This window comes from Canis lupus, chromosome 35 (assembly GCF_048164855.1).
Source record: "Canis lupus baileyi chromosome 35, mCanLup2.hap1, whole genome shotgun sequence".
In the NCBI taxonomy this organism is placed as follows: Eukaryota; Metazoa; Chordata; class Mammalia; order Carnivora; family Canidae; genus Canis; species Canis lupus.
The window spans coordinates 1,695,947-1,806,031 of NC_132872.1; the positions used below are offsets into that span (position 1 = coordinate 1,695,947).

General features: G+C 44.1%; 4 protein-coding genes and 2 long non-coding RNA genes across 17 annotated transcripts; 3 read left to right on the forward strand and 3 right to left on the reverse strand.

Moving 5' to 3' along the window:
* Positions 1-443: 443 nt before the first annotated feature.
* NRROS (negative regulator of reactive oxygen species) lies at positions 444-26,500 on the reverse strand. 5 transcript variants are annotated; one of them, XM_072811979.1, is made up of 4 exons: positions 23,975-24,077; positions 16,634-17,186; positions 4,871-4,991; positions 444-2,578 (listed from the first exon to the last, which is right to left on the reverse strand). In XM_072811979.1, the coding sequence occupies exons 3-4, from the start codon at positions 4,976-4,978 to the stop codon at positions 629-631; spliced, it is 2,058 nt and encodes a 685-aa protein (XP_072668080.1). In that variant the 5' UTR covers positions 4,979-4,991; positions 16,634-17,186; positions 23,975-24,077; the 3' UTR covers positions 444-628. The 5 variants fall into 5 exon arrangements, with proteins under 5 accessions (XP_072668080.1, XP_072668079.1, XP_072668082.1 ...); XM_072811978.1 differs by having other exon boundaries at positions 8,159-17,186; XM_072811981.1 differs by lacking the exons at positions 16,634-17,186; positions 23,975-24,077 and adding an exon at positions 25,723-26,500.
* On the forward strand, positions 24,901-26,573 carry LOC140624950 (uncharacterized). Its single transcript, XR_012024373.1, has 2 exons — positions 24,901-25,627; positions 25,728-26,573. It is a non-coding gene; the product is annotated as an uncharacterized lncRNA (long non-coding RNA).
* A 2,424-nt stretch (positions 26,574-28,997) lies between these two features.
* LOC140624754 (large ribosomal subunit protein eL8-like) lies at positions 28,998-29,758 on the reverse strand. The gene is made up of 2 exons (XM_072811665.1): positions 29,408-29,758; positions 28,998-29,312 (listed from the first exon to the last, which is right to left on the reverse strand). Exons 1-2 carry the CDS (start codon positions 29,756-29,758, stop codon positions 28,998-29,000), a joined length of 666 nt encoding a protein of 221 aa, XP_072667766.1.
* Positions 29,759-49,605: 19,847 nt separating this feature from the next.
* LOC140624802 (uncharacterized) lies at positions 49,606-52,868 on the forward strand. The gene is made up of 3 exons (XR_012024244.1): positions 49,606-49,799; positions 51,575-51,678; positions 51,870-52,868. It is a non-coding gene; the product is annotated as an uncharacterized lncRNA (long non-coding RNA).
* A 3,922-nt stretch (positions 52,869-56,790) lies between these two features.
* Positions 56,791-72,018, reverse strand: FBXO45 (F-box protein 45). The gene is made up of 3 exons (XM_072811995.1): positions 71,716-72,018; positions 64,015-64,371; positions 56,791-60,978 (listed from the first exon to the last, which is right to left on the reverse strand). The coding sequence occupies exons 1-3, from the start codon at positions 72,016-72,018 to the stop codon at positions 60,793-60,795; spliced, it is 846 nt and encodes a 281-aa protein (XP_072668096.1). The 3' UTR covers positions 56,791-60,792.
* On the forward strand, positions 71,687-85,046 carry WDR53 (WD repeat domain 53). 8 transcript variants are annotated; one of them, XM_072811988.1, is made up of 3 exons: positions 72,271-72,423; positions 78,955-79,450; positions 84,424-85,046. In XM_072811988.1, exons 2-3 carry the CDS (start codon positions 78,971-78,973, stop codon positions 85,018-85,020), a joined length of 1,077 nt encoding a protein of 358 aa, XP_072668089.1. In that variant the 5' UTR covers positions 72,271-72,423; positions 78,955-78,970; the 3' UTR covers positions 85,021-85,046. The 8 variants fall into 8 exon arrangements, with proteins under 8 accessions (XP_072668093.1, XP_072668089.1, XP_072668095.1 ...); XM_072811990.1 differs by having other exon boundaries at positions 72,399-72,679; XM_072811991.1 differs by lacking the exon at positions 72,271-72,423 and adding an exon at positions 72,440-72,714.
* Positions 85,047-110,085: the final 25,039 nt, after the last annotated feature.

Below are 110,085 nucleotides of genomic sequence, written 5' to 3' on the forward strand. Positions count from 1 at the left end.
GGAGCCTGCTTGTCCCTCTGCCTCTCTGTGTCTCTCGTGAGTAAATAAATAAAATCTTTATAAGAAAGAAAAACAGCTGGAAGATGATGAAGATCAGGGAAGTTAAGCAATTTACCATATAAGGGACTTTGAAGACACGCAGAATCCTAGCTCTCTGTTACCATATGGGACGAGCGGTTTCTATTTCTAGGTTTACCATGTTAGCGGTCTGTGACTGTGGGCAACTTAACATCCCTAAACCTCAGTTTCCTCATCTGTAAAATAGGGTCTAGGGGTGCCTGGGTGGCCCAGGGCGTGATCCTGGAGTCCCAGGATGGAGTCCCGCGTCGGGCTCCCTGCATGGAGCCTGCTTCTCCCTCTGCCTGGGTCTCCGCCCCTCTCTGTGTGTGTCTCTCATGAACGAACAAAATCTTTAAAAGAAGAAAGAAAACACAAGCCGAGTCTCACTTGAAAAACATTTACGCGAGACGCTGTTTTATTGTCGCGGGGCACCGCTTAATAAATATTTTCCCAGGGCGATGAGGGTGGCGCACAGTGTGGGAAGGCGCGCCCGGGGACCGCCCGGGGGCCACCAGGGGCGGCGACTGAAACCTCGGTTCGCGGGGCCTGTGGCCTGCACCGGGCCGGCTCAGTAGACGGACGGCCAGCGGCAGCGGCTCTTGATGAGGCGCAGCAGAGGCTTCCTGAAGGTGAGGGAGAGCACGGTGCCGGCCACGAGCAGGGTGAGGCCGCTGGGGAGGACGAGCACGAGGTACAGCAGGCCCGTGTCCACGCGCTCCCACCGGCAGTCGCGGGGCGGGCCCCCGGGCAGCTCGGCGAGGCGCAGCACCTTGGAGGACAGGCTGCAGGTGACGGCGGCCAGGTCGGCGACGGCGTGCAGGCGCTGCAGGGCGGCCCAGCCGTCCAGGCCGCAGCAGTCGTAGGGGTTCTGGCTGAGGTAGACGGTGCGCAGGCCCCGCGCCAGCCGCTCGGCCACCGCGCTCCGCGGCAGCGCCGTGAGGCGGTTCCCGCGCAGGTCGAGGCGCCGCAGGGCCGGGCCGCCGAGCCGCGGGAAGGCGCGCAGCGCGTTCCCCGACAGGTCCAGGTCCCGGAGGCTCCCGAAGCCCGTCAGGTCCAGCTCCGGGAGGCCGCGGCCCAGGCCCACGTTCCTGAGCGCCAGCACCTGGAGGGTGGCGGCCACGGCCCGCAGCGCGCCCACGGAGCCGTTGAGCACGCCGCGGTTGCCCGACAGGTCCAGGTGCGTGAGCGCCGTGCCCCGCAGCGCTTGCTCCTGCAGCGGCGGCAGCCCGCAGCCCTCCAGCGCCAGGCTCCGCAGCGCCGCCGCGTTGCGCAGGTCCACGCAGGCCGCGCGGCCGCGGGGCGCGGGGCACAGCGCGATGCGGTTGTGGCTCAGGTCCACGGCGCTGAGGTTGGCGGCGGCGGCGAAGAGGCCGGCGGGGACGCCCGCGAGCCGGTTGGAGCTGAGGTTGAAGGCGCGGAGGCCCGGCAGGCGGCCGCGGAGGCCCGGCGCCACGCGCAGCTCGGCCAGCAGGTTGTGGCTCAGGTCCAGCTCCGCGAGCGCCGCGGGCGGCTCGCGCGGCCGGAAGTGCAGCGACGCCAGGCAGTTCCGGCGGAGGCTGAGGCGGGCCAGGGCCGGCATGGCGCGCAGGAAGCCGTCGGGCAGGTACCGGAAGCGGTTGTGGCTCAGGTCGAGGACGCGCAGCCCGCCCAGGTCGCCGGCCGCCGCCTCGTCCCACAGGCGCACGGTGCGCACGCGCGTCTCGTTGCCGTCCAGCAGGACGAACTGCGCCACCGCCTCGCGCGGCGCCGACGCGTTGTCCAGGCGCGCGTAGAAGCCCAGCAGGTTGTCGCGCAGCAGCAGCGTGCGCAGGCGGCCGCAGCCGGGCAGCAGCGGGAAGAAGAGCAGCTGGTTGTGCGACAGGTCGAGCGTCTCGAGCTGGAAGGCCGCGCCGCCCGCCGCCAGGAACCACTCCAGCGCGTTGTAGCTGACGTTGAGCACCCGCAGCTGCGTGAGGCGGAAGTCCACGATGCACGGCAGGTTGTTGTAGGCCAGGTTGAGGCGCCGCAGCCCCGCCAGGCCGTCGAAGGCGCCCGCCTCGATCTCGAAGATGTAGTTGCGCTGCAGGTCGAGCTCCCGGAGGCGCCGCAGGCCCTCGAACACCGACTCGTCGAGCCGCATGATGGCGTTCCGCGCCAGCGCCAGCGACTCCAGCGACGCCACGGGGCGCAGCAGGGCGGCCACCATGTCCTCCGTCAGGGCGTTCCCCGACAGGTCGAGCGTCCGCAGAGCGCGCAGGCCCCGGAAGGCGGCCGCCGCGTCCCGGTAGCTCTCGCCCAGGCGGTTGTCGGGCAGCGCCAGGCTGCGCACGCGGGCCTGGCCTCGGAAGGCGGCGCGGCCGATGCGCTCCAGGCGGCAGCCGCGCAGGCTGAGGCTCTCGAGCGCCGGGTAGCGGCCCAGCGAGTGGTTCCACAGGGTCCCGAGCGGGTTGGCGTCCAGGAGGAGGCGCCGGGAGGAGGCCGGCAGGTCGGCGGGCACGGCCTCGAGGTTCCGCCCGCGGCAGTCGGCCCCTCCGTCAACCTAGGTCCCCGGACACAGCGGTCAGCGCGGAGGAGGCCCCGGGGCGCGCGCCTCCCGCAGGGACCCGCGCGGCACCGCTGCCAGCGGCCCTAGACACCCTCTTTGCTTCTCGGGAAAAAGGACGGGGAAATGCAGAACGAAAGGGGAGCTTTGCTTTGTGCAGACAGACGGTCAGCTCGGCAAGCCGTCCAGTAACCTACCTCCACGCCCCCCGAAGTGCCCACAGACACACCGCCAGGGCAACGGAAATAAACCCCATCCCATCCTACTAGGCGCCCGGCTCTCAGCGCCCCCTGCGCCAGTAGGAGGGCTAGCGCCGCGCTCGAGAGCAAGCATCCTAGCGGCAGCCCCTTTCGGCTCTGCTTTTCATCAAACGGGTGACTTCGGGCTGGTTCCCTAACCGTTGGGACCTTTGTTACTCCACTAAAATGGAAATTATGGTTTTCTCATAGAGGCTTTTTTTTTTTTTTTTCCTTGAGGACTCAGTGTGATTGTTTATGTCAAACAATACAGAACCCGGCCCCTAAGTGCTTGATAAACGTTAGCTCCGATGGTTAGCATGACTCGATTAATCTATTGTTGAGCGTTTGAGCGGTTTCTGATTTCCAGAGGAACATCGGAAAGAATGTGTCAACTTCCTTTCACACTTCCCCTCCCCTCCAATGTCTTGGGCATCTTGATTGGAATCGCATTATAATTATGGGTGAATTGGGGGGATAACTGCCATCTTTACAAAGCTCCATCTCCCCACGCAGAAATAAGGTGTATTTCTTTCGTTGAGGAAGTGCTGGCCTCCTCCTAACAGGGACTCTCTGGAGAATGTTGCGGTCAGGGGCTTTCTTCAAGCTGTGAGACCCTGTGAGATCCTCACCACAGCTGCTGCAGCTATGGCGTCACACCTTTGCGATTCCCTGCACCCCCACGGAATGGCTGTCAGAGCCTGAGACCTCACCGTGTTCATTCTCTGATAACATGGGGCTTAGGCAAGGGAGGCACCTGAGCTCTCAAACTCTCAGCCTTCAAAGAGCCTCACCTAATCCACTCCTGGAGCTCCCTGCCAGCGGACCCCTGACCCCTGCTCCTGCGTGCCAGGCTGGAGAGGGTCAGGCAGGGGGTCTAGCCTGAACCCTAAAAGGCTTTCCAAGAACTCACACTTTATTCCCTCCTCTTTCCCGAATTTTTTTTTTCTCTTTTTTTTTTTTTTTTCTCTTTCCCGAATTAGCCTCCCTTCAGGAGAGTTAATCTTCCATTGCTTCTGTAAGGGAATAATGGAAGACTGTAGTAGCGCAGCCTAACAACAAGAATAACAGATAAGACACGCAGCTGCTACTACACACAAGGCCCTGTTCTGGGAGCTTTATATACACTAACCCATTTCATCATCATGACAATGCAGTGTTAGGGTATCATTGGTTGGTACCACTACTCCATATCTCACAGAGGAGGAAACTGAGACACAGAGTACCCCTCCTGCCACTGTCACCAGCCAATAAGCTGGGGTTCAAACCTGGTCTGGCTCATAACCCCCACTCCATACTGGAAAATACCACACAGCATAGTGGTTAGAGGTTACTAAAACTAGCTAAGAATCATGACCAGCTGGGTTTTTCAGATTTATCAGCTTTAAGAACATATTTTCGAACGTAGGTATTAACCCCAACATTCAATTTGTCTTTCTAGTGCCTAATATATAACAGGACCTACCTGAGAAATGTTTATTAAATGTATGTCTCCCAAGCAGACTTTTGATATCATGGACTTATAGGCAAGGGAGAAATTTTCCAGAAATGTGCTCAGTTGTTATGAGCCAAGTCTGTTTCCACATATAGGCTGAAAGCCCCGGAGAGAGTAAACTGGAAAAGCTCAGCTCTCCACTCCCTGAATCATTTTAAGCCTGAATGTGATCAAGGATGTTGGTCTGCAGCACAGTGAGGGCAGCTGTTTGCGCGTCTGCTGTTGGCTCATAGACAAGCTCTGAGTCAGGGTTTACCCAACTTTACTACTACGCCCTAGACAGGGATTCTGATACCATTAGTGGAGCTCAATCATCCAGATTTTTAACAAGGTGTTCTTGTTCTGAATATCTGACCTAGGCCTGGCCCTTCCCAGGTATCATCTTAACCTTTGGTTAAGGAGCAGCTTGCACACAGCATCGTGCCAGCCAGCTACAGAGTGATTTCAGGTTTCTTTATTCCCTGCCCTCTTTGATGGACAATCCACCGGTTTTCCAAACGGACCAATCCTTGTCAGGACAGAAGCAACAGACAGCTCAGAGTTCCCTGGAAAACTCACCAACTCGCAGCCGCCTTGGGAAGCTGCTGTGGCCATTCCACTTTGATTTCTCCATTCCAAGGTCAAGAAGTGAAAACCCAGGCAGAGCCAGAGGGGCAGTAACTCCATCTCAAGTGCAGCACTGTGGACAGAGGGCAAGGAAAAAATGGGTAAGAGAAGGACATGCTCAAAGGCTGCTTTGCGCTCTTGGTAGAAAGAGCCAGTTCCCAGCTATGTCTGGTCTTGGAGGCCCACAGCTATAAGGAGGTGGAAACCCACAGATTATTCAAATACCTCGTTAGCCAACACTTTCAAGCTTTCATGGCAACTTATTTTTGTTTTGCCTCTACATTTGATGTACAGGTGGCTGAACACTGAAACTTTAAGATCCCACCAACAGAAGAGAGAGGCAAAGGACTTGAGGAACCAGGTCTGAGGTCACCTGGAGCTTGTCATGTTTTGTAGTTCTGCTGAAGTTTTCCTCCCAGACCTCAAATCTGCCTGAAGCGTTTTCTGAGCTCCATAAATATTTGCCAAATGAATAAATGAGTGAAAGAATGCTGAAATGGGATTGAAACATTAATTGTAGCTTCTGGTCCCGTAGAGTTAGTAATTACTATGTTGACATGAGGTTTTTAGGAGGGTAGATCTCATTTGGATACAGCCCTCTGGAAAAAAAAAAAAAAAAAGGACTTTGGTATTTTGCCTGAATAAAAGAAAACACTGAGGGGCAAATGAAAGGTAATCTTCAGATATAGTAAGTATTATTGATGAACTTTGGTCACCAGCCCTCTTACCTGGCCAGTAAATACAAAACAGGAACCATGAGAAGGCTTAAAATTACACATATAGCAACAATTTTAGAACTGAGAGAAACCATGATGGAAATCTATACCCTCTGCCATCGCAGCTCTAGAGGAGAACATTCAAAGGCCCAGAGACAATAGGGTCTTATTCAAGGCTCCAGATCAACTTAGGAGCAGGGCTGAGAGCAGACCCCAGGGTCCCCCCTCTGAGCTCCAGGATGAGGAACCAGCATAGTTTCTCTCCCTGAAAGTGCTGTTGAACTGACTGCCCTCCTGTTGGGAGGGCTTATAGCCCAGTGGCATTTCCGTCTCAGCTCTGCGTTCCTCACAATCAGAGGCAAGTGCCTGGCCCAGGATTTCATCTGCCCCGTCCTCTCCTTGCCATCCGCCTCTGGAGGGACCACAGGGCCTGTTTCCTAGTCTCTGAAGCCAGCAGCACGAGCACTAATCTGAACCTCCTCACCTATTCCAGGGGACCCACATCCAGGCCACCTTGGGCCCCTTCCTCTTTCTCTTTCTTTGAATGAGTTTACACATCTCTGAGGCTAACTTTAACTTCCTAGTCAGATCTGAATACTCAGCAGTGAAAACAGACTAGCAGAAAAACAAAGTGAAACCAGGTAAATCAACTTTAGCCTTCACTTCAGGTCAGGTCAGCTCTCCTTACCACAGAGGGAACCTCTAATTCAGAATGCATCAGTCTGTGCCGGACACTGGGAATCCCCTTCCTAGCCCTCCTTCCGCTTCTGCACCTGTGCAGGAACTACTACCTCAGGGCATGTACAGGGCACAGATGGCAAAAGGAGAGCCATATGGGCTCTGTCCTTAGGATCATCCCAGGAAACACACACAGGCACAGGAAACAACCTTGGGATCACTGCCCACCTTGAGATAAGGTTGCCAGATTTAGCAAATTACAGGATGCCATTTGGATGTAAGATAACAACTTTTTTTTTTTTTAAGATTTTATTTATTCATGAGATACACACAGAGAGAGAGAGAGGCAGAGACACAAGCAGGCTCCATGCAGGGAGCCCGACGCCGGACTCGATCCCAGTTCTCCAAGATCACATCCCCGGGCTGAAGGTGGCGCTAAACCGCTGAGCCACCTGGGCTGCCCCAAATAACTTCTTAGTGTAAATATGTCCCATGCAATATTTCGGTCATACTTATACTAAAGAAATTCAATGTTTATATGACATTCAAACCTCACTGGGTGTCCTGTATTTTATTGAAGACAGACAGGGACGCCTGGGTGGCTCAGTGGTTGAACACCTGCCTTCGGCTCAGGGCATGATCCTGGTGTCTCTCTCTCTCTCTCTCTCTCTCTCTCTCTGTGTCATGAATAAATAAATAAAATCTTAAAAAAAAAATACAGGGAATCATAGACTTGTCCCCTTCCTTCCTCCCTCACACCCTCTGTCAGGCTTGGGATGGTACATGCTACTGTGACAATGACCCTTCCAGAACAGACAATTTCAATTTATACTGAAGACTGGAATGCTAGATAGGCCTGATGTCATGCCCAGAGTATGATTTTAATTTCTGGGTCAATGAGAAAATTTCTGCAAATTTAAAATCTATTTTCTCCTTCCTCCTAAACTTAGCCAACCAGCAAAGAAAAATTATTGCCCTTCCCTCTGGGCAACTCTTTCTCTCATGAGGCAGCATGGGAAAATTATGGGATTTAGAATCAGACAGACCAGGGTTTGAATTCTGGCTCCAGTATTTGTTTTTTTGTCCTTGAGCAATTCATTTAAAGTCTCCAAGACTCAGATAATCCTTCTATAAAGTGGGGATAATAATAACTATTCAGAGTTTTTATAAGATCAAGCAGTATATGTGAAAGTGCTTCATTAACTATGAAGGTAGTTAATAACATAATTACCATTTATGAGTTTTAAACACCATTGAGCCCGTTGACTGGTTGTTATGTGTAATCTCCAGGGTTATTTAACAGTTGCACAAAGAAGGGAAAAGAATGAAAAATTTGGATGGAAGAATAAATATATCATTATACCAACTGAATGTGTGAAAAGTAAGCAGAAAGATTGCATTTCAATTCTGTTAATAAATTATTTTCTATGTTAATAAATTCTATAACAAGGTTAATCCCAGTAACAGATGAGTATGCTGTTGAGAGCTGTTTGTCCTCAGATAGATGTCTTACCCTGCTCTGTATCACAGGGAGCTGACTTTTTTTTTTTTTAAGAATTTATTTATTTATTCATGAGACACAGAGAGAGGCAGAGACACAGGCAGAGGGAGAAGCAGGCTCCACGCAGGGAGCCTGACGTGGGACTTGATCCCAGGACCTCGGGGTCACGCCCTGAGCCAAATGCAGCTGCTCAACCACTAAGCCACCCAGGCGTCCCCGTCCTTGAGCTTTTACTGGTGACTCCTAGACTCCAGTAACATCTTCCTGCCTTTACCCTTCCCCTACCTAGGGCAGATCACAACTTCCTGAAATTGCTAACCTCTGAGTTGACTACTTGCCAGTTACCTTCTCGGCCTTTTCTATCAGGTGAAGCCAAGTTCCTGTATTAAATTTTCTCTTTAGAGACGCCTGGGTGGCTCAGTGGTTGAGCATCTGCTTCGGCTGCGGTCGTGATCCCGGGGGTCCTGGAATCGAGTCCCACATCGAGCTCCCTGCAGGGAGCCTGCTTCTCCCTCTTCCTGTCTCTGCCTCTCTCTCTGTGTCTCTCATGAAAAAATAAATAAAATCTTTAAAAAATAAAAAAAATAATAAATTTCCTCTTTAAAAAATAATCTAGGTGTTTCTGTTTCCTGGTTGGACCCTAACAGATACAATGATGTAAGTGAGAATGGCTTTGGATCAGTCCTAAACAAAAAGGCATACAATGACTCTGAAAAGAATAAAAAGCTTTCAAAATTAATAACCATTCAGGTTGAGAAACACTATTTCAGGAGTATATAGGATTCCTCGAAGCCATTGCACTGCAAAGAGTACAAGATGAGCTTGGATGCCAAATGTCACTGAAAATCACATGAACCTTCTACTGTGTCCATACAACTGCTTCCCCACACACACACCCAAAATTAACTTCCTTTGGGTGAGGATCACTCAACAGAGTCTCTAGCTATTAACAGAGAATCTAAGCTTGTGGCAATAATAACTGCCCCACTTCAATCTCTCTGACATCTTCTAGAAAATACATCTTTTATAAAGTCAAATCATCTTAACTACATATTTGGTAGAGAAAGAGAAGTGAAAGGAAAATAATTATAATGGAGGGCATACATGGCAGTATTACATTAATAATTTAAATGAGATAACCTGAAACCTCCCCTCACTATAATTAAAAGGGCCTGGATCCATGGATCCCATTTCATGGACTGTGAATCATTGCAGGAGCCACAGAGGAACTGTAGCTACAAGGAACTGCGAATCAACCCAAGTAGGGCTTGAATAAGTATCACGTCTCCTCCTGGTCTGGGTGACCACTGGGAAAGTCCCCCGTATAAAAGCTGAGGTCCTGACACGAGAAGCAGATGGCATTAACAGACTCTGCTTGTATCTTCTTAAACCAGGTAACAAGATCGAAGAGTTCCTTCCAAGTGTGAAGGCAAAAAAATGGTAAGTCCTGCTCTCTTTTATACACAATCGATAATTCTATATTCTTTTATTCAGTTGACAATTTCTATATGGTCTCTATATTTTATCCAGTCATGGTTTTCATGATCATGGCTAATGCCAGAGACTGCGAGCTTCTGATTAATGAGAAGCTTTGAAAGACAAGGCACTATGGAGCCAGGTGCTAGCAGGACAAGCACTGTAGCATGTCTGTAAACACATCTCACTTGGAGATATTAAGATTATAAATCCTACCTTCTGGGAGAGTCACGTTCTCTTAGTATTACATTTATATTTCTTCTTCATCTTCTAACTACTCTGTGTTCAGTCATCACAAAATGTTCTTGTCGGTTCTTCTCTACGAATTCCTTGCAATATCAGGACCTCCAATGCTTCATGGCATCCCCTATGCAGTCATTAGTCTTGAGACTAAGCATTCTAACTGGCTATCATGGAAACCTGTGATTTGACCCACATCAATCCCATGTCTATACAGTGTTTCTTTTTAAAAAGTTAATGTATTTATTTTAAGGGAGCTCCATGCCCAACGTAAGGCTCAAACTTTGGACCCTAAGATCAAGAGCCGCACACTCTACCAACGGAGCCAGCCAGGTCCCCCTATACAGTGTTCCTTTTTATTTTTTATTTTATTTTATTATATATTTTTAAAGATTTTATCTATTTATTCATGAGAGACACACACACACAGAGAGGCAGAGACACAGGCAGAGGGAGAAGCAGGCTCCATGCAGGGAGCCCGATGTGGAACTCGATCCGGGGTCTCCAGGATCAGGCCCTGGGCTAAAGGCGGCACTAAACCGCTGAGCCACCCAGGGATTCCGCCCCCCACCCCCTCACCAGTGTTCCTTTTTAGTCAGAAATACAATATAGCTTTTTATCTGGTTCTTCTCTGTTCACACCTAGTTATAATAAATAAGTGGTGAAAACAGATTTATTTCATAAAAACAATATGAATCAAGGCTTTATAGAATAAGAGAACACTAATAGTGAGGAAGAATGCATATCAGCCATAAAAATTCCTCTTTGTTATAGAATGTATGCTTGTTTGCCTTTTCTCTTTCCACAAAATAGTAGGAGAAGCTTCTGCTTCACCGAGCCACAGAAGGGGAAGGAAGACCGAGCGGATGGTCCTTGCAGACTGACAGGGATGGGGACATTTACTCCTTTTGGACAGGGTGCCCAGATCTGGCCAGCAGCAGCTTAGCTGTATGCTGGGTGAGCACTTTCCATATGCATCCCCATGACCACATCAGTTCTGGGCTCAGGACCACTTGAATGGAAGAAGATGGCAACATGCAGGCCAAGGAATGGCTTCAGTGAGGGGACATGCGGGTTTTGCTTGCTTTTGCAATGGATAGGGAAGAAAGTTGTGAGTGCAATCTTTAAACAGGTCTCTCCTTCTTGAAGTCCTGAAATTTCCATGTTCCCACCATCACAAAATTCAAAATTGTTCAGGGGGTGCAGCAGCATCCCTAGTTTTGTTAGATCATCTAACACTTAAACATATACGTATACTACTTTTTTCCCCCAAACGCATGTAGATTTTCCTGTATTAATAAAATAAAACTTTTTTTTTAAAGGGTAACTCATTCCAAATATTCTTAATCAGTGGGTAGTAAAACACAACCATATGGAAAGGCCAATCTACAGGTATTTTTGTCCATAAAAAGATCTCCTCAGGGATCCCTGGGTGGCGCAGCGGTTTGGTGCCTGCCTTTGGCCCAGGGCACGATCCTGGAGACCCGGGATCGAATCCCACATCGGGCTCCTGGTGCATGGAGCCTGCTTCTCTCTCTGCCTGTGTCTCTGCCTCTCTCTCTCTCTCTGTGTGTGACTATCATAAATAAATAAACAAATAAATCTAAAATATATATATATATATATATCTCCTCAAACTAAAAGTTTGGGAATACTAAGTAGTAAGTCTGACTTGAGTTTTGATTTTGTTGTGTGGGAAGGTTTTAATTCCTTTTCAGGAAAGGATGCTGGATTTATAGTATTCAGGGGCACCCTGAATATCAGCTCACTCCCACATCGTCACCTGCCCACCCCCTCTCACCCCTGCTACTACAGAGCTGGGACTGCACCCTCTTTGCTAAAGGCGCTATTGCTAAGTATTAAGAGTGTTAAAATACATTAGCATGTGAGTGTTAAGAGCGTCATACATACATTAGCATGTAATTGAGAATTTTCTCCTCTAAATAATCAGATAAGCTGAACAAGCTGTAAACAAAGGGGTCTTGGAGAAAGCTAGTAACTCTCAGAGGTGCTATGTCAGAAACAAATCTTTGTAGACCGGTCTGAGGGGAATTAACCTCTAGAAGCAGAGAAGTGCGGGGTGTGAATGTGTGAGGTTGACACACCCCAGTGAACTGTCAAAGGTAGGGTGCTAGTGAGAGGTCTCCATACAAAGGGAATCTGCCTTTGTTTAAAAATAAAAGAGCAAATCCCACCTGGGATCCTGGGAGAAAGGGAAGGGCAGCTGGTCACACACCACAGAGACTAGATAATAAAGAACAGAAACCCCAGTCTGTGACCACTTCAAATAATTCCTACTACCAAGAAGTATTTGAAAGCCCCAGACAAATAGCTTTGGTCTCTTTGATCCACAGCAAAAAAATTAGAGTGACTTTAGCCTTCACCAAATGTTCAAACTTAGCATCTCCCACGGTGAGACCACCTGACACTCTGAGCTTCCAGGTGTGGCACCTTGGGAAACATAGAGCCCCATGTCGGCAGATACCTTTGCTGGAAATGTTTGCCCCGGATCCAGTCATAGGGAAACAATCAGACAGACCCAGGCTGTACATTGTCCTATAAGCCCTAGCTTGGGCTCTTCAAAGAAGTCAAAGTCTTGAAACACAAAGAAAGGCAGTTAGGAAGAAAAAAAGGAGATCTGGTTACAAGTGACTAAGAAGCATAATAACCAAGTGTAATGAATGTACCTTGAGTGGATTTTGGATTTTTAAAAATCTCTAAGAGAAAAATTTGAGACAACTGAGGTAAATTTACATGGGTACTGAATGATGTGTTTTCAGATGGTATTACGTAGAAATGATATTATCAGATTATTGCTAATTTTCTTAGGTATGAAAATGACTTTTTGGTTATGTAGGAGAGTGCCCTTATTCTGGAGAAATGCATATTGAAGTATTTAGGGGTGAAGTTTCATGATGTCTATAAGTTATGTAATCTCCTTTCACATGGCCTGAGAGAAAGAGAGGAAACAAATATGACAAATGTTAACAGCTGGTGAACAGAGGTGAAGAATTTATGGGAATTCTTTTAGTTATTTTTGCAACATTTCTGCAAGTTCAAAATGGTTTCAAAATTTAAAATTGGGATCCCTGGGTGGCGCAGCGGTTTGGCGCCTGCCTTTGGCCCAGGGCGCGATCCTGGAGACCCGGGATCGAATCCCACGTCAGGCTCCCGGTGCATGGAGCCTGCTTCTCCCTCTGCCTGTGTCTCTGCGCCTCTCTCTCTCTCTCTCTCTGTGACTATCATAAATAAATAAAAATTAAAAAAAAAAAAGAACTGAAGTTGTTCTACAATTTAAAAAAAAATTAAAATTATGAAAAATTAACACATAAACGCACAAACAGGGATGCCTGGGTGGCTCAATGGTTGAGACCCTACCTTCCACCCAGGGTGTGATTCTGGGGTCCCGGGATCAAGTCCCGCATCAGGCTCCTTGCAAGGGGCCTGCTTCTCCCTCTGCCTGTGTCTCTGCCCCTCTCTCTGTGTCTCTCATGAATAAATAAATAAAATCTCTCTAAAAAAAAAAAAAGATTCTCTCTCTACACTCCCCACCTGCACCCTCTGTAAACAAATAAAAGAAAAATAAAGGGGATCCCTGGGTGGCGCAGCGGTTTAGCGCCTGCCTTTGGCCCAGGGTGCGATCCTGGAGACCCAGGATCGAATCCCACATCCGGCTCCCGGTGCATGGAGCCTGCTTCTCCCTCTGCCTGTGTCTCTGCCTCTCTCTCTCTCTCTCTGTGCGACTATCATAAAAAAAAAAAAAAAAAAAAAAAAAAAAAAAAAATTTAAAAGAAAAATAAAAAATAAAAAGTGCACTCTAACAAGATTCTTATAACAGGAAAATTGACCTATTTGCATACTGACAAATCATCGTGTTAGATAACTGTAGACATCATTTCTGTTTTATCTGCACATAAAACTAACTGATTTGCAAGTTTTTGCTTGGAGAAATTGTACTGACACCAAGCAAATGGTTTAGCAAGGTATATTTATTGCTTAAAATGTAGTCTGGAAAAGGAAAGAAGAAAGGGAGGGAGAGAGGGAAGGAAAAAAAAGAAAAGTCAGAATGACATTTTGGGTCAAACTTTAAATTCAAGACGAGAGGGGCTCAAATCCTCTGACTGAGGCCCTAAAGAAAAATGAATGAATGAATAAATAAATAAATAAATAAAACTATTCAACTCTTGAATAGTGAGTTTAGGATTACTTTGATAACTAGCTATGAAATCAAAGAAAAATGCCTAAAAAATTTAAAGACACTTTATGTTTTCGTATAAATAAGACACAAGATGTACTTTTCAAATTGGTATATAATTCACAAAGCATCTAATTCACCCTTTTAAAATGTACAATTCAGTGTTTTTAGTATATTCACAAAGTTGTACAACCATCACCATTAATTCCAGAACATCTGCGTCACCCCACAATGAGACCCTATACCCATTGGTAGTCACTTATCCCATCCCTTGGCAACCACCAATCTACTTCCCATTCCTATGGATTTGCCTATTCTGGACATTTTATATATATTGAATCGTACAACATATGGCTTTTTTATGTCTGGCTTCTTTCACTTAGCCTCATGCTTTCAAAGTTCATCCATGTTGTAGCATGTATCAGTATTTCCTTTTATGGCTTCATAATATTGTGTTGTATGGAAAAATTTACCACATTTCTTTATGAATTCACTAATTGATGAACATTTGGATTGTTACCACCTTTTGGTTATTATGAATAATGCGTCTATGAACATTCTCATACGAGTTGTTGTGTAGCCATGTTTTCAATTCTCTTGAGTATACATCCTGGGAATGAAATTGCTGGGTTGTAGCATAATTCTATTTGATATTGAAAGACTGCCAGACTGCTTTCCAGTTTCTACATCATTTTACATTCTCACTGGCAGTGTATGAGGGTTCCAGTTTCTCCTCATCCTCATCAACACTGGTTATTTCCTGTCATTTTTAGTCCAACCATCCTACCAGGTATGAAGTGCTATCTCTGGGATTCTGATTTGCATTTCCCCAATGACTAGTAATGTTGAGTATTTACATGTTTTTATTGGCCTATTTCCACATCTTCTTTGGATAAATGTTCAAAATGTATACTTTTAAATCCAAAGATTTTTAAAATTTGATTTTGGTTTCATATGTGAAAGAAAATGAAGAATAGTTATAAAAGTAAAGAACCAGTTGTAATATTTGGTTGAATTAGTATATTCCTATATTTTGCAAAGAATCAATGTTCACATGGTGAATACATCCAAAAAGAACTTGCAGGGTCGCCTGGGTGGCTCAGTCAATTGAGTGTCTGCCTTTGGCTCAGGTCATTATCCCGGGGTCCTAGGATCGAGCCCCTGCATCGGGCTCCCTGCTCAGTGGGGAGTCTGCTTCTCCCTCTCCCTCTGCTGCTCCTCCCTACTCATGCTCTCTCTCTCTCTCAAATAAATTTTTTAAAAATTAAAAGAACTTGCATACTGAGGATTGGGGTAACATGGCATTTAGAATTTTGATGTATGAATTCAGACCTCATAATTTGCTTCTCTGGCTTTCTCTCTTTTAACTTGTTAAAACATAGGCAACAATGGCTTTTAAGGACCCTTCACCCCCAGAACTGTCTTATACCCCGAAGATGGGAGAGAAAATTGGCACACTTTTTATTAAAGACAATTTTACAAAATTTATCAAAGACTGAAACCGTAAATTACTTTTGATTGAATAATTCCATTCCTAGGGGTTTATCCTAAGGAATTATAATGTATGCAAAAATATTTTTACAGAGATATTCAGTACAATATTAGTAATAATTTTAAAAAGCAGAAACCATCTACAAGTCCAACAATGAAAGGATTGGCTAAATATGTTATGATACAACCATATGATGGGGATAATGTGCTGCAATTAAAAATGCTTCAGGGGATCCCTGGGTGGCGCAGCAGTTTGGCGCCTGCCTTTGGCCCAGGGCGCGATCCTGGAGACCCGGGATCGAATCCCACATCGGGCTCCCGGGGCATGGAGCCTGCTTCTCCCTCTGCCTGTGTCTCTGCCTCTCTCTCTCTCTGTAACTATCATAAATAAATAAAAATTAAAAAAAAATAAAAAATAAAAAAAATAAAAAATAAAAATGCTTCAGTGGCAATGTATTTAGCCACATGGAAAGATGTTCAGGAGCACCTGGGAGGCCCAGTCAGTTAAGCATACCTTTGGCTCAGATCATGATCTCAGGGTCCTGGGATCAAGTCCTGTGCCAGGCTCCCTGCTTAGTGGGGAGTCTGCTTCTCCATCTTCCCAACCCCAGCTCATGCTCTCTCTCTTCTCAAATGAATAAAATCTTTTTTTAAAAAGAAAGATGTTCATAATAAAATACTAAGAAAAAGAGAAAGATGCAAAAAGAGAATGCACAGTATAATCCCAAGTTTGCAAAGAATATGTGTTCATCTGCATGTGCACAGAAAACAGTTGAATCCACACCTGAATCTCAACAGTGGGGGAGAAGTCCACCTGATATTTACTTTTATCAAATCTGTATTTTTGCTTCCTTGTGTTTTCTTTTTTTTTTCTTTTTTCCTTGTGTTTTCTAATTTTCCAACAATCAACTTTAATTACTATATTAAGACAAGTTTTTAAAGAATGAAATTAATCTATTATTAATTAAAATATGTTATAATCAGAGCCTAATAAATATCACTAAAATAGAGAATTTTTTAAAGATTTTATTTGAGAGGGAGAGAGAGAGAGCACGAGTCCGAGCATGAGTGGGGGAGGGGCAGAGGGAGTAGCAGACCTCCCGCTGAGCAGGGAGCCTGATGCTGAGCTCAATCCCAGGACCCCGGGATCATGACCTGAACTGAAAGCAGACGCTTAACCGACTGAGCCACGCAGGTGCCCCTAAAAGAGAAAATTTCTTATAGGTACTTAGAATTGAAATTATTTTGAGTGTGCTTAAAATGACCATATTTGGAGTTAATGGAAGAAAAAAATATTGACTAGTAACTAAAGTAAGTTGTTTAATGACATTATTTTTCTTTTTCAGGGTCCAAGGGATTTAGATTTGGGGCCACCCAGGCGCCCCAAGAACTGCAGCATTTCTGAAGGGACTACCCACCAGTATTTGGAGGTGCGAACACGCAGGCCATGGAGAGGAGATGGTACGTACAAGGCGCCGCCGGGAACGCGGTGCAACGGCTTCCAGGCACTGGTTTCAAATGCAGAGGCCTTGTTCCCACCGCAGCCCAGCACACCTGACCAGCTAGACTCCACCTGACCTTGGGAGAAGAGCCTTCACCTGGGAGGGGCTGAGGTCCGGCTGCACCTGCGCGGAGGCTGCAGGCCACAGCAGATTTTCTTCTCTTGGGCTCTTCCTATGACAACTCGGGGCAGCCAGAGTGTGGAGTGATGCTGAACTCTATCCTGCCAGACTTCGTCTCAGGGCTGCGAATGAGCCCGCCGGCTTCCCTAGGTGCTCAGGGTCAGCCCCCTAGAACCAGCGGGAGGGGACGCCTGGGGGGCTCAGCGGTTGAGCGGCTGCCTTGGGCTCAGGTTGTGATCCTGGGGTCCCTGGATCGAGTCCCACATCGGGCTCCCCGCAGGGAGCCTGCTTCTCCCTCTGCCTGTGTCTCTGCCTCTCTCTGTGTCTCTCAAGAATAAATAAATAAAATCTAAAAAAAAACAAACAAACAAACAATGGAGGTCAGTCAGTTCACTCTGTACTGTTCCAAGGTCACAGGTTTTTAAAAATGCAAATATGCTCCCTCTGGGGCGGCAACACCTTGCTCTTACGGGGCTGGTGGTGGGAATGAGTGTGTTGTCACCTTTGTTTACGAGAGACCCACACAATCTCTGTGGACAGGCGCCCAACCAATGATGCATTACTTTCAAACCTGTCATTTCCTTTCAGTATCACAGGTTTGTTCTCTCTCACACCGCAGTGGGGCCGGAGGTGCCTCGCTGACCTCACAGGGTTGTGGGTTGTGTCACGAATGAATGAGAGAATGGGTGCAAGAAAGCTCGATATAAGGGAATGTGGGGACTTCACTGGTAAGACAAAAGTAGTGTTGGGACTAAAGGGGAGGCACAGTTCCTCTGTGCAAATAGGGAGCTGGTATCGGAATAAAGAAGACAGAAGAGGGGATCCCTGGGTGGCTCAGCGGTTTGGCACCTGCCTTTGGCCCAGTGTGTGATCCTGGAGTCCCGGGATCGAGTCCCACATCGGGCTCCCTGCATGGAGCCTGCTTCTCCCTCTGCCTGTGTCTCTGCCTCTCTTTCTCTCTGTCTCTCATGAATAAATAAATAAAAAATATTAAAAAAAAAGAAGAAGAAGACAGAAGAGCAGCAGTACATTCCCCCATCCGTCTGCGCTGTGGGGTGTGACCTGGGGACGTTGGGAGGAGGACACACCACTCAGTCTGTGGGAGACTCTGGGCAGGGAAGGGGTTAGAGTGAGAACCAAGGCCTTACTGCCGCCCCTCCAACCTGGGTTCCCTTGAGAAGGGGCTCAACGGGGGAATGAGATGACACAGCATCCAGATAGCTGACCTGCGCGACAGGGTAGTAGTCAAGCTCCCAAATTGCTTCCCAGGCTCTCAGTGGCAACAGCTAATGTTCATTGAGCGCTCACCTAGGGATAAGTGCTGTGCCAGGTGCTCGACATGTAACAGTCCTCCCCGAATCCCAGCAGGTAAATGTTATCTCCATTTCACACATGGTGAATCGAGGCTCACAAAGGCTCAGGTGATGGAGCCAGAGAATGTCAGAGCTGCTGCAGTTGAAACCCAGTCTGTGAATCCAGCAAAACTCAACCTCAACCACAAGCCCCAGCCGCCCGCGGACACTTGCTACCCATGACTAAATCGTGTATTCTCACATACTGGTTCCTCTGTGGGAAAGGCCCTTTCTCTGGTCTTCTCCAGCTGCCAACCTCCTATTCATCCTTCAAGGCCCAGTGCATGTGCCACCTCCTCATCACATCCTAATAGTTCAGATGAGCAATGATCCATATAATAGCATAGAAAGTTGCAGCTCTTATGGAAGTTCTTTTTATCTTTTTATTATTTGCTTTTTATGTTTATGAAAAGGAATATGAGCAGTTACTAGGTATTGTTAGCGATTTAATTTTCCCCCAATATTTTATTAGGAACATTTTAAACACACAACATAGTTGAAAGAATGTGGCAGTGATTGCTGGTATATCTACCACCGAGATTCTACTCTTAACATTTTACAAAAAAAAAAAAAAATTTACTACTCTTGCTTTTTCCACACAGCTGTCCATCTACCTATCCTTCTATCCATTCTTCAAACCATCTTAGTTTTTGATGCATTTAGAAATAGATTGCAGTCATCGCCATTCTTCCCCCTAAATATTTTAGAATGCACATCAAGTGATTTAACTAAAAATAAAGTTACTCCTTGTTCAATCTTCTGGATCGGTTTAGTTAATTTAATGTCAATTTATTGAGATTGCAAAGTCAGCTATTTGGGGAAAAGTTTGTCTTGTTTAAAAAAAAAAAAAGATTTGATCATCACTGCCTTACTGTTCTCAGCCAGAATTAGGAAGAAAGTAGCTTACACTGCAGTGTGAGTGGCTGATACCCTCTTTAACGCACTGCTCTGTAATAGGTATTTGGATAGGTAATGGTGAAAAGTAATAAAGTTTTCATGGTACAGTTTAAGGATGGCAGCATGTTCTAAAGCTGCTTTTTTTTTTCCTTTAAAACCTATTTGAATTCACGGAGGAAAGGGAGCAATATGATTTAAACAACAACAACAACAACAAAAACTTCCCTCCCAAAAGAACAATGATTTTTAGGGAATTCTTGGATAAAGCCAAAACAAGTGGATCATAGCTTATTGCTATTGGGTAATAATAGCACTTGAGGTTGCAAAGGTTTCTCACAGACCTTTGATCTCAGGACTATGCAACATTTTTACAGAATAGGCATTATTACCTCCAGTTTTTACTGGGTTAAAATACACATATAATCTGCCATTTCAACCCTTTTTGAGTGTACCACTCAGTAGCATTAAATACAGTCACACTGCCATGCAATCTCACCATCATTCTTCTCTAGAACTTTCCAGCATCCCAGGGTGCCTGAGTGGCTCAGTGGTTTAACGCCACCTTCAACCCAGGGCCTGATGCTATAGACCTGGGATCGAGTCCCACATCGGGCTCCCTGCATGGAGCCTGCTTCTCTCTCTGCGTCTCTCTCTCATGAATAATACATAAAAAAAATTTTTTAAAGAAACTTTCCAGTATCCCAAACTGAAACTCTGCCACTAAACAACAGTAACTCTCTGCATCCACTCCCCTCAATTCCTAGTAGCCACCGTCTTTCTTTCTCTATACATTCTCCTATTTAGGCACCTCCTGTAAGTGGAATCGTGTCATATTGGTCCTTTTGTGCCTGGCTTATTCCATGCAGCTTATTTCATGTTTCCAAAATCCCTCCATGGGGATCCCTGGATGGCTCAGCGGTTGAGCATCTGCCTTTGGCCCAGGGCGTAGTCCTAGAGTCCCAGAATCGAGTCCCACATGGGCTCCCTGCAGGGAGCCTGCTTCTCTATCTGCCTGTGTCTCTGCCTCTCTCTATCTCTCATGAATAAATAAATAAAATCTTAAAAAAAAAAAAAGTCTCTCCATGTTGCAGCATGTATCAGAACTTCATTCCTGTTTATGGCTGAATAATGGTCCCATTTTATGTATAGATCATGTTCTGTTTGTCCCATTCACCTATCAGTGTGATCTTGGGCTATTTCCACCTTTTGCCCATTGTGAAGAATGCTGCTGTGAACATGGGTATAAAACATCTATGTTCAAATCCATTTTCTCCATTTTACAGATAGGCAATTCAAGGCTTCACTAATTGCTCAGCAACACCAAAACCAGAGATGAGTTTTGGCCCAGATAGGGAGTGCTGGATATGCACCTGCCTGGGAGGAATATATGTTGAGTGAAAGCTCAGCTGGGTTGCACAGGTTTGTATTTGTTGGTAAATAGGTATCCCATGAGCCTGGCCCCTCTCTTGGAACTGCCAGCCCCCCACTATGATCCAGCAACCAAGGAGGTACCCACCTGACCCAGCAGGGGCCCCAGGACCCTGCTTCTTTTTTAAAAAAAATTTTTTTAAAGATTTTGCTTATTTATTCATGAGAGACACACATAGAGAGAGAGGCAGAGACGTAGACAGAGGGAGAAGCAGGCTCCATGCAGGGAGCCCGACGCGGAACTCGATCTCGGGACCCCGGGATCACGGCCTGGGCTGAAGGCGGCGCTAAACCGCTGAGCCACCCAGGGATTCCGGACCCTGCTTCTAATGACAATGTCCATTCCGATTGGACAGTGTCTGTACACGCGGTGTTTGATGTTCTGAATGGCACCCCTGAGTGTTCATGGGGCCATGGTCTTCGGTGGGGATGAGGTAACCTGTGTCAATGCCATGGAGTGTACCTATGACAAAAATGAGGTTCTGCAAAAGGAGCTAGAAAGCCTAAAAAAATCTGGGTATTTAGAAGAAGTAAGAAGCCAGTATTATTAAAGAGAGTAATTAGGGATTGGAGGAGGGGCTTGAGAAACTAGAACAAGAGAAAGGCCACCAGGCAAGTCCCAGGAGGAGGTCTCAGGTGTCAGTCTGGGCAGTGATAGGGAGACCATTAAGGTATCTGAAGCTGAAGAAGGTGACCCAGGGCCAAGCATGGAATGACCTGAGGAGGAGAGCCCAGCCTTGGCATCGGGTGGGACCCGCAGGGAAACATCAGGAAGGCAAGAGAGACCCAAGGACTATGATAGGTGGACCAGGAGGGGCCAGTGTCCAGCCTGACATCTAAAAAGGGGTCACATGAGGTTACTGGAGAACATGATGTGTATGTACCCCAAGTCGAGCCCCTGCTGGCACTGTGGGTGCGGGGCTGCCTCAGATACTTAGGTCCTGCTTGATCAGAGTCAAGGTAAAAAAGAGCCCAACGGCTAACTTCTGTGGAGAAGCCTCCTCCCAATTCTCTTCTTTCTTGGGGGCACAGCCGAGTTTCTTGGGGCACGCAGCTAGCACCTGAGCACAGCGACGTTCTGGGCTGGGGCTGGATGGAGGTGTCCCTGGGTCCTCTCAGGGCTTTGCGGCCACATTCAGGCCATCGCAGGTACCAGCCTGCTCCTCGCGTCCACCTTGCTACTGAGAACATGACAGGGTTCTACTTCCTCCTTCATTCCCTTTGTTCGGTCTGAAATCACTCATGCATTACGGTGAGAAGGCACATGCGGTTTGCTCTGGAAATCAAGTTGGTTTTTCCTACCCACATGCATTTCTCCTTCTGGTAACAACTCCTCAATTCCCCTTTAAGGAAACAACCCTTCCTTTTTCTTTATCTCTTTTTTTGATTTAAAAAAAAATTATTTATTTATTTAGAGACAGTGTGCAAACCAGCACGGGGGAAGGGGGGACAGAGGGAGAGGAAAGAGACTCCCAAGCAGACTCTGTGCAGAGTGCCAGGCCCGGCGCGAGGCTCCATCTCACCCCCCTGAGACCATGATCCAAGCCGAAACCAAGAGTTGGATGCTTAACTAACTACACTACCTGGGTGCCCTTATTTTTTATTAATTTTTAATTGTAAAATACACATAACATAAAATTTACTATCTTCTCCATTTTTAAGCATAAAGCACAGTATTGTGAAGTACATTTACACTGTCACACAACCAACCCCCTTCCTTTCTTAAGAAGTCCATGTTTGTTTGGGTTTGACCTCAATCCCTGGCTCCAAGGAGGGGCCTAAGCACCTGGCTGGGCCCATCAGAGCCTTTTATTTCCCCGATCACGTGACTGGCTTATAATGGGTACATCACAGACCACAAGCCCTGAGAATCAACAGAAGGACTGTTATTAGAACTATTGGGAAAGAAGCTTTCTGTTCCTGTTCCGGATGCCAAACTAGTGGGAACTAAGATTGGAGCTGCAGTTCTTTGAATTCATAGAGAAATGGGAGTATCTTTTTCACCAGCTTTAGGACCTGCCTCATAACAGAAAAAGAGGCAAAGCTGGCAATGTTTGAGAACCTAGATCCAGCCATGCCTGAAGTTATTCCACATAGACTTTCCGGTTATCTAAAACAATAAATCTTTTTTTTTCCTGAAGCCAGGATGAGTTGGGTTTTTGTCATTTGCAACTAAAAGACCCCTGACCTCAGGTTTACAGTTGCTTGTGAAGCTTGATAAGATCCAAGTACCAGTGTCCTTTTCTGCTCTCCTCACCTCTCTGAGCTTTCAGAGATCACAGTGTAACCTAGCCCAGAAGCCTCCCCCACAAAAACAATGGACACATAACATTTGTTCAACGATGTTGAGAATAGTTTGTCGGGTGGGAAATGAGCATAATAAAGAAGTTCTATCAAAGGCAAACATATTTGTCACTAATCTGCACACGTGTCTGTAAGCATCACTGAGCACACAGCATGTCCCGAGAAAGATGACATTTGTTGGTCGTGGTTGAAAGCCCAGTGTCCTCTGACTTACGTGGTTATAATGTGGGTCAGGGGACAGTGTGAGGCACATCTAGGTGTCCATCCAGAGTCTAGCTTACACCGTGTGGCCTGAATGCACACTGCAGCCAGAATGAAGGTTATCATCCATCCGGGCATCACTCTTCTGGGATGAAGAAGGAGGCCGGACAGACGAGGTCCTGCATTCCTGACCCACCCGGGGCCAAGGCCAAAGCCCGCAGGCCCTGCTCTCTGTTTGGGATATTCCTGCTTTTGGAGGAGGCGGGCACGCAGTCTGTGGGATCAGGTTTGCATGGGTTTTCCTGACATTCTAGGAGGGCACCTACTAGATGAAAGCAACCTCCTGTGAAACAGGCTTTTGTTTTGGTTTGTTTTTGACCTAAAGGCAGGAATCAGGGTTTTGTTTTGTTCTATTGGGGTTTTTTCCCCCCCTTGGCCCGGGATGGCCTAATGACCTCTAGGAACTCTTAGACCTACGCCCCCCGAAGCCCTGGTGTGTGCGGAGGGGACAGTCGGTGTGGGGGGGCTGCAGGGCCGTCGGGGGAGGCGGCTTCGGCCCCTCCCCCCCCCCCCCCCCGCCCCTGCATGTCCGGCCACGTGGCCACCTGTCCGCCCGGCGGCGGCCCCCACGTCCGTCGGTCCGTCCGGCGGGTCCGAGCAGGATCGGGCCCCACGAGGTCCCGGGGCGCTCCGGGGAGGGGGCTTCGCGGGTCTCGCCCCACTTGGCCCCCAGCACCGCGAACACACGCGCCATCGGTGCCTGGCGGGACCCGGGGAAGCTCGGGGAAGGCGGCGGCAGGCCCGGCAGGTGCAGGCCGGCAGGTGCAGGCTCGCGCTGCCCGCAGCGCCCCGCGGCCCATTTCACAGATGAAGACGCCGAGGCTCCGGATCCCCCCGCCCCCAGCGCCCTCCGCAGCTCCGGGCGCCCCCAGCCCCCCCCGCGGGCCCCACTCACGGCTCCCGCGGGCGCAGGCGGCTCCGCGGGGCGCATCCTCTCGGGCCGCCGCCTCCCTCCTCGACAGCGCGGGCCGCGGGGCTGCGCCCCTCCTCGCCGGGCATCGGCTTATTTTAGCGCGTGCGGAAGGGACGGACGGAAGCTGAGGTCACATGGAGCGCGGGCGGGGGCGGGGGCAGCACTGGGGGGCGGGGGCAGCACTGGGGGGCGGGGGCGGGGGGCTCCCCCCCCCCACACACACACACCCCCGGCGCCCCGGCCTCCCGCCGAGCGCGCTCCCCAGCCCCCCAGCCCCCCAGTCCCCCAATACCCCCATCCTGAATCCCCGAATCCCCAATCCCTCAATCCCCCCAATCTCCCAATCCTGAATCCCCCAATCCCGAATCCACCAATCCCCCAGTCCCCCAGCCCTCCAATTCCCCAATCCCTCATCCCCTAATTCCCCAGTCCCCCAATGCCCCCAATCCCACCAATCCCCCAATCCTGAATCCCCCAATCCCGAATCCACCAGTCCCCCAATTCCCCAATCCCTTATCCCCTAATCCCCCAGTCCCCCAATGCCCCCAATCCCCCAATCCTGAATCCCCCAATCCCCCAGTCCCTCAATCCCCCAATCCAATTCCCCCAACCCTCCCACCCCCATCCCCCAGTCCCCCAATCCCCCAATGCCCCCAATGCCTCCAAATCCCCCATCCCCCAATTCCCCCAACCCCCAGTCCCCAATCCTGAATCCCCCAATCCCGAATCCCCCAGTCCTGAATCCCCCAATCCCCCCAATCCCCATGACCTGTTTGATCCCCTCCACACACCCCTCCCTCTGGTAACCCTCAGTTTGTTAAGAGTCAGTTTGTTAAGAGCATGTTCCCTGGTTCGCTTCTCTCTCTTTCTCTTTGTCCTTTGCTCATCTGTTTTTTTTAAATATTATTTATTTATTTATTTTTAAAGATTTTATTTATTTATTCATAGACAGTGAGAGAGAGAGAGAGACTGAGAGGGGCAGAGACACAGGCAGAGGGAGAAGCAGGCTCCACACAGGGAGCCCAATGTGGGACTCGATCCCCGGTCTCCAGGATCACGCCCCAGGCTGCAGGCAGCGCCAAACCGCTGCGCCACCGGGGCTGCCCTGCTCATCTGTTTTTCCCTGAAATCCCACATATGGACGAGATCACATGGTATTTGTCTTCTGACTGACGGGCTCAGCCCCACACTCTCCAGCTCCCTCCGTGTGGCTGCAAACCCCAGATCCCCGCTCTCTTGGGGCAGGGAGCAGAGAGCGGGTTCCCACCTGCCGCCTCCACTCGTGGGGGCACCTGGGCTCCTTCCACCTCTGGCCCAGTAACCCCGCTGTGCAGTAGGGACGCGGCATCCCTTTGAAATAGTGTTTTGGACTCTTGTACTGGGATTGCAGGATCATAGGGGAGCCCTACTTTTTCTTCTCTAACTTTTTGAGGAGCCTCCATACCGTTTGCCACGGTGGCTGCAGCAGCGCCCGGGGCTTCCTTTGTCTCCCCATCCTCACCGACACTTGCTGTTGCCTATGTTTTTTATTTTAGCTGTTCTGGCGGGTGTGGGCAGCGTCTCACTGCGGTATTGATGCCGGTTCTCTGATGAGAAGTGATGATGAGCATCTTTTCATGTGTCTGTTGGCCCTTGGTATGCCGGCTTCTTTTTTTTAAGATTTTATTTATTTATTTATTTATTTATTTATTTATTTATTTATTTATTTATTTACTTACTTACTTACTTACTGTAGAGAGCGCTGGCAGAGGGAGGGGCAGATGGACACGGAGCCCCTCTAGCAGACTCTGTGCTGAGCACGAAGCCTGACAAAGGGCTCAATGTCACAACCCTGAGATTATGACCTGAGCTGAAACCAAGAGTCAGACGCTTAACCTACTGAGCCACCAGCCACCTCCATCGCGTGTATTCCTTGGAGAAGTGTCTGTTTGTGTGTTTTGCGCAATTTTAATTGGATTCTTTGCTTTTTTGTTGTTGAGTTGGGTAAGCTCTTTATATATTTTGGGTGCTAACCTTTTTCAGATGTCATTTGCAAATATCTTCTCCCATCCAGGAGGCTGGGTTTTAGTTTTGTCGATTGTTTCCTTTGCTATGCAGAAGCTTTTTATTTTGACGTTGTCCCAACAGTTTATTGTACTTCTGTTTCCTTTGCATCAGGGGACCTAACTAGAAAAATGTTGCTAGGGCCAATATCAGAGAAGTTACTGCCTATGCTCCCTTCTACGATTTTTATTGTTTCAGGTCTCATATTTAGGTCTTTAATCCATTTTGAATTTCTGGTCTTGGACATTTTGAGGGGTGACGAACCGTTTCCTCTGAGCTCTGCTGATCCAGAAACTCTACTCTAAAGATTAAGGGGGAGCAGACTTAGGGAGTGGGTAAGACATGCATTTTTCCAAACAGGAGAGAGTCCACCTTTGGATGAGTCATCACTCAGATAATCTTTACTAATAATCTCCTTTTATGTGTCCTGCATGTTGAAGAAGAAAGAAAGAAAGAAAGAAAGAAAGAAAGAAAGAAAGAAAGAAAGAAAGAAAGAAAGAAAGAAAGAAGAAAAAGAAAAGAAAAGAAAAGAAAAGAAGAAGAAAGAAGAAAGAAGAGATATTGCTCTGTGGTGGACTTTCAGAGTGCCATGAACTCTTGATCTTAGGTTCATGGATGAGTTTTTTTGCACCTGAGATGTACAACATTCCCTGCCAGCTCTTGACAAGGGGTCAATAGAGTAATAGAATTAATAATAGCCGCCATCACAGGGGTGCCAGGCACTATGGTTAAGAGCTTTATGTGCATTATCTCACAGCTCCTGTTCTCAAGGAGCTTGAATCCAGTGGAGAAGGCAAAATATTTACAGCGTCTGCTGCCTCCCAAGTGAGAAATGCAGGCAGCCACCCTCGGAGGGGCAGAGAAGGCATCTCCAGTTCTGTTCTTTCCCATCAGAGCGAGAGGGCTGAAGTATCCTGGAGGGCTGGCTTGCATCGCTTGGAGCCTGTTGATTTGTGATTCCGTATGGCATTATTATCCTTGGAATGTCCATCCTAAGAAAACAAGAGCAAGTCCTTCCTGCTCCAAACACCCAGCAGATTGTCTTTGCTCCCCCCAAATATTTATTCATAATGGTAATAATGATGATGTTGATGAAAAAAACTAAATAAAAGTCAAATGAAAGAGAACAAAGACTCTCTTCCAGGCCTTTTTCTTTGTGTGGTATGCATTTTCTACTCCTATGTCTTTTGTGTCTACCTACATCTTGATAACTCCTGGATTATAATCTCTAGCTCCGACATTCTCTCCCAAGACCTTCCCAGGAAGATCCAGACTTATATTCTTAACTGTCTGCTGTTGAATCAACTCCTCCCAGAGTGGCTGCAACACAATGTATCCTAAATTTAATTCCTAGCCAGTGTCTCTCCCTGTATGGTTATCACTGTTAATGGTATTAACATCCTGCCTGCGTCCAGGACGTCCAGCCCCTGAAGACTCCACCACTCACATCCAATTGGTCACCCATTCCTGCTGATTCTAATTCAGAAATCTTTTCTTAAAAAAAAAAGATTTTTATTTATTTATTTTAGGGAGAGAGTGTGTAGGTGTTTTTGTACACATACACACACTCTTGTGAGCCGGGGGCACGGGGCTGAGGGAGCGGGAGAGGAACCCTAGCAGACTTCCCACTGAGTGTGGAGCCCGACACAGGGCTCGATCCCACAACCCAGAGATCACACCCCGAACTGAAATGGAGAGTCGTTCGCTTAGCTGCCCGAGCCACCCAGGCACCTGAGCTCGGGAACGTTTCTTGAATCCAAACCAGGTCTTCATGCTTTCTGCCGCTGCCCTGGGTCTAGAACCCTCGGCCCACATCTGGACTGTTCCGGTAGCCACCTTCAACGGGGCTATCTCCAATGTAGGTCCCACCCGGCAGCCACGGGCATCTTTCTCAAGTGTATATAGGATCGCCCTTTCATGGCTTGCCGTTGCCTTTCTTACCTGAAAACCAGGTTCAACAGGTTTGGGGGGTCCTTAGGTACCTAAAGACTTACCCGTGGGACTCCAGGCAATCCGTCCCCTCCTTACCCCAAGCAATTCCACTTGTAAATGTTTTATACGTTTAGGATCTTCACAGAATCTCTTCTGAGGACGGGAGCTGCTGCCCCTCAAAAAAGTCCTTAGAAAATAAACGGTCCTGGGGATCCCTGGGTGGCGCAGTGGTTTGGCGACTGCCTTTGGCCCAGGGCGCGATCCTGGAGACCCGGGATCGAATCCCACGTCGGGCTCCCGGTGCATAGAGCCTGCTTCTCCCTCTGCCTGTGTCTCTGCCTCTCTCTCTCTCTCTCTCTCTGTGTGACTATCATAAAAAAAAAAAAAAAAAAAAAAAAAAAAAAAAAAAAAAAACGGTCTTGATGGATGAGCGGGGACAAGCCAGGCTGTGGGCAAACAGCACCAACGTCTCCGTCCAGTCGGGAGCAAGCTGAACGGACCTACGACGACGAGAGCTGACATCAATGAAAACGACACTGTTTTCCTTCCAGAAGGCCGTGAGCCCGGCTGCACAGCCCAGGGCCGGACCCCCTCCCGAGCAGGCCGCTCAGGGCAGAGCAGGTGAGGGTGCCTCCCCCGGAATCCACCCCGGCTGCGAACCCCCTGCCCAGCCAGGCTCATCCCTCCTTGGGGTGCTGGGAGTCGGGGGACCACGTGCCTTTTGCCTTGAGCCCTCTCCGTGTGCGGGGCCTGTGCTCATCTCCTCAACCGTGACAAAGCCAAGTTTTGTGTCAAGCAGGACACCAGGATTTCCGAGGAGCCTGAGGTAAAAGCAAGGACCTGGGTACTTCTCAACTGGAGGAGAAAGTCCAGATGCCTCATGGAGCCTGGTCTCGCCCGTGGCCTCTCCTCAGTGTTACCTTCCATTCTTCGACGTGCATCTACACGCGGTTTCATCCAGTCTTTTTTTTCTTATTTGAAAGAGAACTTCTCATTACTTTTCTGCACAGAAGATTCAACCAGCGTCCGCTCAGCCCAGTTTGGAGGCCAGTTCTTTAGCCTTTGTCTTTTCCAGCTTGGCCGTGTGAGCCACCCCAGTGAGGGTGGACATCGTATCTGTCGTGCTTGGTGCCGACGGCTTCATCAGCTTAGCCAGAGCTCCTCCGTCTTCCGAGTTAACCTGTGTGAGGGCGACAGAGGGGCAGGCCTTCACGGGGACCAGGCGCCCCTTCCCGGCGCTCCCCTTGCTAACGCGATGGGGACCCCATCCCACCACGCAGGACAGACAGGAGGACACCAGCTCGATGGGATCCACGTCACGTGCAATCACTACCAGCTGAACCTTCTAGCGACAGTTGGATCCCAGCCTGGAGGACGGCAGCCTCTGAGTGGAGCAATGTCTTTGCCCACACAACTTTCTTCTCAGCCCAGGCCAACGACCTCTGCTTCTTCCTCGCCTCGTCTGCAGTCGGGCCCGGCTGAGGCAGCTGAGTGGCCGTTGGCGGTGCACGGCCCGGGTGGACTCACGGGAGACGCTTGTGGACGCGTCTGGAGACCAGCCCTCTGGCGCCGCAGCTCCTGTCGTGAGGCCAGTTGGCGAGGCAGGCAAGGCCCCCTTGGGCCGCAGTCCTGTCCCAGGCCAAGACTTTCGGGCCTTTTCTCCAACAGGGGACTGGCCGCCTTCTCGGCCTCCTGCTTGTTCATGGCGTCAGGGCCGGGCCGCCTCCTGTCCCTCGGCCTTCCCTCCTCTGGGCGTCTGCACGGCTGGGGCTGGGGAGACGGCGGCTCCATCCAGGCCGATCCGCTCAGTTTCCCTAAACACGGAGCAAGTGTTGGCCCCTCCGACCTCCCTTACTTGCAAGGTCTCTCCTCGGCGCCGCAGCCCTCCCACCCCATCCCCATCCCCAGGGTGTCTTGGGCCCCCCTTCGGGGAAGGCTCCCGAGCGACCTCCGCCTGGGGTGGCTCCCCCTTCACCCCGCCGCCCCCCCTTCGGCCTCAGCACATGACCCGGAGGGGATTTCCTTTGGGGCCCGAACTGGGAATCGTCCTCTTGCCCCACGTCAGCTGGCGGCTGGGGGAGTCTTCAGGAGTTTCATTTCCCTCCTGGGGAACGAGCTCATTTCCCTCCCTAGGTTTTAGGAACCCAAAGTCAAAGACCGAAAGACGAGAGGCCACGGCCCGCTGGGCCCGCTCAGGCCTCGGCCGCCCCTGGACAAGCTCAGGGGTCAATGCAAGGACACAGGGCAGGGAGGGGCCGGCCCGTGCGCTCCTGGGGGGGGCGGCTCACCCCCCCTCCCGGGACCAGGAAGCCGCGGCCTCCCTCAGCTGCTACTCCGGTGTCCGGCTCAGTGTGGACGCCGCCCCTTCCTTTCTGGAAACACTGACACGAGCGACATCTGATCAAAGATTCCGTGTGGGGCAAAGACGACAAGATTCTGGACAAGATCCCCGGGGGGCTCAACGGTTTGGCACCTGCCTTGGGCCCGGGGCATGACCTCGGGTCCCTGCGTGGAGCCTGCCTCTCCCTCGGCCTCTCCTTCGGCCTCTCCCCGTGTCTTTCATGAACGGACAGGTGAAATCTTTAAAAAAATAAAAAGATTCTGCCGAAGTGTCCTGCCAGTGCCGGCGGGGAGCACTGGGGCGATGACGGGACGGACCATGCACACAAGGGCACGCGCGGTTCAGGCCAGAACCGGGAGAATTGGGGCGCCCGGGGGCTCAGCGGTGGGGCGTCTGCCTCGGGCCAGGCCGTGACCCCGGTCAGTCCCTGCAGGGGGCCTGCCTCTCCCTGGGCCTGGGGCCTGCGCCTCTGCCTCTCTCCCTGGGTCTCTCATGAATTAAAAAAGAACTGGGGGGATCCTGGAAAGACAGGAGTGAGGTGCTGGGAGAGTCACACGAGAAGCACCCACGACCAGGGGGTGACCCTGAGGGAAGCTGTGGAAGAGACAGGGTCCGAGCTCCGTCCTTCCAAGACGGGACTGCGCTGGGGCCACAGACTGAAGAAGAGACGAGGAAGATGATGCTCGGATGAAGCCGCGGCCAGGAGAGGCCAGAGGGGCGGTGGCGTCACCTCTGTGTCCCCACAGGACCCCGATCTCGCTCCTGTTCCTGTTCCGGCTCTGCACTCCCGGCGGGGGCCTGGCCGCAGGGCCTCGGCCCAGCCGCACTGCTGTGCGCCCAGTGAGGCCCGTCCCAGCACCCCGGGGGACCCGCATGCAATATTGTATTCGTTTCAGGGGTACAACGTCCGGTTCAACGTGTGTATACGTTAAGAAGTGACCACTGTGAGGGCCGCCTAGACCCTGGCTCAATTGGTTAAGCGCCTGCCTTCAGCTCGGGTCATGATCTCAGGGTCCTGAGCTGAAGGAAACCCAGGTGGAACCCCAAGTCCGGCTCCTGGCTCCAGGCTCAGTGGGGAGTCTGCCTCTCCCTCTCCCCCTGCCTCTCCCGCTGCTCCCACTGCCCTGCTCCTGCTCCCTCCTTCTCTCCTTCCTCTCACCCCCAAGAGGAAAAAAAGTGGTCACGGTGATAGGCCCAGGCCCAGCTAGCGTCTGTCTTCGCACAGGTTGTGGATATTGTTACCGACATTCCCTACGCTGTATACGACATCTCCTTGGTTAGTTTATCTTAAACCTGGAAGTTTGTGCCCTTTAATGTTACCCATCTCCCCCAACCCCTTCCTCTGGCAACCGCTAGGCTGTTTTCTGTCTGTTTGTTTTGTTTTTTTAGCAACAACAATTTCTTAAATGAATGAAGGTTAAAGTGTCCTTTGCTCTGGAGTAGTTGGAGAGGTTGAAGTTTTGAGAACGACCACTCGTGGGTCATTGAGGAATCCTTTTTTCATAATTGATGAATACAAATCTGAGTCCTTACCAGGGGCTCAAGGCCTCGCATGATCTGGTCCCGCTGGGGAAGGCGATGGAAAAAAGACATGACCACAGACTGGTCTGCGAGCTGGACCTAGGGACCCCGGGCTCCTTGCCGCCGCCGCTGTCCTGGGCACGTGGGTTCCTCTTGCCTTTCCGCCCCCAGAAGCTGCCCTGGGGACTCGGCCTTGAGTGGCGCCACGATGTTGAAAACCCCTGCAGGGCATGTGAGGCTGGGGAGGTCCCCTTCATGGGCTTTTAAGATTGGAGCAGGCCCAGGGATCTACTCATCCTGCTGCCGCCCAAGACGAGCCTTGTACGTGGGGTCCCGGTGCTATTATTAAAACCGCCCCCACCAAGCCTGCCTCTGCCCAGGGAGTTTGTCTCTCAGCAACTCTGTCAAGTCGGCACTGATGGTCTCAACTTACAAAACAGAAAATCGGGCTCGGGTTGATCACGTGTTTTGTCTGAGACCACACAGTCAAAAGTGTGGGTACCAAGTTGTTTTTAGTAACAGTGGTTTAAAAAAAAATTCTGTTATAAAAGAATTACATAGATCCTGGAAAGGCTAAAACCAGAGGCACCACAGAGACAACTCCCTATTAACATTACGGGAAGCTGCATTCCAAGCTTTTTCTATGCATAAGGAATATCTTTTAATATAAACTTAAGATCAGATTCCATGTGCTCTTTTTCAAATTTACATAAATAATTTATAACAATCTGCTGGAGATGTTTTCCTATGTCCTTAAGTTTTCACGGATTTGCTTTTGATTAGCTCCGTAGTACTGTGTCACAAGGATGTCTAGAATTAATTATCCAGTCCTCTTTTGTGTGGCATTATAGGACAGGGCCAAAATGACTGTATCCTGAAAGTATTTCCAAAATCATAGTTTTTCATGATTTACAAAGGTAACACGGTGCACGTGCCGACTCCTTCTTTCAATGGGGTCTAGGACCACACTCCCAAATCAACACATTTTTAAAAAATTTTTTTTTAATTTATTTATGATAGTCACACACAGAGAGAGAGAGAGAGAGAGAGGCAGAGACACAGGAGGAGGGAGAAGCAGGCTCCATGTACCGGAGCCTGATGTGGGATTCGATCCCGGGTCTCCAGGATCGCGCCCTGGGCCAAAGGCAGGCGCCAAACCGCTGCGCCACCCAGGGATCCCCTCAACACATTTTTTTGGCAACAAACATAAATAAATATTCATACTAAGTGGATAAATGATAAAGTGAACAAAATAGGCTTTTGTCAGTTCAGGTCAGGTTTTGCAACCAAGTAAGTTGGTGCCAAACTCGCCAAAAAAAAAACAAAAAAACAAAAAAACAAAAACAAAAAAAACCCACCACCTTTGGTTTTTCAGAGCTTTTTAGATTTCAGAATGGTGGACACCCATCAGGATTTGAAGTCTGGCTTGTTCCATGGCCTGGCGGTGTTTCCCAGCAGCTCCGGCTAGAAGGAAAGAACGGCAGCAGAGGGAAGGCCTCGAGCAGGAGCACGAAGCCAGGCTCCGGGGAGCTGAGAATCCCCAACCCCAAGTGGCGGTGGGATGCCCTCCTCACTGGGAGGGCTGCAGGCCTGGAGGTCAGCTGCAGAACACAGCAGGGCCCTGGAAGTGAGGGAGTGCATGGGGGGAAGGAAGTGCTGGTTAGGGAAGCCAAAGGGGCCTTGGCAGTGGGGCAAAGTGCAGGAGCCCCCAAATTCACTTCACACACACACACACACGCACACGCACACACCCCCAGAAGTTCCACACGTCAAAAAGCAAACTGCCACGGGGGGGCCCCTGCCAGGCCTCCTGAGGCCCTGGGAAAAAGGAAAGAAGGGCAGGAGCCTCAAAGAAGCGGCTGGTGTGGGAGGAGAAGGCAACCTGTTGACTTCAGAGAGGGGCAGAGCAGTAGGCCCCATCTCCTCCCTGTTCCTGTGTCAAGTGTGGTTTTCTGTCAAGTGGTAGCAGGTTCAGCCACAGTCGAGGGAGGGAGTGGGGAGAGGCCCCCAGAGAGCGAGAGGCCCAGGGGTGGGCGCCCTGCAGCTGGAAGGTGATTTGCTACAGCTGCTCTCAGCTGGGGAACAGAATGAATGGTGGGGACTGGGGCTTTGGGTTGTGCAAGGCATGCTGGGAAGTGTGGGTTTTAATTGGCAGTTGGGCAGTTTAGCCACAGGCTGGGGGCAGGGTGGGGTCTGCAAAGGAGGGGAAGCCGGTGAGCCGGAAACAGAGAGGATCTTTTTTTTTTCACACCAGCACACCAGGGGATGATTGATATATCAGAACCAATTATTATTAGCCTAACACTGAGCGCCAAGGCCGACCCCAGGCCTGTCTCCACCCTGAAGGACAGGGTGAGATCATATAATTGTCTTTCTCTGATTGACTTATCTCACTTAGCTGATACCCTCTAGTTCCATCCACATCGTTGCAAATGGCAAGATTTCAGTTTTGATAGCTGAGTCCAACTATCAACATCTTTTTTTTTTTTTAAGATCTTTATTTATTTATTTGAGAGAGAGAAAGTACAGAGGGAAAGTGAGACGGAGAAGCAAGCTCCCCACTGAGCAGGGAGCCCAATGTGGGGCTCCACCCCAGGACCCTGAGTCCATGACCTGAGCTGAAGGCAGCCGCCTAACCGGGTGAGCCACCCAGGCGCCCCAGCCACTGTCAACATCTTAATCCTCAGAACATTATACATTATACTAAGTGACAGAGTGACATAGTATTTGACCATACTATCTTGAAAGCGTACAGAATTTCTCTTCGTAACTCTGGAGTATTTTGAGTATATATATTCAGCTTTCCAAAGTAAAAATATTTCCCTACTATAGACCCCTCCCTTTAAAATCTATTTAAATATTTTTAGATATTATATTTTGAAGATTATGAAGTTATAGATTTCTTATTTATCATTCCAGTGTTAGTATATGTGCTGCCTCAGGGAGTGCTATAGATTTCTTATTTAAAATACAATTATCCAGGGATGCCCAGGTGGCTCAGCGGTTTAGCGCCGCCTTCAGCTCAGGGTGTGATCCTGGGGTCCAGGATTGAATCCCACATTGGGCTCCTGGTGAGGAGCCTGCTTCTCCCTCCACCTGTGTCTCTGCCTCTCTCTGTGTCTCTTATGAATAAACAAATAAAGAAAATGTTAAAAAATACAATTATCAAAAAAAATTAAAATAAAATACAATTATCCTTGTGGCACTTGTGTGGTTCAGTCGGTTGAGAGTCATACTCTTGACTTTGGCTCAGGTCATGGTCTCAGGGTTGTGAAAATGAGCCCTGAGTGGGGCTCCATGCTCAGCAGGTAGTCTGTTTGAGATTCTCTGCCTCGCCCTCTGCTCCTCCCTCTGCTTGTGTTCTCTATCTCTCACTAAAATAAATAAGTAAAATCTTTAAAATACAATTATTCATAATCTTATGTTGGAGATGGTTGCTAAGGAGATCATTAATGCATATTAATTATACCATATTGGCTTATTATCCAATTATTTTAAGTATAACATGAAGATTAAAAACATAAATATTTATTAAATTATACAACTTAATGTAAAAATTAATTATATATCATTATATATCAGAAAACTCCAGGGAGGGGAGCCCGGGTGGCTCAGCGGTTTAGAGCCGCCTTCAGCCTGGGGTATAATCCTGGAGACCTGGGATCCAGTGCAACATCAGGCTCCCTGCATGGAGCCGGCTTCTCCCTCTGAGGCCTGTGTCTCTGCCTCTCTCTCTCTCTGTGTCTCTCATGCATAAATAAATAAAATCTTAAAAAAAAAAAGAAAGAAAGAAAAAGAAAACTCCAGGGACGCCTGGGTGGCTTAGTGGTTGAGCATCCGCCTCCAGCTCAGGATGTGATCCCGGACTCCCAGCATTGAGTCCCACATCGGGCTCTTCATGGGGAACCTGCTTCTCCCTCTGCCTATGTCTCTCTGCCTCTGTGTGTGTGTCTCTCATGAATAAACAAAGTCTTTAAAAAATAATAAAATAAAATAAAAATTAAAAAAAAACCTCCAGGCAGCTGGTATTCCTTGTTAAAGGGAAAGGGGCACTCATCCCTCTGAGAGCAGAAATGACTCCTTTCTTCCTTTTTTTTTTTTCAAGACTCTATTTATCCATTGATGAGAGATCTACAGAGAGAGACAGAGATACAGGCAGAGGGAGAAGCAGGCTCCCCGCTGGTAGCCCGATGCAGGACTCAATCCCAGGACCCTGGGATCACGACCAGAGCCGAAGGCAGATGCTCACCCACTGAGCCACCCAAGTGCCCATTATTCCCTTCTTCTGTTTGGGGAAAAAAAGACTATGTATCTCAGGCTTAGATCCATAATAGTATTTGCTGGGTTGTTTGAGGAGTGGTTAGCATCCAAACCCCCTTACTATGTAAGAGAGTCTTTCTTTGCCTGGTGTTGGTAGGGAACAGAGCCCCATCCCTTGGAAATTAAGGTATGATTGCATGATCCGCGCTCAACCATCTGAACCTGTGCTAAGAACCATGGGTCTGTAGTAAGTGACATGAAGAAGCTGACTGCTCAAGATGATAGGAGCAGCCTCCGATGTCTGAGGCAACGATGGCAGTAATGCCAGGAACAGTGTTCAGCAGCCACAGTGACACAACTTTCCAACCAGGCTGTCCCCATGGCATGACCATGGCTGTGGTTACGGCTGCCCACTTCCCCTTGGTGCTGCTTACTTGCTCATCAGGATCTCCGGCCTTCACATTGACGCCTACCTACTATCCTTTCAAGAAGCCCTTTCCTGCTCAAAGGAGCCAGATTCCGTTTCTTTGGGTGCAATCAAGAATCTTTGTAGTCAAGAACCCCTCCAAATGGGAAGAAAAAAATATATAATAAAACCCTTAAAGTTGGAAAAGTTGATGGGGGAGAGAGGATGGGCAGGGGAAGGAAGGAGGTATTGCTACTTAGAAAGGTAAAAATAAGGTTTTTCCTGGAATTAGCAGAAAACAATGACAGCAACAACCCTTGTTAGAATAAGAGCACATTGAGGGGCTTCTGGGGCGCTTAATCAGTTGGGTATCTTTCTCTTGATTTCAACTCAGGTCATAATGGCTCAGGTCATGATCTCAGGGTTGTTGAGATCGAGCCCCGTGTCGGGCTCTATGCTGGGTATGGAATCTGCTTCAGATTCTCTCTCTCCTGGGGCACCTGGGTGGCGCAGTAGGTTAAGGTCTTGTTTTGTTTTAAAACATTTTATTTATTTGAGAGAGAGAGTGCATGTGATGAGTGCAAGTAAGTGAGAGAGTGAGAGCAGGGCTGGAGAGAGAGGGAAAAGCAGACCTCCCCGCAACCCCTCTTCCTCTCCCCACCCACCCCTGCTCTCTCTCTAAAAGAAATACATAAATCTGGAGAAAAAAAAAAAAGAACGTCTCTCTTTTCCTCTCCCTCTGCCCCTCCCGCCCTTCTTTATCGCTCTCTCAAGAAAAAAAAAAAAAAAAAGGACTAAGAGCACATTACATACAGCTAAACAGAGCTGCTGGACTCCCAAGGAAACCAGGGCTGCAATTCAATTGGCACAAGTGAAAAATCTGAGTCCAGCACCCTAGAAGGAAATGAGTTGTGTGAGGGATAGGACTCTTTTCAGAGAGTTGTGTCTGGGGTTCTGAAATGGTGTTTTTGGTGGGTAAACTTTCAGGTAAGTTAGGCCTGGAAACACATCAAAGAATAAGAGTTAAATATTAGCCAAAACTTGATAATAGTACAGAAAAACTGACATATTTATTTTTTTAAAGATTTTATTTATTTATTTATTTATTCATTCATGAGAGTCACAGGGAGAGAGGCAGAGAGACAGGCAAAGGGAGAAGCAGGCTCCATGCAGGGAGCCCGACGCAGGATTGGATCCCAGGGCCCCGGGGTCACATCCTGAGCCAAAGGCTGACAGTCAACTGCTGAGCCCCCCAGGCACCCCCTGACCTAACTTTAGAAGAAAAAAAAAAAAAAGCAGAGCTGTGTAGAGGAGGAGCCGCATGAATAAGCATTCTCCTGGGCGGTCATTCTCGACCTGAGAGGCCGGGGGCGGCCCTGTGTCCCCCAGCAGCCCCCTGATGGCAGGATGCTCCATCAGCAGGGGAGGCAAAAGCGTTTGAGAAAAGCCTCTCAATAAAAAATAAATGAATAAATAAATAATAAAAATAAAAATAAAAATAAAAATAAGAAAAGCCTCTCAGCATGACTTGTCCCAGGAAGGGAGGAAGGCGTCCTGGGAGGCCAGAAGTGCAAAGGGCGGCAGATTGGAGGTGTCGAGGATCAGAGGCTGAGTGTGGAAGGCGAGGAGAGATCCAGAAGCAGGCCGCCAGCCTGGCCCCATCTCAGAAACCTGCAGACGCGGCCGAGGCCTTGGGGCGAGCTTCAGCATTCGGGCCGCTGCCCTGCATCCAGCTGACCCGGGCTGGGCCACGAGCTCTTTGAACCAGAGACGGAACTTGGGCACCGGAGTCAGGCTCTGGGCCTGGGCCTGGGTCTGGGTCTGTGCCCCGGCACCTGTGGGGGAGCAGCTGCACGTCGCGGGCCTCCGGCCTCCCGCAGCCAGGGCGCCCCTTGCACAGCGGGCGCTCGCCCCTGCCCTTAGCCGTTGTTGGTGCTTGCTGGCAATTTTCATCTTCCAGAGAGCAGGGGAAGTAGGAAGGGGAACTGCCACTCTGAGCCTAAATTTGGCCAAAAGGAGGAATTGGTTGGCAGAGTGGAAGTGACAGGAACCTTGCCAGGAAGCAACGATGGCTTCTTGAAGTTTGTGATGGTGAGAAAAGTGACAGAGCAAGGGAGATGCACTCCTTTGATTTTGATGATTGAAAGAAAATCCATGGCTTGAGATTTTAGAAAGATGCTCAAGAATTTAGTAACTTTGGGCAGCCCCGGCGGCCCAGCGGCTTAGCGCCGCGTTCAGCCCAGGGTGTGATCCTGGAGACCCGGGATCGAGTCCCACATCGGACTCCCAGCATGGGGCCTGCTTCTCCCTCAGCCTGTGTCTCTGCCTCTCACTTTCTCTGTGTCTGTCATGAATAAATAAATAAAACCTTTAAAAAAAAGAATTTAGTAACTTCTTAAGAACAGTCACTTTACCCATAAGACCCCAAGTCAATGACAAAGGGAAAGGAGCCTAAAGAAAGCACGTTGGAAAAAAAAACAAAAAAAAAAAAAAACAAAAAAAAAAAAGAAAGCACGTTGGTACGACACGTCGGAGCGTGTGAGACAGCAGCCCAAGGTGAACAGGGAGGCGCATGACCGTTGGTGAACACGAGACCCTGGAAGAGATGCCGAGCATCCTTCTGAGAAAGTGAAAGCCTCACACGAAGGAGGCCCCTTACGGGCTCCGTAAAGTCATATTCAAAGCAAAAAAGGGATACGCTGTTTGTGGTCAATGTTGTCATGTTGGTGGGTGACAAAGAGAAAGCAGAACTCCTCAATTTATGTTTTGCTTCTGTTTTCTCTGTCAAAGGGAATGTTCTTAGAATAGAAACACCCAGAGGAAAAGTTAACCCAAGGAGGGAGAAAAAGTTGCAAGAGTCAACCAGTGTCTCCCTATGAATTCCAGGAACCCGATCGGACAAATTATCTTCCAGCACGTGGAAGGTTTGCGAGTGAGCTACCCTTGAAGCGTCATCTAAGGGACAGACAAAATACTGAGAAAATCCAATTCCACACACCCCAAGCCATTGTGTTCATTTTGATTCCTAGAACCCAAATGGATTATTAGTTAGATGTTCGTGGGCACCTGAAAGGGGGCAGTGGTCGCTAGGAGTCAGTGCAGGGGACTAGAGAACATTTTGATCCTTGCCATCTTGTCCCCAAGGATGTTGTGCCATGCACACTTCAAATGAATTATATCAACATTGATTAATTTTCATCAGGAAAGTGTTTTCTGGAACAAACACTAAGTCACTTTAATGCTTCGGTCTTCTCTCTATGACACTGAAACATTTCCCTTTTATCTGTTTTTATTTTTTTATTTTTAGTCAACTGAAACATTTTTCACCAGGATCAATTCTTCCTCATCTAATTTTTTTTAAAGATTTTATTTATTTATTCATGAGAGACACAGAGAGAGAGAGAGAAGCAGAGACACAAGCAGAGGGAGAAGCAGGCTCCACGCAGGGAGCCCGATGCAGGACTCGGTCCCGGGGTCTCCAGGATCCTGCCCTGGGCCGAAGGCAGGAGCCAAACCCCCGAGCCACCCGGGGATCCCCTTCATTTAAATTTTTAAATTCAGTTTTGTTTCATTGCTTGGCTTCTTGGTGTCAGATCTGTATCAGATTTTACAAAAGTTTATGTCATTTTAGATGACATTGCAATTGTGTCTTCCCTTACCACCACCACCACCACCACCCACCCCCCCCCCCGCCACACCTATTTCCTTATTCCTAGTGACTACCCCAACTTCTGTCCAGGAACCGTATCTCCTCCAGGCAATCTGGGAACTTCGAGGGAAGCTAACTTCACTCCTGGCCAAAGCAGTGGGATATTATTATGGCAGGAGGTAGGACATGACTTAGTTCAGGCCAATGAGATTTGAAAAAGCTTTTTGTGGAGGCTTCTAGGAAAACAGTTCCCTACTTTTCCCTGCCTAATGTGGTAGGGAGATGCAAAGCCTAGAAACACTGAGGCCATTTTGTTGCCCTGAGGAATCCCGGCTAAGGACTAAGCCATCACACACAGAGGAGACTAGGACATGGAGGCCTGCATGGAAACTCTGACCAAACTAAATCTGAAGGAGTTATTTATGGGCTTTACTGTTGTAAGAGGCATCACATTCTCTCTCTGTTCCCCCTTCTTTAGCCAGTTTAGTTGAGCTTTCTATTCCTTGCAACTGAAACTGCCTTAACAACTATTGTGAATTGTTTAAACAGCCATTGTGTATGTGAAGTCCACATTTTCTTAAGGTTTATTTTTCTTAGTAATCTCCACACCCAATGAGGGGCTTGAACACACCCCCAAGACCAAGAGTTGCATACTCTTCTGACTAAGCCAGCCAGGTGCTCCTATGAAGTCCAAATGTTCTTTTTTTTTTTTTTTTTTTTTTTAAGATTTTATTTATTCATGAGAGACACAGAGAGAGAGGCAGAGACACAGGCAGAGGGAGAAGCAGGCTCCATGCAGGAAGCCCAACGCGGGATTCGATCCGAGTCTCCAGGATCACGCCCTGGGCTGAAGGCGGCGCTAAACTCCTAAGCTACCCAGGCATCCCAAGTCCAAATGTTCTGACTCAAATTTTGCAGGCCTATATTTTGTTAAAATTTTTGTTTTCAATGTATAGTTGAATTTTTTAAAATGTTTCATTATAAGGAATTATCAGTTTTATCAGTGATAGTCTATATGAATTGGATAAGAGATTAAAGGCAATTTATATTTTTTTGGTGAATTCATGAGGATATTGCAAGCAATGAGTCAGAAAGAAAGAGGGAGAGAAACAGGTAGAGGTAAGTGCTGCGGGCATACGGTAAGAATCTAAATGCAGGGTGTCTGGCTGACGCAGGCAGTTAAGTGTCCAACTCTTGGTTTCAGCTCAGGTCTTGGTCTCAGTGTCATGAGACAGAGCTCTACATTGGGCTTTGCACTCAGAGTGGACTGTGGTTGAGACTCTCTCTTTCTCTCTCCCTGCCCTCTCCTGACCTGCACTCTCTCTCTCTAATGAATAAATAAATCTTAAAAGAAAAAAAAAAGAATCTAAATGCATGCAGCAAAGGAAACAGTCAACAAAACTAAAAGGCCACCTACAGAATGGGAGAAGATACTTGCAAATGACACATCAGATAAAGGGCTAGTATCCAAGATCTAGAAAGAACTTATCAAACTCAACACCCAAGAAACAAATAATCTTATCAAGAAATGGGCAGGCGACATGAACAGACATTTCACCAAAGAAGACATACAAATGGCCAACAGATGTGAAAAAATGCTCAATATCACTTGGCATCATGGAAATACAAATCAAAACCACAATGGAGGGGAGGCAGCGGGGGGGCTCAGTGTCTGAGCATCTGCCTTTGGCTCAGGTGGTGATCCTGGGACTCTGGGATCAAGTCCCACATCAGATTCCACAGGGAACTTGCTTATCCCTCTGCCTGTGTCCCTGCCTCTCTTTCTGTGTCTGTCATGAATAAATAAATAAAATCTTCATTAAAAAAAAAAACAACCACAATGAGATACCACCGCACACCAGCCAGAATGGCTAAAATTAATAGCATGGGAGACAAACAACAGATATTGGCAAGGATGCAGAGAAAGGGGAACCCTCTTACACCAGTAGTCAGGATGCAAACTGGTGCAACCACTCTGGAAAACAGTATAGAGTTTCCTCAAACAGTTAAAAATAGAGCTACCTTACGACCCAGCAATTGAACTACTAGGTATTTATCCAAAGGATAGAAATGTAGTGATCTGAAGGGGTCCCTGCACCCCAATGTTTATAGCAGCAATGTTCACAATAGCCAAACTGTGGAAAGAGCCCAGATGTCCATCGACAGATGAATGGATATATATATATTTACCACACTAGGATACTACTAGGATACACGCTAGGATAGGATACACACTAGGATACTACTGCTCAGTCATAAAAAAAAAAAGAAAAAAAAAAGAAATCTTGCCTTTTGCAATGATGTGGGTGGAACTAGAGGGTATTATGCTAAGCAAAGTAAGTCAATCAGAGTAAGACAATTATCATATGATCTCACCTATACGTGGAATTTAGGAAACAAAACAGAGGAGCATGGGGAAGGAAGGGAAAAGTAAAACAAGATGAAATCAGAGAGGGAGACAAACCATAAGAGACTCTTAACTCTAAGAAACAAACTGAGGGTCACTGGAGGGGAGATGGTGGGAGGATGGGGTAACTGGGTGACGGGCATTGAGGAGGGCACGTGATGTAATGAGCACTGGGTGTTATATGCAACTGATGAATCACTAAATTCTACCCCTGAAACTAATAATACACTATATGTTAATTAAATTGAATTAAAAAAATTTTTTTTTAAGTCTCAACGCATGTAGGGAGAGTGAGGTTGGAGAACTCTTTATTCATAAGGGATTTGAACATGTTATTGGTGTTGGGGATAGACTAAGTATTCAGAACTTCAGAATCCCAGCCCTAAGAACATGATTCTATGAAGGTCAAATTGCACAATGACATATTGGGGGAGGGATTAACTACGGGGTTGGTATACCACCTGCAGCACCAGTCCAGGGCTTCAGCTAAATAATGTCTTTGTCTGAGCTGGAAGGAATGCCCCTCCAGCCAGACACAGCGCCCCCTCCCCAGGAAAACAGAGGGTAGATTTTAGCCTTCACCCCCCTGCTCTTCTCAGTGCTCTTTGCAAGAACCCAGCACAACTATATGGTATGACTCTCGGCTTGGCAGAGGCTTTGGCCCCTGGGCCAAGTGACTGGGAGCACCCAGCTGAGGGACCCAAAGCCTCAGGGACATCAGTCTGGGTGGGGGTTGAAGGGATAATATGATGAAGAAAGAAGCGGGATCCCTGGGTGGCGCAGAGGTTTGGTGCCTGCCTTTGGCCCAGGGTGTGATCCTGGAGACCCAGGATCGAATCCCACATCGGGCTCCCGGTGCATGGAGCCTGCTTCTCCCTCTGCCTGTGTCTCTGCCTCTCTCTCTCTCTCTCTGTATCTGTCATAAATAAATAAAATATTTAAAAAAAAAAAAAAAAAAAAGAAGCAATGACTGGCCAAGTAGCCCGGCTCAGGGCTGTGTAGCCTCCCAAGAACAGGGCAAGGATGAAGAGGCCCAAGCATTGGTCTGATTTTAAGTATAGATTAAGTATTAGATCATTGGAATTAGTTTTGCTAGGTATTATATTTTGATTTCAGCTCTGCCAGAAAATATTCTTATGTTTTATTCTTTGAGGATATTATTTATTTATTCATGAAAGACATGGGGAGAGGGTGAGGGAGAGGGAGAAGCAGACTCCCTGCTGAGCAGGGAGCCCGATGCAGGACTGGATCCCAGGACCTTGGGATCATGCCCTGACACTAAGGCAGACACTTTGCCCTTCAGCCACCCGGGCATCCTATTCTTATGTTTTAAAGGCATATAGTGAAGTATGTAGGAGCAAAATGTCATGATGCCTTTATTTTTTTTTTAATTTTATTTATTTATTCATGAGAGACACAGAGAGAGAGGGGGGTGGGCAGAAACACAGGCAGAGGGAGAAGCAGGCTCCATGCAGGGAGACCGATATGGGACTTGATCCCAGGACTCCAGGACCACGCCCCGGGCCAAAGGCGGGCACCAAACCGCTGAGCCACCCAGGGAGCCTGCCATGATGCCTTTAAATATATTTTTAAGTGTTAGAAAAAATGAATAAAGTGAGCTGAATATGGAAAATATTCTTCCCAGAAGTGCTGGGCACACAGGAGAAGGAAAAGGCAGTGTGTCAAGGTCGTAGCAAACATCAGGGTAAACCCCAGATCTCCTGGCAAGGAAAGAGCTCACTAGGGGCATTGTTCTCAGCATTTCCTTCCCATTTAGGTTCCTGTCTCCTTTGGGTGTGCGAGTTTCTGAGAAACTCATATTCTTAAAAGGATCTTCCCGGGGCTGGGGGTGGTGGGCCTGGAGACTGAGGCATCCTCAAGGGCTGTCCCATGGAGAGAGGGCAGGAAGGAGAGCAAGAAGCAGATTTCAGCTGGATAAAAGGCAAAATGAAGCGGATTTCTTGGGGAAGCAGCAAAACTCCCATCTCTGGACATATCAAGCACAGGCTGGAAGGCCTGAGAGTGTGGGCCTTGACTTCTACTGTCCCTCACCAGGGCCCAGGGACGGGGTGTGAGGGCTGAGGTGGTGGGAACAAGGCCGAGCCCATAGGGAAGGAGCGGCGGGGCCAGGCCCGCCCAGCTGGGCCTCGAGCTCATTCTCTGGTTTCCCTCCTGGACCCTGCCTCTCCTAGAGCTGCTTCCTGTCTCTCACAATCTGAAGAGGCCAATTTCCTTCAGCGGCGGATTTCATTTAATAAGGAAAGGGAGGGGAGTCCACGCTAAGGCATCATGGGGGCTGTCCTTTGGCAGACTCGGAAGATCAGCCTTTCCAGTTTCTACTTCCATCCCACTAGGTCCTCAAAGGAGGGAGAGTTAGGAGAGAAGTTGCAAGCCAAATTACTGCAAGGTTTGCTTTGAGCTTTGCAAAAACTGTATTTCAAGAATGGGGACCAGCATGGGACTTGGGTGGCTCGGTCAGTTAAGTGTCTGCCTTTCGCTCAGATCATGACTCCAAGACCCTGGAATCGAGCCCCACCTCGGGCTCCCTGCTTAGCAGGGAGGCTGCTTCTCCCTCTTTCTCTGCACTCCCCCCCCCCCCCCCCCCGCCTGTGTGCACCTGCATGCTCTCTCACACGCGCGTGCTCTCTCTCTAAAAAGACAAAATCTTAGGGACGTCTGGGTGGCTCAGCAGTTGAGCGTCTGCCTTCAGCTCAGGGCGTGATCCTGGGGTTCAGCATTGAGTCCTGCATGGGGCTCCCCGCAGGGAGCCTGCTTCTCCTTCTGCCTTGTCTTTGCCTCTCTCTGTCTCTCATGAATAAATCTTTTAAAAAATAAAATAAAATAAAATCTTAAAAAAAGAAAAAAGAATAGGGACCATCCTATTTTCCAGCTCTGGTGAGGACAGAACAATACATACCAGGTCAACAAACTGGGCCCCAGGGCCATTTTGTGCTGGGCTTAAATGGGATATGAAGATGAATAGAAGCTTTCCTTCCCTCAGAGCATTCAAAACCTTCCACTGCAGCCAAAGGGCAAAAATAAAATATACAGACTCACTATAAAACATACTTAGTTCTGAGCTACCAGGAGAGGATATGGAATTTCCCCAGAAACACCTAACAAACCGACTATCTATCTGCCATATTCTTTCTTAGCCATCTGGGTAGTTGAGGTGCAGGCTAAGGTAAGGAGCAGGGAAATGGCCTAAGACTAATGACTCTGTGGTGGTCTTGTCCAGACCAGAATTCTAGAGGTAGGTCTCCCTATTAGTCTTTCTTGGCCACAGGGGGCAAAAAAAAGAAACCCCTTCTCTCAGAAAAGACTGGAAGCCAAGTCCCTAGAAATAGTCCCACTCTGCTCTGTGACCCGCCTTGCCTCTCCATAGCCCTGGAACCTTCAAGAATCCAATTTGTCCCAATATCTAATTCTGTGCCTGTGAAACAGGAGCCAAAGAACTCTTGAGAAAGAGTCATGATAAATGATGTTTTGAAAGATTCCTACTGTTTATAAAACCATAGCATATCATTATCTTACGTCACTATCTCAATTCTGAGGTAGTTGCGGAGGGCATTATTAGCTGCCATGTGCAGATGAGAAAACCAAGGTTTGAAGGTAAGTGATTTGCCCAAAACCACAGTGGGAAAATCAACATATGATTTGCGGCCAAGTCCCACCAGGCCCGAGGTGATAAACTCCCATGTGCTTTCCCCCCACATACCTCTACTGTGATATGCCAGGGTAGAGATACTGTAGAAGGGCATTGCAACAGTGCTTTGGGGGGAAAGCAGTGAAAAGGCACTAGGGTCATATTCTTTTGGAATCTCTGTAAAACTATCCCTCACCAAATCCACATGTTCCGTTCCCCAGGATCCCCGGGGATATTGGAATAGACCAAACTACAGGCCAAAGGACAGTCGGGTTACCCACATTCTCATCCTGTTTCAGCAGAGGATCCAGCAAGTGAGTGAAGATGTGTAAGAGATTGTCGAAGGTCTTTGATTAGAGGTGATTAAAGTCTTGAAGAGAAATGTGGTACTTCTGGGGGGAGGGGAAAAGCTAGAGGAACAGCCGGCTTTGCCCTTCCTCTCACTGCATCTCTACTACCCAAGGGACTGGGTGTCAATAGGTGATTATGTAGCTTGGTTAATAATCATGGCAGGGGAAATGAAAGAACCAGGGAAAGAAAGCTTGAGGAACTAGAACTTTCATGGGCAAAAGCAGAAGGTAAAGAATTGGGAAAAGCAAAGAACAAAAAGGTTTTCACAACTATTGAGCATACTCCTCCCTCTAGAAGAAACTGTCAGCTTTACAGAAAACATGGTGTTTGTGGCTTTACCCACCACAAGGGTGTGTGTTTGGCTCTGAGGTGGGAGTGAGGAACTAGTTAACTTTTTCCACTCTATGGGTTTCCTCCTACAAGCTCTTCCCCACAGGGCCCCTTACAACACCTCACCCTCCCCAGAGCACCTGAAGTGTGCCACTGCTGCCCCCTGCTGGGAGAACCCTGCTGGACTCGGGGAAGGGAGGTGCCTTGGGAGGGTGGCCCCTTTCCACATCAGGGGCATTTAAAATACTTCAAGGAGTAGGAAATAAAACACAGTAATTTATTTTATTTACCTTATTTTGTTTTATTTTAAAGATTTTATTTGTTTATTCATGAGAGACACAGAGAGAGGCAGAGACACAGGCAGAGGGAGAAGCAGGCTCCCTGTGGGGAGCTTGAAGTGGGACTCGATCCCAGGACCTTGGGATCATACCCTGAGCCAAAGGTAGATGCTCAACCATTGAGCCACTCAGGCATCCCCAGATTTTGTTTTCTAAATACCATTCCCTACTAAAATAAACCGGGGCTCCTTGTTAAAACAATTGACTCCAGTTTGGGGCAGGAAATGTGTAAGATGAACCTAGGACATCTTGTTCTGCCAAAAATATATCCCATGTGTATTTAAAACCACACATGTACAAGGTTATTTATTACAGCATACCTATAATAAGGAAAGACAAGGAATAAGCTAAATGCCCATCAATAGGAACTGGGTAAATAAGTGATGGGTCATCCATACGATGGATACCATACATTAGTGTGAAAGAACTTTGTGTGGGGATTTAGTGTGTTGACTCTGGAATCAAACTGCCTAGACCAGAGCAAATTTCTATTACTTTCTAGGTTTGTGACCTTGAGCAAGCTACTTAAACTCTTCATTGCCTCAGCTTCCCCATTTAGAAGGGAAATAATAACAGTGCATAGCCCATAAGATTGTTCTAACATTGCTGAAAATGAGGCCATCATAGATAAACCAATAGAATTCCTATATACTGTTAATAACCAATGAGAAAATGTAATGGCAAAAGAATTCTATTCTTAATTTAAAGAAAGCAGACCCCTTAGATAACCTGCAAGAAAGAACACTTCTTTCCTACTTGTAAGATTTTCATCCATTTGAAAGGAACTCTACTGGTGGGACACTCTCTCTCTGTTCCTTTACTCATTCTGCTCCTTGGAGGACAGGGTGACACACATTTAGGAAGAATAATCTGGGTATGTCAGGTTCAGTTCTGCTTTTCTTCTTCTTGGGGAGCAAACTGCCCTATATATAGTTAACCCAATTTAGACTGTTTGCATACATCTTTAGAATGCCTACTAATATTTGTTGGCTTGATCTACCAAGCACTTGCTATCTAACCTAAAGCCATATCCTCCAACCTGGTCTCTATCAGCAGTGAAGATAATATTCTGGCCTCCCAGGTACTACTCCTTTTTTTTTTTTTCTCAATTTGCTCCAAATCTAAGCAGGGAACCCTATTCAATTATTGTATCCTCAAAGATAATATTGAAAGATATAAAAGATGGTGAGATGTACCATGATCATGGATAAGAATACACTTTACTATAAAGATAACAGTTCTTCCCAAAGCTATCTTTTTTTTTAAAGATCTTACTTATTTATTCATGAAAGACAGAGGGAGAGAGAGGGGCAGAGACACAAGCAGAGGGAGATGCAGGCTCCATGCAGGGAGCCCAACGTGGGACTCGTTCCCGAGTCTCCAGGATCAGGCCCTGGGCCAAAGGCGGCGCTAAACCGCTGCGCCACCCGTGCTGCCCATCGCCAGAGATTTCAAAAAGGAAGAAAGAAGAAGAAACTCATTATTTGGAAGCTTTGGTGAATAAAAAAATCCAAATTGTTATAGATTCTACAAATAGTTAAAAGAAACAAGGTTTTAGTGAGTTGATCATTTGACGAATGGCTAAACTGCTATTTATGAGTTAGTGTTCAACAATCTGATTTTTAACAAATTGAAAGACATTTGGGCAGCCCGGGTGGCTCAGCAGTTTAGCGCCACCTTCAGCCCAAGGCGTGATCCTGGGGTCCCGGGATCAAGTCCCACGTCAGGCTCCCTGCATGGAGCCTGCTTCTCCCTCTGCCTGAGTCTCTCTCTCTCTCTCTCTCTCTCTCTCTGTCTCTCATGAATAAGTAAATAAAATCTTTAAAAAAATTGAAAGATATTTAAACACTATTTATCCTTTGATAACTCTCCTTTGTTCAGATGACACCTCCTCCATGAGGTAGCCGGGATTGAGCCCCTCCCTTCCCTCCAAGAAGCCCTCTTCCTCCTCTGAGGTCCCACAGCCTGCTCCCCACACTCCCCGCCGTAGCATTTTCTACTGCCTGTTACAGGTGTTTGGGCAGGTGTCACTTCCTCGCAGGGCCCTGGGATCCCTGGTCTCTGCCCGCCTGGGAATGTGGTGCCCGGGCAGCTCCCTAGAAACTGCCTGGACAGAGACTGAGAGCTCTGCCCAAGGAAAGAGTCACTAAGTACAGACGCAAACTGAGGGGTGCTTGTAACAGGCTGTGCCTCGGGTTTAGGCCCCGGCCTCTGCTGTCTCAACACCTATACCCCTGGGCCGCCTCCTGTGAGTCCCTCCCCTGCCACAGCGGGGGGGCCCCCACCTGCCAGGGCAGGAGCGCCTGCGTGGGGCCCCGGAGCCCAGCGGCTGCAGCCAAGGGGCAGGCAGGCAGGGCACCCAGAGTCACCGGATTTAGGGAATCAAACTACAGGACACCCAGCGAGATTTGAATTTCAGAAAAGCACCGAATAATCCTTTTGTGTCCTTGTATCTCATGCGACCTTGGGGGGCAGACTTAACCTAAAAGAATATTCCTGCATCTAAATTCCAATCTCGCGGGGCACCCGGTGGCAGTTGGAAGGCAGCAGAGGCCGGGGATCATGCGGTAACCGCTGATGATGGTGAGCAGGCCGGCCCCCAGGGAGCCGCTAGTTGACCAGAATGTGCCCTCAGGGCAGGACCGTGTGTCCTGTGTCCCACGTGTCTCCCAAGCCCAGAGAATAAAACACCTGCGGGGGCCCCGGGCTCCCCAAGTCGCATGGGCATCCTTCAGGTCCTCTGGGGACACGTCTGCGTCCCCCTTGAATGGGCAGTGACCCAACTTTCGAGACAGAGATCTGGGTTCCGATCCGGATCCTGAAACATAAGGCTGTGGGACTTGAGCAGGTCACTTATGCACTGAAAACATCGGGTTTTGTCTCCTATTAAAAAATGAAAAGTGGGCGCACCTGGGTGGCTCAGTGGGTGAGCATCTATCCGCCTTTGGCTCAGGTCGCGACCCCCCCCGGGGTCACGGGATCGAATCCCCATCGGGCTCCCTGCGTGGAGCCTGCCTCTCCCTCGGCCTGGGTCTCTCTCTCTCTCTCTCTCTCTCATGAATGGATAAATGAAATCTTATAAAAAGTAAAATGAAGAGCATCAAAGCGCGTAAGGCAAGAAGATCTTGTAGGTAAAGTACATGGCAGGTGCCCAGAGGCCTGAGGCCCAATGCCCGAGGCCCTGAGCGCGGGGCCTCCTTCCAACCCTGCCCTTTGTCCCCAGCGGGGCGCCCGACACAGGGACAGAGGCGCGGACCTGGAGGAGGGACCGAGGTGGGGGGGGGTGGCGGCCAGGACCGCGCACTGCAGCGCAGGCCCGGCCCTCGGGCTCAACCGCGGGTCATGACCCGGTGGACAAGGAGCTGCGGCGGCCCCGGCACCACTGTCCACAGCGGTGGCTGCTAAGGGTGGGGGAGGCAGGGCCTGTGCAGCCCAGGTACGGAGGGGCCCAGTACGTCCTGGCTGCCGGCAGGGCGCTGGGAAGGGCCTGGATCCCCCTGGGGCCCCTGGGGACAGCAGCCACCCCAGGTCGTGCGAACCAGGGCCCACAGCTGGTCTGGGCAGGGCGGGTCCTGAGAGCACAGCAGGTCCTCCTGAGCCACCCAGGGCAGCTGCCAGCCCTCGGCCCTCCTCCGTCCTCCTCTGTCCTCCTCCTCCTCCCCCGTCCTCCTGCTCCTCCTGCCGCAGGAGCTTCTGTCTGGTTGAAGCAGCAGAAGATCCCAACGAGGTTCCCTTGCTGTCTGTTATGGACTAAATGCTTTCTTTTCTTTAAAATTTATTTTGAATTTTTTAAAAAGATTTTAAAAATGTATTCATGAGAGACACAGACAGGCATATAGACACAGGCCCAGGGAGAAGCAGGCTCCGTGCGGGGAGCCTGACATGGGGCTCCATCCCAGGACCCCGGGGTCACACCCTGGGCGGAAGGCAGATACTCAACCGGGAGCCACCAGGCACCCATGGACTGAACGTGTTCTACCAAAACTCCTGTGTTGTAACCTTAACCCCCTCCTCAAGTGTCAGTACCAGGAGGTGGGGGCCTTTGGGAGGTGATTAGGATTAGAGGAGTCTCGAGGGTGGGGCCCTGGGGATGGGATTGGTGCCCTTCAGAGTCAGGGGAGCGCTCGCTCCCTCTCTCTGCTCTGGCCTGGCTGCCCTACAACAGGAAGTCTGAAATCTGCAACCCCAAGACGGGCCTCCCCAGAAAACAGCTGTGCTGGCGCCCTGATCTCAGACTTCCAGCCTCCAGAACTGTGAGAAATACATCACTGTCATTCCTAAGTTGCCCTGTTCTGGTATTTTGTCATCATTGCCCCATCTGACTAAGATGCTGTCCTTTCCGTAAAATCTTTCCTCAGTGTACCCCATCACCAAACTCCCCTCCAGACTGTGACCTTCAATTCACTGCAGTACGGGTGAAAATTAAACTATGGGGTCTTCAGAAAGGAATCCAGTGAAGTAGGTAAGCATAATGTCCACCAGAGGGGGAGCAACGTATTAACAATGCAATTACCCTCATTTTTAATGCTCCTAATGAGCAGCTGGTGAGGGGCTGGATGACCAAGATCGGCCACTCAAAGAGCAAATCACTGAACTGCCTTTCCTCTGAATTTTCAACTCATCCTCCTTTTCTCTCTCTCTCTCTTTCTCAAGGGAACAGAAGCTTCAGCAAGACGCACGCTGTCTTTTTTTCAAGATCCAGAAGACCTGAGCTTTTTGCTTTTGCCCTTGACGCAGTGGACCAGCTCCTGCTGAGATGCAGCCCCGCCGTCCAGGCCCAGAGGAGTCTGGCAGCAAGAAGCGGGCCGTCTCCCCGCCTTTCAGCCTCCTTCGTCTTCCCTTGTTCTTGGATCCTTAAGAAACCCGGTACATCCAAGCAGCGGTATCCAGGCCGCCCCTACTCACTACACCACGCCCTTGCCACACCCCCACCACGGCTCCCGGCCTGTTACAACAAACCACCAAGCTCAGCATCCAAGTTGTCTCCAGAGAGAAACAGCAGAATCGGTAGAGGGAAAACTCAGCAGGTGTATTATTAGTCTCCTCGGGCTGCTAGAGCAAAATGCCCCACACCGGGGGCCTGTGACAACACAAATATAACAGCTCACTCTCTGGAGGCTAAAAGTCTGAACCCAGGCGTGGGGAGAATGGTTCCTTCCGGGAGCCGCGAGGGAGGAATCTGTCCTGTGCCTCTTTCCTAGCAGCTGGGGCCTGGCTGGCGATCTCTGGCATTCCTTGGCGCCTACTGCAGCACACCACCCTCTGCCTTCCTCTTCACGTGGTGCTCTCCCCATGTGTTCGTCTAGTTTCAAATATCTATCTATCTATCTGTCTATCTATTTATTTATTTATTTATTTGACAGAGAGAAAGCATGAGCAGGAGGGGCAGAGGGAGAGAGAGAGAGACTCTCAAGCAGATTCCACACAGAGCGCAGAGCCCAACACCAGGCTCGATCCCATAACCCCAAGACTATGACCCAAGCCAAAACCGAGAGTTGGATGCCCAACTGACTGTGCCACCCAGGCACCCCAAGGACACTGACCTCTTTTAAATGACTCATAAATGTAGCTCATTAAGGGCCATAGAAAGACCAACAGAAGAGATTAAATGCCGTCAGTACTAGCTCTGGCCCTGCCAGGGACTTGCTCTCAGCACGTGGTTAGTTGTTTTTTTTTGTTTTTATTTTTGCTTTTCTGTACATATTTTCCTGGTCATAAAACAGATTTTGCCTCTACTCTCAGGATCCTCAAAAGTCAGTCCTGAATGGCGATCTCCTAGTTCAAGGGAAGATTTCCTGGGAACTTAAAATGAAACGAATACTGATGCCCAAGTGCATCCCCCATGCCATCTAATTTCATTTGCCTGGGTATCCTACTTTTTATTTTTTTATTTTATTTTATTTTATTTTTTTAGATTTTTTTTTTATTTATTTATTCATGAAAGACTGAGAGACAGAGAGAGAGAGAGCACCAGAGACAAAGGCAGAGGGAGAAGCAGGCTCCATGCACCGGTAGCCTGATGTGGGATTCGATCCTGGGTCTCCAGGATCGCGCCCTGGGCCAAAGGCAGGCGCTAAACCGCTGCGCCACCCAGGGATCCCTACTTTTTAAAAGCTTCCCAGGGGGCACCTGGGTGGCTCAGTTGGTTAAACGTCTGCTTTGGGTCAGGTTATGATCCTGGGGTCCTGGGTTCAAGCCCCATATCGGGCTCCATCCTCAGCCAGAGGTCGGCTTCTCCTCCCTCTGCCTGCTGCTCCCCCTGCTGGTGCTCTCTCTCTGTATCAAATAAACAAATCTTTTTACAAATAAATAAAAATAAAAGCTTCCCAGGTATACAGTCTCTTGATTGTGATGAATGTATACAGATGTCAAAACTTAATCAGATTGTATGCTTTAGGGGGGTGGCTCAGCGGTTGAGCATCTAACTTTGGCTCAGAGTGTGATCCCCGAGTCCTGGGATCGAGTCCCACATTGGGCTCCCTGCGAGGAGCCTGCTTCTCCCTCTGCCTGTGTCTCTGCCCCTCTCTGTGTCTCTCATGAATAAATAAATATTTTTTTAAAGAGATCATAAAAAAAGATTGTACACTCTAATATGTATAGCCTATTATATGTCAATTATATTTCAATAAAGCTGTGCAAAAAATTAAAAGCCTTCCAGGTGATTCTAGTGGGCATCTCAAAATGAAAACCATTGAACTGGGACAACCTCCTAAGTTAAGCAGATAAAGAAATGGCTATAGGCGGAAGAAATCTGCTTAGGCCTCATGTCGTGGGGAACAGCACTGCCGGGACTTAGAACCTAGGACTCCTGTCATAGGTGTCATCGCACCTATGTCATTGCACTGGTGTCTATTGCACCAGTGTTCTTGCCTGAAAACCAAAATGATAGGAATTTTACAAATTTAAAATGAGGCACTAAAGAATTTGAAGTGCTAGGATTGTTCCTGGAGGCGCAGGGCACACAGAGCTCAACCCACCACAGCCTTTACCTGGTAAGAGTCTCCACCCGGAGGGGCAGCGGCCGTCTTCTCCGTGTACTCCGGGGGTCCCATGCCTCGCTTTGCCCACGGGGTGGTGGGGCCCTGCGGGGCCAGTAGAACCTGCAAGGAAAGCAACGTGTCAGCAGCTCCCACGGGCCGTACAGTGGCTGGTTGGCCGCCTCTTTCCTTAAGTCCAGACTTGGCAGTTCCAACAGCTTGTTGAGTATTTCTACCTCAGAGTCAGTGTGTTCAAAACTGAACTCATCACCTCCTGCTCCAATCCATTCCTCCTTTTCAATTTCCTAGTAGAGTACCACGAGTCTCCCAAATATCCACACCTAAAAGAGTCTCATCCTCTACACCCAAGCGGGTGTCTATCTTCCTGAAGGTCTCTGAAACATACCCTTCATTTACATCTTTATCTTTGGTCTTAGGTCCTCCTCATTTCCTGCCTAGGCCTCCTGACTTATCTCCCACTTTCCTATCACTGCCGTTTGCAGCTGGAGTAATCATCCAAGAACACAGGTCATGCCGTGCGCCCCCTTAAAAACCTTTAAACAGCTTCCCCATGATAAACAGGATGAAACCCGAGCTCCTTAGGATGGCAGTTATGATCCGGCCCCAAGGGCCCTGTTCCATATCCTCCCCCACCACTCCTCTAGTATGCAATGTTTTCATACCTTCTGGATCCACGGACGCCTCTGTATCACGTACATGCTATTCCACGGGCCTGCAACACTGGATCTAGCCCCACTAAATTGCATTCGTCTTCTAAGGCTCAGTCTAAGTATCACACCAGGTTAAGTCAAATATTCCTTCTCCCCCATGCCACACTGTCCTCATACTAACTCCATGAAAACAATTATTCCACTCCTTCATGGTAGTCTATCTCTAGACGCTTTCCCACTAGATTGTGAACAACTTTTATTTTAGATTTTTTTAAATAACTTTTTTTTAAAGATTTTATTCATTCATGAGAGACAGAGAGAGAGGCAGAGACACAGGCAGAGGGAGAAGCAGGCTCCATGCGGGGAGCCCGACGTGGGACTCGATCCCAGGACTCTGGGATCACGCCCTGAGTCGAAGGCAGATGCTTTCAACCACTGAGCCACCCAGGCATCCCAATTTTTTTATTTTTTTAATTGTTTTTTCAATTTTTTGATTTAAATCAAAAGGGTGGATGCCTCCGGCTGCTCCCCAAATATCCGTGTAATCAGTCTCTGCTACTAACATGACTTTCAGCAAGCAGCCATCTGTCCACGCCCTTTACTGCTCTAGGCAGGTTGGTCATTAACTGTATCACTGGCCTGCTGTTGGAGGAGAGAAATCACTGACCACTCTAATTCCAACTTTTAAAGCAGCCTTTCCCTCAAAGGTAAAAGGGACCAACAAAGGGGCACAGATGAAAGACCTTTTAAACACTGGTTGGAAAATGTGAACAGGTTAGCTACACTAAAATAAACAAAGATTTCTGGCCTATTTCCATTATAATATGCCTCTAATTAGTCTGACTTTGGATATTAGTATTTTAATATATTACTTCAAGGAGCCTTTCTCAAGGGAGATAGGACCTCAAAACCCATCCCCATAAAAAAAAAAAAATCCCCATTACTCAATTTTATCCCTTATTTGTTTATAGAGGAAAAAAGCCAACAGAAACGCAATACAATTTGCTAAATATCATAATGCAGACAAGACTTGATTTCCCTAAACTTTCTTGTATGTTTTCTCATCTAAAGAGAAACAAATTAAAGGACTGTCAACGGGGCAACCTAAAAAGAACTCCCTAAATGAGTCTTACTTCCTAAGTCACTCATGAAATCCTATATACACAAGCTAATTAACGACAATCTTCAATTCTGAGGAGCTATTTCTTTTAACGAATCATAACCTGAAGAGGATAGAACATGCTCTCAAAAATATTTTAATAACTACATTAAATAAAAAGCAAATCTTTGGGATGCCAGGGTGGCTAAGTGGCTGAGTGTCTGCCTTTGGCTCAGGGCGTGATCCTGGGTCCGGGAATCCAGTCCTGCATTGGGCTCCCTGCATGGAGCTTGCTTCTCCTTCTGCCTGTGTCTCTGCTTCTCTCTCTCATGAATATATATAATTTTTTTAAGGCAAATCATTCAGGGGGAGAATCCAAAAAGGAAATTTAGAGGACAATAGACTGGTAACTCTCCCTAAACAAAAAGAGAAATTTTACAGCTCCTTTTCTTTTTCAGGAAATTAAAACCCTTTGTAAAATTTGAACCTATTAAAAAAGGTTGAAAATTTAAGCAACTTTTAGCAACATGATCAACTAATTCTCTCTTAAGCTTTTGGATCATGGGAGCAATTTGTTCAGCCATGCCTGCCTCCAGTAACTCTTGGCAAACAACATTATCAAACTACTTGGGGTGGAGATGGCAGGGGAACAGGATCCCAGTGAATTACTATTCCTTGTTCACCTTCCATTCTAAACATGGGAAATGTGGATTCCATTAAAGACATGCAATTTATACGTAAATTCCATCACCACATTTAGCTACCCCAGTTTTCCTTTCCGACCAATCAATGTTAAAGTTGTTTTAAATGTAAGCAATCACAGGTGGTTTATGTTTTAACTTTTTATTAAGAAACTAAAGCAAAACGACAGAATTTCAAAAAAATTAAAATACAGAATTCTAATTTTAATTCTAAACAAATATGAAATCTACACCAAAAACTAAATAAGTATATCAATATTTAAGAATAAAGGGGAATGGCTAAAATGCATTCACAGTCATTATTTCTTCCTTATTAGCCTTAGATTTCTATTCCGTTCCTTCGTGCTTCATTTCAACACGATACAGAATTTCTTTCCCACCTATCTTTTGTTATGGTAATTTCAGAGCAGCTTTAGTCTCCCTACATAATTTCCTTCAGCATCTTTGTGAGCACCTGCCTACTGGGCTTAGATGATATGGGCATAAAGATGAGTCCATCAGAGATCCTGTCCTAAGATGTTGAGAGGAGATAAGACACCAACAAATAATAAATATAAATAAATATATACAAGGTATAAAGTAATATAGCATGAGTTAAGTTAAATATAAAAATAGGGAAATTTCAAGGAAGCAAAGATTACATTCAGCTAGATAAATCAGGAATGCTTTATGAGGGTAGTATTTGGATTGGTTATGGACTGTTCCTTCCAGGAGGGCTTCAGAGTGGTCCTGATGGTGACAGTCTTGGTTTCCAGAAAGTAATTCTTAAAACTCTTTACATTTCTAGTTCTTCAAAACTTTTTATCTTTTTAAAAAGATCAAAAAATATTAGCATTATAGTCTATATAAACAGCAGTTTGGGAACTTAAATTAAAAAGTAATTGTAATACCTTTTATATGATTTAGGGCTGTTATTTTCTCAACTCTCTTTCCCAGGTCAAATCATATCTAAAAGACAGAAGATGCCTAATCACTGAGCCGCGAATTTAAGTATTCAACCAGGCAATACCGACTTGCTTTAGGTGCTTTATAAAATCTATACCTAAACCTACATAGGAATGAAGATGAAATAAATGGCTTAACATTCAAGTCAGATAATGAAAAAAATAATGGCAACTATGAAATGATATTAACCACAGAACTCCTTGTACGAAAAGTTTTAATGAATTGTGAGCCATTGGCCATTACAGACTTTAAGCCTCAATATTTCTTCCCTATGTAGAACCAAATAATTAAAACAGCCTATCTCAAGTTTAACAGAAAACCATAGTATGAATAGTAATAGTCTGTTTACACATCTGCATGCTTCGCTAAAGAACCGAAGAGAATGCTCCCAGTTTCCCAAGTCAACAAAGTAAATTCAATTACACATTTTTCTTTCCTGATCATAGTTTTAGTTGAAATACAACTAATACTGTTTTGCCTTTCAATTGCACATTTTATCCAGCATACAAGTATTTTTCCCATTATTTTCTCCTTTGCCCTCAATATGCTTGTGAGGTAGTGAAGGGAGGGAGCAAGGATTTTTTTTTTTTTAATTTTGCAGATGAGAAAACTTAAGGTGAATTTAAAACTCAACCTTAGCAGCATACTGAAATCACCCAGGAAGTTTAAAAAAATCCTTATGATCATATCATACCCCAGACTAACATCAGAATTTTAGGATACATCAATATTTTTCAAAATGCACATGACTCCAAAGCTAAGTGTGAGAATCACTGGTTTAGAAGATTTATACTTAACCTTCAGGTACAACTGTATTCTACTTGAAAGCTCTCTCAGTATCAACAAGAGATTCCTTTTCCTTAAACATTGTAACAGTTTAATATTCTCTATACAACTACTATTGGTCTCCAGTAATAAAATAATCAGGTTATAAATGAAGGCTCTTGATTCCCCTGATGTTTATTCTAAATATGAACCTCCATTTTATAAAATCTGCAAATAGCATATTAGAGAATTTAAGTCTTTGAGATAAGAATGGCTTGTTGTTAAATACTTAGGCAATTATTTGATTCTAGGTTCAATGTGCAATAACCATGTGTTTCTGTTTTCCATTCAGCACCTTCCAAACTTTGTAACAAATGAATGTTATACTAATAGGACAAAACAGAAGTTATAAACAAAACTCAGCAAAAGCTCTTGGAATTGGCTATATCACAACACCCTGAAAAAACACCAAGCACATAAGGGACTTCATTGTTTCATCATTTATCAATCTGCATCCTGAATCAGTTCTTTTCTTCAAATTTTAAACTTTGCCAAATTGAGTTGTTCTACACCAAGAAAAATCAATTTCTGTAGCAGCTATATTCTCTAATACATTTAACATATAATTTCACTCTGTACTACTAAATATGGTTTCCAGGAGGGTTCTTTTTGACATGGATATTAAAAAGGATCTTTAACAGATTTTGCTTTTAAGCAACATACCAAATACAGAATAAATATTTGTAAACCTGTCAGGTGGCAAAAATAGATCTTTGTTCATGACTGAAATTCCCTGCTTCATAAGAATATTGATAATCTTAACTCTCAAGGAGCAACCCAAAAGCCCCAGCCAGCTGCTTGCTGTCCCTAATTTGATTAGATTTAAAACAAAATTACACACAGCAATAAGCTCAAAGGCAAAGATTATACCTGCCTTAGTCAATTCTTATCACAAAGATGTATCTGAAACCATGTATTTATATACTTTCATACAGAAAGATGATGGTTGTTTCTCTTATAAAAGAAAATCTCAGCTCATATATGTTATTAATTCAAGAGTATTAGTGAAATCAGATTTATTAGTCAAAAACTCAGAATAGGAATTAATGTCAAGCTCTTCTATAAGGAAACCTTCAAAACATTGCCAACCTGAAGTTTACAGCACAAGGTATTTTATTTCAAGTCCCATGGGGGCAATTATCTATAATGAGATTAAGAACATTCTTAACCTGGGTTCAGGCTGGCACTGTTTCAGGTGGGTGAGTAAACATTTTCTTGATAACCCCAATGAAGAGTTTGAGGCTTAGATTTTGTTGCCATGATGTAAACAATATAAAATTTAAAAAAAAATTATAATATCTACAGCATTATAAAGTTACAAAATAAAAGAACCATTAATCCTTTTCCTTAGGTCTGTGACTAACAGCTTTCATATTTGAGGCCTGTAAGAGCAAATGGCAATGTTCTGTGTTGTTATGAGACACTTTCTCAAAAGGCCAAAAAATAAAACCAGATACTAGAGGACGTACATTATCATTACTACTACTGACATATGTATAATTAGAAATAGATTTGCCTTGCCTCAATCTTAAACTAGGAGACTGAGGGATCTTTACAATAATTTTGATCATTAAAAGAAAAATAACCAGACTGTAATAGCTATGGAAACTGTAAACAAAACTAATTTAAAAATGAGCCAATATAACACATCTCCTCTTAAAATCCTCTTCTTTGTAGTTACCTAATTTTCCCTAAATGTTATTCTAATTTTGTACCATGTAGTGGTTTTTAAGAAATTGAACTAGAACAAAGCAACCTCTTTGTCCTATTTTTTTTACAGTTTTTTTTACACACTTATTATATATACAACTTTTAAAATAGCTGCACAATTTTACATCTCACTGTTAGAGAAGTGCAGTCCAGGCAGACCATGCTTCTCAATATATTAAAAATATTAAATAAAACCCAACCAGTTTCATACTTTTCTATTAGTCAAGCTGGCTGGGAAAAAGGGTCTGGAGAAAAAACAGGCAGTTGTAAAACAGGATCAGTCTTTCTTCACAAACACACTACTTAAAAATCTTGCTATTTCCTTATCTTATCCCTTTTATAGCATCTCTAAAATCTCACCTTAAAAGTTGGAAATTAACACATTGCTAACTTAGAGACCAAATCTGTTGCAACATGCATATGTCAACTGCCCACTCAACCAACTGCAACCCTGAGGATTTTTCTGGCCCAGTAGAAAGAGGATACACTAAGATAATCTCTGCTGTAGAGTTGCTTCTCCAGTTAACAATTTCATGTGTTTTTCAGGATGTTTCTTGGGCATGCATGTATGACACTGTCACTTCATGATTCTACTTTCCATAAGCAGATATCTCTTCCATTCTGTCTTTCATTCCAGAAAAGCCACTGTCATCCATCCAAAGGTTTTCCAAGGTAAACCAAAGTCACTTCTGTGTTGCCATATACAGCAGAAACTGCTGGATATAAGCAGACCTTTGGAAGTCCTCTAAAGGCAACCCCCAGGAACTCATATCCACGTTCAAAAGCTAAAGTCTTATCTTCCATGTCCAAGATGACTCGAATTCTTTCTCCTATCTGCAAAGAGACACCAAAAGGTCAGAAGGAAACTCACCAAGTGCATAGCTAGAAGAAATAAGATACAAATCAACAAGCTGAAAACATTAAGAATAGAGAAATGGGAAGTTACTGTTTAATGGGCACAGAGTTTGTGTTGGGGAAGATGAAAAAGTCTTAGGTATAGATAGTGGTGACGGATAAACACATTGTGAGTATACTAATGTCACTGCATCGTACACTTACAATTAAAACAATAAATAACGTATATATTTTATCACAATAAAAAATTACTATAATAAAAACACATAAAGTTTATAAAGCAGTTCTACATACACTTTGGAACTTACATAATCATGAAGAGTCAAACCTGACTATAGATTCTACAGATGTAGAATAAGCGTATTAGTCATTTTATGGGCCACTGCTTTGAAACACCCGTTTGTTATAAAAACAGCAGCACTGATTGTTAAACTAAAGCAGAAGCACAATATATCCAAATATTTTCCCACATGGAAAACTAAGCAGACAAATAAGGATGTTTTATTTTTATAATTGAATCTACAAAAGGCTGTACATCTATATACTTGGAGGAGAAAGTCCTAACATTTGCAATAAAAAAATCAAATTTAGTACTTCCCAATTATGTTAATTCCTGTTGTTGTTACTTTCTTTCACTGTATTTTCTGTCACAGACAACTACAAACAGCTGCTTCTTTCTTCCCTTTGCCTAATTTATTGATTAATTTGCGCCCCATTTTATGGACCTAAGAACATCCTCGTCACCATCATCACTATTGCCACCAACAAAACAAACAACAAAAAATAGAAACGAAAAGTTAATATTTTGCTGGGTATTCATTTTGCGGTTTATGTGTATTATCTCATTTAATCCTCCCATCTATCCTAAGATTTATCCCTACTTAACAAAAGATGGAAACTAAAATGACAGAACCACTCCTGGTGAAATTTGCAAGTTTGCTTCACCTTTGATTGAGCGTACAGCATGCACATGCCAGAGAGCAAAAGCAGAAATTATACTAGCTTTAGGTGTCAGAGGTCAAAACCTGGGAGATGGCAGAGCAACTGGAAACAGAGGAAGAACTCTAGAAGCAAGAGAACCACAAAGAGGATGAGCCCCAAAATCTGAGAATAAATTGACCAAATCATTGTGTGATCACAGTCTTACACTGACACAGGGAAAATCTCCAAAGAATCAAGCTGGAAAAACAGCAGCTAGAAGCCAACACCTCTTTCCCTAAAACCCCCAAATCTGAACAAAGACATAAGCTGCTGTACACCATGGGGCAGACAAGGGTTTACAGTTTGATGAAGAATCAAATCTAGTAGGCAAGTTAACTAGAACATCTAATTTTCAGAAAAATAAAATGATCTCTAGAAATAAAAGATTCCAGTATTTAATACATATTATCTAGAATTTCCAATTTAAAAATGATTGGATATGAAAAGAAACAGAAAAGTGCAATTCATACTCTGGGGGAGAAAAAGAGTCAACAGAAACAGACTCCAAGTAGGCCTACATGTTGGATTTGGCAGACAAAGAATTCAAAGCACTTATTATAAATATGTGCAAAGAATTAAAGAAAAATCTAATATTGATGGACAGATACAGATTCTCAATAGAGAAATGAAAACTACAATAAAGAACCAAATGAAAATTTTAGAGCTGAAGAGTACAATAACCAAAATTCACTAGCCTGGCTTAACAGCAGAACTGAAATGGTAAGAAGAAATAATCAATAAATTTGAAGATGGAGCAAGAGAAATAATCTGGTCCAAAAAACAAGGAGAAAAAATATTTCTTAAACAAGAACATAGCTTCAGTGATAGAAAGACACAGACCACATCAAGCAGTCCAACAACTACACTGAATATAAATGGGTTAAACACTCAAATCAATAGGCAGAGATAATAAGATTGGGTTAGAGAAGACCCAGTTATATGCCCTCTAGGAGACCCATTTTAAAGACAAAGATAGATGATTAAAGTAAAAGAATGGAGAAAAAGAGATATCTTGCAATAGTAAGCTTAAGAAAACTAAAGTTATATTAACATCAGACAAAAAAAAAAAAAACATCAGACAAAACAGACTTAAAAACAATGAGTACTGAAATTTCCAACTATACTTGGTAATTTATCTATTCCTTCTTTCGGTTCTGTAAGTTTTTGCTTCATGTGTTTTGGGGCTCTATTATTGTGTGCAGATATATTTACAGTTGTTATATCTCCCTATTTGATTCTCTTATCATTATGAAATGACTCCTTTAAGTCTATAATTCCTTAAAAATTTCAATTTCTTATCAGATTTCTGTGTTTTAAACTCCGTTGACCCTATGGTAATCATATGGCTTTTACAAATAGGAACTATAATTTTGACCCCAGAATCAAATGAATATGGTATAACATTAAGATGAAAAGAATAAAAAAATGCAGTGGTTTGCATGAATTTGCCTGTCTTATAGAAATCACTGATACCTCCTGAGGCCTTGAATCCATAAACAGATTAATGAATAGCAGAGGGTATTTGTATGCATGTGCATAGGTGCATTTATGGGAGTAAGAAGTCTAGAGAAAGTAGATTTGGATGTGCCACGATATAGAAAAGATGACAATCTAGAGCATGAGATGGGAAACTATGGTCATTGGGCCAAGTCTTGCCTGTGGCCCATAAATAAGGTTTTACTATAACACAGCTATGCTCACTCATTTACATATCATTTATGGCTGCTTTTGTACTATTAACAACAGACTTGAATAGTGGTGACCACAAGTCCTGAAATGTTTACTACCTGCCCTGTACAGAAAGGTTTGCCAACTCCCAACTTAGACCAACAGATTGCTCAAGGTCAAATATGTATCGGGAAACAGGGAAATACCAAAAGATTATTAGAGTAGAAAAGAAAGGCGAGTTACACTATTTATTTTTAAATTAAAAGAAATACATACAAAGCTGCTATATAAAATTGTGTAAATTTAGAACAAATCAAGGTATGATTTGACAAAGGCCCACAATTGAGAAACTACCCAGTTTCTCACCTGATATTTTGGTGCATTGTTGCATTGTGGAAAACTGCCATTCACTTCTCCATTATGTAGTAGATTATTGTCCACCAGATTCCAGCCCCAGCTCTGGTCATCACTGCCCAATAATGCCACATAACCTTGGCACTGCATGGGGGCCCGTTTTGTGGCAATTCCAATCACTGCCACAGTGCCCAGAGGGCCTTCCCACCACACTTCCCATGCATGGCGGCCCTCACTGAAACCAATCTTGGTCCTTGCACCATCAGTACTTTGAGCAATGGGGTTTCGATGTAAAGTAAAGCCATTTTTCTTAATGTAGACATTCCTGGAGCAGTCATTAGTGCTGAAGGCATGCTGGAAAGCACGTACCTGAAAAGACGAAAAACACACCAAAGAAACAGAAATTTGATTTTTCTTAAACGTTAAAAAGTACCCAAACTTTAGGGGCACCTCAAGTGGCTCAATCAGTTAAGCATCCAACTCTTGACTTCAGCTCAGGTCATGATCTCAGGGTTGTGAGATGGAGCCCTGGGTTGGGCTCCACCAGCCCAGGGTAGAGCATGCTTAAGATTTTCTCTCTCCCCACCTCTCTGTTCCTTCCCCATCCCCACTCCCACTCATGCATGCTCTTTCTCTCTCTTAACAAAAAAAGTACCCAGACCTTAGGCTTCATGTGTTTGAACAATAAAAGGATATATATATTTTTAAAATTTACATTGTTTCATTTTTTTTATTTTAAAGATTTTATTTATTTATTTATTCATATCTTATGAGAGAGAGAGAAAGAGAGAGGCAGAGACACAGGCAGAGGGAGAAGCAGGCTCCATGCAGGAAGCCCCATGTGGGACTTGATCCCAGGTCTCCAGGATCAGGCCCTGGGCTGAGGGCGGTGCTAAACCACTGAGCCACCTGGGCTGCCCTACATTGTTTCATTATTGATCAAAATTCTGAACTATAGTATAACTTCTGCAAATCAACTTCTTAAAATATCAAAAGATATACACAAGAATCCTTATGTTTTAGAGATAATACTGAAATGTTTATGGATGACAATATCTCAGAATTGCTTTGAAAGTGGGTGGGGTAAACACGTAATTACACGGTCCATGAAATTTAATCACTGGTAAAGTTTGGTGACAGTTTGGGAGGTTCATTAAACTATTTTCTCTAGTCTTGTTTATATTTAGTATTTTTATATCAAAAAGTTAAGGGAAGTACAGTTTATATTGGCAATGCTGTCATCAAAAAAATACTTTAATAGAGAACTTAGTCACAGCAACTCTAAAGTTTATGAAAAATTTTAAGAACCACAAACTATGTTAGATCCTCAGCCTCCTTCCTAGTTATTACTCATACGTTGCTGCAGCACCACTCTCATTTTACCAAATCAAATAACCCCATAAATATCATGTAGTTTCAAATACCAGAATTTATAAGGAGATAGTCATTAAGTGTAGCCACCATTGATAGGACAGGTTAGTTGACCTTCACTAGTCAGTTTTTTAAGCTTCCAAAATACAGTATAAAAATTTCTATCTGTACAAATACTAAACACTTCTCATGCTTTAATAATTTAAAGTTTTTTATTTGGGGGAGGGAAAAAATTAAGTTTCTGATTTGTATGTTTTCTGAAAATCTATTTACTTTATTCAAACTACCTCAAAGCAATCAAAGGCTGCGGACTACTGCTTTAGTTAACCTGAGCCACCAACGTCAGAATCATAGAATTTCATCATTAGGAAGGGCCTCAAAGAAACAGTGCAACACAGGAAGGAGGACACAGACCTAAAAGTCAACAGCTAGTCAGAGCAAGAAGTCAGGTATTCCCTCATCAGTGTTCAGTTACTACTAGCCATTACCTCACTGCTTCACTGTTGCCCTGCACAGCAGAGACATTAAAAAACACACAAAACCCATGCTTGATTTAGAAGACTATAATACTGAAGTTTTTCTACATTTTTTCCTATCTCAACAGATAGGAAATTATATCACTCACTTTTAAGCACATACAAATCAGAACATAAGATCAAATGGGAGAGTAAAATGTCCCCAAAATATTAAGTATTAAAAAACTCAGGGGTTTAACTAAAATATACTTTATAAAATCTTCATTATAAAATATTTAAGTAATACTTACCTATGCCTAGTCCCCAATTCTTATAATTACCCATTGTTTTTCTCTATCCTTCTTCTCTTTGTCACAAAGACACTGTTGCCAGCCTCTTCTTCAAACTGCTAGGACTTCTTCCTATTACTCTGGACTCATCTTTCTTCACTGTCCTCTTTTTTGGTGACCATCCTACTTCTGCCCCCTGAAACACTCCAGAACTCAGTCCTTAACTCTCTACCTAAATTATTTCCAGACCAATCTTTCTAAAACAGCACCTTTATAATAGTTCATCCCAGTTCAACAACCTTTGATGGTTCCCTAACAACTACCATATCAACTGTAAATTATTCTTCCTGGCTTTCAAAACCCTCCTCCAAGTCTCATTCCTTGTACTTCCCTTTCTAACTTCTTACCTACTTTCCTCCTCTAACATATCCAATATCCTCTAAGACCAGATCTAGTCTTGCCAACTCTATGAAGGTATTCTAAACAGGACCACCTAAACCACAATTTCTCTTTCCTAAATTCTTATCCACTATCATTGGCACCACAAAACATTGAAGTCTGTATCTAACCCTACCACTTGATTCTAGTATAAAATATACTGAAAAACAAGAACACCAACACTAATCTTACCTAAACTGATCAAACCTCTCTCAGTCTAGGACAGAAGGGCATGTTAAGAAACACTATGGGAATAAAATCTACAAAGTTTGAAAACTCTAGAGGGTAAATAACCTGGTTTCTTCAAGAGAGATGTTGCAGGAATGGGAGTTAGGGGAGATGGAGGTTGAATTTGTTGGCTAAAATAGCCTTAAGAGATGTATCAATTGCTTGCCATGAGAACCTTATACACATCTTGGTTAAATAAACTGAAAATTAAAAATATAACATTTGACATTTATGAAACAATTGGAAATTTGAACACTGTATTGTCTATATTAAGGAATTGTTAATTTATTTATATTTTATTGATACTGACATTGTGATTATGTTAAGTGTCCTTAACTTTCTGATAATTTTTCTTTTTACTTATATCCTTTATCTTTCAGATATTCATCTGAAAATTTCAGATGAAATGGAAAAATAAATAAATCACAAATTAGCAAATAAAAACAATCCATAGCTCCTGTCTCATAGTCTCATATACAACCTAAACTTTATAACAAACAACTTTAAGACCTACTTCAGGGGGATCCCTGGGTGGCTCAGTGGTTTAGCACCTGCCTTCAGCCCAGGGAGTGATCCTAGAGTCCTGGGATCAAGTCCCACATCGGGCTCCCTGCATGGAGCCTGCTTCTCCCTCTGCCTGTGTCTCTGCCTCTCTATCTCTCTCTTTGGGTATCTCACGAACAAATAAACAAAATCTTAAAAAAAAAAAAAAAAAAAGACCTACTTCAGAATCTAGGTCTGAAAATTAGAGACCATATTATATATACTTAGATACTAAATATGACTGGAATAATTGATGTTCCTTGGTGACATGTAAAATATGAACTTTTAAAAAGAAGACAAATCCTAAATAGACTGGCAACTCCAAATACTTTCCAGTTTTATGCTATCCCACGCATGTTTCCATCTTCCTCTTAGTTACATAAGCTCCCTGGAAATCCTATCTGACTCTTCCTCCTTCCTCATCTCATTCACCCCCAGTCAGCGGTCCACCTATGTAGATTTGTACCTTGTGATAGCTTTCCTAGCCTTCCTCTTCTCTCCTCTACATGCTTGTTCAGGTCTTTTTTCTTTTTTTTTTTTTTATTTTTATTTATTTATGATAGTCACACACAGAGAGAGAGAGAGAGAGAGAGAGAGGCAGAGACACAGGCAGAGGGAGAAGCAGGCTCCATGCACCGGGAGCCCGACGTGGGATTTGATCCCGGGTCTCCAGGATCGCGCCCTGGGCCAAAGGCAGGCGCTAAACCGCTGCGCCACCCAGGGTTCCCTTGTTCAGGTCTTAAGTATCTCTGGTATAGGTACTAACCCCTGCTCTGTCCAATTCATCTTATGGCCTAGTTTTTCTAAAGCACAGCTCTTATTTATCACTCCTCTGTTCAAACTTCTATGGTTTACAACAGTAGAACAAAGCCCAAACTATACACTGAAGGCTATATGCCAAGAACAACCAAGATATATCTAGTTTCAACTTACCTTTATAATCATATTTCCCACTTCTTCAATTCAATCTCACTAGATCCTTTTATATCTTTAGCCCTTCCTCTAAGCTCCAAACCGAACAACTGCCTATCTGAAATCCCCCAGATGTCTCAAAAACACTAAATTCTACTCTACCAAAATTGAACTCTTTGCTATGCCTCCTAAATCTAGCCCAGGTGATTCCCATAATTATATAATCTAGATATCTAAAAGTCATTCTTAGCACCTCCCCATCCCTCACCCCTATTTCCAATCTATTGCCAAGTCCTGTAGATTTTACTTCCTAAATCTTTCCTAAATTTCTCCCCATCTCCTCTACTACCCACTTCCTAAATGATCTACCTGTATTTCTAAGGTCCTCCTCCAATCTGTTCTCTATATCGAAGTCAGAAATAACCTCTTAAAAATGCAAAAAAAAAAAAAAAAATCACATCACCAAACCCCCTCTTGCTTACAATTTAAAATGGCTTCCCTATAGTTTGGCCTCAGTCCACCTCTCTCATCTTCTCTCAAACTTGTCTCACCTTGGCTCTCTATGATCTAGCCACACTGATGTATTTTCTGTCCCTCATTCTCATCAATCTCCCTCCTGGAAGGTTCTCTTCTCACCCCTGGCCTTATTGTTCAAGTCTCTGATCACGCGTATTTCCTCAGAGAAAGCCTTTCTTGACCTGCATACCTAGGTCAAATCCTCCATTACTAACATTCAGAGTATTGCGCACCTCTCCTTCATAGTACCTGTCACAGATGCAATTTTATAACTGATTATTTGATTAATATCTATCCACTCCCCCTCCATTAAACTATAAGCTCCACAAACAAGGCATCCATGAGTTTTATGTCTGTTTTTATTCACCATTGCATCTGCAGAAATGAGCACAGTGCCTCGGACTCACTATTTTTTTTAAATAAAAATAGATGCTGTATAGAGCCTTTGCTTTCTTCTTGTCTTGCTCTTGTTCTGGGTAGTAGTTCTTAGTAAAATGTTCAAACCTTCCCTATCCTAAAATTCAGCTCAAATATAATCCTAACCTCAAACCTTCTCCAAGATTCATTCAACTTGTACATCTCTCCTTTCACTGAAATTCTAGTGTGTGTATATATATACTTCTAGTAGATACTGTATTTATATACATCTCTAACAGAAGCAATTTGTATCATGTGTTAGTTATTACTATACATTTTTCTTCTCCTTTACTTGACTGAGGACTTCCTTAATAGGCTAACTTCTTTTGAATTAACCTTTTTATCCTCAAGACATTCAAGAAAAGTTCCCCAACATCTGAACGAACACATGATTAGTACATATCACAGGTGTGGTAGAAGGACATATACAGTGTTAAAAACCTAAGAAACTCAAAATATCTCTCTGGAAGGATACAAAATAAACAGGTAACACAGGTTGCCTCCAAGAAAGGAAACTAAACTGGGTAGCTGGCAAAAAGGGCAAGGAAGACATTTTGCTGATATTATTTTGCTTCTTTTACTTGTTGACTCACATGGACACATTACCTAACACACTGTTTAATGAATCTTGACTCATGTAAATATATCTATTACAGACCAGTTACAGATAGGTCTTAATTCAAAATAAGTAAAAACAGTAAGCTTTATGAAAAAATAAAAACTAAATAAAATGGGGCAGCCCAGGTGGCTCAGCGGTTTAGCGCCCAGGGCGTGACCCTGGAGACCCAGGATCGAGTCCCGCATCGGGCTCCCTGCATAGAGCCTGCTTCTCCCTCGGTCTGTGTCTCTGCCTCTCTCTCTATCTCTCTGGTCTCTCATGAATAAATAAAATCTTTTAAAAATAAATAAATAAATAAATAAATAAATCGTATGAAGCCTACCTGTTTTTAGGCAAAATAGGACAAAACTGCAATGTTCTGAACAAAACTCCCCCCTGCTTGGCAGTCTAGTTTCAAAAAGGGTATCTACCCTTTTTAGTTATTAATGTTATTTCTTATGTTTACACATCCTAGGGCAGACTTCATCCTCTCTCCTATATGCTCTGGGTGACTGCTACACTGAAGAGCTGTTATCCATCCGACTGAATTCAACCTCAAGGCCTTTGTTTATAGGACATTGCCTGAAGAATCTTCTCAGCCCTACCATAACCTGTTACTTGAGATTTTTATTTGTATATGAAGGAGGCAGGAATATGCCCAAGAATCTAGGAGGAAAAAAGGCAGCAAAACCAGAATGAGCACATTAGAAGACAGATGGAACAGAAGAGGCACAGCAGCAAGAGGTGAAACTATGAGAAAGTTGGCAGGGAAGTAGCCAGTAACATGGGGACAAGGCAGCATTAGGACGGTTCAGTGGTGCGCGTGGGGCGGTAGGGGACGTTTTATTAAAGGCTGTGTGGGGCAGCCCCCTGGGTGGCTCAGCGGTTTAGGCCGCCTTCAGCCCTGGGCGTGACCCCGGGGTCGCGGGATAGAGACTCGCATAGCGCTCCCGGCATGGGGCCTGCTTCTCCCTCTGCCTGTGTCTCTGCCTCTCTCTGTGTGTGTGTGTCTCTCATTAATAAATAAATAAAATCTTTTAAAAAATAAATAAAAATAAAGCCTGTGTCTTGGGATCCCTGGGTGGCTCAGCGGTATAGAGCCGCCTTCTGCCCAGGGCTTGACCCCAGGGTCCGGGGATAGAGTCCCACGTCGGGCTCCCTGCATGGAGCCTGCTTCTCCCTCTGCCTGTATCTCTGCCCGAAACCCCCCCCCCCCCGCCCCGTGTCTCTCATGAATAAATAAATAAATAAAATCTTTAAAAGTAAAATAAAAATAAAGCCTGTGTCTTGGGATCCCTGGGTGGCTCAGTGGTTTAGCGCCGCCTTCGCTTCAGCCCAGAGCGTGACCCCGGGGTCCCAGGATCGAGTCCCACGTCGGGGCTTCCCCGCATGGGGCCTGCTTCTCCCTCTGCATCTCATGAATAACTAAATAAAATCTTAAAAAAAAAAAAAAAAAAAAAAAGCCTGTATCTTCAAAGTTAGCAGAATGTCTAGGACCACACTCACCTATAAGCCTGAAACGTAATGGAGGGAATTAAAGAAAACTTGGGCGAAAACAGGAGGGAGGGAGGGAGGGAGGAGAGGGGAAACAGTCACAAATCAGAGGCTGGAAAAGGTGAGGTGTTAGCAAAGATCTTAGCAACTAAGCCGGTGTCCAGGGAGCTGAGATGATCTAACAAGAAACGGGGTAAGAGCACTGAGGGGGACGGTGGTGGCGGGGAGGGCCTGCCCGTCTCCGCGGGAGAGGACTGGACGCTGGAAGCAGTGATGCATGGGGACCGGGGACTGCCAACTGTCCGACCCTTTAAAAAGTGTGCAGCGCGGAAGTGGGGCGGGTTACGGAGCACGAGTTCGCAGAGAAGAGGCTCTCTGCGGACGGGGAGCGCAGCGCTCCCGGGCTCGCGGGAGAGGCGCCGCCCCGGGCAGCCGGCGGCCGGGCCCTCACCTTGGCCTTGTAGCTGGGCAGGTTGCAGAGGATGTCCGTGCGCAGAGCCTCCTCGGCCAGGCTGCGCGCGCAGAGGCTCCGCCACACCTCGCTGTTCTCGTCGCCGTGCAGGCAGCGGTACCAGTGCTTGCACACCAGCGCGCAGCTCCGCAGCTCCGACAGCTCCAGGTAGGAGAACACCAGCTCCAGCACCCGGCTGGGCAGCCGGCCCCCCGGGCCCCCGCCGCCGCCGCCCGCGCCCGCGCCCGCGCCGCCCACCGCGCCGCCGGAGGCTGCCCCAGGGCCCGGGGCCGGCGCCGCCATCGCCTCACCAGCCGGCCCGGGGGCCGCCGCCGCCGCCGCTCCCCCCCGTCGTCGCGGCTGCGGACGCCGCGCCTCGCTCGCCGCCCCTTTCTCAACCGGCCGCCGGCCCTCCGCCGCTCCCGCCCCTGCCCGGGGGCGTCCGCCGCGCGCCCCGCCTCCCTGAGGGCGGACGCACCGGCCGCACCGGCGTCCCCCGCCCCTCCTCCCCGGCTCAGCGCGGGCGGCGCCACCGCCCGACTCGCACGGCCTGCCCGCGGCGCGCCCGGGGCTCCGCCATACTGGTTGAGGGCACGCAGCGAGCGCGCATGCGCAGCTCTTCCGCGGCGCCCGTCGGCCCCGGATGTGACTGTCGCGCCGGCAAGTGAGGTCATCTCCGGGCGCCGAGTACGGAGGCGGGAGGCGCAGGTAGGAGGCTCGCGCTGTGGCTGCGGGACTGTCCTCCGCTTTGGTCTGGAGTCGCCCTACTGGGCCCCTTTCCCCGTGAGGTGTCCCCGTGAGGTGTCCCCGTGAGGGCCGCTGCCTCAGATCCACCCTCCCGCGCGGAACTGCCCTCTCCTCGCCCTCCGGCCCCGCCGCCGTCGGCCGCAGTCCGAGCGCCTCCGTGACCCGCAGCCGCTGAAGCCGCCTCCTGGTCCGGCCCCTTCGCGCTCGGCTCGCACCGGTACTTCTCAGGACACGTGTCCCAGCGCGTGTTCGGCAAGTCGGGTCGTCGTTAGGAGCCCTGCCCCCGCCCCCGCCCCCGCCCCCAGTGCTCGCGAGCCCGTAGGTGCTTCATTCTTCTGCACGAAGTGGGGCCTTCCCCGGCCTCTCCTGCTAACCCGATTCGTGGGCCGATGAAGTAATCGTGTTTTGATATAATGAGACATCCCAAGAGGGAGGATGGTGTGGGGGCTGTGGTGCTAGATGGCTCCTGGAAGCGGAGGAGTTGAAGCATCATTGGGTCGCACTGCGTTCTCCAGGCGGCCGAGAGCTGTCTGACGCCCTGTAAGGGATGCTTAGGGAAGCAGTGAGCATCCTGTGGACGGGCACTGCGTTAGGCTCCTTCACCTGGGTCTTATATATGATGTTTTTTTAAGACTTTATTTCTTTATTCATGAGAGACACAGGCAGAGGGAGAAGCAGGCTCCACGCAGGGAGCCCGACGTGGGACTCGATCCCGCGACCCCGGGGTCACGCCCTGGGCCGAAGGCTGGTGCTAAACCGCTGAGCCCCCGGGGCTGCCCTTCTGTATAAATCTCAGACAACTCTGCAGTGATTAGTATCGGGTCCACAGACTCTCTTGGTAGTCAACTCCACTGTGTTGCCTGTATGTAATAAGAAATATTTCCAATAGTTCCCCTGCCGTGTATAATACATTTATAGTCCTTCGCTTAAAAGAACAGCTACTACCTTTTCTACTCTCTGGTAAATGGTGTTTGATGATTATTTGCCAGTCCCTTCCTCCCAGATGTTTTTTCACCCCCAGGTGTTTTGTTTTGTTTTTTTTTTTCTCCCAGTTTAGTAACCCAGATTCTTTACTTGACCAGTGCTAATAACCACAGCCCTTCAATCTTTTTTTTTTTTTTTTAAGATTTTATTTTTTTATTCATGAGAGACAGAGACACAGGCAGAGGGAGAAGCAGGTTCCATGCAGGGAGCCCGATGTGGGACTCGATTCCAGGTCTCCAGGATCACTCCCTGGGCCTAAGGCAGATGCTCAACCCCTGAGCCACCCGGGCTGACCCCCCTTCAATCATTTTGGTTGCTATCCAGCTTTTCCACATCTGAACCAACTTTGGAAAATCCAACCATGTGAAGAAAAGTTAACTTAGACTTGCTATAGTGATAGTAACTACCTTATATTATTTGAATGTTAGTATAATCTCAAGTTTGGGAGTTTTATTCATTATTTTCTCTTTGTTGTTGTTGTTTTTTTAAGATTTTTAGCTATTTGAGAGACAATGAGCATGCATGAGCAGAGGGGGAGAGGGAGAAGCACACTATCCTCTGAGCACGGAGCTCAAGGTGGGGGCTCCATCCTGGGACCCTGAGATCATGACCCCAGCTGAAGGCAGCTGCTTATTAACCAACTAAGCCACCCAGGCGCCCCTCATTATTTATTTTTCAACTTTTGACTATAGGACATCCAAAGAAGGATGTCCTAATTTTGTCTGGGAAGGCACTTAAATTTTTTTGTCTTTTTTTTTTTTTTAAGTAGGCTCCACACTGAGTGCAAGACTCAAACTGATGACCTTGAGATGAAAACCTGAGCTGAGATCAAGAGTCTTACTTAACTGACTGAGCCACCCAGGTGCCCTTCTTTAAAATCTAGAAGAAGGGGATCCCTGGGTGGCTCAGCAGTTTAGCGCCTGCCTTTGGTCCAGGGCAAGATCCTGGGGTCCTGGGATGGAGTCCCACATCAGGCTCCCCCCATGGAGCCTGCTTGTCCCTCTGCCTGTGTCTCTGCCTCTCTCTCTTTGTCTCTCATGAATAAATAAATAAAATCTTAAAAAATAAAAAAATAAAAATAAATAAAATCTAAAAGGATAAGTAGAATTGGTCCATCTGCGAAGGGGACAAAGAACCAGGCAAAATCAACAGACTTAGAGGTATAACACTTGAAAAGGATATGTGGGCACATGGAAGTATAACTAAAGCAGTATTTGGAGATCATCAGTTATTAACAACTTTGGCATTTATCCTGCCAGTCACGGTATAGGTGAGGAAGGATCTGATGAGATATTAATCTAGTCCAGTCATTGAGGTGCCTCTGTGGCAAAGTACCCCCCCCTCCCCAAGTGGCCCAGGCAAAATTTCAAAATAGGAAAAGATTTTTTTTAAGTAGGATCCATGCCCAGGGTGGAGCCCAACTCGGGACTCAAACTCCTGACCTGAGATTAAGAGTCAGATGCTTCACTGACTGAGCCACCTAAATCCCTGGAAAAGATTTTCTTTAGGACTGGATCCTTTTGTTTCTACAAATCACCCTCCTGACCTTGCCCTTCCCCCATATTTAATACCCTTTTGCCCTCTGACCAGAGTTTCCATGTTTCCCTCCACCCTTTCTAAAAATGCTCTCAAGATACCCCACCTTTCCCTGCCCACTCCATGATCTCACTAGGTGTTGAAGGAATCTATTATCTAATTACAGTAATTCACAATAGGATATGATTAATTGCTGTGCTTGAGCTTTTAGACATTACCTATGAGCAGCTTGTTGACCTGATACCTGAATATGTAGATAATGTCACTTATATGTATTTTCTGGCTTTCCACTCCCAGTAAGAGAAAAACAAGAAATAGTGGCTGGACAGCTCATTTCTGAAAGATTGTTTTGATTTAACCCAGATTTAACTACATTTTTTTTCCCCACTGTCTTCTACTACAGTAGTCTTTTAATATGTTTTGATGATGGTCTTTGGGTATGTTTTAAATAATAAATAATTCTGTAGACTAAACAAGTGATTTGAGGGGCTCTGGTTGCTTGGTGATCAGTAGTCTACATGATAAGATTAGAGATCTCTTTTTATTTTTCTGACTAGGTTGGTGATCAGTAAATATCCATGTGATGTAGAGATTAGAAGTTTAATTTATATTTTACACTGGTCCATAGAGGTTAAGGTAGAGCTGACCTTGGCCTCGTGATATTAATAGATACTACTGGTTCCATTGTGGAAAAATTTATATGAACAGTGCTTTTGCCTATAATAGTTCCTTTAAGTACAAGATCCATATATTGCCTAATTTCTCGCACTTTCGGGTAAGCTTTACCAAATGTGTCTTTAAAGTTGAGTTCATCTTTCCCGTTAAAAAATACTATATTAGGAAGAAAACCTGCTAAAACTTGGTCTGCCAGTCAGCATTTACGTAGGTCCCCTTGTGGGTTGATATGTGATGGAGAAATGGAAGTACTAGAAACTCTGTCTCATTCTTGTCCCAGATAAAACCTAAAATCCCAGTAGGGATCCAAAACCTCTCTGCACACAAAATCCTTTTTTTTTTTTTTTTTTTTTAAAGATTTTATTTATTTATTCATGATAGTCACAGAGAGAGAGAGAGGCAGAGACACAGGCAGAGGGAGAAGCAGGCTCCATACAGGGAGCCCGATGTGGGATTCGATCCAGGGTCTCCAGGATCATGCCCTGGGCCAAAGGCAGGCACCAAACCGCTGCGCCACCCAGGGATCCCTGCACACAAAATCCTAAAGCTGTAGAGGGCTTCTGGACTTTAAAGTTGATTCACTGTAGAAAAACTAAAACTAATGTAGGAAAAAAGTGATCAGTCTCAAGAGTTAAAATTATTTGTAACTTAAGTGGCCTTTTGAATGGTTACCTCAAACTTATTTTAAAGTAGTGTATTATCTATATTATGTGACGTCGGTAGTCACCACAGGTGGAAGTCTCTAAGCCAAAATATTAATACTTTTCATTTTAAATTGTGCTAACTGTCCTTTTTTCTTGGCCTATTTTGAACATTTGGCAAAAGTCGTCTTTTGTGGTAGAAAATTATTTAACTACTATTTCATTACTTGTCAGCAAAAATCAAACCTCCAGAGTTCCCTGTCTTTACCTCTCTCTGAGTCATTTCCTCTCCAAACCTCTCCTTTAAAACTTACTTGCTTTGGTCTCTAATTAGTTTCCTCTATAAACTAATTCAGTGCTTCTACTGAAATAAAGTTATCTTTTGTCTTTGCCATTTTGTCATCTTTCTGAAGATTGCTATATATGATTTTGTGACCATGTTTCTGTTAGTCCCCTCCTCCCCTCAATCCTTCTGTTATTTTGATTACTGAAAGATTACAGGTCTTTTTAGCAGTCTACTTAGTGATTTTGTATATGTGTGAATGCCTAAAAATGGGAGGAAATAAGCTTTTGTGTTGGGAATAGAAACTTTAGGCAGATTGCCAGTATTTTAAATTATCTTTCAAAACAGTATTAGGAAATATTGGACTAAATACAGGTATCATATCTGAAACTATGAAGGCAACTATGGCAGTTTCTCACTAGGGAAATTCTCCCTTGGCTTATGAAATGAAGCATTATGTTTATTCAGATATAGATTTGTTTGCTTCCTTTTGTCTGAACATTTGGAGTTATGTAAATTGCCCTTATTTCCTTTTTCATGCTTTACCCAACAGGCGGTTGAGGCAGGGTAGTATTAGGTGGCAATTTCATTGTATAAATCTGGGATGCCTAGTGTATCAGGAATCAAAATTGTGCACCTAAGTACTACTGTTAAGTGTTAATTGGTGATAAGGTAATTAGAAAGATGTGAGTATGGAGTCCCTGGCTAGTTTAGTCATTAGAGCATACTCTCGATCTCAGGGTTGTGATTTCGAGCCCCATGTTGGGTGTAGAGATAAATAACTATAACTATAAAAAAAATAATAATAATAGGGCAGCCCCGGTGGCTCAGCGGTTTAGCGCCACCTTCAGCCCAGGGCATGATCCTGGAGACCTGGGATCGAGTCCCATGTCAGACTCCCTACATGGAGCCTGTTTCTCCCTCTGCCTGTCTCTGCCTCTCTCTGTGTGTGTGTCTCATAAATAAATAAAATTTATTTTAAAAATAATAATAATAAAAATACGTGAGTACATTTAAAAGCAATAATGAATTATTCGTGGTTTTGGTTTTTTTTGCTGTACTTTCAGGGAATACTAACTAGTTAGAAAGTATTGTTAAGTGGAATTGTTAGAAAACAGTCTTTATTATTTAAAAGTTTGGGATCCCTTTATATTGGATCCCATGTACAAAGGCCAGATGACTTTGGTCAAATTATTTAACATTGATGAAACTCAAGTTTTATTATCTTTAAAATGGAATAATACTAAACAGAGTGTACTGAATTAGTCTCTGGGGGGTAAACCAAAGGTCTACATTTTTAACCATTTCCCTGGATGATTATTGGTAAAGCATTCTCACATTTTAGCATACATCAGCATCACCTGGAAGGCTTGTTAAAACATGTGGCTGGGCCCCAACCCCAGCATTTCTGATTCAGTTGGTCTAAGAGGGTATTAGGCAATTTATAGTTCTTATTAGTTCCTAGGTGGTGCTGCTGGTCTGAAAGCCATACTTTGAGCACCATTGGTGTAGATCTGTGATGCTACTTTGACCAGCCTAATAAAAATAGGAAAAGTGAGGGGCCCCTGACTGGCTCAATTGGTGGAACATGCAACTCTTTATCTCAGGGTTATGGGTTTGAGCCCCATGTTGGATGTAGAGATTATTTAAAACTAAAGTCTTTTAAAATAATAGGAAAAGTAACACTGGTAATACTTGCTGAGCACTCATGTACCAGGCACAATTATATGTGCTTTACATATATTATTTAATTTTCTATCCTATAAAATGGTACTATTATTACCACCCTCATTTTATACAAGTCACCCAGCTAATAACAGGTAGTAGAGTTATTCAGACCCAGAGAATCTAGCTCCAGAGCTCATTTTCTAAAACATTATTCAAATAAGAGATATATCCTGATGATTTTTTAAAATATTTTATTTATTTATTTATTTTGGGGGTAGAGAATGAGCAAGGGAGGTAGAGAGGGGCAGAAGGAGAGGGAGAAAAGCAGGCTCTCCACTGAGCAGAGAGCCAAACATGGGGCTCAATCCCAGTACCCCAGGATCATGACCTGAGCCAAAGGCAGACACTTAACCAACTGGGCCACTCAGGTGCCCCAATAATGTTTATTCTTATGTGGGTCTCACATCAAATGCTGGTAGACCAGGTTTGCCTGGGGCTCTGATTATAAAGAAAGCCTATTTATACATACGCCAGCCAGGTGCCCCACAATCCTGTGTCCAATTAGGCTTTTGCAGACTTGATTTTCACATGTCTTTTTTTTTAGATGTCTTTTAAAAATATTGAAGTGAAATACTGCATATTGCACTTGTTTGCTACCATCTAGTTCTTAAATAAGAGATGATAGTTTTTTCCCCCTCTTCACAGAGTCTCCTGGGCCATAATGGCTGTCAAGTGGACTGGTGGACATTCTTCTCCTATTCTCTGCCTGAATGCAAGTCAAGAAGGGCTAGTGGCTTCTGGAGCAGAGGGTGGTGATCTCATGGCTTGGGGTGAAGATGGGACTCCTTTAGGACATACACGCTTCCAAGGGGCTGATGATGTTACCAGTATCTTATTCTCTCCCTCCTGTCCCACCAAGCTCTATGCCTCACATGGAGAAACCATTAGCTTACTGGATGTCAGGTCCCTCAAAGGTTCCTTGGACCATTTTCATGTGAATGAAGAAGAAATCAATTGTCTTTCATTGAATGAAACTGAAAACCTATTGGCTTCTGCTGATGACTCTGGGGCCATCAAAATCCTAGACTTGGAAAATAAGAAAGTTAGCAGATCACTGAAGAGACATTCCAATATCTGTTCCTCTGTAGCTTTTCGGCCTCAAAGGCCTCAGAGCCTGGTATCATGTGGACTGGATATGCAGGTAATGCTTTGCAGAAAGTACTTGGGTAATTTCTGTTCCCTACTAACATGTCTTTTCTACGTTTGCATCATAAGCCTTACTTCTGCATGTTTAATGCTAAATTGACAAAGCCTTGTAGGTTTCATTCACAAAGTGACTATTTCTCCGTTAGCTCTCCTTTCTTTATGCTTAAGAGTCATAAAATCTGGGAATTCAAATATTTGATTCTAAACATCTTTTTAAGGGTGTCTGGGTGGCTCATTGGTTAAGTGTCTGCCTTTGGCTTAGGTCATTATCCCAGGGTCCTGGGATCAAGTCCCACATCAGACTCTCCCCAGGAAGCCTGCTTCTTCCTCTGCCTCTCTCTGTCTCTCATGAATAAGTAAAATCTTTAAAAAATAAAAGAAACATCTTTTTACACAAAGGAGCATGCTGAAGGCAGACTTTTATCACCTGCGCTCTACAAACTGTGTATTGTGTTTTGTTGTTTTAAAAAGAGGGACTGAATTTTTTGTTTTTACTTTAAAATTCTGTTAAATTAATTGAAGTACTGTGTATTGGTGACCAAGATCAGAGCATTGCATTAATGAATTTTGAAAGTAACATCACAAATTAGGCCAAATTCAGAGGAAAACCATCAGGAGAGTAGATATACCTAGAAACTCCATTTTTGGGGGGAAATGAAAGTGTTTAATTCTTGGATTCTGTAAGAGGAAAAAGTGAAATGTGCTAGTCTAAATAGAAGTCCTAGGGAAGCAGATTTTGGTTTAATAGAAAGCAAGCTTTCAGATAGCTTGAACTTTCCCATAGCAGATGTACTTCTTAAAAGTAAATCTTGTATCACTAGAGTGAGACTGATCATGGCTTCTCTTTGGTGAGCACTTAGTACTTGCCAGTGCTTCACTATATAGTAGTTTCCACTCTAATCACACCCTGATAGTTACTATTTTCTTTTTAGAAATGAAACTGAGGTTTAAATTAAGTGTCCACATAGCTGTCTGAATTAAGATTCCAAACTTCAGTCTCTGGTTCCAAAGCCTATTTTTTCTGTGACACCAGAAATATTGAGCAGTATATATCAATAGTAATATGGTAGAAAAGGTTCTTGGTCTGGGAACAGGCGACTTCTAGAAAAAGAGCCATTGTTTATTAATGACTTATGTGCCCTGTACTGTTCTAGGCATTTAATTTACATTCTTAACCATGTACAGTATCTTTCAAGACTCTGATTCCATTAATAGCATCAAAGATTTTGTCTTTCTACCTTTTTGGCCAGGAGTCTTTACCACTCCGTTCTCTACCCTCTGCACCCCCTCATAAGTTAGAAATAAACATGGCTGGTTGTTGTTTTCATAATGACTGCCATTACCCTCCCCCAAGCTACTGGTATTTAGTAGGCAGAATCAGGGGATGTCTTACAGTGCTGGGACAGTCCCTAAACAGTAGAGAATTGTCTAACCAAAAATGTCTGTAGTCCCTCTATTGAGAATCATTCTACACTGGAGGTGCACGGTGACCCTACGACTTATAAACTCCTTTTCCACTCCCTATGTCTTGACTAAGGCCTTACAAACCTGCATTTTCTACCCTCATGGGTGATAATCTGCCTGCTGGCTTGTGCAGAAAGACCTACACCTCCAGGTGGCTCAATATTTTAAGTAGATAGATTGTACAGTATCCCTTTGACTCCTCATTCTTTCATCCTTAAGCTATACCAGTTGTCAATCACTGGTTCATTAATTTACCAGGCATGGCAGTAAGCAATTAGGTGCAAAAAAAGACCTATATACTTTTCAGATTAGCTAAGAAATGGGCATCCAGAATTTATCATTTTGCCTCCAGTTCTAGGAGAGAAGTCACAGTGGCAGGCAACTGCTAGAGAATAGTATAGGATATAAATATTTTTTAAAAAAATGATATAAATATTTTGTGAAAGGGAGGTTTAGGTAATTGCTTGTTTGATTAGACGTGCTAAAAATTCACCATAGATTAATTTCTGCATTGGGTTGTGCTATGACAACAGCGATAAGAGAGTACAACTTTGCTTTTAGAAAATTATTTTCCCTGGGACACTTGGGTGGCTCAGCAGTTGAGTGTCTACCTTCGGCTCAGGACGTGATCCCAGAGTTCCAGGATCAAGTCCCACATCGGGCTCCTGCATGGAGCCTGCTTCTGCCTCTGCCAATGTCTCTGCCTCTCTGTGTGTCTCTCATGAATGAATAAATAAAATCCTAAAAAAAAAAAAAAAAAAAAGAAATTACTTTCCTTAATTGAGGTTGAAAGTAATATCTTCCACAGTTTGCTTCTTAAAACCTGGTTACCCAGTATTTTTCTAAACTTTAAGAATAGCCAGTCTATGGAGGAGTCTAAGAACGTAGGCATAATTATGAAAGGGAATTCTTATAAGGTTAATTTGGAGAGCACTTTCTCTCTGAACAAATATTTTATCTCAACGTAGGAATTGAATTATTGCCATACACAATAAATATGTTCAGTGTACCTACCTTTGTCATTATTAAGATTACAGTACCTAGATAGGTTTAATAATTAGACAAAGCACACTTAGTGGAGCAGGGACCTTAAAGTGATTTATTTATTTATTTTAAAAGATTTTATTTATTTATTCATGAAGTACACAGAGAGGCAGAGGGAAAAGCAGGCTCCATGGAAGACCTGACGCAGAACTTGATCCCAGGACCCCAGGGTCAAAGGTAGATGCTCAACCACTGAGCCACCCAGGCATCCCTAAAGTGGTGTGTTATTAAGACATTTGGGACTGCTTAATTTTTGTTAAGTAGCTACTAAATATATGTGTAAAGTATAACATTAAATAAATACATGGATAACCACCACTCAAATATAGTTTTCTCATGTAAAGACCTTTGGAATTTTAAGACCATCATATATTTCTGTGGCATACACATTGATTTTTATTTTTATTTATTTTTTTGTCCTTCCTTTGTCTTTGATACTATTTTGTCTTTAGCCAAATAGCTACTGCTGGCCACTTAGTATAGTATTAATAAATCTAATCCAAAAGGGGTTTCAGTGCTTTCCTTGATAGAAATAGAATATAAGTGTTATTAGATGTCACTTCTTTTGGAAGCCTTAGTTGAAGAAAGTTACCTTCAATTAAAAAACAGATGTTTAATGTCATCAGCAGTAGTAATCTTGTCAGTTCAGATCTATGCTTTTGACTGAACACAGTCATGCTTATCTTAGTGTCCATTTTAAATTGTGAGTCATAATTAAGGGCTAATACTAGATAGTAAAATATGGAGTACCTGGGTGGCTCAGTCAGTTAAGCATCTGACTCTTGGTTTCGGCTCAGGTCATGATCTCAGGGTTATGGAATGGAGCCCTACATTGGGCTCTAGACTCCATACAGAGTCTGCTTGAGATTCTCTCCTTCTCTCTTTGCCATTCCCCCCACTTGTGTGTGTACTTTCTCAAATAAATAAATAAAATCTTTTTAAAAAATCCTATATGGTAAAATAAAGCTGTTTATTCTCTTAAGTATGAAGAATATTTTCCTTTTCAGATTAGTTGCTGTGGGAAGAAAATGAAATACTAGATTAATAGAGTAAATTCACAAAGCTTTTTGTTTTGTTTTAAACAGGTTTTAATTAGCATTTCATTTATTTCATCTTTTAAAAGATTTTATTTACTTGAGAGAGAGAATGAGCAGTGGGAAGGGGCAAAGGTGGAGAGAGAGAGAGAATGAGCAGTGGGAAGGGGCAAAGGTGGAGAGAGAGAGAGAGAAGCAGACTCCCTGCTGAGCAGGAAGCCTGATGCAGGGCTCCATCCCAGGCCCCAGAGATTATGACCTGAGCTGAAGGCAAAGGCTTAACCAACTGAGCCATACAGGCGCTCCTAGCATTTCATTTAAATTAACTTAGTAGGTCCAAAATCGTGGTATGGAACAATAAAAAACTACATATACCAGGATGTCGAATTAACCAACAGATAGGTATGGAATTTTTTTATCTTTTCTAGGCATTAGCAAAGATAAACTAAATATCGGGGCACCTGGCTGACTTAGCCAGTGGAGCACACTACTCTTGATCTTGGGGTCGTGGGCCCACATTGGGCATGGAGTATCCTTAAAATTTTCAAAAAAGAAGAGTTAGGGCAGCCTGGCTGGCTCAGCGGTTTAGCGCCGCCTTCAGCCCAGGGCCTGATCCTGAGGACCTGGGATCGAGTCCCACGTCAGGCTCCCTGCATGGAGCCTGCTTCTCCCTCTGCCTGTGTCTCTGCCTCTCTGTCTGTCTGTCTGTCTGTCTGTCTGTCTATCTATTTCACGAATAAATAAATAAAATCTTTAAAAAAAAAGTTAAATCTCAAGAAAATGACAAGCTAGTAGTATATGTTAATTAATAGCATACAAATTAAATATGGGAAAGAGAGAAGTGGGCTAGAATAGTTAGGAAAGCCTTCCTTAGAGGGATAGGAACTTGAGGTAAGCCCCTAAAATGGGTAATACAGGTAGTGTGAAGCGAAAGAGAAAGCATTCTAGATACAAATTATTTCAGTAATAATCTAGATTTCATTTATTTACTTGACAGGCTTTTTGACTTGTAACCAGCATAGACTAAAATTAATAAATTTCATAATCTATTTTACTTGCAGAGATGAGTGTACAATGACTTAAAGAAACTGGCAACTGCTTAAGAATATTGGTTACACTTTATTTTTTTTTTAAGACTTTATTTATTTATTCATGAGAGACACACAGAGACAGGGAGAGAGAGAGGCAGAGACACAGGCAGAGGGAGAAGCAGGCACCCTGCAGGGGGAGCCTGATACAGGACTTGATCCTGGACCCTGGGATCACAGCTGAGCTGAAGGCAGACTCTCAGTGCTGAGCCACCCCAGGCGCCCCTGTCAGACCCTGTCAGACTACTTTGATGACTGTGTTAGACGTGGAATAACCATAATAGTTGAGCAAAATAGCTAGACCTCCCTTTGACTACGTAACTCACTCTTATTTAAAGGTGATGCTGTGGAACCTTCAGAAAGCGCGGCCAGTCTGGATTACAAATTTGCAGGAAGATGAAGCAGAGGAAATGGAAAGCCCTCAATCACCTGGTCAGCTTTTAAACCCTGCTTTAGCCCACTCCGTGTCTGTGGCATCATGTGGCAATATTTTTAGCTGTGGTGCAGAAGACGGTAAGGTTAGAATCTTTAGGGTAACGGGAGTTAAGTGTGAACAAGAACTGGGGTTTAAGGGACACACTTTGGGAGTATCCCAGGTCTGCTTTCTGCCAGAATCCTATTTGCTGCTTACTGGAGGGAATGATGGGAAGATAATGTTATGGGATGTAAGCAGTGAAGTTGAAAAAAAACAGAAGAGTCCTACAAAACCTACCCACAGGAAGAAAACTAAAAGAGCAGCTTATACCAAGCAGAGTGGAAACACTCATGTTCCAGTAGCAGGTGAAGAAGAACATGGCAAGATTATACCAAAGCTAAGTATTGAACATGGAGAAAAGGTGAACTGGCTCTTGAGTACAAAAATAAAGGGGTACCAAAATATATTAGTAGCTGATCAAACTAGTTGTATATCTGTGTATCCCTTAAAAGAATTTTAAATCCAATAAAAACATTTGAAACTGCAGCAACTTTTTTAGGTTGAAAAAAAATCCTGCTTCTTCATTTTTGTCATTCTTAATGTTTGTCATATATAGAACAGTACTGTTCCACTGTATAAATCATAAGGCATTTGAGTGAAAGATAATTGGGTAATACTTTATATAGTAAATGACTTCTTAAAATTTGTTACTAAGATTCACTGAGTAATGACCATATGCCAGCCATTTTACATGTTTCATTTCTTCCAATCCATGATACGGGTGATTTCCTTCATTTTATTGCGATAGTAATTGAAACTCCAAGCAATTAAGTAACAAGGAACCAGGAAAATTGCGGGCATGATTACTTAAGGATCTTGGTTGTCTTGTCAAGCCTCCTGCCTCAGGGAAGCCCACGTGTGATCTAGTCCAAATGTAGTCACATTAGTTATAACTAGTTATTTCAGATCCTGGGACGTCATAAGGAGCCTTTCCAAGTTGAAAGAGGAAACCTGTTCTTGCTTGTTCTGTGTAAAACCCAGAAGGTTTTCTGTGTAAAACCCAGAAGCAATTACTTTTTGTTGTTTCTAAGAAAAGGGCTTCAGGGTCAAATCAATTTAGGATAATCCAATCTGTGGTGCTAATAGAACCTAGAATAAGCTTGAGGTTACAAATAAGAAATTCTGACTAAGAAGTATGAAGTAGAAAAGAGAAAGGGTAAAAAATACGGGGCACTCAGGTGGCTCAGTGAGTTGAGCATCTGATTTTTGGTGTTGGCTTAGGTTATGGGATTAAGCATGGTGTTGGGCTCTGGGCTTAGTGCAGTCTGCTTGGGAGGTTCTCCCTCTTCCTCTGTCCCTCCCCCTGCTTGTGTGCGATCTTTCTCCCTTTCTCTCAAATCTTTTTTTTTTTTTTTTAAGATTTTATTTATTCATAAGAATCACAAAGAGAAGTGCTGAGATGTAGGCAGAGGGAGAAGCAGGCTTCCTGCAGTGAGCCTGATGCGGGACTCGACCCTAGGACCGTCGGGATCACGACCTGAGCTGAAGGTAGATGCTCAACCACTGAGCCACCTGGGCATCCCTCAAATAAATAAAATCTAAAAAAAAAGTAGATAATAGAAACCAACATAGCATATATATATATATCAAGAGTAAGTTCCTTTTCATCAGGGACACTCAGTCTCACAACCCTGAGATCATGATCTGAGCTGAAATCAAGAGTCAGACACTTAGCCAACTGAGCCACCTAGGTGCCCCTATACTAACTGCTTTTAAATTCTAAGTTTTGAAGAGACTCTAATTGTTACCATTATCCTTGTTTGTGGAGAATCATTTGATAAGTACAATTTTAGTCCAAACACTTGTTGCAAGTGAAGAAACTACATTCAAATTGGCTTAAGGGAATAGAAAGGAGGATTTTTTGGTTCACATAACGAAAGTCCAAGGATAATCCAAAATGTACTGCTGAGGTAGCTTAGCAGATAGGATGTGAGTCTACAGGTGCCCCCCTTGTGGAAAGTCTTTCCTAGGGATAGAGAGAGAATACTCAGTGATTTTGAGCCTGGAAACAACCATACCTGAAACAAATATATTCCTAGAGCCTTTTATTGTTTTTTTTTAATTTGCAACTAAGAGTCCTGACCAATTAGATGGGCAGTCAATAGTTATTGTTGAATGATCTCACTTGAAATTTAAGGAAAGGAAATTACCATCTTGGCCCTAAAAAATTCATTGGCAGAGGCACATAGCTGGCTCAATCCATGGAGCATGCAACTCTTGATCTCGGGGTCATAAGTTTGATCCCCATCATGGGCATAGAGATTACTTAAAAAAAAAAAAATTTCATTGACAAAGAGCCTTGGCTTGAGTATTGACAGAAACAAGGTTCTAATTCCACCACTGGGCAAGGCTCTTGTCCAATTTGGGCTTTAGTTTCCTTGAAAATTCCTGCCCTGCCATTGCTTAATGAAATGAAAATGCCATCATCATAAAATTATTCTTATCCAATGATTCTAATATTAAAATGTCAGGAAGGACTAATGCTCATGGCTAGTCTCGGTAGGTTTCAGAGGGCTCTTTTGAAAAATTAACCAGATATAGCATCATTTTAACTATTGAGCCTGAATAAATTTATGGGAATAAGGTAAGAACTACTTAAACCAGGGTTAAAACATCAGTCCTAAGCTGCTTTTGTGGCTGATGAACCCACTCAGACTGGCTAAGCAAAAAGGAAATGTACTCTCAGGGCATGGGAAGCAGAATTCTCTAGATTACTAGAGCAGAAATGTAACTTGGCTTCACTTGAGTTTCTAATGAGGGAAGTCATTAAGAATCGAGGCAGGTGTGTCTCTGCCTCTCTCTCTCTCTCTCTGTGACTATCATAAATAAATAAAAATTAAAAAAAAAAAATCGAGGCAGGGACTCCTGGGTGGCTCAGCGGTTGAGTGTCTGCCTTTGGCTCAGGGTGTGATCCTGAAGTCCTAGGATCAAGTCCCACATCAGGCTCCCCATGGGGAGCCTGCTTCTCCCTCTGCCCGTGTCTCTGCCTCTCTCTGTGTGACTCTCATGAATAACTAAATAAAATCTTAAAAAAATAAAAAAGAATCGAGGCAGCTGGGATAACTGGGTGGCTCAGTTGGGTAAGCATCTGCCTTTGGCCCAGGTCATGATCCCACCATGGTTTGTTGGACTCCCTGCTCAGTGGGGAATCTGCTTCTCCCCCTCCTACCCCTCTCCTTGCTTGCGCTAGTACATGCTGGCTCTCTCTCTCTCAAATAAATAAAATCTTTTTAAAAAATCAAGGCAGCTGCACTTTCTGTCTCTTGAGTTCCTGTGGTCACTTTGTCTCAGCTTCCCTCTACATCGTGGCTTTTACTCGGCAAAAGATGGGCTTCTCGGGCTATATCAGTAACCGATTTCAACTCCAGAAACCAAGTGACCAGTGTCCCAAGCCTCTGAAGAGAATATGAGTGGTCCAACTTAGATAGATAGATAGTGCCTATCTTTGATCCAGTCATCTCTGGTTTAGGAGGCTATTGTCATTTACTATCAACATTTCAAAAAGGGCCTACACCCATGATCCCAAAAGATCTACAACTACTGATATTTGGGTAAAATGAACTCTTCTTAGCTCAGCTATTGTGTTACAGTTTGACCCTTTCAATTGGCAAGCAACAGAGACATTCCCAGGTTAGTTAATGAGAGTTTGAGGAAACATAATGGTAAAATAAGCAAAAGAAGGCACCTCACCATGGGCTTACAGAGAATCATACCATTCTGAATATAGCTTAGCTCTAGGAGCTAGCCAGCTGCTTAGACAGCAAATAACTTTGGTGATCACCCTGTAAAAGTGGGCTTTCTGAAGTCCCTCATCTGTAGTAGACTGAAAATGTCCCCCAAAGATATCAGGTTCTAATCCCTGGAACCTGTAAATGTTACCTTGGTAAAAGGATCTTTGCAGATGTAATTATGTTGCAGGTAGTAAAGGATTATGTTAAACAGTCATGGTAATTGTGTACCTGCTTTTCTATTAGAGGGTAAGATGTTTGAGGGCAAGGATTCTGACCTTTTAATTTCAGAGTTTATGGTCTAGTCTATCCTGGATCCCCCCAACTCATACAAATAGTACTCATTAAATATTAAATGAGGGATCCCTAGGTGGCACAGCAGTTTAGCGCCGCCTTCAGCCCAGGGCCTGATCCTGGGGACCCAGGATCGAATCCCACATTGGGCTCCCTGCATGGAGCCTGCTTCTCCCTCTGCCTGTGTCTCTGCTTCTCTCTCTCTGTGTCTCTCATGAATAAATAAAATATTTTTTAAAAAAAACGCTATTTGGCAATTAACCAAAAATATTTAAAAAAAATAATAAATAAATATTAAATGAATCAAAGGGGATAGAACTATTAAAAGATGTAGATAGATAAAGATCAACCTGAAGGGAGCTGTGTGTGGCGGGGTTCCCTGGTAACCAGACTGAAACTTTTTTGTGTGTCAGGTTATAATTTTTTTTAATATTTTTTAAATTTATTTTTTATTATTATTTTTTTCACGCAGCCCCAAAGGGGCATAAAAATATTTTTAAAATCTATTTTAGGGAGAAAGAAAGCACCTGCAAGTGGAGGGAGGGGCAGAGGAAGAGAATCTCAAGTAGACTCCTTACTGGGTGCAGAGCCAAACACAGGGCTTGATCCTATGACCCCAAGATCATGACCTGAGTTGAAGTCAAGAGTTGGATGCCCAACCAACTGAGCCACCCAGGCTCCCCTGGTTATTTTTTATGACCAGTATCAGGGCTACACATAGCTCTCCAATCAGTGCCCTATTTACAGACAGCCAGACATGCTCATTTCATATTTGATGTTCCCTCTCCATATTATAATCAGTTTGTGGTCCAGGATGGACAATGCAGAGGCTGATGCAGTGGCATGTCATTCTCCCTGCCAGAAGCAAAAATACCTTTAGGGAAAAAAAAAAACCTTTAGGATGAATCAATTACCCTCTGGCAGAGTTACGTATAATCCCGGTACCTTAACCTGTGAACAAATCCCCCTGGACCCCAGTTTTTCTGTTTTACAACTAGAAAATTAGTGGAAGACAGAGTAATACACTGTACGTGTGCTGTGTGTGTATGCATTTGGTTTTCCCAACTATTTGAAAGTGAGATACCACAACGCTTCATCTAAAAATACAGCAGCACTCATTTCCTAGAAAAGACACTTTCCAAAAGAACTATAATCCTAATATCACATCTAGGAAATTTAGCAATAATTACATTCTTGCTCTTGGCCAGTCAGTTGTGACTCATACCATCCTTACTGCACTAAAGTCTTGTAGTGGCAGGTGGCAGGCAGGGCTGCAGAAGATGGGCCCCTCATCCCTGGGTAATACTTACAGAGGTGAAAGGCTGAAAACAAGAGGGGCCTTGTGGTACAGTCTGGGGTCTGAGCAGAAGTGGGTCTCCTTTGTATACTACCCTCTTCCTGTGATGTGTCCCCAGTGAGGAAGATTGCCCCTTCCACTGGGCTAAAGTTCATTTTAAAGACTAAGCTATCAGGCCAGAGGGACACTGAGAGAGTGAGGATAGGAGTCTCAGGGTGAACAAAGTTCTATGACCTCCATCATTTGGACCATACTCCAGCCAGAGAAGCAGGATTTAACCTATGCCCAGGAGAGCCATAGCCTGGTACTCTCAGTGGGGGAAAGGGCTGGGCTGATATTTAATAGAGCCCCTGTCAGGTCTTCCTCTATGGCCATAAAATACATTTGGGGGAGTGACCACCCCCATCTTGGGCATGATTTTTCTGTAATCCTAGGCAATGAATGAAGCAGCATCCAGAGTGTGGAGTGGTCAAGTGAAAACAAGTCTTAATGACTTATAAATGTTGCCGCAGTAGGTCACAGGTGCGCCTGAAAATTGAGTGCATCTTTGAAAATTTATTTAGCTGATTTGTTTAATCTTAGAATCTCTACAAATACCCCACCAAATATGTGATTCATTTTTAAAATACAGTGAGTTTGTTAGATTGTATGCCTTCTGAGTTCATAGACTAACAAAATCTACATCTACTTCTGAAACCTGAACTTACTCATAAATGTATGTTGTACCGTCAGTTATTAGATTTATTAAGTGTTTGGGATGAACAACATTGTTATTTGTGTTATAAGCCAAGGTGCAGCCAGATAACTGCAAATGTTAATACTTTTGTTAAAAATTTTTAGGATATGGGCAGCCCCGGTAGCTCAGTGGTTTAGCGCCGCCTTCAGTCCAAGGCGTGATCCTGGGGACCCGGAATCGAGTCCCTGCATGGATCCTACTTCTCCCTCTGCCTGTGTCTCTGCCTCTCTGTGTGTGTGTCTTTCATGAATAAATTTAAAAAAAATTTTTTTAGGATATTATAATAAGTAAACTGGTTCAGCCACTATGAAAAACAGCATGAAGATTCCTCCCAAATTAAAAGTAGAACTACCCGGGCGCCTGGGTGGCTCAGCGGGTTTAATGTCTACCTTCAGCTCAAGGCATGATCCCGGGGTTTCAGGATCGAGTCCCGCATTGGGCTCCCTGCGTGGAGCCGGCTTCTCCCTCTGCCTGTGTCTCTGCCTCTCTCCCTCCCTCTCTCTCTGTCTCTTGTGGGTAAATAAATAAAATCTTAAAAAATAATTAAAGTAGAACTACCATACAATCTTGTTATCTCACTTCTGGGTATATATCCAACGGAAATGAAAATATATTATTGAAGAGTCATGTGCACTCCTATGTTTATTGCAGCACTATTCACAATAGTCCAGGTGTGGAAACAACCTAGGTGTCTGTCAAAGGATGAATGGGTAAAGGAGATGTGACATATATATGAATTTATATATATATGTAAATGAATGATGGAATACTATTCAGCCATGAGGTAAGAAATTCTGACATTTGTACTAACATGGGTGGACCTTGAAAACACAGTAGATGAGATTGGTCAGAGGAAGACAAAATACTGTGTGCTATCTCTTGTATGTGGAATCCAAAAAAAATTTTTTTTAGAAAGTGAAATGTTTATGAGGGGTTGGTTGAGTAGGGGAATGGTACATACCTGCAATGAGTAGATAAGACCTGGAGACCTAATACACAGTACAGTACAGTGATTATATACCGCAAAACTGTATTATAAACAAAGTTGTTGAGAGACTGGATCTTAACTGTTCTCACCACTAGAAGAAATGGTAATTATGTGATATGATAGAAATGTTCACTAATGCTGCAATGGCAATCATATTGCCATATAAGTGTATCCATATTTTTTATACCTTAAATTTATACAGTGTTGTGTATCAAATATATTTCAATTAAAAAATTAAGATGTAGTAGAATATATTATGACAGACACAGGGGCTTATATAACTGTGGACTGATGAGTAGAGCATTTTTCTGTTGGTTAGTGTGTATTCATGAAGGAAGCAAAGTTGAATAAGTGGATATTTGAACTGAGATCATATTTGAAGTAGTATGTAAGCAGAGCCATTGCACAAGATCCTAGGACCTTCATTTTGCCATTTTGTGGGGCCTCTCTGCACTTCTGTCTCTCCATCTGAAAACAAAGTAATAGGTGCCCCCCCACAGCCCAGGATCTTTTTAGCTCATAATCCTTTATCAGCCCAAGCACTGGGGCTGCCCTGGGTGTTCACAAGCATCTCAAATATACATCTCAGATTCAGGAGCTAAAGACACTGCTGCAAAAAGTATGAGCATATGCTGATATTGTGAATTACAAAGACACAGATGACAATTTCCTCCCTTCTTGATTATATCTTTATTCTTTTATATAGCTCATATTTGGAAGAAGGAATTAAACCTATGAAAAAAATTTATTTTTTTAAGATTTTACTCATTTATTTGAGAGAAAGAACGAGCAGTGGGCAGAGAGAAAGAGAGAGAGAGAGAAGCAGACTCCCCGCTGAGCAGGAAGCCCAATGCAGGGCTTGATCCCAGGACCCCAGAGATCATGACTTGAGCAGAAGGCAGACGCTTAACTAACTGAGCCACCTAGGTACCCCGGAAAAAAAATTTTATTTCTAATATAAAAATACCAAGTGATATGCAAGAAAAATTTGGAAGGTCATGCGATTGAAGTTCTTATCATGAAGGATTTTGCAAAACAGCAGTCCTCCACATTCTCACTGGTAAGTCTGCAAATTCTCCATTATACTTTTTTACTTTAGCTTACTATTTCTTATGCAATTGAAGTATCAGTAAAATGTACTAAACAAACCAAACAAACAAACAAAAAACCTTTACTAAACTTTTTAAAAATCTTTGTGTGTTTGTGTGTGTTTTGTGGCTTTAGAAAAGGTTTTACTTTGATAATGTCAGAGAAGAGAGAGCTGGTGTTTTAAACTGGAAATAACAGTTGTTTTATGGTGCTGGTAGAAACAAGAGTATAGCTTTAGGGAAAAAATGTTAAATCAATAATTACCTTTTTTTATATTTAAAAAAAAACTTTATTAAAGTATAATTCATGTATTATACAATTCACTCACTTAAAGTATATAATGGTTTTAAGAAATCGACAGTGTTGTATCACCATCACCACAACCTAATTTTAGAGAATTTCTCTCTCCACAAAAGGAAACCCCATACCCATTGGCAGTTACTCCACATTTCCCTTTATACCACCACACCTCACCCATTTTAGGCAACCCTTAACCTGCTTTGCAGCTCTGTAGATTTGCCAATTCTGAACATTTCATTTAAATGGAATCACATAATAAGTGGTCTTTGTGACTGGCTTCTTTCACTTAGCATGTTTTCAAGATTTAACCATGTTAGGGATGCCTGGGTGGGTCAGTTGGTTGAGCATCTGCCATTGGCTCAGGTCATGATCCTAGGATTGTAGGATCAAGCCCTGCATCGGGCTCCCTGCCCAGCAGGGGGTCTGCTTCTCCCTCTGCCCCTACCCCACCATGTTTGTGCTCTCTCTCTCAGAAAAATAAATAAATAAATGTTTTTAAAAAAGATTTATCCATGTTATACTATGTATAAGTACTTCATTCCTTTCATGGCATATTCCTTTAATACTCCATTGTACATATAAATCACCTTTTGTTTACTTATCAGCTAGTGGATGTTTAGGTAGTTTACATTTTGGAACTATTATGTATAATGCTGCTATGAACAAGTGTATACCTAGGAGTGGAATTGCTGGGTCACATGGTAACTATATGTATTTAATATTTTGAGGAACTGCTAGTTTGTTTTTCAGAGTGACTACACAGTTTTATATTCCCAGCAGCAAAATATGAGGATGACTATTTTTCCATATTCTCACCAACATTTGTTATTTTCTTTCCTTTTTATTATAGCCATCTGAGTGGGTGTAGAGTATCTCATTATAATTTTGATTTGCATTTCCCTAATGACTAATGATCTTGAGCATCCTTTCGTGTGCTTATTGGCTTGAACATTTATGGCAAATTTTCAGCAAAAGTGCCAAGGTAATTCAAAGGGAGAAATTATGGCTTTTCCAACAAATGTTGCAGGAACAATTGGATATCTATCATATGCCAAAAAATGAACCTCAACGTTTATCTCACACCATAAATAACATCATAGACTAAAAATAAAAAGTAATATAAAATGTAGGAAACATAGAAAAAAATCTTTGTGACCTTGAGTGACAAAGATTGCTTAGGATAAAAAGCAAAAAAAAAAAAAAAAGGACATAAAAAGCATGAATCATAAAAGGAAAACATTGACAAGTTGGATCTCATCAAAGTGGTAAAGTTCTGTTCTTTAAAAGAAAGAAAGAGGGCTACCTGGGTGGCTTAGTCAGTTAAGTATCTGCCTTTGGCTTGGGTCATGATCTTCAGGTCCTGGGATCCAGCCCTGCATCAGGCTCCCTGCTCAACAGGAAGACTACTTCTCCCTCTCCTTCTTGCCCTCCCTCCCTGTTCATGCTCTCTCTCTCAAATAAATAAAATCTTTAAAAACTATATCACAATGTTATATCTAGACACATCTATTAGAATGGCAAAAATTTAAAAGACTGACAATGTTGGTGAAGATGCAGAGCAATTGGAACTCTCGTATATTGTTAAGAGTGAAAAATGGAACAGCCATTTAGGAAAAAAGTTTGGCAGTTTTTACAAAGTCAAACATATACTTACTATATGACCCAGCAATTCCACTCCTGGATATTTACCCAAAAGAAACAAAAACTTATGTCCACACAAAGATCTTTACTCAGAGGTTTATAGCTACAAATAGCAAGTTGAAGACAAATTAAATTGACCGTCACCAGTCCATCAACTGGTGACTCTGAACACATTGTGGTATATGCATACAATAGAATACTACAGAGCAGTAAGAGGAACAAACTGATATATACAACAACATAGATGAATTTCAAAAACATGATACATGAGGGAAGCTGGACATAAAATATTGTATGCTACTATTTATGAGATATTATAGAAAAGGCAAAGGAGAAAGATCAGAGGTTACCCAGAGGTCAGAGGTAGGGTATAGGATTGATTCCAAAAAAGAGAACTTTTGGCAGTGATAGGGGTGATGTTCTGAGATCTTTATCATGATTGTGGGGTGGTCACATGACTAAATATTTGTGAAAACTCAACAAGCTATACTTCTATAATTACTGAATTTTGTTGTATGTAAATCAAATCTCAAAATGGATTTTTTTTTTAAAAGGCTACATGTTATAAAAGTGCATTTTCAAGACAAGTGTCTAGGGCTCTTTCCAAATCTATTACCACCCAATGCCCTTGTATATAGAAAGTTTAGAGCTCTCACACTGTTAATGTGTGTCTTTATCGCCTCTAATTTTTCACTTAAAATTAGTATTAAAAAAATCAGAATTTTTTTCCTTAGGTTTCATAATTTAATGTTTTTTCCATCGTTTTTCTAATTGAAAGTTACGATGTTAGAAATTAATACAAACAAGAGTTTAAACTGGGCATGTGTGGGAATTCCTGGGTGGCTCAGTGGTTTAGCACCTGCCATCGGCCCAGGGTGTGATCCTAGAGTCCCGGAATCAAATCCCACGTAGGGAGCATGGAGCCTGCTTCTCCTTCTGCCTGTGTCTCTGCCTTTCTCTCTCTGTGTGTCTCTCATGAGTAAATAAGTAAAATCTTCAAAAAAAAAAAAAAAAGACATTTCTCCAATTGAATTACTTGCACCACTTGGTTCATGCATTCTCTATAAATTTTAGATTTAGAGAATTTTGTAAAAAAAAAAAAAAAAAACCAAAAAACTTAAACATTGATACCAGCTTTTAATTTAAAACATTTTATTTATTTGTTTGTTTGTTTATTTATAAGCAATCTCAAAAAATATATATATATATAAGCAATCTCTATACCCCACATGGGGCTCGAACTCACAACCCTAAGGTCAAGAATTGCATACTCTTCTGACTGAGCCAGCCAGGTACCCCTAAAACATTTTTACATTTTATTAGTTTTTCAAGCCAAAGATTCTCTATGACATGATAAATCCTTCCTGTTAACTTCTGCTACTGCTGTTAGTGGAAAGCTGATAATGCAACATGGGAGAAGAGGTTTATTGACACTTATATAGTGACTCTATTGGCTCCGGTTTCTCAATAGCGAATCAAAATGTTTCTGTTGAACACATGTCCGGTTTATTTATTTATTAAATATTTTATTATTAGCATCTCCCTGTGAGACTAGGACAAAGTGATGCTCCTGGGAAATGTGGGGAAATAGCAAGGCTGGAACCAATAGTTTGCTGTGGAAGAGGCTATTTTGGAGAAACAGATTGTTCAGAATAAATTCTAAAATAGCCAGATAGAAAAACTAGTCACATTTATCAGTAGGAGGTATTAGAGTCAAGAATGAAGCCCCAAGGGGCAGCCTGGGTGGCTCAGCGGTTTGGCACCTGCCTTTGGCTCAGGGCATAATCCTGGAGTCCCTGCATGGAGCCTGCTTCTCCTCTCTGTGTCTCTGCCCACCCCCCCTCATAAATAAATAAATAAATAAAATTTTTAAAAAAATGAAGCCCAGGTTTTTGGTTTCAAGTGATGGGGTGGATCCTAGGGCCATAAATCCAGACAGGAAGCATAAGAGGCCAGGCAGGTTTGACTACTTAGACCTACCGTATGTGCCCTGACTGGTCCTCACCGTTCTGGTGTCATTACCATCAGCTCTCCAAATGGGACAGAGCTGTTATTAGTCAGGAGTCTGGCTGCACTGGAGAGGCAGGGGAGACTTGGAGTCTTACTGTACTAAGCCAGACTGGGGACGAGGCAGTCATTTCTCTTTCTCTTTATTTCCCTTAAACCTCTTACTCTTAGACTTGCTCCTTTCTTAATAATATACTCTAATTTGCTAACTGATGCTATTCATGAGGCATTACTTTTTTTTTTTTGTTCTTAGAATTTTCAGTGCTTTCTTTTCCTGCATTGCTCTGTAGAGGTTCAGCGCCCCCTAGAGACATAATTCACAACTTACCTGGTTTTCACAGATTTTTTTTTTTTTTTTTTTTTTAAGATTTTTATGCTTTTGGGCAGCCCAGGTGGCTCAGCGGTTTAGCGCCGCCTTCAGCCCAGGGCATGATCCTGGAAACCTGGAATCGAGTCCCACATCAGTCTCCCTGCATGGAGCCTGCTTCTCCCTCTGCCTGTGTCTCTGCCTCTCTCTCTCTTCTCTGTGTATGCTCATGAATAAATAAATTAAAAAATATATATTTTTTTATACTTTTTTTTCATGAGACACACACACACACAGAGGCAGAGACACAGGCAGAGAGAGAAGCGGGCTCCATGCAGGGAGCCCGACGTGGGACTGGATCCTGGGGCTCCAGGATCACGCCCTGGGCCCAAGGCAGACACTCAACCACTCAGCCACCCAGGCATCCCTTTCACAGATTTTGATGGCCTCAAATTAGTCAAATAACGATAGTCCCTACCTGACTTTTTTTCTATTTTTTTTCTTTTCTACGTGAGTTGGACACTTACACATCTTATCAGCTAATTTTCTTTTTTTCTTTATTATTAAGGAATTCTTCGTGGCTCTAAGTATTATTTAGATTCCAATATTTAAAATTATTTTTTGGGCTAAGTAGACCTCTTTAATCCATTTTGGAGATGGAGAGAAATTAAAATAAAATTAGTCTTTTAAGTTTTCAAAAGTTGTTTTTTTTTTTTTTAAAGATTTATTTATTTATGATAGACATAGAGAGGCAGGCTCCATGCCAGGAGCCCGACGCGGGACTCAATCCCGTGACTGCAGGATCGCACCTTGGGCCAAAGGCAGGCGCCAAACCGCTGAGCCACCCACGGATCCCAAAAATTCAAAAAATTATTCGCACAAAATATTATTTTCCAGGGTTACAGAGTCCTTGTTTGTATTTATGAAATGTCATTCAGCTCTACTATCCTATCACATATTTTCACTGTGACATTCCCATTATTTGACATGGCTGTATCTTCAAAGGATGACTTTTCCTTCAAAGTTGTTTTCTATGAGACCAAGATGTCTCCATAATCGTAGCTGCAAATCAGATTCACCAATGAAGATTTTAAAAATATCTAGATGCCTGAGTCCTATCCCTCAAAAACCCAACTCAGTACCGATTAGAAGTTCAATATGTTGCAGATCAGCTTAACCCTTCAAAAATACTAAATAATGTGGGGTTGCCTGGCTGGCTCCTTCAGTCAGTAGAACATGTGACTCTTGATCTCAGGGTTGTGAATTCAAGCCCCACATCAGGTGTAGAGATTACTAAAAATCATTTAAAAATACTAAATAATCAGGGTGCCTGAGTAACTCAGTTAAGTATTTGCCTTTAGCTCAGGTTCTGATCCCGGGGTCCTGGGATGGAGCCTCTGCTCAGCAGGGAAACTCCTTCTCTCCCATCCCCTCACCCCTGCTCATGTTTTTCTCTCTCTCTCAAATAAATAAAAATCTTAAAAAAAAAATTTAGGGCAGCCCCGGTGGCGCAGCAGTTTAGCGCTGCCTGCAGCCCAGGGTTTGATCCTAGGGACTCTGGATCAAGTCCCACGTCGGGCTCCCTGCATGGAGCCTGCTTCTCCCTCTGCCTGTGCCTCTGCCCCTCTCTCTCTCTGTCTCTCTATGAATAAATAAATAAAATCTTTTTAAAAAATTTAAATACTAAATAATATGAATGAAATATTTTTAAATTGATTTGCACACCTATCACAATGGCTAAAATAAAAAATAATGACAACACCAAATGCTGGTAAAGAATGTGGAAGAAACTAGATATCTCATCTGTTACTGGTGGGAATGTAAAATGGTATAGCTATTGTAGAAAACGGTTTGGCATTTTCCTACCAAAAAATATGCCAGAACCATATAACCTAGCAATTGCTCTCCTGGGCATTTAAACATGTTCGTGGGCAGCCCGGGTGGCTCAGTGGTTTAGCGCTGCCTTTAGCCCAGGATGTGATCCTGGAGACCTGGGATTGAGTCCCACATTGGACTCCCTGTGTGGAGCCTGCTTCTCCCTCTATCTGTCTCCGCCTCTCTCTCTCTTTGTGTCTCTCATGAATAAATAAATAAAATATTTTTTAAAAAAGGAATTTATTTAAAAAAATAAACATATGTTCACATAAAAACTTGCACATGAATGTTTATAGCAACTTTATTCATGGATGGCCCCAAACTGGAACTAGCTCAGTTTCCTTAAAGAGGTGAATGGCTAAACAATCTGTGACATATCCATACTGTGGAATACCATTCAGAATAAAAAGGAACAAGTTATTGATACACAGACAGCAAACTACATTTTCAAATTATTGTCATGAGTTTTTCTTTTTTTAATTTTATTTTTTTATGCATGAGAGACACAGAGAGAGAGAGAGAGGCAGAGACACAGGCAGAGGGAGAAGCAGGCTCCATGCAGGGACCCGAACGTGGGACTTGATCCCTAGTCTCCAGGATCAGGCCCTGGGCTGAAGGCAGCGCTAAACCGCTGAGCCACCGGGGCTGCCCGAGTTTTTTTATAATACTCTCTTTTATTAGTCTTGTCAGGAGGGGGTTTTTTTGCCTTTTTTTTTTTTTTTTTTTTAAGTAAAAATAAGGCAGCTTATTATATAAGAAAATGCAAATGGTCTAGGGATGCCTTGGTGGTTCAGAAGGTCTAGTAGCCAGCTCTTGTTCTATTCAGGTCATGATCTCAAGGTCCTGGGATCAAGTCCTCTAACAAGCTCCCTGCTGACATCTCCATCCCAAGGGAGCCTGCTTGAGGGTTCTCTCTCTCCCTCTCTCTGCCCCTCCTACTGCTCTCTCTCTTTCTCTCAAATAAATAAATGGATATTAAAACAAAAAAGGAAATATAAATGGTCTATAATATCCCAGATAAACTTGAAGAACAGAAGTGGAGGACTCATACTATATAATAGTTATTATAAAGCTACAATAACTGGGACACCTGGGTGGCTGAGCTGTTGAGCATCTGCCTTTGGCCCAGGACGTGATCCTGGAGTCCTGGGATCAAGTCCCACATGGGGCCCCATGCATGGAGCCTGCTTCTCCCTCTGCCTATGTTTCTGCCTCTCTCTCTGTGTCTCTCATGAATAAATAAAGTCTTAAAAAAAAAGAAAAAGAAAAGGACTGTCTTTGCAATAAATGGGATTTGGTCAGTTGTATATCCATATGGAAAAGAAATGAGTATTGATTCTTTCTTTACACTAATCCAAAAATTATTTCTAGGTGTGCTTTGGATCTATATGTAATATATATAAAGTAATAAACCTTCTAAATAAATTTTTAAAAAGAATATTTCATAACCTTGAGGTAGGAAAGATTTCAAATAGACATCAAAATAAAATTATAGGGCAGCCCCGGTGGCTCAGCGGTTTAGCGCCACCTTCAGCCCAGGGTGTGATCCTGGAGACCCTGGATCAAGTCTCACGTCGGGCTTCCTGCATGGAGCTTGCTTCTCCCTCTGCCTGTGTCTCTGCCTCTCTCTATGTGTCTCTCATGAATAAATAAATAAAATCTTAAAAAAAAAAGAAACTATATGAATGAAATGAAACTGATAAATTGGACTACATTAAAATTAAGAACCTCTGTTCGGGATCCCTGGGTGGCGCAGCGGTTTGGCGCCTGCCTTTGGCCCAGGGCGCGATCCTGGAGACCCGGGATCGAATCCCACATCAGGCTCCCGGTGCATGGAGCCTGCTTCTCCCTCTGCCTCTCTCTCTCTCTCTCTCTCTCTGTGACTATCATAAATAAATAAAAATTTAAAAAAAAGAACCTCTGTTCATCAAAACACACTGTTAAGAAGGTAAAAAGGCAAGCCACAGAGTGGAATAAGATAGGTGCAGTATGTATAACTGACAAAGGACTGAAATCCAGAATGAAAAAATAACTCAATTGTTTAACTGATCAATTAATAAAAGGAAAAAGTCAGACAATGCAATAGAAAAATGGACAAAAATATGAATAGGCCAATAGACATACAAAAGGGCAATAAGCATATGAAAAAATGATCGACTGCATTAGAAACCAGAAAGTACAAGCTAAAACACACTCCCCAGAATGGCTAACATATAAAAGTTGGCAATACCAACTGTTGAGGAAGCATGGAGTCACTGGGACTCACTGCATGAAAACTGCTATAACTATTTTGCTTAACTAATTGGCAGTATGTGTAAACCTGACTATCTGCATAACCTATCCAGCAGTTCCATTTCTAGATATATACCCAACAGTAATTCATATACCAAAAGACATGTACAAGAATGTTTATAGCAGTATTATTTATAATAGCTCTAAAATGGAAACTACTCAAATGTCAACAATAGATTGATTGTATAAATAAATTGTGATATATTCAGTTATAGAATACAATACAGAAATAAAAAGTGAGGGCAGCCCTGGTGGCTCAGCGGTTTAGCGCCTGCCTTCAGCCCAGGGTGTGATCCTGGAGACCTGGGATCGAGTCCCACGTCGGGCTCCCTGCATGGAGTCTGCTTCTCCCTCTGCCTGTGTCTCTGCTTCTGTGTGTGTGTCTCTCTCTCATTAATAAATAAAATTTAAAAAAATAAAAACTTAAAAAAAAAAATAAAAAGTGAGCTAAATATTTCATTCAATAAGCATGAGGGGTGCCTGGCTGGCTTAGTAAAGCATGTGATTCTTAGTCTTGGGGTTGTGAGTTCAAGACCATGTTGGGGGTAGAGAATTCTTAAAAATAAATTAATTTTAAAAATATGTTTTTAAATTAAAAAAAGCATGCATCTCACAAACATAATATGGGATAAAAAGGAATCAGTCAAAAAATAATACATACATCCAAAAAATAATGACAATAATACATACATCCAGCCATGACAGAGTAACTAGTATCAGACTAAACCTCCTGTCATACACAACTAGATAACTGTACAACAAATGTGAATAGTTATTCAGTCATTGGACCACAGGCAGCACAGGACAATAATTATGAGAAAAGGAAGAAAAATATAGTGAGCTCTACAATTTCCCTAGTGTTCTTGCTGGTAACATTTACCAAATATCAGCATAAGAAGGAGGATCCCAGGATATCTGTGTGGCTCAGTCAGTCAAGTGTTGGGGTCTTGGTTTCCACTCAAGTCCTGATCTCAGGGTACTGGACTGAAGCCTCGCATCAGGGTTGATGCCACACTCAGCATGGAGGCTGCTTGAGATTCTCTCCCTTTCCCTCTGCCTCTCCCTTTCCTTGCTTGTGTGCACTCCCCCCTCAAATCAATAGATAAATCTTAAAAAAAAAAAAAAAAAAAAAGGAGGATCCCAAGTAAGGCATAGCAGACTAGAGCTGAGGAAAAAGAAAAGTCAGAGCCTGTAGAAACTGAAGCAGCTAAAAGTCATAGAGCAGAACACCAGAGAGATGGGAACTATGCAGAGAATGAGATCCAGAAATCTGCATAGGAATTTCCTTGTGTCTTTGGCCAAATACAAAGCAGGGAATGCAGGATGAGACCCCATGAGGCTAAGCAAAGAAAATCTGGAAAACTGTAAGCTGAATAACCATCAGAGAAACCTTGGTGTTAAGAGTTCTTGTGGAGGGATCCCTGGGTGGCGCAGCGGTTTGGCGCCTGCCTTTGGCCCAGTGCGCGATCCTGGAGACCCGGGATCGAATCCCACATCGGGCTCCCGGTGCATGGAGCCTGCTTCTCCCTCTGCCTGGTCTTTGCGCCTCTCTCTCTCTCTGTGACTATCATAAATAAATAAAAATTAAAAAAAAAAAAAAAGAGTTCTTGTGGAGAAACATGTTGAGAGACTTTGTTGACCTGATTCATTCAGTAAAACTAAGTTAGATCTGCTGTAAAGTGTACTCTAGGGCCATCATCACAAAACTTAACGAGCCTGAAAAGGACCACTCTAATCAGACTAAACAACATACCAAAATAAAACTCAACATTTTTTCCCCTGAATCAAGCGCCTTAGACCACTCAGCTATCCTACTGTTTTTAAAAGAGCTGTTATAAAAAAAAAAAAAAAAAAAAAAGAGCTGTTATAAATGTCGTCAAGGGGGTGCCTCTGTGGCTCAGGGGTTGAGCTTCTGCCTTTAGCTCAGGTCATGATCCTGGGGTCCTGGGTCAAGTCTCACATCCAGCTCCCCGTGGGGAGCCTGCTTCTCCCTCTGCTTATGTCTCTGCTTTTATCTGTCTCTCTCATAAATAAATAAATAAAACCTTTTTAAAAAATAGAAATAAATGTTGTCAAGGATTTAAGGAAAACATGAACAAGTAAGTACACAAATGAAAACTATTTAAAAAAAACTTGTAATGAATTGAATTGTTCCCCCAACATTCACAAATTCATATGGGGAAGCCTTAGCTTGCAATGTGACTGTATGTGGAAGTGGAGACTTTAAAGACGTAATAAAAGTTGAGTGAAATCACAAGGGCGGGGCCCTAATCCAATAGGACTACTGTTTTTTTTTTTTTTTTTTAAGATTTATTTATTCATGAGAGACACACAGAGAGGCAGAGACACAGGCAGAGGGAGAAGCAGGCTCCCTGCAGGAGCCCAATGTGGGACTCAAACCTGGGACTCCAGGATCACGCCCTGGGCCAAAGGCGAATGCTCAACTGCCACCCAGGTGTCCCATGACTTCAGTTCTTATAAGAAGAGACACCAGGGAGGTGCTATACAAGAGAAAAAGCTATGGGAGGACAGAGTGAGAAGGCAGATAGACATCCGCAAGCCATAGAGAGAAAGATTTCAGGAGAAATCCAATCTGGGACACCTTGATCTTGGCCTTCCAGTCTCCAAAACTATGAGAAAATGAAATACCACCCAGCCTATGTGTATTTTCTCCATCCTATTGACAAATACTTGAGATAGGCAAAATGCAACATTCCTCCAGGAAACTCCCTCTTTGCTGTAGGGAAAAACAATCTTAGCTTGACAAAGCAAGGCCTCCAGGATCCTGGTAGTCTTCGTTAGCATATGAAAGTCCTTTTGGAACTTCCTTATCTTTGCTTTTCCCAACCCCAAAGTATATAATTCAGTTACCCCTCACAATCCCTGAGGTGGCCGTAGCTCTTTCTGCCCACAGGTCCAGCCCCCATGATTTAATAAAACCACCTTTTTGCACCCAAGATGTCTCAACAATTATTTCTTGGCTTTGCCTCCAGACCCCAACGATACTCTAAAAATTCACATCAGTAGCCACAGAAGACGAACATATCTGGCTAAACCACATTTTATTTACCTATTCATCAATTGATTGGCAACATTTGGGTTGTTAAAACGTTTTGGTTATTATGTATAATGCTGCTATGAACATTTATTACAAACTTTTATAGTATGTATTTTTGATCAACCATCTTGAGTATAATTTACATAATTAAAAATTTAAGTACATAGCTCAATGAGTTTAACAAATGTTTGCAACTATTTACCTCCGTAACTATCATAGAACTATTCTCTCATGATGGATTAGTTAAACCTATTTTCAAGCTTCAAGAAAATAGAATCCCTAGCAAAGTATTTTTGAAATTTGTAAATTTTGTTGTATTTATCCATGGTATATTCAATTTTAATGCTGAAGTAATATTCTATTGTATGAATATACCACATTTTGTCAATCGATCCACTTATTGATGAAAACCTAGCTTGCTTCCAGATCAAGCGATTATAAATAAAGCTGCTACAAATATTCATATACAAATATACTTGTGGATATACATTTTCATTTCTTGAGGGACCATGGCCTATTACTTTCTTAGGACTGCCATAACAAAGTCCCATAAACTGAGTGGCTTAAGGCATAAAAGAATATGTCTTAAGGATTTTCTGGAGACTAGAAGTCTGCAAACAAGGTATCATCAAGGTCTGAAGCCTGTAGGGGAAGATCCTTCCTTATATCTTCCTAGTTTGCAATCCTTGGCATTCCATAGTTTACAGCTTTTAGGATTACAATTTGCATTACATCATATGACAGTCTGCCCTTGTATATGTCTGAGTCTCATCTCTTCTCATAAAGGCACTTTTAGTCTGAATGTATCCTCCTAAATATAACCCCAAAGGGGACGCCTGGGTGGCTCAGCGGTTGAGCATCTGCCTTTGGCTCAGGGCATGATCCCCAATCCCGATGGAGTCCCGCATCAGGCTCCCCACATGGAGCCTGCTTCTCCCTCTGCCTCTTCTCTGCCTCTCTCTCTCTCTGTGTCTCTCATGAGTAAATAAATCTTAGAAAAAAAAAAAAAGGTATTAAGAGGTGGATCCTTTGTAATGTGCTGAGGTCAGGAGGGTGGAGGCCTTGTGAACGGGATTAGTGCCTTACTAAAGATACTCTAGAGAGATCCCCAGCCTCTTCCACCCTGTGAAGAACTGTAAGAGATAGGAACACCTGGGTGGCTCAGTGGTTGAGCACCTTCCTTTGGCTCAGGTTGTGATCCTGGGGCCCTGGGATCAAGTCCCGCATCCGGCTCCAGCTCCCTGCATGGAGCCTGCTTCTCCCTCTGCCTGTGTCTCTGCCTTTCTCTCTGTGTCTTTCATGAATAAATAAATAAAAATCTTTAAAAAGAAAAAAAAACTGTGAGAAATAAATTCCTGTGGTTATAAGCTGTCAGGTCTGTGGTATTTTTTTATAGCTGCCTCAAAGGACTAAGATAATACTAGTCATATTGGATTAATGATCCACCCTACTGCAATCTTATCTTTCTTATTTGCAAATCTCTTTTTATTTCACCTTCAGTTTTGAAGGATATTTTTGCTCAATAGACATTGGCAGGTTGGTAATTTTTTCCTTTTGCTTTTGTTTTATTTACTTGTTTTCAAATGACAATACAATTTCCTCTGGCTTGTATTGTTTCTGATAAGGAATGTTTATTTTTGTTTCCCCGTATTTAATGCATCTTTTTTTTCTTTGATGCTTTTATGATGTTCTCTTCATCATCATCTTTCAACCATTTGATTTTAATGTTTTGGTATGCTTCTCTCTTTTTCTTTTAGCTTTATTGACAAATAAAATTCTAAGATATTTAAAGTGCACAATGTGATGATTTGATATATACATGCATTGTAAAAGGATTCCACCCATCAAGTTAATTATCACATCCATCACCTTACATATTTATCATATTTATCCTTTTTTTTTTTTCCAGTGAAAACATTTAATTTCTACTCTCTTAGCAAATTTCAACTACACAATACAGCGTTACCAACTACCGCCATCTTTGCCATTGCTTTTTCTTAGGTGTATGCTGCTTGGGCTTCTTTGAACTTCTTGGAATTATATGTGTCATCAAATTTGGAAACATTTCTTCATCAAATATTTTTTTCTACTTCCTTCTCTCTCTTTCTAGAACTCTAATATATATGTATGTATGTAAGAACTCTTGATATTGTCTCACAGTTTGCTGAGGTTCTGTTAATTATTTTTCAGCCTTACTTTGCTGTGCTTCAGTTTAAAGAGTTTTTGTTGCCCTGTGTTCAGATTCATTGATCTTTTTGTTATAGAATTTCTTTTCCTTTAGTGCCTATAGGTTGTGGTCATCTGGTTCTTGACCACACTGCTTTGAAGAATGAAGATATAGACCAGATAGAGTGGCGGGCAGCCAAGCAAGGTTTAGTGATAGTACAAAGATCTGGAAGAGGGAAGAGACCCAAGAGCGTTGCCATCAGCGTTTCTAAATATAGGGGCTTTTATGGGCTCATTGGCAGGCTGTTTCAATCTGCTTAGCCCTCCATAAGCCTGTCATCCAATCAGGTTTTTCTCCTCTACTTTTCACATGGGAAAGTGTGGAGGGCTCCTTCCAGAGCAGTATAAAATCCTTTTAAGGGTGGTTTCCTCTTAGGGCAGGGGGCTCCTTATCCCTGCCTGCCATTCTTCCAGAGATCCTTCATTATTTTTTCATCTCTAGCTCCTGATTTATCCAGTGCATTTTTAATTTCAGATGTTCCTTAAATTTCAGCTCTATAATTTCCATTTGTTCTTATTAGTTTGTTAGGCCTGGCATAACAGAATACCAGAGAGTGGATGGATTAAAAAACAAAAATACATTTGTCACGTTTCTGGAGGCTGGAAGTCCAATATCAAAGTTTATGTAGATTTGGTTTCTCCCAAGATCTCAATCCTTGGCTTGCTAATGGCTGCCTTCTCATTGTGTCCTCATATGGCCTTTTCTCTTATGCATGTACATCCCTGGTGCCTCCTTTTCTTGTAAGGATACTAGTCATATTGGACTAGGCCCCTACTCTATGACCTCATATAACCGTAATTACCTCATTACCTTATTTCCAAGTACAGTCACACTGGGGGTAAAAGTTTCAGCATATGAATTTGGGGGGATACAATTCAGTTCATGGCACCACATAATGGGATATTATTCAGCAATAAAAAGAAATGAAATACAGGTACATGCTATAATATGGATGAATCTTGGACACGTTATGCTAAGTAAGAGAAGTAGTCACAAAAAACTATATGTTGTATGATTCCATTTATATGAAATGTCCAGAACAAGCAAATCTATAGCGACAAAAAGTAAATAAATGGTTGCTAGTATTGGCACAGGGGGTGGAGGGATTAGGAAGGAATTAAGAGTGACTACTGGAGGGTATAGGGTTTCTTTTTGTGGTGATGTAAATGTTCAACCATGAGTTATATGAGGGTTGCACAACTCCATGAGTATGCTAAAACTCTTGAATTGCACATTTAAAATGAGCCTATTGTATGATATATGAATTATATCTCAATAAAGCTATTAAGAACATACTGATGATTCCATTTATAAAAAGGTCAAAGATAGACAAAACTAATATATAATGAGACATAATAATTATCTTTTGGGAAGAGAGGGAAAGCAATTATTGGGAGGGCCATGAGGTCCAGCCAGTTCTGGGACCTTGATTTAGGTTAAAGTTACATGAGGGTATTCACTTTGTGATAAATCATTGAAAGGAAAAACACCATTTCCTCTCTATACTCAATACTTGTGACACCATGTGTGTGGGATTTTCCACACCAAGCAATTCACCAATTCTTGGAAGACTCTGGCTAAGTGTCCTACAATTTAATACAATTCTAAAACTAATTCCCCAGAGTTAGCACAGACCCTACAAACTAAGGACTTAGTCCCACAAGACTGTCCCCATTTCAGAAACCAATAAAAATTCCCAAGTTGTCGCATGTACTTCTGACTATAAATCTGAGGTTACCATTACCTCTTCCTCAAACTTGATAATTTGTTAGAATGGTTCATAGAACCCAAGAAACAGTTTAGTTATTATCATTAATTTATTACAAAAGACATATTAAGGAATATAAATGAATAGCCAGATGAGAGATACATAGGTGAGGTCCAGAAGGGTCCTGAGCATAGGAGCTTCTGTCCCTGTGGAGTTTGGGGTACACCACTTTCTTGACTTATGAATGTCTTCTTATTAACCAACCCAGAAGTTCTCCAAATCCTTTTGGTCAGGATTTCTTTGGAGGCTTCATTATAGTAGGCTAACTGATTAAATTGTTGGCCATTAGTGATTAACTTAAACTCCAGCCCTCTTCCCTCTCCAGGAGTTAAGGTTCCAACTCTCTTAATCACTTAGTGGTTCCTGTTGCAACCAGCCCTTATCTTTAGGGGCTTTCTAAAAATTACCTCATTACTAAACTCAGACGTGGTTGAAAGGGGCTTGTTATCAATAAGGCACTCCTTTCACTTTTATCACTCTGGAGCTATTTCAGTAACTAGAGATAAAAACCAAATATTTTAATGAAATCTACTTCTTTCGCCTGTTTTAGGAGCTGGGGACAAAAAATAAAATCGTAATAGATGCTCTTATGGTTCTTATCACTTAGGAAGTGACATGAGGGATCCCTGGGTGGCGCAGCGGTTTAGCGCCTGCCTTTGGCCCAGGGCGCGATCCTGGAGACCCGGGATCGAATCCCACGTCGGGCTCCCGGTGCATGGAGCCTGCTTCTCCCTCTGCCTGTGTCTCTGCCTCTCTCTCTCTCACTGTGTGCCTATCATAAATAAAAATTTAAAAAAAAATTAAAAAAAAAAAGATTAAAAAAAAAAAAAGGAAGTGACATGAGTTTTATTAGCTCTGTGTGCAGAACTGGGACAAAGATCAAATATAAATCTCTTATTATATCACATCATAGTCATTAAGCTTATGATATACAGCTTTCTGTGTATATGTTATACTTCAATTTTTAAAGTGTCTTATTAATTGAGTGCTTGGTGGCTCAGTAGGTTAAGCAACCGTCTCTTGATTTCAGCTCTGGTCATGATCTCAGGGTCATGGTATAGAGTCCACAGACTCCACACTCAGTGGGGAGTCGGCTTCAGGATTTTCTCTCTGTCTGCACCTCCCTTCTCTCTTTCTAGAATAAATAAATAAATCTTTAAAAAATAAAAACAAAATGTCCTATTAATTTTTAAAAATTCAGTGGATTTGAAGTAGGTAAGCCATTTGCATGTTTTTGTTTTTGTTTTTGTTTAGCATTTCCTTAATGGAAGTTTCCATAAGAACTCCACTACCTATGACTATACCTATATGTGTAAAATAAAATCGAAACTAACACAAATTTTGGGATTAATAGCTGATCTATCCGGTAGGATCTGCTAAGGTTCTCTGAGATTAATACTTGAACAAGAAATGTGACACAGACAGTAAGGGTGTAGTCTTAATTTAGCTTACCCTAGAGCAGGACCTAAGATGAGAATTGCACAAATTTCCAAAATTGTGCAAATGAGAATTGAAGTCATTCCAGGAAGTACATATAGTACAGAAGTAGAAAAATGAGATAGAGAAAGGAAGGAACCTGCCAGAGTACCATTAAGCAGTAAATTCCCTCTGTGTATAACGTAATCTCTGGCACAAACTCCTGGATCTTTTCTCTGAGTTAGAAGCCTCTGGAAATAATATTACTCTCTTAGTACCTGTATTTTGAATTCAGCACTCAAAGTATGGTGCTCAAAGTGTTCCACTGTTAGTACTTGATTCAGCTCTGTAATAAATGCAAATATCTGCTGCTTTAGATGTTTGTTCCAGCAGAGCAGAGTACCATTTATTTCTTGGCACCGCTGTTCTGCTTTTGAGCACAGCATTCTTTTAAAGATCAATACCCTGCAACAAAAAGCAGGCAGGAATCCAGGCTGCAGCT

Coding starts and splice junctions, on each gene's coding strand:
- NRROS (XM_072811977.1), bottom strand. CDS start 24,078: ATGCCCGGCGAGGAGGGGCGCAGCCCCGCGGCCCGCGCTGTCGAGGAG. Junction 4,992..23,974: donor CGCCTGCGCCCGCGGGAGCC/GTGAGTGGGGCC, acceptor CTCTGTCCACAG/TGCTGCACTTGAGATGGAGT. Junction 2,579..4,870: donor CCCAAGGCGGCTGCGAGTTG/GTGAGTTTTCCA, acceptor CCGGGGACCTAG/GTTGACGGAGGGGCCGACTG.
- LOC140624754 (XM_072811665.1), bottom strand. CDS start 29,758: ATGGAGCCGCCGTCTCCCCAGCCCCAGCCGTGCAGACGCCCAGAGGAG. Junction 29,313..29,407: donor GAGGCGAGGAAGAAGCAGAG/GTCGTTGGCCTG, acceptor AACTGTCGCTAG/AAGGTTCAGCTGGTAGTGAT.
- FBXO45 (XM_072811995.1), bottom strand. CDS start 72,018: ATGGCGGCGCCGGCCCCGGGCCCTGGGGCAGCCTCCGGCGGCGCGGTG. Junction 64,372..71,715: donor TGCCCAGCTACAAGGCCAAG/GTGAGGGCCCGG, acceptor TCGTCTTTTCAG/GTACGTGCTTTCCAGCATGC. Junction 60,979..64,014: donor ACAATGCACCAAAATATCAG/GTGAGAAACTGG, acceptor GTCTCTTTGCAG/ATAGGAGAAAGAATTCGAGT.
- WDR53 (XM_072811987.1), top strand. Junction 79,451..84,423: donor CATGTGGACTGGATATGCAG/GTAATGCTTTGC, acceptor TCTTATTTAAAG/GTGATGCTGTGGAACCTTCA.